Source organism: Cenococcum geophilum, assembly GCF_001692895.1.
Source record: "Cenococcum geophilum 1.58 unplaced genomic scaffold K441scaffold_44, whole genome shotgun sequence".
Taxonomy (NCBI): Eukaryota; Fungi; Ascomycota; class Dothideomycetes; order Gloniales; family Gloniaceae; genus Cenococcum; species Cenococcum geophilum.
Genome location: NW_027137602.1, coordinates 335,468 through 474,786, shown reverse-complemented (window position 1 = coordinate 474,786; position 139,319 = coordinate 335,468). Strand labels below are relative to the sequence as shown.

General features: G+C 40.8%; 24 protein-coding genes across 24 annotated transcripts; 12 read left to right on the top strand and 12 right to left on the bottom strand.

The window, feature by feature from the left end:
- Positions 1-30,858: 30,858 nt before the first annotated feature.
- K441DRAFT_698859 (uncharacterized protein) lies at positions 30,859-32,767 on the bottom strand. Its single transcript, XM_067653102.1, has 2 exons — positions 31,990-32,767; positions 30,859-31,933 (listed from the first exon to the last, which is right to left on the bottom strand). Exons 1-2 carry the CDS (start codon positions 32,714-32,716, stop codon positions 31,113-31,115), a joined length of 1,548 nt encoding a protein of 515 aa, XP_067500324.1. The 5' UTR covers positions 32,717-32,767; the 3' UTR covers positions 30,859-31,112.
- Positions 32,768-35,122: 2,355 nt separating this feature from the next.
- On the bottom strand, positions 35,123-41,527 carry K441DRAFT_642541 (glycoside hydrolase family 18 protein). Its single transcript, XM_067646697.1, has 14 exons — positions 41,167-41,527; positions 40,990-41,116; positions 40,888-40,935; positions 40,375-40,833; positions 40,142-40,297; positions 39,885-40,090; positions 39,458-39,836; positions 38,867-39,394; positions 37,457-38,818; positions 36,923-37,409; positions 36,285-36,860; positions 36,038-36,228; positions 35,792-35,953; positions 35,123-35,737 (listed from the first exon to the last, which is right to left on the bottom strand). The coding sequence occupies exons 1-14, from the start codon at positions 41,355-41,357 to the stop codon at positions 35,270-35,272; spliced, it is 5,340 nt and encodes a 1,779-aa protein (XP_067500323.1). The 5' UTR covers positions 41,358-41,527; the 3' UTR covers positions 35,123-35,269.
- A 528-nt stretch (positions 41,528-42,055) lies between these two features.
- On the top strand, positions 42,056-45,234 carry K441DRAFT_707531 (carbohydrate-binding module family 50 protein). Its single transcript, XM_067653730.1, has 8 exons — positions 42,056-42,797; positions 42,869-43,353; positions 43,407-43,687; positions 43,740-44,074; positions 44,120-44,238; positions 44,290-44,698; positions 44,770-44,936; positions 44,989-45,234. Exons 1-8 carry the CDS (start codon positions 42,350-42,352, stop codon positions 45,118-45,120), a joined length of 2,376 nt encoding a protein of 791 aa, XP_067500322.1. The 5' UTR covers positions 42,056-42,349; the 3' UTR covers positions 45,121-45,234.
- Positions 45,235-46,245: 1,011 nt separating this feature from the next.
- Positions 46,246-48,185, top strand: K441DRAFT_642535 (U3 small nucleolar RNA-associated protein-like protein 15). The gene is made up of 2 exons (XM_067646696.1): positions 46,246-47,559; positions 47,632-48,185. The coding sequence occupies exons 1-2, from the start codon at positions 46,273-46,275 to the stop codon at positions 47,959-47,961; spliced, it is 1,617 nt and encodes a 538-aa protein (XP_067500321.1). The 5' UTR covers positions 46,246-46,272; the 3' UTR covers positions 47,962-48,185.
- Positions 48,186-48,303: 118 nt separating this feature from the next.
- K441DRAFT_680056 (ribosomal protein L22) lies at positions 48,304-49,447 on the bottom strand (the record flags this gene model as incomplete). The annotated part of the gene is made up of 3 exons (XM_067651333.1): positions 48,304-48,443; positions 48,503-49,354; positions 49,408-49,447. 3 exons carry the CDS (start codon positions 49,445-49,447, stop codon positions 48,304-48,306), a joined length of 1,032 nt encoding a protein of 343 aa, XP_067500320.1.
- A 369-nt stretch (positions 49,448-49,816) lies between these two features.
- On the top strand, positions 49,817-54,365 carry K441DRAFT_617178 (uncharacterized protein). Its single transcript, XM_067645782.1, has 4 exons — positions 49,817-50,434; positions 50,491-50,587; positions 50,654-53,375; positions 53,431-54,365. The coding sequence occupies exons 1-4, from the start codon at positions 50,029-50,031 to the stop codon at positions 54,187-54,189; spliced, it is 3,984 nt and encodes a 1,327-aa protein (XP_067500319.1). The 5' UTR covers positions 49,817-50,028; the 3' UTR covers positions 54,190-54,365.
- On the bottom strand, positions 54,353-55,877 carry K441DRAFT_707527 (phytanoyl-CoA dioxygenase). Its single transcript, XM_067653729.1, has 2 exons — positions 55,242-55,877; positions 54,353-55,152 (listed from the first exon to the last, which is right to left on the bottom strand). The coding sequence occupies exons 1-2, from the start codon at positions 55,498-55,500 to the stop codon at positions 54,440-54,442; spliced, it is 972 nt and encodes a 323-aa protein (XP_067500318.1). The 5' UTR covers positions 55,501-55,877; the 3' UTR covers positions 54,353-54,439.
- A 579-nt stretch (positions 55,878-56,456) lies between these two features.
- K441DRAFT_642527 (uncharacterized protein) lies at positions 56,457-57,071 on the top strand (the record flags this gene model as incomplete). Its single annotated transcript, XM_067646695.1, has 3 exons — positions 56,457-56,754; positions 56,859-56,951; positions 57,007-57,071. 3 exons carry the CDS (start codon positions 56,457-56,459, stop codon positions 57,069-57,071), a joined length of 456 nt encoding a protein of 151 aa, XP_067500317.1.
- Positions 57,072-57,471: 400 nt separating this feature from the next.
- Positions 57,472-58,697, bottom strand: K441DRAFT_689222 (uncharacterized protein; the record flags this gene model as incomplete). The annotated part of the gene is made up of 5 exons (XM_067652278.1): positions 57,472-57,584; positions 57,669-57,758; positions 57,824-58,180; positions 58,242-58,333; positions 58,387-58,697. 5 exons carry the CDS (start codon positions 58,695-58,697, stop codon positions 57,472-57,474), a joined length of 963 nt encoding a protein of 320 aa, XP_067500316.1.
- Positions 58,698-58,970: 273 nt separating this feature from the next.
- On the bottom strand, positions 58,971-59,392 carry K441DRAFT_665557 (uncharacterized protein). The gene has a single exon (XM_067649516.1). It carries the CDS (start codon positions 59,224-59,226, stop codon positions 58,978-58,980), a length of 249 nt encoding a protein of 82 aa, XP_067500315.1. The 5' UTR covers positions 59,227-59,392; the 3' UTR covers positions 58,971-58,977.
- A 74-nt stretch (positions 59,393-59,466) lies between these two features.
- K441DRAFT_698850 (uncharacterized protein) lies at positions 59,467-61,073 on the top strand. The gene is made up of 4 exons (XM_067653101.1): positions 59,467-59,973; positions 60,036-60,102; positions 60,155-60,222; positions 60,276-61,073. The coding sequence occupies exons 1-4, from the start codon at positions 59,697-59,699 to the stop codon at positions 60,737-60,739; spliced, it is 876 nt and encodes a 291-aa protein (XP_067500314.1). The 5' UTR covers positions 59,467-59,696; the 3' UTR covers positions 60,740-61,073.
- Positions 61,074-61,894: 821 nt separating this feature from the next.
- K441DRAFT_665556 (uncharacterized protein) lies at positions 61,895-63,333 on the bottom strand. Its single transcript, XM_067649515.1, has one exon. It carries the CDS (start codon positions 63,105-63,107, stop codon positions 62,199-62,201), a length of 909 nt encoding a protein of 302 aa, XP_067500313.1. The 5' UTR covers positions 63,108-63,333; the 3' UTR covers positions 61,895-62,198.
- A 395-nt stretch (positions 63,334-63,728) lies between these two features.
- On the top strand, positions 63,729-65,022 carry K441DRAFT_577636 (uncharacterized protein; the record flags this gene model as incomplete). Its single annotated transcript, XM_067644249.1, has 3 exons — positions 63,729-63,877; positions 63,932-64,227; positions 64,280-65,022. The coding sequence occupies 3 exons, from the start codon at positions 63,729-63,731 to the stop codon at positions 65,020-65,022; spliced, it is 1,188 nt and encodes a 395-aa protein (XP_067500312.1).
- Positions 65,023-66,737: 1,715 nt separating this feature from the next.
- K441DRAFT_665554 (uncharacterized protein) lies at positions 66,738-67,618 on the top strand (the record flags this gene model as incomplete). Its single annotated transcript, XM_067649514.1, has 1 exon — positions 66,738-67,618. A coding segment is annotated over exon 1 (515 nt), but the record flags the coding sequence as incomplete, so codon positions are not given.
- Positions 67,619-72,352: 4,734 nt separating this feature from the next.
- K441DRAFT_231873 (uncharacterized protein) lies at positions 72,353-73,545 on the bottom strand. The gene has a single exon (XM_067640646.1). The coding sequence runs from the start codon at positions 73,379-73,381 to the stop codon at positions 72,467-72,469; it is 915 nt and encodes a 304-aa protein (XP_067500310.1). The 5' UTR covers positions 73,382-73,545; the 3' UTR covers positions 72,353-72,466.
- Positions 73,546-73,896: 351 nt separating this feature from the next.
- Positions 73,897-74,508, top strand: K441DRAFT_231871 (uncharacterized protein; the record flags this gene model as incomplete). Its single annotated transcript, XM_067640645.1, has 1 exon — positions 73,897-74,508. A coding segment is annotated over one exon (366 nt), but the record flags the coding sequence as incomplete, so codon positions are not given.
- A 208-nt stretch (positions 74,509-74,716) lies between these two features.
- K441DRAFT_698845 (uncharacterized protein) lies at positions 74,717-76,390 on the bottom strand. The gene is made up of 3 exons (XM_067653100.1): positions 76,223-76,390; positions 75,310-76,153; positions 74,717-75,257 (listed from the first exon to the last, which is right to left on the bottom strand). Exons 2-3 carry the CDS (start codon positions 76,000-76,002, stop codon positions 74,934-74,936), a joined length of 1,017 nt encoding a protein of 338 aa, XP_067500308.1. The 5' UTR covers positions 76,003-76,153; positions 76,223-76,390; the 3' UTR covers positions 74,717-74,933.
- A 245-nt stretch (positions 76,391-76,635) lies between these two features.
- Positions 76,636-77,178, top strand: K441DRAFT_577462 (uncharacterized protein; the record flags this gene model as incomplete). Its single annotated transcript, XM_067644242.1, has 3 exons — positions 76,636-76,747; positions 76,802-76,917; positions 76,981-77,178. The coding sequence occupies 3 exons, from the start codon at positions 76,636-76,638 to the stop codon at positions 77,176-77,178; spliced, it is 426 nt and encodes a 141-aa protein (XP_067500307.1).
- Positions 77,179-77,985: 807 nt separating this feature from the next.
- Positions 77,986-80,369, top strand: K441DRAFT_680044 (uncharacterized protein; the record flags this gene model as incomplete). The annotated part of the gene is made up of 4 exons (XM_067651332.1): positions 77,986-79,044; positions 79,411-79,552; positions 79,726-79,934; positions 80,001-80,369. The coding sequence occupies 4 exons, from the start codon at positions 77,986-77,988 to the stop codon at positions 80,367-80,369; spliced, it is 1,779 nt and encodes a 592-aa protein (XP_067500306.1).
- Positions 80,370-80,628: 259 nt separating this feature from the next.
- K441DRAFT_689217 (NAD(P)-binding protein) lies at positions 80,629-81,601 on the bottom strand (the record flags this gene model as incomplete). Its single annotated transcript, XM_067652277.1, has 4 exons — positions 80,629-80,658; positions 80,787-80,960; positions 81,081-81,349; positions 81,385-81,601. The coding sequence occupies 4 exons, from the start codon at positions 81,599-81,601 to the stop codon at positions 80,629-80,631; spliced, it is 690 nt and encodes a 229-aa protein (XP_067500305.1).
- A 35,931-nt stretch (positions 81,602-117,532) lies between these two features.
- Positions 117,533-119,290, top strand: K441DRAFT_698842 (uncharacterized protein). Its single transcript, XM_067653099.1, has 2 exons — positions 117,533-118,094; positions 118,168-119,290. The coding sequence occupies exons 1-2, from the start codon at positions 117,613-117,615 to the stop codon at positions 118,979-118,981; spliced, it is 1,296 nt and encodes a 431-aa protein (XP_067500304.1). The 5' UTR covers positions 117,533-117,612; the 3' UTR covers positions 118,982-119,290.
- A 254-nt stretch (positions 119,291-119,544) lies between these two features.
- Positions 119,545-122,391, top strand: K441DRAFT_577843 (uncharacterized protein; the record flags this gene model as incomplete). The annotated part of the gene is made up of 2 exons (XM_067644265.1): positions 119,545-120,636; positions 120,787-122,391. The coding sequence occupies 2 exons, from the start codon at positions 119,545-119,547 to the stop codon at positions 122,389-122,391; spliced, it is 2,697 nt and encodes an 898-aa protein (XP_067500303.1).
- A 366-nt stretch (positions 122,392-122,757) lies between these two features.
- K441DRAFT_577797 (uncharacterized protein) lies at positions 122,758-129,198 on the bottom strand (the record flags this gene model as incomplete). Its single annotated transcript, XM_067644262.1, has 5 exons — positions 122,758-123,483; positions 123,548-128,001; positions 128,067-128,464; positions 128,540-128,751; positions 128,806-129,198. The coding sequence occupies 5 exons, from the start codon at positions 129,196-129,198 to the stop codon at positions 122,758-122,760; spliced, it is 6,183 nt and encodes a 2,060-aa protein (XP_067500302.1).
- A 2,521-nt stretch (positions 129,199-131,719) lies between these two features.
- K441DRAFT_577690 (ankyrin) lies at positions 131,720-132,770 on the bottom strand (the record flags this gene model as incomplete). The annotated part of the gene is made up of 2 exons (XM_067644253.1): positions 131,720-131,986; positions 132,648-132,770. Coding segments are annotated over 2 exons (390 nt in total), but the record flags the coding sequence as incomplete, so codon positions are not given.
- Between the last annotated feature and the right edge of the window lie 6,549 nt (positions 132,771-139,319).

Sequence of the window (139,319 nt, the reverse complement as noted above, 5' to 3'; positions counted from 1 at the left end):
AGGGTTTACCTTTTAACAACTAGGGTATAGGGCTATTTTAGCAAGGCGGTCTAGTATCTGTCTAGCTAGCAGTATTAGTTTTAGTTTTAGTTAGGGTATAGAAAGATAATACCTTACTAATAATATAGCCGTGTTTGTATTTACTAGCGCGAAGTTACTAATACTAAGTATTGTTAACGGGTTATGCTCCTATATAGGGTATAGTTTAAAGTAACTAAGCTATAGGGTTAAAGGGGGGGAGGTCGTCCACCGCGGCCATAATAGGCTCCGCGATCGCCGCGTTTATAATAAACTCTATAATTACCGCGTTTATAGTTATTAGTTCGCGTTATTTAATAGGGTAGTATTAGGACTAGGTTTACTATCTTAATAGGGTTATAGGCATCCTTTTAGTGGCTAGACAGGCTATAGGTAAGGTATAATTTATTATTAACGCGGCGCTTACGCTCTATATCTAAGATTTTATTAAGGTTTATAGGTTCTCTAGTTATTATTAGGGTTAAGGTTAATATAGGGGCAGGGGCTTAGGTAGGTAGGCAGTGGTTAGCGTTCTTCTTAAGGTTGGCTTAGTGTGTATAGTTTGCGAGGTTTTTAGCAAATATATTCATTTACTTACTCTAACCTATATAGTTACTATTGTTAATTTTATAGGCAAGTCTAAGTACTAGCTCTTCTAACTTTAGAGAAATAAACTTTTAAAGTAGGTCTACCTTCTATTTATCTGTCTTCTTAGTATAAACTATTAGCTTATTAAGCTCTCCCTTCTAGGACCAATAATTACGCTCGCCCTAGGGGAAATAGTTAAGCTTATTCTTTGCAACCTAGGTCGTATTAAGGACCTTATAATAGGTAGTAAGATCTTTAAGTATATTTTCCTTAGTAGGCCATTTCTACGCAGATATGTTATTTAGGTTTTTATATATAAGCTCTAGGCCCTACTTAATAAACTTATAGGCCTTATTCTTTAGCATATCTAAGATATAAAGGATTTAGAACTAAACTATATTAAAGTAATCCTAGTCCCAGTTAAAGACTCCCTTAATCTTAATATACTAGGTCTTAAAATTAGCTTATTATTTTAGTAGGGTACCTTTTCCGCTAAATATTAGCAGGTCTTTAGATCTCCATTTTTTCTACTAGGTTATTACCGTTATTATAGGGGTTAATTATTTTAAAACGGTAATAGTCTCTACCTAGGAGTTAATAGTTCCTATCTAAGAAGCGATAAGGGCACTAAGGTTTTTATTAGTTTTTTTATTAGCGGTATTTATGTTATATATACACTATAGTCCTACTTTAATATTATTAAGGAACTCATTGGTATAGTTAATAAGGGTAAGGTAAGCTTTACTATGCTTAAAGGTTTTAGGGTATAGTAGGGAGCGGCGGATTATTTGTACAATATTAGGGTATATCTCTATAAAGAGGTCTATAAAAACATCATAAGGGTTCTAAGTTTCGGCCATTTTGGCATTATTAGTATTACCTATTTAGGCGCTAGGTAAAAACTAAGAATTATTCTAAGACTATACTAGGGACGTATTAGTTTTAGCAGAGGCATATATAGGTTATAATTGCTCTAGGGCGGAGGTCAATTAACTAGGGTATAAGGAATTAGTAATCGCGATAGGGCGTAAATTAAAGATACTATAAACTGTCATAGTGCTATAATAAAGTAGACTAAATAACTACGTTATAGTATAAAGAGGGGAAGAAGGTAAAAAGGGGGTATTGTATATAAATAGTAGGGCTGGTCGCTAAGTCGCTAGTAGTGGGCTAGCTAATAGTAGGAAATAGTATAAGATAGTATAAAATAGGATGCGTTAGGTTAATGCCCTAATAGCAATACTAATATAGAATATCTAGGTTAAACTAGGCTTAGTAAATAGTATTACTAGTATAGTTAAAGATATTATATAGAAGGGATACGCAGATATTAAAAAGGATCAGCCTTAGTTACTACTAATTATAGTAAATGGGTATAACGGACCTACCCTATTTACTTAGCAGGATAGTAAAAAAGTTATCCCTATATTTTCTGTGCTTTATAAGTAGGAGGGTATAAGGGGCTCTTACTTACGGCGTTAATTTCGAATTATTTTAGCTTTTACTCTTACCGTATATAAAAGCTAGGGCCTAATACTTAACTAGGTAGTTCTAGATATTAAGGAAAAGAATAAGATAGCTAGGCTAACCTATATAGCAATCTTATAAGTTAAGAAGCTTTTAGGGCTTATATTTAAACGTAGGTTTAATATAGAATAATTTTAGTTATCTATAAGATTAAAGAGGTATAATAAGAAGATTTTATACGGAGGTAATAGCAACTACTTATAAATAACTTTTCCTAATTAGGAAATTATATACTGGCTTAGAGGTAAGTAGAGAATATAATATTTGTCTTAGTTTTCTAACTTTTAAATAGCTTAACCACGAAATCCAATTTTCTAAATTTTAACCCCCCTATCCATCCTACCTTTTTACCGCTTTTAGAGCTATTAAATATATATATAATGGTATATAGGGAGAATTAGCAGTATTGCCGGGTTAATATTGCTGCTATTTATAGCGTTAATCAATTTTTGGAAATTTTGGAAATTTTTTTAAAGGGCGGAAATGTTACTTATATAAGGAGTTACGTAACCTCCAAGAATATATACTACTTAGGACCGTATATTAGTAGCTACAACTTCTCTATACTATAGTTAAGATTTTATATATACCGCACCTAGAGCTACTTAAAATAACTATTACCTATAGATCTGCCGATTTATAAATTAAAAATTAGACATAGTTAGAGCTATTAGTAGGGGTTATTAATCGCGCTCCCTATAATAAAATCTAACTAATAAATAAACTATTAAATTAAATTAAAAGTTTGGAACGTCTAAATAAGGTTCTGTTAAGACGCTAGCTAAACCCTAATCTAGACCCTTCCTAACCTATTAAATTCTAAAAATAATAACCTCTACTAAATTAAAAATTAACCTTATCCTTAATAAGCTATCCAATTAGATTTAATATATTTTTATTATCTAAGATATAGCTAAAACTAATAAGGTATAGTAGTATATTAACCTATCTAAGAAGAAAGACAATCTTCTAAAGCTAGAACTACTAAGTTGGCCTATACTAAGGGATATACTACTTACGGCTATATTAATAGCAAAGCTAGACCTAAATTAGCTTACTGCCTATAACTAGCTCTACGCTAAATATAAGGACGATCTACGCGTATACTAGAAGCAAAAATAGGCTATAAACGATATTAATAACTATATCGTTTACACTATATTAGTAGCCTACCTTTTACTTATTAATAGCCTTAGTAGTCGGTTATATTAAATATTTAAGGTGTCTCTATTACTATAGTAGCTACTATAGTAATAAAGACACCCCGTATTTTAGTAAGTAATTAAGCCCATCTTATATAAGAATATTATACTTATTAGTACTTACTAAATTATATACTTATAAGGCCTCCTCCTATTTATAAATACTCCCTTCTCTATACCTTTCTTTTTTCTTTTCTTCTTCCTTATAAGAGCTGGAGGTGCTTTAATACTCCTTAGTCTTTACTAAGGGATCTATTAGTTAATATAGTAATATAAATAGCATTAAATAAGGAGACGGGTGAGAGAGAAGATAGAAAGGACGGAGAAGCCTCTAGTAGGTATCAGTTAAGCAACTTTAATAGCTATATTATAGCTACCTAATCTCCTATACTCGTAGGCCTCCTCCCGTCTATAAATACTCCCTCCTTTATACCTTTCTCTCTTTTTTTCTTCTTCCTTATAAGAGCTAAAGGTGCTCTAATACTCCTCCCTAGCCCCTACTAAGGGATCTATTAGTTAACGTAGCGATATAAATAGCATCTAATAAGGAAATAGGTAAGAGAGGAGATAGGAAAAACGGAGGGGCGTTTAGTAGGTATTAGTCGAGCAATATTAATGTCTATATTATAGCTGCCTAATCTCCCATTTATAGGCCTCCTCCTATTTATAAATACTCCCTTCTATACCTTCCTTTCTTCTTTTTTCTTCTTCCTTATAAGAGCTAAAGGCGCTTTAATACCCCTCCCTAGTCCCCACTAAGGGATTTATTAGTTAATGTAATAATATAAATAGCATCTAACGAAAAGACTGGTAAGAGAGGAGATAGAAAGGACGGAGGGGCGTCTAGTAGGTGTTAGTTAAGCAACGTTAATGTCTATATTATAGCTGCCTAATCTCCCGTTCGCAGGCCTCCTCTTATCTATAAATACTCCCTCCTTTATACCTTCCTCTCTTCTTCTTTCTTCTTCCTTATAAAAGCTAGAGGCGCTCTAATACCCCTCCCTAGTCTTTATTAAGGGATCTATTAGTTAATATAGCGATATAAATAGCATTAGACAAGAAGACGGGTAAGAGAGGAGATAGAAAGGATGGAGGAACCTCTAGTAGGTATTAGTCGAGCAACATTAACGGCGGTTTTCGTTACCTAAAAATTGCGTCACGTGACGATATTTAGGAACGTAAATATATACCTACTATATTAGATCCTATATAGTGGGCTCTATATTAAAGCTCTGCAGTCCAAATATATACTAGATTTATAACCAATATAATTCTTAAGCCTAGCTTAAGTAGCGCCTTAATCACTATAGTAGATCCTTACCTAGTAGTGACTAAGGCGCCTTAATCTTACTACTACTTCTAAATTAAGTAAAAGCTCTATATAGGGGGGTCCTAGAGGGTCTCCCTCTAGAAAACCTTATCTTTATATATATTAATTAAAGTCTATATAATAAAGCTCTAAAATTAATTAGCTTATTATTTATAAACTTAGGTCAAAATTTACATTAGGGGATTAACGTTCCGCATATTAAGTTCTGCTTATTTTTATCTATATTAATCGATTCGTTGTGGAGAAAATAGGTTGACAAATTAGTAGTTTAATTTTGGTTGGGTCGCCGAGTTTAGGGGGTCGCCAAGTTCTAGGGGTCCGAGCTTACGCTAGAATATACGCGTTTTAGACAGTAAGCTAAATTAGCGCTTTATTACCTAGGTCTATAGTCTTTCTTATAACCCTACTCTTACTAGCCATATCTAGTTACCTATTAGTATTGCTTAGTTTACTAGTCTATAGCCTTTTATTAACTTTATTTACCCTCCCACTCTTTTACAATAGGCGTATACTAATCTCTATATATTCTATAGCTGTGCTATTTTAACTATCCATAATAATACCGTTACTGTTATTAATAATACTATTCTCTACTTACTTAATAGCCCTAAGTCCGTTTTTTACTCTATAAATACTATAAAATAGGACAATCTAAATATTAAAAATACTCCCCCCTAGAGCTTTTATAGAGCTTTAACCCTATAGGCCTTCCTCCTATATAGCTTTACCTTAAGATTAGCGCTCTAATAATTCTTTTATAGAACTTATATCCTAAAAAGGCCTTCTATAACGGTACCTATATAGTTTTTACCCGGATAGGCCGCCGCTATCTTAAAGCCTATATTCTTAGCAGTACCTTCGCTAATTAGCTATAGGTTATCCTATAAATTATACTATCTTCTATAAAAGGCGAGCTACCGTTTATTATTAATTAACGGTAGTTTCCTATCTATTTATCTTTTGCGATAACTATAAATAAGTTATAGGGTTAGCCTTTTAACTTTATAGGTGTTAATTTACAGATGCCGGTTTTTATACATAGTTAGCTCTATATTATACTATCTTAGGTTACTACCGTAAATAGTATTTTAGTACTACTTCCCTAAAATTAAATAAAAACGGACAATATTATATATTTAGAAGTTTTGCTTTCGTAATATAGTAGTAGTAGTAGTAGTAGTAGTAGTAGTAGTAGTAGTAGTAGTAGTAGTGGGAGTAGAAGTAGGAGCAGGAGCGGCAGCAGTAGCGGTGGTAGTAGTAATGATGGTAATAGTAGTGCTAGTACTATTACTTAAAGAAGACAACGACGACAATAATGTAAATAGCTATTACTAATATATATTACGTGATTAATTATATAAATCTATATTACGCGATTATTATATAAAGGTCCGTCAGGAAAAAATTTAGCAGCATTTAGCCAGCATTTTTAGCATTTTATAGCATTTCGTAGCATTTAAAACAGACTATACGCATTAAGTAGTATCTAGGCAGCTATATATATATATTATATATAAAATTTTTATTTTTAGATAGATAATTGGATATAGTATATTATGTAATTTTTTTATATAAATTACTTATAAATTACATAAGTTATTCTATTTTTAAAAAAAAGTATATATTTTTTAATATTTTTTTTAGAAGTAGAATAACTTATATAATTTATAAGTAATTTATAAAAAAAATTATTACATAATATACTATATCCAATTATCTATCTAAAAATAAATTTTTATATATAATATATATATATAGCTGCCTAAATGCTGCTTAATGCGTATGGTCTGTTTTAAATACTACGAAATGCTGTGAAATGCTAAAAATGCTAGCTAAATGCTGCTAAATTTTTTCCTAACGCCACCTTGCGTAGCGAGGTAGTAGATTAGATTTCCTCCTAGTAGAATATATATATATATATACATACATACATATATATATACGTCGAGATAGCGACCCTAGATAGTATTAGCGACTTAGTTAATTAAGACATTAGTACGGTAAAAGGGTCGCGTAAGCCTATATAATTAAATTATCTATAAACAAGAATCTAAAGCTAGGGAAAGGAAAGAAGAAGAAGAGTAGCGCCGTTTAGTGTTTTATAAGATCTTTATGTTTTATAATCGCAATATACGGCAATCTATGGCAATCTATGGCAACTTATTAGTGTGAAGTTCTTACTAAGTTCTGCCAAGTGCCGTAATATTACCTCCCCCCCCTAAAAAAAGCCTGCCCTTAGGCTTTGTCGCTAAAAGTCTTAGCAAGAGAATCTAACTAATTAGACAACTTTGACTACCAGTCGAAGTTCCTAGATATCTTAACACCTTATATAATTAAGAAATTTCTGGGGCGTTTTTGTCCTTATATTCTTCTAGTAGCTTATTATCTTCGTTATACTAGCATTCTATCTACTTGTCTAGGTACTTTAGCGGTCTAGGTTTATTAGGGTAACAGCTATAGAACTTTTAGAGCTTATAGGGACTACTTATAAAGTTCTATATAGGGTACTAAGTAGGGTCTAGGTTATATTCTTTCTAACTAACACGATACTTTAACGTTCCCTTTACAAGTTTATAGGCCAGTATTTCTTTAATTTCCTATTTATTATCGCTATTAACTTAAATTAGTAGGGGAGGTTTATTCTTTTATCTAGGCAGTAGGTTATTTATAGCTTTTCGTAGCTTGTCCAGTAAAAAGATAAAGTGAACTTTAATTAAGCCTGGGAGCTTAACCTTATACGAGTTGCCTACTTTATTAAAAATCTTATACGGTCCTACTATCTTATAGTCTAGCTTACGGCTAGGCCGTTCTGTCTTTTAGTTCTTTATTATAACCTAGACTATATCGCCTATAGTAAAGTTAGGCTCGCGCCTATGCTTATTTGCCTACTGTTCTATTAATTTCTAGGCCTTTTTTAGGTTTATATAGGCTACTTTCTAAGCTTCTTCTAAGCGCTTAGTGTACTGCTAGGCTTCCTTATAAGATAGTTTTTCGCGTATAGTCTGGGGCCCTTTTAGTCTTTCCTAGTTAAAGCTTATATGGGGTAGGTAACCTATTTCTAGTTAAATAGGGGTAAATCCGGTAGAGTTGTGGGGTAGGGTTGCTTAGGCGTAGTTTATTAAGGGTAATAGTTTGGCCTAGTTATCCTAGAAGTAGTTAATAAAAGGCCGGAGTCTCTAGTCTAAGTATTAATTTATAATCTCCGTTTAGCCGTCTGTCTAGGGGTAATATACCATAGAAAGCTTTAGCTTAATACCTAAAATCCGGGTAAACTTATTCTAAAAGGCTAATATAAACTGCGGCTTATAGTTGGATATAATAGTATCTAGTGGTCCGTAAATTCGGTAGACGTAGTAGATATATAGCCGGGCTGCCTCTTTAGCATTGATATTCTTATAATAGGGAATTAAAAACAGGCGCTTGCCAAAGCAGTTAATTAGGATTATAACTATATTATATCCGTTACGGTCTAGAGGTAGCTTATAAAAGTCTATTAAGATATATTACTAGGGGCGGTTAGGTATTAGGAGGGGTTTTAATAGTCCTAAGGTCTTATCTCGTAGAATTATAAACCTATAGCAGTTATTACAGTTCTGTATATAGCGGTTAATATCTATAATTATTCTAGGCTAGTAGTAGCGGTTGCTAATAATCCTATAGGTCTTATTTTTTTCTAGGGTAAGCCGTAGAGACCTAAGTATATACTTTGGCAATAAGCCAAGTCCGTAAGTTCTGTTCCTCTACTACTACTAGCTATTCGCGGTACTTAAGCAGTCCACTTTTAAGGGACTATAGGCTAGGAACGTTCTTTGCCTTTTCGCGGTACTCCTATAGAGAAGGGGCTATACGGTTTACCTATAGCAGTTTATTAATAAGGTCTAGTTCTATAGAGTTAATAGGGCATATCTCGGCATCTAAAGAGTCTATATTTAGTTCTGCCCGTATTTAAAAGTTAAGGTACTCTAGTTATAGTAGCGCTTAGGTCCGTAATAAGATCTTTATAACTATCTGGTTATTTATATCCTATTTACGCCTTATAAGAGTATCTACACAGTTAGTGGCGCCTAGCCTATATATAATTAGGAAGTTAAACTAAGATAGGGTATTTACCTAGCGCGCCTATCGGGCTATAAGGGCCTTTATTATTATAAAATATTCTAAGGCCTTATAATTGGAAACTACCTAAATAGACTTAGAGGTGCCTTCTAGTTAGGCTCGCTAGTGCTAAAAGCTAGAGATAATAGCTAGCATTTCTTTATCGTGAATCGGGTAGTTTAGCTTAGCATCTACTATAGTCTTCAAATAGTAAGCAATAGGGTGCTATTTTCCGTTTGTTTGCTTTTAGGAGTAAATACCAGCTATAACACTATCTAAGGCATTAGTTTCTAGCATTAAGGGCCATTTTAGGTTAAAGTGGGCGAGTAAGGGAGCAGAGACCAGTCGTTTCTTAAGCTCGTTAAAGGCCTGCCTATATACGGTGTTAAAGTAAAAGGGCCGGTCCTTATAGGTAAGTAGGCTTAGTAGCCGGGTAATCCTGCTATAGTTCTTAATAAAGCATTAGTAGAAGTTATAGAACCCTAAGAATAACTATACCCCCTTTACGGTCCTTAGGGGTACCTATTAGTTAATTACGGCTGTCTTTTCTAGGTCTACCTTAATCCCGTTTATACTAATAATAAACCCTAAGTACTTTATACACTTAATACTAAATTTTAACTTCTTAATATCGGCTTAAAGGCTAGCTTCCTAAAGCTGTTATAGGACTTTATAGACATACTCTTTATATTTTAGTTCGTTTTTAGAGTAGATTATAATATTATCTAGGTATACTATATAGAAGTCGTTAAGGTAGTTAAATAGTACGTCATTTATATATCATTAGTATGTGGCCAGTCCATTAGTTAGTCTAAAAGGTAGTACTTTATATTTATACATTCCGTAATAGGTCTAAAACATAATAAGGTTTTCTAATTTAGGGTCCATCCTAATTTGGTAAAAAGCCTAGCGGATATCAAGCTTTATAAAGATTTTAGCTCTACTTATTTGGGCCAAAGTCTCATTAAGTAAAGGTAGTGGGTAGCGGTCTTTAAGGGTCAAATTATTAAGCTTATAGTAGTTAATACAGAAACAAAGTCCTCTATTTAGCTTTTTGGTAAAGAGAATAGGTAAGTTAAAAGGGGCTTAACTAGGCTTAATAAAGCCCTTATCTAGGTTATTAATAAGATACTGCTTTATAGCCTATAATTTAGTAGTAGATTGCTATTAGAGGGGGCTATAGCTAAGAGTAACCACCTTATCTAGCTTAATTTTAATCTTATAGTTATACAGTTAGTAAGGCGGGAGTATATTAGACGCTACTTTAGAAAAGATATCTTTAAATTTCTAGTATTAACGGGGCAGTTTCTATTCTACTAGCTCCTTATCTATAAACTTGCCTTTCTCTTAGGCTAGGGCTTCTTTCTCTTTAATTATTTAATTAATTTTATATAAGCTAGTTGTAAAGGTAATAGTATTAGGCTAAACTAGGTTTTAGTAGAATCCTATAGCGCTAATATAGCAGATATTAACTGGCGGGAGGTCTATAGGTTTCTTTACAGATATTCGTCGGGCCGTATTTTACGGTATAGGGTTTATAGTTTTCCTTAGCTTATATTCCATTTTCCGTAAGTTATCCTTCTGGTCTATTAATTTAGTATATCGTCTAATATCCCTAGCCTTTCTTTATAGCTATATAGGGCCTAAGTTCTCTATTAGGGACTTAGCTAGGCTACTACTAACTTCCTAAGTCTTTAGTGCGGGTAGTATAACATAGGCAGTCTAGGGGCGGCGTAGTATACGGATCCGTTGCGGATTAAGCTGTATATCCTTCTTAAAAGCCTAGTCCCTACGTGTCGCATCGGCCTAGTAAATAGTGTTTATCTACAGCCGTATAAGGTTTTCTATTATAATACTAATCTCTTTTATAAAGGAAGGCGCTAGGGGTATAGTTTTAGGCTAGATAAGCTACCTGTTCCGTACGTTAAGCTATAAGCCTAAATAGGCTAGCTATTTTCTTCTTAAGATTATATTATGGCTTCTAAGGTCTGTAATAAGGAAGGGGACGTTATACTACCTTTGTCCATTAACGCGGAGGTAGATCTATAAGATAGTTATAATAGGTAGTCCTATCTGTCCGTTATAACCACAAATAGGGACTAGTTTAGGTAGTTCTTTAAAGGGTATATTTAAAAAGTTAGCCAGTTTTATAGCGCACTTTATATTAATTAAGGTAAAGGTATTTACTCCTAAGTTAGCTAAAGTAGAGGTTAAAACTTAATATTTATTACGAAATAAAGTATAAGGGATAGTATAGCTTCTTCTACTAACTAGCCGATTTAGATTAATATATAATATATTAATCCCTTTTAACCCTAGAGAGGAGTCTTTCTTTAGGGTTCCTCTTTTTCTAACTCTATACTATCCTCTTAAATTAATAGAACCTCGTTTATTTTTACCTTTATTAGGCAGTTTCTTATAGGGTAGCCTATTTAACCGCACGAAAAGCAAGCTCCTTAATCGCTAAGGGCCTATATATAGGGGTCGCTATATATAGGCCGGGTGTACACTAGGCCTATAGTAGGGGTAGCTACGCGGCTAGCTACTAGGTTAACTATAGAAGTTACCAATTATACTAGGGCACTATAGGCCGTACTTATAGTACTTATGGCCTAGTTTATAAGGTTTCTAGTTTTTAGCTAGTTAGCGTATACCTTAATTTAACGGAGGCCTTAGTTAATAGCTAGGCAATAGTCTATAAGTTCCTTTAACGTCTATACTGTAGTATAAGCTAGTAATACGGCCTGCTATAGGTCTAGGGTAAGCTTATTAAAGAGGTCTAGTAGTAGGTCTTTTTAGGGGATCTAGGCCTATCCGGCTAGGTATAAAAAGCGGATTTAGAAGGCTAAAAAGGTCTCTATTATTTTTATATTTAGGCTTTTATAGCTAAGGTAGGCGTTTTATACTTTAAAAGGGTCTTTATAAATAGAAGATAAGTATTTAATTATTTCTTCTTTAGAGATAAAGGGGTCTACTAAGTCTTTAGTGTATCGCAGGCGTAAATGCATCTAGGCGTCTCCGCCAATACGGCCAAAAACGTAGGCTATTCTAGCTTAGGCGTTAGGGAAGTAGTCTATATTAACTTTAAGCTTATTCCGTAATTAAAGCTTTTAATTATTAAATATAGGGTCGGTTCTATCTGTAAGTAGTAGGGGATCCGCGACCTTTGCTAACCACTTTAGTGCTATATAGGCCTTAGTAGGTCTACTAAGGCGCTAGGATAGGGCCTAAAGGACTATAATAAGTCTTTAGTTGTTTAATAATAACTTATTATTAGATATAGGGATATCTCTAGCTTTAAGCAGCTTTTGTAGTTATTTAATTTTGGTATTAGTAGCCGCAAGCTCTGCCTAGGGGGTTAAAACATTAATTATTTCTTTATCTAAAGTATTTAAGGGTCCTATAGCTGCTTTACCTACTATTATAGTTTATAGCATAGTAGTAGGGGTATTAGGTAATTCTGGGTAATTTCTTTAGGGGTTCTAGTCTATATATATCTTATAGGTCCTTTTCTTAGGGTTCTATTCTTTTTTTTTAGGTCCTATCCTTATAGTCCTAGTAATATCCTTAGGGTCCTATTCTATATTCTAGTAGATATATTTAAGTTCCTTCTTAGGAAGAAAGAGTAGAGTAAGCTTTAGATAATATTAGCGACTTAGTTAATTAAGACATTAGTATAGTAAAAGGGTCGCGCAAGCCTATATAATTGGATTATCTATAAACAAGAATCTAAAGCTAGGGAAAGGAAAGGAGAAGAAGAGTAGCGCCGTTCGGTGTTTTATAAGATCTTTGCGTTACGTAATCGCAATATGCGGCAATCTATGGCAATCTATAGCAACTTGTCGGTGCGAAGTTCTTGCTAAGTTCTGCTAAGTGCCGTAATAGACAGCCCCTAAAAGCTCCTAGGCGTATATAGTTAGCTCTTAATTAAGGCCTTATACGACGCTTAATCGATAGTATAGACTAAAGGCTAGAGGTAGTAAAAAAAGCATATAGCTAGTAGATAAAGTATTAACTATAATTAAATAATCTATATACTAATTGTTAGGGAACGAAGTCACCTCGCCTATATATGTTGTTCCGCACAGCTATGTTAGGCATCTTGCCAGTCACTCGCTTTACCTTAGCAAGCTTAGACGTGATTTTGTTGGTGCGGATTTTTAATCGGTCCGCAAGCTTACTAACTACGTTTGTGCGAAACCACTAGAATTACGTCTGAGCCACATTTCTAATATTTCTTAGTTTTTTAGTAATATCCGCGTTGCGGAGATTGCGGATATTGAAATAACTTAATACTAGTATTTTATATCCTTCCCTAAAGTTGATTGATTATATAACAGAACGTAGGCTTTTAGAATATATTATTTTTATTACTTAGGTATTTTTAGGTCTTGTGATTATTTTTATTAAAAAAAAACGCGTTATTAGCAATTCTGCGACCATATATAACTTTATTAAACGCTAGCTAATATATATAAAACCCGTATAGATCTATAATAGCCACTTTAAAGAACCTATTATAGCCTAGCGGATATATAGCGTCCGCGTTATAGTATATAACACCTACTAAAACCTTATTATGTGCTAACTATTAAGTTATAGATATCTAAGTAAATCTACTATATGCTGGCACCAAAACCTACTAGGTGGAGAGGGAGGAAGTTAAATAAGGTGCTAGAGCAGCCGCGGCCGTATTAGGTGTTGGATAATTAAACTTAAAGGAGTTATAGAACGGACTAGAAGTAACGGCTATGGGACCTTTAAGATTAGCTTCTTGCGCTTCGCGAAGAGAGTAAGGCCTAGCAGCTAAGCAAGGTTAATAAGGCTATTGCGGACGTGCGGAGCAGCTTAAAGCCCTTAGGTGGCTGCTGTTTAAGAAAAAAGATATAATACTTATTATAAAAACCTTATTTGGTAAGAGTATAATAATATAAGTAATGCCATATCTTCTTTGGGCCTTAGTAGTAATTATTATCTTACTACTTAATGCGATTAGTGCAGAGTAAAAGGTAAAGATTGAGGAGCTTTCTAGAATAAGGCCGGTTTATATATACGCCGAGATAATATCCGTACGTCTTTTATAGGAAATCCGTATTAGAGTATACACCTATATTTTAGTATTGCTAGAGCTATTAGTTGGCAAAAGGTTCTATAAGACTTTTACCAACCCTACCTTTCGTGCGCATATTAGCTTAGTAGTAATTAATAAGGTGCACCTTATAGCTAATTAGGGGGGTTTATTCCGGAATTCGTATATATAGCTATAGAAAGTGCGGTCGTTATTAGGGCGGAAGCCTTAGTTTGCTTATACTGCAACGCTTAATAATATAACATTTAAGATTATTTAAGAGTTAGTAGGCTTTTAAAATAATATTAATATAGTACGGATATTAATTAACCGGCTAGATCTATTAATTATTAGAGAATACGTTAAATGGGGAAGTAAGAAGTCCTTTAAGAGCTTATACTTTGTTATAGACCGCATATATACCGCTATATCCGCTAAGTAGAGAATCTAATATACGCTAACTCCCCACTAGATCCTAAAGATAATTATCTTTCTTAATTTAAAGGACCTAATATTACTAGGCAGGAACTTAATTTGTTTATAGTTAGTATATTACGGGTACTAGGAAGCGCAGGCTAGAAGAGCTGTTTGGCTTTATTATGCATTATTAGCTATTGCGGATAAAGATAGACTATATAAGGAGTTTAGAAAACCTAACTCGGAAATCCGTATTCTGCTCTCCTCTAACGCGCTTGCCTATAGCGCTAATATTCCTAATATTAATTATATCGCGTAGTATTGCATATATAAAGACAAGTCCATTAATATAATATAGCAACGACTTAGATGTGGTGCTTGTAGTAGTGGTTAAATAGGTAAGGCGATATTTCTAATTAAGGATTGGTATAAAGGTCTACGTAAGGATATTGCTAGGCCAGCTAAAAATCGCGGTCGTACTAGTAGAGCCTTCCGATCTCAGCTAAGTTAACTTAGCCGCGAATATTATATTAAGTAATAGGTGCTATAAGAGGACAGGGCTACTAATTTTGCTAGCAATATATCTTTAAGAGTGTCCGTATATAGTGATGCTGATTCTAATCCGTCCGCATCTAATATAGGGCGAGAGCTTAGTCTAGGTGGAACATCTATAGTTCTATCTACGGATATTCTACTAAAGAAGCTAGCGTAGCGCCTAAAGACTAAAGCTGAGAAAAGAGCAGCTCTCTCCTATTATATATATACTCTTATAAATAAGGAAAAGGGCTGCTTATAAAAGATTATATTGGAGAACTATAAGGAATAGTCTCCGTCTACTAGTGGCTAGGGTTATTACTCTAACTATAATTCTACTTTACAGGCTTTTAAAGAGTTTAATATCCGTAAGCCGTATATAGAGGGGATTCTAAGAAAGATGTACTAAAAGGCCTTTACTGTAAGCATAAAAAACTGGTTCTGTAACTAGATGGAGAAGAAATATTAGTACGCTGTTTGGAATCCGACCTTAAGCTACATTATATCCGATAAGCAAATTGCCGCCCTTTGTAGCTGCGCCTGGTATATAACTAGCTATAAGGTACTTAAGAAAAACCTACCTAATTGGAATTGTGATTAGCTTAGTAATGATTTAGATAAGTTTATTACCTTTATTTAAATAAAGGTAGAAAAGGTAAATTAGGTAGAGAGCTAGCTATTAGCGTTAGTAAGTAAATTAAAAAATAGCGTAGAGCGGATGTTACTACGGTCTAGGGTAGTAGAGAGGCGTATAGTATTGGTAGCTTAATATCCGTAAATATAAGTAGCCTAGCTACCTTAATTAATATCCGCCGAAAATTTATATATAGGGCTGCCGACACTATTACCTTCTTAGCCTATATCTAGCAGGAACACGTAGCTGGCTAGCTTAAACTCTAGCTAGTAGAATACCTCTAAGCTAAGTACACTAACACCCTATAATGGATATTAGTCCTAGTAACGCGATAGTTGGGTCTAGTTTTTAATATAGGGCGGATATCTAGAATCCTAAAGTTAGGCCGGGTATTAACAGCCCTGGGGTAATAATTAGCGTTAGTTATTAGGTATTAAGTATCGGCCTCTTAGATATTAGGGTCTATACTATAACAATAGATATTAACTCCCTATAGCTCCCAGATATCCGAGTCTATACTATAGTATTAGAAACTAGTCTTTAGGGTAGGCTAGGTATTATAGCTTATAAGGCAGCTCCGCATCTTAACCCTTAGAATAATCCGGATATTAGAGCTTATAGCGTAGTATTAGGTTTTAGCCCTTAGAGTAATCTGGATATTAGAGCTTATAGCAAAGTATTAAGTTTTAACCCTTAGAGTAATCCGGATATTAAAGCTTATAGCGCGGCATTAAATCTAAATCCTTAGGGCAGTCTGAGTATTAGAGCTTATAGTGCAATACTAAGTCTTAACTTTTAGATAAGCCTAAGGTTTAATATTCGCAATATAGCACTGGATCTCTAATTACGAAAAATTCTAAAGTTTAAGATCCGCACCGTAGCACCAGTTCCCAGGTAGTAGGAAATCCGGAAATTTAGAATTCGCAACGCAGTATTAGATCTCCGCTCCTAGAAAATCCTAAGGCTTAGGATTTAAGTTATAATACTAGATCTCCGCTCCTAGGAAACTCTAAGGCTTAGGGTTTACAGGCTAATGCTTAATCTCCGCCCTCTAAACTGGGCGTAGTTTAGAATTCGCGTGCTAATGCTTAATCCCCGCCTTTTAAATTGGGTGCGGCTTAGAATTTATAGTCTAATATTTAATCTCCGCTCTCTAAACTAAGCATAGCTTAGAACCTATAGCCTAGTACTTAATCTCCGCCCTCGGTTTTAGATATAACGCAGCTTTAGTAGGTTAGTATTTAATATTCCTTGGCGTTTTACTCGTTTATTAACTTAACTAAGACTTAGGTAGAGCTCTAATTAATATTTAGGTATTAAGTATCGATCTCCATATGCGTATTTAAATAGTCTATTAGATTCTTATTTAGAAAGACACTAAGGTTTATACCTAAAGCTCTTAAAACCTATAGAACCTATATTATATTAGCCATTTAGTTTAAGTATCTTATAATCCTCTTAACTAAATATTATCCGTTCTTCTCAGGCTACTATACCTTAAGCCTCTTAGCTAATATTAGATCCCCCTTATAGTAAGAGAAAATAAAAGGATATATCTACGCACTTTAAAAGTAAGAAATTTGTTTACTAAGTGAACCTAATATCCGCTTATAACCCTTCTCCAGCACCTTAATTAAGCGGTAATTCTATATTAATGTTACTTCGCAAGTTAACTAAACGGCGCCTACTTACTTTAATTAGCAGTAATTTAACTATAAAGGATTTACGCGTTATAAATAAGCGTATATAAAATAGTTAATATTTACTAAGGTAAGTCACTATAACAGTAATTATTTGTTAGTAAGCTAATTTAATAAAATCTACAGCATGGATATTTACCTTTAATTAACCTCCGTACCTTCTACCTCACAGCATTATACCGTAAACTTTATTATTATTGTTTTATCTACTATCCATTAGCATACTACTATCTATAATGCCTTCTTCTATACCTCTAAATACGTCCGATAGCTATTTAGTTAAAAAACTTAATACGCGCGACATTGACGATGAAATAATTAAGGACGCTTTTAAGGACGCTCTTTCTTTTACTAATCCTTTAGAATCTCTACCCAAAGAGTAAGCTTTCTAATACTAAATTATGCCTACAGCTAATATAATTTTAGGAAATATGTACTAAAGTACTCTTTGTTAGATCTAGCAGAGCACTATAATAAGGTTATTACAAAATCCGCTAGAAATCCGCTTACCTCTTTACTGCCAGCCTCTTTACCGCCTACTTCTTTACCGCTTACCTCTTCGCCGCCTACCTTTAAGCTACTTATTTCTTCGTTGCCTGCTACTTCTAAGAAGTTTAATCCTCGTTATACTTCTACTTCTCTTAAGAGGCAGGCTAATAGAATTGCGGCGTAAAATGTTTAGTATAAAATAGCCTTTAAATCGTATATATTAACTATACTCTTTTACTATCTTATCTACTAATTTACCTCTTATAGTAACCTAATAGAAATGTTGGAGATTTTAGATAATAATAAAGAGAATAATCTTAATGACGCCAACTCTCCCAAAAGCCCTCCTCTATCCTCTTATAATCTCTATAGCCCTTATAAGCTCCGTAGTACGTAAATAGCCTAAGCTATAATATTGGATATTGATATAAACAAGCGCCTTCCTATTTAAGTACTATTAGTAAATAAATGGTATACCCTAAAAGCTGGCGCTTAGGAAAATATAAAGGAAGCTCGCTAGCGGATATATACCCACGTCTAGAATATTAAGGGTAGCTCTAGTATGCTGCGCAATCCGCTATACGCTCTATGCGTAAAGTAAGGCTATAAATGTCGCGTTTACAAGCAGAACTCTAGGCCATATTTTAGAGGTACGTACTTAAGATGTCGCTTAAGTAGTAGGTTGTGTGAAAAGGTATATACTAATAGTATACTATTATTCTATTAGCTAACACGTATATAGGATAGTTTACTAAGGCTAGAGCTGGTTATACCTTAGCGTAAAAAACGTATATAATTAGCTTCTGCTAGTAGTCTAGCTGGAACGCCTACTAAGAAGGTATAATATCTATATCTTAATAATACGGATATTGCTAATATCCGCATAGCTTTATACCCGCACTATCCCCCCTCTAAAGACCTCCCCTTCCCCTAAGACTCTTACTTACAGTAATATACGTAGCCGTAGGGGCATCTATTCTGCCACTACTCCTCCTACTCTTTTATTAATTCCTAGTACGCCTAGTACTGCTTTTAGTACTACTGTTACTCCCGCTAATATAGAAAATGTTAGGGTGTATTTAGCAATTGCTATTTCCGTACGCGTTAATATAGTTTATAAATAGGTAACTAAGATAGCGAAAGATATTCGGGCTATAGATCGCCAGTTAAGTAAGCTTAAAGATTCTCTAAGTAAGATAAAGGATAAGCTTGCGTTTATAAGGCGTAGTATTATAGCACTTATATATAACGCCAGGTTATTAGATATAGAATTTAAGTAGATATTAGTTAGCTGTTGCTGTAGGTTAACTGCTATTACGGGTTTAGAGTAATGAAATAGTAGCTCTTACCTCTCTACTACTACGTAAGTAGGAATTAAGTCTCTACCTTATATTTAATAGGTATAATTAATATTATAATATCCGTATATATTAAGATAAAGATATCCGTATATACTAAGATAAATATATTTATATAAGCTAAGATAAAGATATCCGTATAAGCTAAGATAAAAATATTTATATATCCGCACCGTTAATAATTACTAAGGTAAGTTACTGTCGGTATACTCACTTTATCAACGTGCACGAATATCACTTGTAGTGGTACGTATGCGGTGTTAAAGTTAGTAGTTAATTGTTTTACTAGAAGTAAGGGGTTGCTCCAAGGTCAGGTTAGCTAACCTCGCTACGTGGTCCCGTAACCACGTCACATAATTAACGTTCCGACACTAGAGCAACTCTAAAAAGAAGACTAATCTATACTTTAAAGTCAAGTTTACTTCTAGGCTATTCGTAGTATATACGCAATAGCGACTTTCTGCCAAATTCTGCCATATTACCAAATTCTGCCAAATTCTGACATATTACCGAATTCTGCTAAATTCTGCCAAATTCTGCCGAACCTAACTTCTGCCAACCAATCAGGATTTTCCATCCCCGGGATAGAAAATCGCTATTGGCTTGCTTAGTACTAGCGCCGACGCTAAACTAAAGTTAAATCCGTTTGCTTAACCCACCCTACAGCCCATAATTCGACTTAATTCATATTAATAAGCTATAATAGTGCTGTATAGGGCTTACCCTTTGTTATAGCGTCCGTAGGGTTAGTATCTCCATCGATCTACTTAACTTTAGTAATCTGTCTTTGTTTATAAGCTTAGCGAAGGCATATTATATCAATTATTAAGCGTTTCTCTTACGTAGTTCCTAGTTGGATAAGACAGTTGTATAAAGACTTTAAATTAGTATAGAGAACGAGTGGTAAGTTAACCTATAAGACCTTATCTAGCGTGGATTTAATTATAGCGCCTATGTCGAAACCATGCGCCATGCTATATAACTCTAAGGCTAATACACTCCTAGTAACTCTTTTGCACTTAATTAAGAACCAGTAAACGATATTTGCCTTATTTAAGGCGTCTATTAGTATAAGTATATAGCCAATTTGCGAAGATAAGTCCTTATTGTTGGCGAAGGAAGCGTCCGTAAATACCAGGAGTTATAAGGTATTAACGTCTAGCTTAATGAACTTTAGGCCTCTATTTACGTTCTTAATTTGCCAGCTTAATTACTTATTAAGACTCTTTATATTGTCTTTAACTAGGTTAATTACCTAGGCAGTAAAAGATAGGTTAAATAAGGCCTTTAGCTAACAGACTAAGGCGATATAGGCTCCTTTAGCGCGTTAAGCGATATACTGGTCCTTTAGCGTAAGTAAGCCACGCGTAACTCCTCTAGAGCTAGTGCTGTTTACTAGCGTAGTGTTAACTATACTAAGGTTCTTACACTGGCGCTTTTACGTTAGCGTAATACTCCTATCTTATATTAATTAAATAAGTCCTCCATTAAACTTAATTGGTATATTAGCAGTTAATTACTCTTACTCCTTAGCCATAAATTTGGCCTTATATAGTTCGCTTTATTTAGCCTCTATAAAGGTATTATCTACGAGGAACAGTATATTATTAGTTTATAGGCCGATAATTCCGAAAGGCTTATCGCTATAGAGTAAGCAAGGGTCGTACGTGGACTAGTCTATTCGCAGCTAATTAACGTAGTGTAAATGGTAGGTCTTAAACTAGTGGTTTTTAGCTTTAGGTACTTTATAAAGTGGCTTTATGACCTTTAGAACGGAGTCCGTATTAATTCCTAATTGTTTATTTAGCTTATATAGTGGTTGTATATAGAACTCGCGGTTTAGGTTTATAGTAGACTAGATATAGGCTTATAAGATATTTTGGAGGTAGAGTCGTATCTATAATAGCATAGCAGCAATATAGAGAATTAGCCGCTGGCTAACCCATTAAATTATTAGTGACTAAGTAAGGATTAGCTCTTTCTCTAAATTATTATAGGCCTATATAACAAGTCGTGATTTCTTAAAGGCTCTATTAGTTCCCTTATTCTTAATCTTATTAATAAACCGTAAGTTAAAGAGTCTAACCCCCTTTGGTATATCGCGTAGCTTAATAATCTTAAAGACGCCTTTCTTAAGTAGGTTTATGACCTCCTTTTATTATAAAGCGCTAAATTAGGTATTATTATCGTTCTATAAGTAGATAGCGATATTAGCGATATCTATAATATTACCCGTAAAAGTACCTATATCTATTATAGCGTCTATAGTAGCCGTGTCTATAATAGCCGTAAGTAATAGGTATTTACGGGGGCGACCTCTACCTCGCTTTGGCGGTAGCTGTAGTTCGGCTTTAGGTAACAATTAAGGTTTAGCTAGTAAAGGTACTAGTTTAGCTGATTTAATAGGCTCTTGTAGTTTAACTGGGTCTTATAGGTCTAATAGGTAAGGTTTTACAACCGTAGAGCGAAAGGTTGTAGGCCTATTCGGTAGCTTTATGGTATAGGTCTTACCGTTAACGGTAAGTAGCGTATATAGCCTATTCTAATAACCACTCTAGTTAGTATTGCCTTCTCTCTAGACTAAGATAGGCGAACTAGGTGGGAGGCCGTAAATAGCGTTAGTTTGTGGTCCGTTTCGCATATTAAGAGCATTAGCGATCTGTTATTTAGCTCGTAGCTTCTAGATTTTTACTATTGCTTTCTTAATAGCCGTAGCTCGCTATATAACTAAAGGTAATAGCGCGTCCGATTTAACTATTTGGGGGTAGGCTCTAAAGACTAGGAGTATAGAGACTAGGCCTTTTAGGCCAGCTATATTATTAATAGCTTTAAAGGCCATTTATAGGGCCATCTCCTTGCTAATTTTAGGGATTTCAGTTATAATAATTTGGTAGGCTCGTCGTAGCGGACTATAGTAGCGCTCTACCATTCCAATGGAATTGTGTAATTCAACTAAAACTGACTTTGTGGTTACTCCCATGGTAGTAGCGTAGTGCTTAAACTCCTTACTAATAAAGTTCTTCCTAGCGTCTATAGTGATTAGGTCTAGTGGTCCTAAGTAGCTATTAATTTAGCATATCCGTAGAATGTTCTAAGTATGCTTGGCGCTAATATCTTGTAGCTATCTACTAGCTTAAAATCGAGTTACTTCGTTAACTACGTATAGTAGGGGGGAGCCGCTAATATATATAATGTCGACGATAATATTATAATTAAAATTAACGTCGTCTTATAGGGTGAAGCGAAATCTACCTAGAGATCTGCTATACTTTTAGCAATAGTGGCAAAGTCTAATTAGCTCTTTAATAGCGAATCTATTAGTATTATAGCCGTAGCCAGCCTTATTAAGAAGCTTTTGTAGTCTATTAACTAACGGGTAACCAAATTAACGGTGTAGACGTTATAGTTCTACATTAGTTAAGTAGTAAGGGTTTATATTAAAAGACTTAACTAAATAAGATTATAAGGAGAAGCTCTATAAGAGAAATAGGTGGCTAAATTATCTAACTACTGGCACCCTTTTAGTGCAAGTAATAATGACGTCCTTTAGGTTATCATATTTAATATAGAGTCTATCTATATCTACTAAGTAAAGTAGGAAGGGAGTATCTGCTTTAATGATATGGAATTATATCTTACCTATAGGGCTGTTAACGTCTATAGTTCCGATAGATATAGAGGCTCCGATCCCGAATTAGATAGTTACTTAGCCCTTAATTAACGTGTTAAGACTTATAGACTTATCTACGGCCTATAGAGCTTAGAATTGACTATAGCTAGCTATAGACTTGCGCGAAGTACCTATATTAATTATAATTCCTATAAAGACCGTTAAGGTGTATTATAACGCTATGGCTGTAGCCGTACTATAGGCAAATGGGTCGGTCTTTATATAAGGTTCCGTGGTAGACTCCGTGGTAAGTTCTAAAGCCGTAAGTAGGTGTGTATAAGCCTTATTAGCTAGTTCTATACTTATAGAGGTTGCTTCCTCTATAATAAGTGTTCCAAAGGTAGTAATATAGGTAGAACTATTATTAGGTTCTCCGGCATCGCTTCTAAAGTCATTAGTATCGTATATATAGGCTTTAAAGTCTAAGTCATTCTCTTTATCTCTTTCACAGACGGCGATGTATTGTTTAAAGTGGTTATCAAAGTTGCCCTTATTACGGCCCTTAATATTAATAAAACGTCTCTTATAGTCGTCTCTAGACCAATTACGCTCCTCCTCTATATATTTCCACGAATAGCAGTCCTCCTTCTTGCAGACATAGCACTTAGCCTTTAGTCTACCGTTGGTTCTATAGGGGCGATTACTGCCGTAGCGATTAGTGTTTCGGTCTCGATTCTGGTCATTTTAGTAATAGCGTTAATCCGTAAAGAAGGCTTAATAAGACGATCTTATTAAGGCCTATAGGGGGTGTTCTTTTTCCCACGTAATAATGGAGGATTATAGCTTACTAATTAACTAAGAGAGGTCTTTTAAAGGGTTGGAGATAGTAATACGGCATACTAGTACTCCCTAGCAAGTAGTAACTAGCTTATTTATAAGAATGCGGTTTATACAGAAGTCTAAGTATAGTCCGTAGCGTTGCTTTAGCAGCTTATTTATAAGTAGTTAGAAGTTCTAATAGATTAACTTATTAGGGTTCTTATCTATAACTCCTTAAAGGGTTATACTGTTCCACTCCATAAGATTCTTGTAGTAGTATTCTAGCCCTTTAAAGAACTGTCGTATGTAGTTATAGGCTTTAGTAAAAGGTCTTAACTTAAGGTTGCTGTTATAGTAGTAGTCCTAAGCAAGCCCTTTTAGCATACTAGGGAATGCTACTACGTAGCCTTCTAGTGGTAAGCTAGATCTCTTATAGATATTATAGAAGATAGTCAGCTTAAAGTTAAAGCTGTCGTTAACTCTATCGTACTTTTAGTCGTCTATATAGATCTTTATAATTATAGCTACCTCCTTACTATATTCAGATCCTTACTTAGGTCCTTACTCTACGCTAGGTATAGCTGGTTCGGGTAGTATATATATATATAGCTGCTACGGTTACTATAGCTGCTGTAGTTGCTGCTCTCTTAGCTATAGTAGTTAGTTAATAAGAGTATAGATTTAGTCGTAATTAGAGGATTAAGGACCAGAAGGGGTAGCGAGGTTAGTAGGGGTAGCGATTAGAGTAGCTAGCGGTGCAGCAATCGGAGTAGATCTGGGGGGGGTAGTAGGGGTAGCGGGGGCAGCGACTGGGGTAGCTGGCGGTGCTATAATTAGGGTAGCTGGCGGTGCAGTAACCGGAGTAGCTAGTAGTATAGCGGCTAGAATAGCTAGTGGAGTTAGTGGAGTACCTAGTGGTAGGGCTAGAGGTATAGCAAGCTTGTCTAAGGTCGAATTAAGTTAGTCTTATAGAGTTATTATAATTATTAGCTTTACCTCTACAAGGGCCGCAATAAGCTCCTCGTCCGTCTATTTATAAAACTCTTCTTTATAGGCGACGTCCGTTAGCACCTTGCTAAGGGTATGCCTCTTATCTTACTTAATAACGTATACTCCTCTCTTAACTAGGTAGTTACGGATTCCCGCTTTAGTTTCGGATTATACTTATTTAAAGAGCTTTAGCGTAAAGTCTTTAAAGTCTTCCTAATATACTGTCCACAGTAAAAAGTTTATAAGGTTATGCCGTATATATAGGTGCATCTTAGTCTCCACATACTCCACTAGATCGTTATCTATAGCCGTCTCTAAGTTAATTCCATAGCCGTATTTAGCAATTCTTTCCTTCTAGTTAATTTCTATATTATTGTGTCTTTGTATATAAGGGTAGTTATCGTTTAGAAGTTAAGGTTAAGGTTAAGGTTAAGGTTAAGGTTAAGGTCGGGGGTGTAAAGGTAAAGGTATAAGGGTGTGTGCGTGTCCCCTTAACAAATCTACAGTTTTTAAAGACTAAAGACTAAAGACGATTCTTAGTAAAGATACGGTCCTCTAGGCAATCTTATGCGTCAGCAGTTAAGTTAATACGTAGTCTTAAGCTTTAAGGTCCTCTAGGCAATCTAACGCGTTAATAGTTAAGTTAATGCGTGATCTTAAGCTTTAAGGGGTAACGTAGCTCTCTCTAAGTAAAGATACAATTCTCTAGGCGATCTTACGCGTTAGCAAGCTAATACGTGGTCTCGAGCTTTAAGGGTAATATAGCTTTCTCCTTTAACTAAAATAGGGCGATAGCTCTGCGATCTAACGCGTTAGCAGTTAAGCTAATATGTAGTTTTAAGCTTTGCTATTGCGTATTTCCTAATCTATACGTCTACTAATTAGTATTGGTATACTCGCTTTATTAACATGCATAAATATCACTTATAGTGGTACGTATGCGGTATTGAAGTTGGTAGTTAATTATTTTACTAGAAGTAAGGGGTTGCTCTAAGGTCAGGTTAGCTAACCTCGCTACGTAGTCCCGTGACCACGTCACATAATTAACGTTCCGACAGTTACTATAGTAGCAATTATTTGTTAGTGAGCTAATTTAATAAAATTAGTAGCGTAGATATTTACCTTTAATTAACCTCCGCACCTCTTTTTCCTCTACTAACCTTTTACCTTATAGCACCGCACCGCAAACTTCATTATTATTATTTTATCTACTGTCCCTTCGCATTCTACTATTTATAATACCTTTATTTATACCTATAAATGATATTAATGCGAATAATAGCAGCTAGGTGGTTAAGGAACTTAATATACGCGAAATAAATAAGGATGCTGTTAAGTACGCTATAGCTACTCTTACTAAGCCTTTAGGCTCTATTCCTAAAGAGTAAGCTTTCTAATACTAAATTATGCCTATAGCTAATGTAATTTTAGAAAATATATACCGAAGCGCTCTTTATAGGATTTAGTAAATAATAAAAATATAAATAGAGTAAAATCCGCTAAAAATCCGCGTACCTTTTTGCTGCCTATATCTTTGCCGTGGACCACTTTACTATTAGTTTCTTTGCCGTCCGCTTCTTTACTATCTGCCTCTTTGCTACCGCTATCTAATGCCTTTAAAAGGAGGCTTAATAAGGCTCGTTTATCTTCTTTTTTTAAAAAGTAGGCTAAAAAGGCTGCTGATATAAATCTGAAGACTAAGATAGCTATTAAATTATATATATTAGTCACACTGTTTTAATATCTTATCTACTAATTTACCTCTTATAGCAACCTAGATATTTATAAGGTTTCTTTAGATAGCGAATCTTTAGATAGCGGTAAAGATGAAAATCTTAATAATGCTAACTCCTACAATTTCTGCAGCCCTCGCAATCTCTATAGCCCTTATAATCTCTATAGTACTATAAATATAAATAAGCGCCTTCCTATCTAAGTGCCGTTAGCGAATAAATAGTACACTTTAAAAGCTAGTATTTGGGAGAACATAAAGGAAAGTTGCTAGCGGATATTAACACACGTCTAGAATATTAAGGGTAGCTTTAGTAAGCTACGCAACCCGCTATATACTCTATATAAGAAGCATAGCCATAAATATTACGTTTATAAGAAGGATTCTGGGCCTTATTTTGGGGGTGCGTGCTTAAGATATTATATAGGTGGCAGGCCGTGCGGAAAGGTACGTGCTAATAGTATACTGTTATTCTGTCAGCTAACACGTATATAGAAGGGTTTGCTAAATCTAGAGCCGGTTACGCCTTAGGGCAAAAAACGTGCAAAGTTAGCTTCTGCTAATAGTCTAGCTGAAACGCCTATTAAAAAGGTATGATATCCGCATATTAATAATACGGATATTGCTAATATCCGTATAGCTTTGTTCTCACACTATCCCCGCCCGCGCTACTATGCCTCCCCCCCCCACTAAGACCCCCCCCCTAATTAAGACTCCTACTTACAGTAGTACGCGCGGCCGTAGAGGCACCTACTCTACTACTGCTCCTCTAACTCTTTCGCTAATTGCTAGCACGCTAGGTGCTGCTGCCGCTTCCGCTGGTACTAGGTCTATTAGGGTATATTTAGCAATTGCTATTTCCGCGCGTATTGATATAGTTTATAAACGGGTAACTAATATAGTGAAAGATGTTCGAGCTATAGATCGCCAGTTTAATAAGTTTAAAGATTCTCTAAGTAAGATAAAGGATAAGCTTACGTTCCTAAGGCGTAGTATTATTATACTTATACGTAATACTAGGCTACTAAATATTAAATATAAGTAGATATAAGTTAGCTATTACTGCGGGTTGGCTATTATTACTAGTTTATAATAATAAAATAGTAGCTTTTACCTTTTTGCTACTATATATATAGGAATTAAGTCTCTGCCTTACATTTAATAGATATATTTAATTAATATTATAATATCCGCATAAGCTAGGGTAAAGATATTTATATATCCGCACTATAAAATAGCTTACCGCTACGTTATATACTACGCGCTAAGAAGATTATATACTAGCTAGAGTTAATATTAATAAAAAGAACTTAATTAATATATTTAAAATAGAAACGTACCATAAGCCTAAGTATTTAAAAGTCCTCTGGCATATTATCTGTAGCCTTATTAAATCCGTCCTTATAAGGGTTATATAGTAAACCGCTAATATAAGACATCCGTATATTAAAATTAGTAATGCCGCCCTATAAGAGCCGCTCTAATCTAAGTTAAAGAATAGTAGGTGCCTTAAACCTAATATCCTATATACGCTGACGTATAATTAAATCCTTAGTAATTATATCTATAAGGGACTAGATATTAACCGCAGGAGACTTAATTATATAATTGGATATTATCCGCTTACTAAACGCATTCTTAAACTTAGTACGAAGAGGTCTAGTATAGCTTATAGTAAGAATACTCCACCTAAATAGAAAGTCTACTCCAAAGGTTGAGTTTCCGCGTAATTAGAGTAACTCCTTTAGCTAAAGATTTAGTAGTTTATTAAGTTAATTAGCTTTAAAAAAGCTATTTGGCTCTCTGCGATTATTAATTAGCCCATTTATAAGTATGGCCCGCTAAAGTACTAGATTATATACCTCTGTTGCAACTAACCTTTAAAAGTATATTATTTTAGATATATAGTTATTGCTTCTTAATCTAGTAAAGTAAAGGTAAAGGCGGGCAATTGTACGCTTTAAAAGGCCGATATCCGTATACTTAATAGTATATTTTAACACTTTATATATTTTAACCACCTATAGATACTAAATATAATTAAAGAACTTCACATTAACAATCTAAGTGGGCTAGCTTATAGTAGCAGAGTTGGGAACTATAAGTAATTGATTTATAATCTAAGAACCTCCGTAGGTAGGGGGCTGCGGAGGAACCAATTTATTAGCCTCGCGGCTAACTTTGGAGCTAAAACCCGCTACATGGATATCTTTAATATGCTATAGAAACTGCTTAGGCGTTAAGGATCTAATATATCTTTTAACTGTACCTTCTTTATAAATGTTAAGCCTATCGCGGATATGTGTTAAGAAGAGTGCAATAATGCGGGTATTAAAACTATGCAGTACTAGCTCCTTAAGATGGTAAAAGGGAGGGCGCTCTATAGGTATATTTCGTTGCCTAAGGTAATTTATATAAGTGTAGAGCGTAGAGTACTGCTGCGTATATTTCTTACTACTAAAGAAAGTCCTTATAATTGTATATAGGAAGTTTAACCGGAGGTGCTAAAGACCTGGAATAGGTAGTACCCAATAGTGGCTATTATATAAGAGCGTAGCCTCCGCCCGCTCCCGCTTATAGGTATAGATAAGCTTTATGGTTTTCTAGTTACCGTATGCCAGATATAATTAGTCCTAGAAATTATTATTGCGGTTAAGCTGTAGTTGCTCTAGGAAGATTGTCTTAAGTATACGGTAGTTGCTATTTATAGAAGCCTCGCTCTCTATAATAGGGCCTAGGTTTATATAAGTTGTCTTTACGGATAGTAGAATATTAATCTCTAGCATACGCGGATATTTAAGCTTGATGTTGGATTTAAAAATACTATTTATAGCAGTAGGGTATATGCTTTAGAGAGCATCTATAATTATAAAAATAGATATCCGATTTTAAACGCTATTATATATATTACCTGGCGCCTTAGCAATATCCTTAATCTAAAGCTATACCCGGTTATACAGTATACTTTAAAGAAGGCTACTGGGGGGAATATAAGATCCGCGGATAAGCTTTTTAGTAGTATAGAAATGGAAAATACTAGTGTTTCCAATTAACTGATGTCGCGTTCGCTTAAGGTAGTTAAAATTATTATATATAATATAGATATTATTAAAAGCGGATATTAATTAGAGGTGAGTCTTTAACAACGTTAGCGCTAATATATTCGCCGCTAGTATTATAACCTTCCTTAGAGCGTTTAGCCAATTCTATCTTTTAACAGTTAAGCGTTATATATCTGTTAATAACCCCTAGTCTATAAAGCAGTAATAGAACCCGACGCTTTATACCTATGCCTTAAAGATAAAGACTAAGAAGCTAAGTAAAGTAGTTGGTGGAGCTTTAAGCGCGGCCTAATAAAAGGATGGACGTAAGAAGAATAACCCGCCCTAGCTGCGGATTTTATAATTTATTAGTTCTTAGCTATGCTAATAATTTTTCCATTAGCTGGTAGAGTAAAGGGGTATATTGGCTAATTGCCTTATAGCCCTATGAGAGTTAAATGTTTTTAAACTCTAGATCTGACTTTTATAGGCTAAAGATAACCGTCTTCTGCTAAAGATTATAAAGCTCTTTATAAAGGATATTTATAACCGCATTAACTAGTTCCGAATGGATATCCGCAATCTCTATAATTGCATTACGGATTTTCTTGTCTTCTAAAAGGGCAGCAGTAAGCCTCTTTACCCTCTTCTTTTTGGCCTTCTTTTTTTATACCTTATCTATTTTTACGCCTTTTCTTTTATTAGTATTAAGCTATAGCTACGCTAAAGAAAGGTTACTAAAGGACTATCGCCAGTCCTATAAATGCTCTGAAATAACTCTAACCTTCTCTTCCTTTATTACTAGGCGTGATATCCACTTAGCGGATGCTCTAGTTGGTGTTTAGATAGGCGTCCGCCGGTTAACTAATGTTGTATTTATAGAGGGGGTGGGTAATTTAATTGTTAATATATTACCCGTTCGGCGGCGCTTTCTGCTTAATATTGTGGGGGCTGATGGGGTAGATATATTAATTAATTATAGAGCTGCTTCTGCGGATTAATTTGACGGTATTTCTAAGATAATAGCTGTTATAGGAGGGTAGATTAATTTCGTTAAAGAAGGTGACTGCTCTACATATAAAATAAGTCGCATCGCTTAAGAAACCTTGGAAAAGTCTCTCAGACTATAGAATTAACTTTTTGACAAAAAAGGTTAGCGATATCCGCTTGCGGATATACGTATGTCCGCTAATTGATTCTATGGTCTGAGCTTGCTAAGGTAATCACTCGCTTACCTTTTGGGGTTTGTGCCGTGGCTGGCACGCGGGTGACAAAAAAACTGGCACTGCAAACCATACAAATCACGGGGAACGTCAAAAGTCGATCAACTCTACGGATTTATTAAGCCACAATAACATAGGTTTTTTTATTTTTAAATAGATAAAGGTGTTAAAGTACCTTAAAATATTAAACCTATATTTTTCTTATTTTATATCTTCCTATGGTTGTTATATTATTAAGCTGTAAAGAAGATGACTACTTTGCAGTGCTGGTTTTTTTGTCACCCGCGTGGCTGGGTGATGCGGAGCCTGTCACCTCACACTAATTTAGCTGCATTTAGTTACTACGGCGTTATATAGACTAACATCTTGGCACTGAAATCTAGATTTAAATAATAAAAATTATAGTATAACATATATACTGCCTTTTAGAATATTAAAGATATTTTAGTAATTAAGATAAAATAAAAAAGATTTTATATTAAACCGAGCTATTTAAACCTTATTTAATAAACCTTATTAAATCTGCCTTATTTATTTAAACACCTATCTATTGCTAAGACTTACTGTTTATAGTATATATTTAATATAGAGCTGCATTGGAGTCCTAGAGCTCCACTAGCTTTTTAGCGCATAGAGTAGATTTGACCCCAAAATCCACTCCACTTTAATCTAACAAGATCACCGGTATCTGGTCCGTAGGACTCTCACTTTATCCGACGTCCACAATAGACTCCCTCTTAACTGCTTAGGAGAGCCTGCTGCATTCTGAGAAGATCATCATTCGTAGTGGAAACACTGAATAGCCCCGATTGCGGAGGACTCCGCCTCCTCTCGACGACCCTGAGGTCGTTAGACGCGAGTCCCCTCTCTTTCCAGATGCTGCAAACTCTTTCGGGAAAATCCATACCATGCACGCACCAATAGACGCAATCTATACTGGTGAGGTTCTGCTCTTGGAAGTGGGGTGTAGAGCCTTCTAGAGCATAGGTCTCCCAATCGTCGAACCGGCTTGATATACCAGCAGCTGCGAACTCCATTTCCCAGCTCAGGGTGGTAACAGAATAGGGCTTCCAAATTGCAACACGAAGGTGCTGAAGCTGGGGCATATGGGCGGCGGACTTGGAAGCGGCGACAAAGTATGGTTCTAAGGCCGAGGGCAATGGAATCAAGTCTGTTGCGCTGTCTTCGTCACTGAATTCATCATGCCATCCCATGGTTTCGGAAGCCTCGAACAGCCTCACGCCTCCTGGTGCCAGTGGAGCGAATGAGACATCGATTCGCTTCAAATTAGCCCAGGGATGTGCGCTTATTGGTGAATCGGGTCGCCAGAATAAGGTTGAAGAGCCAGAGTATGCGGGGCCGACTACAAGCCCTTCGAGCTTCGGTGCATTGGATAGATTGTGGAGAGCGCTGCTTAGCTCATCTGAAAGCTCGGCTGATTCGGACATAGAAGGTATCGTTGAAATGCATTCATAGTCCATGAGAGTCATCGACGGAAGTTGTAGCTTGAGGCGCTTTAAGCTGCTTGTAGGTAGTAGCGCAAATGCTTGAGCGAGAGCTGTGACTAGTTAGGCCGGAAAAGTGAAGACTGATATCAATGCACAGGGATTTTACCTTTGCGTTGTTGCTGCCTGCGCTCAGAATCATAGAGCCAATCTTTCAACTCCATTTCAAGAATTTCCAGACGAGGCAACGACGCTGCAATGCGCACGACCGACCCAGCATCGAAGGTCCTGCGGCTGCCCTGCCCGTAGGCGTAAAATGCTATAATCCTGGTCAAAGAAGGTAGGTTAATCAGTGCATCAGGGAATGAGAGTAAAGAGTTCTCATAGCGTTTCTCGAGGATGTCAGGTCGTATGCCTAGCACCACGTCTAGTTTCTGCTCAAAAAGTTTATGCTGATCGCGGTAAGCTGGATCAGTTGGAGACCAGGCGTATAAATGAAGCGTCAATGGTCTTGACTTATCCGCAACTACGGACTTTGGTGGAGTAACTTCCCAGGATTTCAAGATTGAGAACAGTCGGCTCATTGAATTCCCAAAAACTTGATCATTGGCCGCTACGTCTGCTAGACTCTCGACGTCATCCCGAGCGTCGTCGTCGTAAGCGGGTAAGACGACGTTAAATGTAAGGCTGAAAAGTGCCTCGCGACGTTGATCAGATACGAGACGCTCAAATGTGTCAATCTCGGTGGATTTGATGCTGAGAGATCCGAAGGTGAGATGTTCGATTGCAGGCTGGAAGGAGCGCGAGATTGTGGCATACGGCGCTAGCGGTCTTTCAAGGCTTGCGACGATCAATGATATGAGTTCGGGCGAAAGCGCCCCCAGTGCTAGAGACATAGCAGTGTCGGTGAATTAGGACGGTTCTAAGGTGGTAGGCTAGTAACGTCAGTCGCGCTTTGTCTCATAAATCAGACCCTCGTGGATCGTTGGCGCACGGACGGACGTTGCACTGCTCCTTATCAACCAACGAATTTCCACAAAGGACACGATTTGAAGTAATCAGCCACCAGATTCTTACTACCTTTCTATCGTCTAATTACTTTAAAAATAATACAAGGTCTAAGCCCTCCATTATCCCTTTTTACTCCAGATTAGCTAAATTATAGCTAAATTATATAAAAAGTTAGATATAGGCGATTAGTGTAAGGGATATTATTGCGGTCACCTCGGGATGCCCTTAGGACAAACCCCCCCGGACGTCCGTCGGTCACGTGCCGGAGGCACGTACCCGTAGTATATAGTCTCCACGATCCCAGAGGCCTTACCTCCTCAAGGATTTGTCTCTCTCACCAATCTATCCTGTTCCACAATCGTGCCTTATAGCCCCCTGTCTACCAAGTCCCCTCACAATTAGTTATAAAATCGCGAAAATATATTTTAAATTTTAACTCTTCCTCTATAAAACTATATCTTGTCCCTTAATAATACTCTCTAAGGCTAAAATTTATATACGGAGGATAATAATCACTTAAAGAATCTAATATATTGAAAGATATAGATATATCTATTATCTCTTAACCTGTAAGCTTGCGTCCAGAAGTTATCGATAAGGACTATCCAATCAGGTGGCTAGGATCAATTACCAGTGCTCAGATATTTGAAGCTAGTGATATTCGATAATTACTATAGAAAATGCGTATATATATTTAATCTAGGGAGTTGAATTGATCGATATAAGGCTACCAGCATTTATCCTTCCTGTAGAACGATATTTCACATACGCTGCAATGTAAGAGTACATATATTGGATCCCGCCACAGCCGCGATAGATTCGCCGGTACTGCTGTCTTTTTGGCTGGTGTGGCGACGTGAAGGCGGGACACGTTACATGGTACCAAATTGAGTTGCTGGTGTTCTGGTGCTCGTGCATGGTCTAAATTCTATCAATAGCTCTGGGCACCAGCGGGTTAAGGGATAGTTAGGCTATAATTTATAAAAAGGGGTTTTTTAAAAAAAAAATTTTAGTTACTACTAGGGCAACACCTATCCCTTAACCCGCTGATTAACGTACTACGTTATTGATAAGACTTTTGGTAATGCATACACGGACCCATTATCTTATCGATAGGGTAGGACGCCAGCGGGTTAAGGGATAAGCATATCCTTTGCGATGGGTGCACGCGGTCAAGAATTTTCCCACGTCAAGTAACGATTAAATACACCACCAAAATGGTGTGCAACCGTATATCCAATGATATAGACCTCATGCGGCCTACTTAATATATTGTTCCCAAAAATCAGGTGGCAGAAAGCCACTGTCGGAGCCTGAACCACTACCTCCATTCAGTCCTCTCTCTTATTTAAGACTCTGGTAATGCCCTTATTTAATTGGTGCGCACGGACCACACTTTATAGGACGTTATTATTGGTGCAAGGGATAGGAAGTAAATACAAACGTATCCCGCCCCGTAACCAAGTACGTGCTGATCTAACTGAGTTTGGCTGAAATTCTACTACGGAGCGTCTAATTTATAAGATAAGTTGCACTTTGTTTTTTTAAAGTATATAAGTACTATTAGTAGGGGTAGTTGGGCAGTCTCGAGCTCGGCGACGTGCACATGACGGTTCACGGGCCTTCTCGAGCAATCGATATTTATTCCGCTTTCCGCCTAGTCAGTGATCTGGCAATCACTAACGTCTTAGCTACCCGCTCGAGCCACCCCACCAGTCGAGCCACCCCAAAATACACCAAAATCCACTAACTTTAACCTTTTATAACTCCACCCCTATTAAAGATATTTAAATAAAAATTTAAATACAGCTATCTATATATAAAAACTTTCCATTTATTTAATTTGTTTTAAAATTAATTATATATTTAAGTTAATATAGTAATTTTTAAAAGAATAATTTTAGTTTTAATAATAATTATAATTTTGATATTAATTTTATAATATATTTTAACTATATATACTTTAAAAAGTTTATATTTAAAATTCCAGCTAAATAGGTATAGTGGCGATAGAGTTATAAAAGATTAAGATTAGTAGACTTTGGTAGGTGGCTCGATCGGGTGGCTAAGACGTTACTGTCAGCGAGAACACGTGACCCCTCTTTTACTTATAAGAAATTTATGCTTCGCCGAGAGCATAATAAAGGACTCTTAATACAATTATGGCACCCCTGGACTTAAATGTTTGTTTACCTGCTAGCCGTACTAGCTTTAGAGAGTTACGTAGGGCATAGTCACATCGTAAGTAGCGGCACCACTGAGAGATTCTCTACAACGCGCTCTTTGGATAGCAATGACTCAGGAAATGGAACGCGCTCTGAGAATTCTTTGATAATCTATATTACTAGATTTACATTTAGTTGCTCGTTCCTCCCGGACGGGTTAAGGTCCATCGAGGCAGCACAGCCACACCATCATCTCCAACACGCCACATATTCTTAAAAGCCCGGAGTCCAAGCCCCGTTCTGCTGAGTAACCAATTGCTGAAGGTTGGTATAAGTTTCCGCAAACTTCGCTGGTACGCCCGCGGTAGGATCATTCTTGATAGGATCATACCAGGCCGTAATGGTGTTCAAATATCTCGTTGTGAAGGTTTCTGCCCTTGTTTTCGCTAGAATAGCCCTATCATGCATCCAAGACTGCCATAAGGCTCCAATGCCGATAGTCTGGTACTGTCTTCTTCCTTGTATGTTCAATCCAGGTAAAAGCGTGTTGTCAATCAAATTAAACATATCCCGGATGCGCAAGACTTGGCGGGTGAGGATTGTATTAGCGATAACATGGTATTGCAGAGCCCATGCCACACTTTTGATGACCGCGCACGCATCCATAACATCGCCTTGGTCTCCGATACCAATGAAGTCTTCCATGACCTTGTCCGCTCGGAGAGCATCACCGCTCCACATCTAGAGGGAACACTTGTGAATACGTATGCAGGAGTTTCATGGAGGGGAACATACCCGCTCTTTTACGCTATTCACCGTTTGGATCAGAAGCATCCAGTCAGCTGTGAAATCTTGCTTGGACGGAAATTGAAGCATCAATGCCGAATATGGGGTTCCTAATCCGGCCTCAGGCTGAGTACCGGCTGGGAAATTTACGTTCGTATTGGAATACCAGAGCTAAAAATACACAGTGAGCAAAATACTAATAATTCATTGGCGAAGCACTCTGCATTGTAGATTTCGACTTCGAAAAATACGTACCCAGAAATATTCACAGAATCCTACTTGACGTGCCGTTGGGGAAGGGTCTAAAGGATCTGGCCACGTGTTTGACCTTGTATTCATGTAATCGAAGAACTTTGGTAGCATTTGGAACTCGAGAATATGCTCGGTGCTATAAATGCTTGTATCTGTAGGCGTAGCCTGTTGCAGGACGAAATTCATGTTTGCACCTGCGAGAATAAGTTAAGAAAAGGTGTCTTTTAGCAGTTGTGATTGAATGGCTCACAATCATCGGGATTCTGGGGTCCATACACCGGAGTAGCCGGGTATCTCCTCATCTGTTCTCCTGAGGAGTAATAATCCGGGGATATAGCAATACCATTGAATCCAGATGCGCAATAGTTGATCTTTTTAGGGTTGCGCTTCTCCCAATGATGCAGAACCGCGAATGGGTTATCGGTAGTATCGTTCCCCTGGTAAGATGACGCAGAATCCATTAGAAGATCTCTCTTAGCTGAAGAATCAGATTTGTCCAGGTAAGAATCATCAAAGCCCCTGGCGAAATTGCACGTGGTCTTGACCGATTTTGGATCTTTGGGACAGAATCGCTCCTGGATATTTAAAATAAATATTGGGCCGTATGTTTGACCATCGCGTTTGCCTAGCGAACGATAAGATTCCGAGTAATTGTTTGAGTTCTCAAGAGCCCAGAGATTGTCAGAGGGTGAGGAGCTTGCTTCGAGGGACAAGGCCCTTCTTTGTGACCTATTCTGCTCTATTGGGCAAGATTTGCCTGGAATAACTTGTACAGCCGGTACTTTCGCAATGTCAAATCGGTCTACGCCGAGGTTCCATCCGAACACTAATGGGTGTTATTAGACTCGTGCCATTGAAAAATTTCAATCAAATAATATGTAACCATACCTGATGGAGCATCAACGTGTGCGTAGAGATCAGCACCCACGTCAACACCGTACGTAAACGGACAATTGGGGTTGCTGCTTGATACCTGCGCTTCGGCATATAGCCGGACATATCCATCTGCCACCAGTTGGACCTGGCAGGGATCGACGTTCCAGGTGTCTTGAAATTTAATACCGAAAGAAAAGGTCGGTTTGAGATGAGCGGTGATATCTCCTTTGGCCGAGACGGAGAAGTCAAAAGTCGGCTGTCCAATCTTGTCTGTACCAGTATGATCTGGGGCATCGCCTATCTCCGTAGGAACATAATCACCGCCCTGGTCAGGGAAGGTCTGCCGGACATTCCACGAGGCCAGCTCTACTTTTGATTCCAAGTGCCCAGCAAAGGTTACCTGGGCTTCGAGGAGCCCTACGAGGCTGAAAACAGGACCGACCTTCACTATTCCTGGAACGGAGAATGATGCTCCAGGTATCGGGATTGAGAAGAGTTCCTGCACTACAGTTTAGTATGTTCCGATCCTTAAGAGCTCGTACATACCTTGTCCCCAGATGAGTATTGAACCTGCGCCAACGCATCCATGGTAAATATTGCCTCAACCTTCCCTTTGTTGGCGAAATACAAATATGACTGGCTAAGATCCAATGGCAAGGACAACTTTGTAATAATAGTCAGACCAAACGTAGTAGAAACTTGCACGTGCCCTTGAGCTTGAGCGAGAACATTCGCGCGAACGGTGACGCCGCCTACAGGGCACTCAAATTCCTCCCGGACCAGAATAGCTGTGAAAGTCTCATCCAGGTTGTGGGTATGAGAAGGGGACACCCCTGTGGAAAGGAGCCTCTTGATCCAGTCGATAATGTCACTGCCGAACCATCTTTTATGGAGCTCCTCCTTGCTAAGCCCTTCATGATGCAGATCGTCTCGCCATTCATCCTCAAGCCAACGTTTGTGGTTTCGCCCGTAGTCATCGAGAGATCTTTTTGCTTTCTTTGTCCCCGCTGCGGCTTCGACAACAGAGTCCCAATAACCTACCTCATTGCTAAAATCGATTCGCATCTGTGTATCGCCTAAATCTCTCGGGACTCGTCTGAAATCGTAGTCAAACGTCAGGTCGTACACGGTGGGATTGTGAGGATATCTCTTTACAAGATGCTTCGGAAGGTTCTGGTCACTTGATGGGGTCAATGACTTGGCGACTGCGTACTTGCCAGGCCCACAGCCCTTGGGCATTTCCAAGATTGTCCCTGGTGCACCATGTCCGAGATGGATTTTTCCACAGCCAGAGCTATCTTCTTCAGAGTCATCTGTGCAGATCATCTTAATCGTATGCTCTCCTTCTCTTACAGCATCGTTACACTCGAACAACTCCCATGGTGAATCTCGCTTGTCTAGAGAAACCTGCAATTCCTCTGGCGATGTAAGGATAACAAACGCGAACGACGCATCATTCGGATCCGTGTCGCCTGTCTGAGCTGATCCAGTACCCCAAGTATTGTCAACTTGAAGTTCAAAATCGGTGTCCACACCGTCGCCACTGGGTGGATTAGGGAAAAGATGATCCAGCGGAACAGGAGGAAAAAGCTGCTCGCCGTCTTTCGCAGGATCACAGCAGAATACCCGTTGTCTTTCGAAACGAGGCGCACAGCTTTGACCTAAACCATACGCATCGGTGGCGAGCTGTACCTGATGGCCAACGTCACAGTGGTCGTCGTCACAGTTTCCGGGTTGACCATGCCAAGCGCAGTTCTTCCACTTAGCAGCCTCATTCGCTGGGCAGCAGAATAATCTTTGGTGATCCATGTCATACTGATCAAGTACATCGGCCAAAGCTTGCCCGAATAAGCCGCCGAAAATACCGACGATATCGGCGACAGTTGAGAGAAAAGTGCCAGCAAAAGTCTAGAATAAATTAGTCTCGGTCAGTAATACCAGCTTCGCAATACTCACCATAAGCTCATCTCCGGAATTACATTGTCCCCCAGTGCCTGTCCAGTAGCATCCGGTATCTTTAGCCCCAGGAACTTCGCAGCAGTAGACCTTGTTACCGCTTTCGCAGTAGTCCCCGGAGCCCCACCTATTAAGTTCCATAGTAACCTCACCGGGGTGGCACTGTCCGTTACACGAAGAGGCCGTACCTCGCCAAGTACACTTGCTAGTGTCCGGAACACTTGAGATGGGGCAGCAGAGTGTGCTGTCAGGCTCCGTCGAATGGCGAGTAATCGCCTTAGCACCGCCGCAAGGCTGTTTAGTCACGCCTATAAAGCCGGGATTACACGATCCACCGCATCCCGTGACGTAACAGTCCTGCGCAGTTGCATCTTGCCAATAGCTCTGATCGCCCGATTTGGCAGCAAAGACATTCAGTTGCTTAGGAGCTAGGACGGCGGAGAGTGCTTGGAGATCGTCAGTGTCTTGATCGATGGACCAAATGAGGAGACCTCCTAGCCCGAGGCTGTCTGCGAAGTCGATTTTTTGCTTTAATGTGTCAACGTATGTCCTGCATAGTTTAATCCCAAAAAATGGTGCCCTTAAACTCACCTTAAAGGTATCTTTGTCGTCGTATGATACCCATTGGTCATTATTCCATACAATGTATTTCACTGCGTTAGTCTGATCATAGTATGGGGTTAGTTTGTTCTGCTCTATAACTTGCATAATCTCCCTGTACGAGAGGGTGCCGGAGTTTACAGTGCATGGCCCTGGGGATGCGCCTCCAAGAAACAAGCAGCCCGGTTGCCAACACGAAGGGTCGGACAGTTGAAAAGAGCGGCCGTAGAAACCTAACCCAAGATTAATCTTCTTTGGGTCCACATTATTGCGCCACATTAAATCCAATGCCTGCTTGATTTCGGTCAAATTGGTGTGTGCGAGAACGTGGTTCCCAATGGGGTTGTTTGAGTCCCAAGTACCATGGAGGCTGCTAGGTTTTAATGGAGGAGTTACACAGGTTCATGCTCTGACTTACTCGTAGCTCATAACGTTGACAAAATCAACATATTGGACTGCTGCCAAATCGAATCCTCGAAGATACCAGTAACTTGTGGGTGCTGTAAATGAAACGATGTATTGAACTGGCTGCTGTGCGATTGCATCTCGCAGTTCTTTGAGAAATTCGGCAAAATTAGCACCGTCATTTGCATTCCCGCCGCGGTCAGGAGCTCCTGGATATTCCTTTCTTTCGATCAGTCCTAACCAGATCAACTATAATGCGGTCACTTTTACCCAATCAAAATCCACACCATCAAACGCGAACTCCCTCAAGAAGCTGAATAGATTCTGGATGAACTTCTGACGATTTGTTTGAGTCGATACCATATCAGAGAAAACTGGTTGGGTGGCAGTGCCATTGTCGTTAAATGTCCAGCCGCCAAGTGCTACCTGTGGAAGAGAATTGTATATTAGTATTGAGTGGATTAATTTAGAGTAATTACCAACAGCGCTCGGAGGGCACCTACGATGCATTTCAGATCGCTGTTTCGGGCCTTTATCGCGGTGAGATCGCTGAAAAGAGAGACCGATAGGTCGTCCATTGGCGCCACATTGAAATCCCCAGGAGTAATATATCCAAATGAAAAGTAGAGATGAGTCAGCGCAGACACGGGAATCTGGTTGAAGTCCATCCCACTGCAAGCCCTGTCGTGGGCCCATGCCTCATAGTAACCAATGACACGAGATTGAACATCACCGCCCGAGCCACCCGATCCAGGCTGGTCGCAATCTGACTGACAACCGGTTGTAGCATCAGGGCCTTTCATGCAGAAGTCGTCCGTCATTCCACAGAATCCATATTGTGAACAGCAGACATTCAATGGGCATCTCGTCCCAGGCACTTTAGCGTTGATGCCACATTCGGCATGAGCGTCGCAATTACTCCAACAAACATCATTCGGGGACTGGCCGTTTGTGCCGCAGGCCTATTTGGGGTTTAGTGTGCTATCTTATGACTTGAACGCTGTGGTTGAACAAACCTCTGGTCCATAGTTACAGAACCCGGTCGCTTTCGGGCAGCACGCTCCCTATTATACAGTCAAAAAGGGACAAATAAACCTCAATGGGAATTTTGAGTATACATTAGAACAAGGCTTTGACTCGGAGCAGCTATAATCCTCATCTCGGCGAAGGAGGAGATGGGCCGGAGGCAATGCGCAGGTTGGAGCATTCTCAGGCACCCGCTTTTTCGCGGAGTAATCGAAAAACCTAAGAGTCGGATCAGAAGCGGTTCAAGCGAGTGTAGAGTCCCAACTCACGAAATATTCGACGCGTGACAAATAAGATCCTCTTCAATCAGGCCGATGGCAGATCGCGGTAGTATATTCGTTTTTGGTGCACCATATATTCTAGGATGTGCATGAACCGGAAGTGGGAATAAAAGAAAGTAAGGAATGACAAGGGCAACAACGTATGCAAACGAAAGGCATTCGAGCTGGCTGCTAAACATTTTCGCAGATCTCACTCATTCACTCAGGCGCGAGGTGAAATTATATAAGGAGTGTAGAGAAGAGGAGGATCAAAATCGAAGCAACTTGCGGGCGGATTTCAGGATATCAGAGATATGTATCAGAGAGCGTATGACTGAGACCATCCTCAGCAGTGGATATTGCGTGGTTCCTTGCATTTCAGCCAAGGCTCCAAGACTATCAAGTACCGCATTGTGTGAGCGGGTTGTTTGCTGTGCCGCGGTAACTCAGGGTTTAGACCTAGGAATAGATGAATAAGCCTCAGTGGCTGACCACTCAACCAAGCTAGCGGTACAAAAGATAGGGACAGCCCCTATCATTAGTGCAAAATCTAGGGTAATGGCGAGTCACTGGTTAACATTGTTAGCAAACTGACTCAAATTGTTGGTGTAAAGCCATCGTGGTTTAATAAACAGGTACTAAAATAAACAAGTACCTAACCCCAGGAAGAAATGTGGCGCTACTGCAGGAACGGCTTACCTCAGCGTGGCAATCTACCCCACCTTCCTAAAATTCGACATTACTGCAAGCTCATCCCTGAAATATGCTTACGAATGCTGAGTACGCACCTATCGGAGATGGGGGAACAGCTTAACTACCTCCACGTGATGGCGCCAGCGGAATATAGTCAAGCTTTGGAGCCCAGGCTTGGCTTCTTTCCCGCAACAACTCCCCACTCGGAAGAGCCTAGTTGATTTAGAATCAATATTCTCCTGAATTTTGCTTATACGATTGATCTATTCTGACCATCTGACTGTAGTTTGTGTTACTTGGGCTGATAGACTAGTCTTCCTGTTGTGGATTTTAATTTGGACGTGGCATGGATCTCTCCTGTTGGTTGTGTGCGAACTTCCCACTTCGGATACCTGAGTGAGCTCTGCTTAATTTTCAAGAACGACATGCACCCCTTCATTCAGAATCAGTCCTCACTCCGTCGTCGTTCCTCCAAATCCTTCTTGTCGCTCTTTTGAAGATGTTACTCTTCGGTCCTTTTGGTCGCTCGTCTTCCTTAAACTTTCTTTCAGTTGTTGCTTTTACTATCTATTCTATCGCCCATGGAGCTCCACTCTTCGATAATTCCACCATTCCCACCAATCTGACCGTGAGCTGCTCCAATGCTCTCCTCAGCGATGTCAACTGCAGTCCCTCTGTCATGGGCCTCCAGTATGGCAATTACTATCCCGAAACAACTTTGCAAAGAGTATGCACTTCACATTGCGATGCAGCACTAGCAAAGTACGAAGCGGACGTGACCACAGCTTGTGCTGGTCAAAGTTGGAATGGATATGACGACTACCTCATGCCTTTGGCTATAATCCCAGACACAATTCGCTACCAATACAACCTCACTTGCCTTATGGACTCCGGACGATATTGTAATATTGTTGCCGCTCAAGCAGCCGCAGCTTCAGATCCAGATGGTATGCAGATCCCTACTCTCTCAGCTATGCTTCCCAAAATCCCACGAATGCTTTGGACTAATGTACCTTAGGCAAAGACCCAGTCACCGGTGGGAAAGTCAATGTTACCACACCGCCCTCGCCATGCGATCTTTGCTTCGTCGAAAGTCTAAGATTTCAAGCCGGATCTCCATATTACGATGGCCCGCTGCTTGCTTCGGTGTATTCCTCGAAGACTTCTAGCTGCAAAGTTTCTGGCATGCCTCTCACTACGACTACAATACCAACGTTCCCGACAACAGCCCAAGTGCCGACACCTGTGCCAACATGTGTGGGGAAGACTTATGCTATCAACTCTGGCGACACATGCTACTCAATCTCAAAGTCACAGCAGATCGGGACTGGATGGCTCCTTACGGATAATAATCTGAATGCCTACTGTGCCGACTTTCCTACTTCTGGGACATTATGCCTGGTTAATACTTGTAAAACCACCACGGTGAAGCAAAATGATACCTGTATAGCTATTGCTCAAGCAAACAATGTGACGGTGCCTCAGCTGAAGGCATGGAACCTAGTGAGTCGCTTCTCCCTGTCTGCCTAAGATCTCTCAGAACTAACTTAATTTAGGTGATTAATGCTGGCTGTAACAACATCAATAACCTTAATGGATCAGAGATATGTATCAATGCTCCTGGAAAACCATATAACGCACCCACGGGATCTACCACACTTGCTCCAATTACTCCTACCACGGTTGCTCCGGCACCAACTGATGTTGCAGATGGAACAAACCCGAAGTGCGGGCAGTACTACCACGTGGAACAGGGTGACTATTGCAACCTCATCGTTATCAAATTTGGGATCAGCTTGGACGACTTTATTTTTCTGAACCCTGCTATAAACTCAAAGTGAGTTCTTATAGACAAAGTGACTATACGTTGGGATACTTACTTTGAGCAGCTGCACTAACCTGTTTGCCGGGGAGAGTTATTGTGTTGCCCCAGTTGGAGATATTAACACATATAGTGGAAGGCCGGGCTACACATCCGCTGCAGTCACCGCAATTACAGGAACCCAAGTCTACTCTACACTGCCGACCGCAACCTATGTACCCGTGCCTTTCAATAATTCAAGAAATTTAGCAGAGGGTACACGCTCTGATTGCGTGTCGTACTTTGATGGGGACAATTATCAAAGTCTGCAAGCTTTGAATATCACGACTTATAACTCCGTGTGCGACTTTGTAGCAGATCTGTATCTTGTCACGGCTGTAGATCTTGCTTTCTGGAACCCAAGTAAGTTTCAATCCATCAGGCCTGTCAGTTGCTAATCCCTCAAAGGCCTTGGGAATTCAAGCCTCCCAAATTGCACATTTCAGGCTGGCTTGAGCTACTGTGCTCGCTGGTCCGGGAACACCAGACCAGATCAACAAGTCCCAATTGTCGAACTGCCACTTCGAGTATGCAAACGGCTGCTTCTCATACGCCTATGTTGCTAACTTTATACTCAGGATGGCACCGCGCCAAATTGCACCCAATACTACGATGCCGTAGCTCCAGACACATGTCAAACCATCTTGGATGAGAACCAACTGACCATCGCCCAATTCTTCGCTTATAATCCTGCCGTAGGGTCCGATTGTTCGAACCTCTGGCTCAACTACCGCTACTGTGTCCGTACGCCCGATTATATCCCCCCGACAAGTGCGTCCACCACAGTGTCAGCTCCGACAACAACCGCGCCTCCGGGAGCGCCAGGTCCAACGCTCTCAGGAATTCCGTCAAACTGCAATAACTACTACATGCTCAAATCAGGTGATTCATGCTCTTCCGTCGAGGACCAATTCTTCATTACCGACGCTCAGTTCCACGCCTGGAATCCTGCAATCTCGGCTGATTGTTCGGAGAACTTCTGGCTGAGTATGTTAAACTTGCACTCCCCTTTCTGGAAGAAAATCAAAGCTGACGTATTGCTCTTCTCTGCTTCACAGACTATTATTACTGCGTCGGCACAACTGACAACACCGTCACCCGCAGCACACCCACATTCCCTGCAACCACTACATCCGCCGTGCCCTTGCCATCGCCAATCCAGGATAACAACGTCGTTTCGAATTGTAATAAATTTGCTCAGACTCAAGATGGGGATTTCTGTTCGGTGAGTGCCTTCTACTTGATCTAAATTACTGTCCCGCTAACGGAAGATCTAGCTCTTTGCGCAGAGGAATAGCATCACCACGACTCAGCTCTACACATGGAATCAGGTGCTAGGTACAGATGGCAGCGGTTGTGATACGCAGTTTTGGTTAGGTTATTACTATTGTATTGGAGTATCTAGTTGAAGGAATTGTGGACGTAGCTAAAACTCTAGCGAAGAATTATACAATCGCTTCGGAAAAAGACTATCAAATGTCAGAAGCCATGATAAACTACAGAAATTTACCGAATCCTCACCTGTTTAAACATTTTTTCTGTACTCGCGCATAATGCCATGCATCCTCCATGCTAATATATCGCCGTCGCTTATTTTTTGAAGCTATTTAAAGTCCATATTATTTCCTATTTTAGTTAGCGTTATAACGCATAGGAGGAGAGCCAAAGCACCTAAGAATACTATAAAGAATACTTCTAAAGCGCCTAAAGAAGTAGACCTTATTAAACCTATACCGCCTATACCGACACCTACTATTATAGAATAGCCTAAAGATCTCTAAACCTTTATTTTAAATATAATCGTATACGCCGATACTGTAAAGATATTTAGTGACGTTCTAGCTATCCTATTTAGAGCCTTTAAATACTAAGAGTTTATTACCTAAAATACGTATTGAGCCAATAAATATTACGGCCTTTATTCTTTCTAGCCTATTTAATTAACTACTATTATTACGTTGTTAAGTCTAAAGGATCTTATGATACTTAAAGAAGTAAACGATATAGAATAGCGTAAAGTAGAGGGAATATATGAGGCATATTACCCAGGTGTACGGTAGGGAACAGGCAAGCCGAGCACGAGTCACAGGAGAGTCGATGGAAGAGAGGACGATACGGTAAAGAGTATAGGCATAGCCTCATACAGAGACGAACCGATGAGGAGAGTGAGAGGGCTGCTAGCCTGAGATGCTTATAAGGAGGTGCCAAGCCTAGCTAGGCCCTAAGCAGCCCTCGGGCGATGGCACCCGAGTAAGGGATAAAATATCCCTTACAGAATAAGCATAGTTAATGTACGTAAGGAAGGCTTAGAAGGTTAATCTTATGATTAAATATAAGGCCGCTACTGCACCTATTAACGCGTCTACTAATATCAGAAACGCTAAAATTACCGCGGCTATTTAGGCGGCGCTTTAAGCGGCAGGTATTTTAACTAAAGTAGCGGCTAATAAAGAGGTGGAGTTCTCTAGCGAGGATTACAAAGGTATAGTAGACGGCGAAACCTCGGCATCTCTTTGAAAAATATCTGGACGATTGCAGTTCCCGAAAAACCGCAACTAGCAATGGCAGCAGAAGTTCAGCCCCTTCAGCCCATAAAGCTACCCGCGGGGCCTGCGACCCTCACTCCTGAGCAGAAATACTGGCATTCCTTCTCCAACCAGCTCCTCCTCCCATCGCAGCATTCGAATCCCATAACGCATATCTCTTTCCCACCACCATCGACTGCACTCACCACCGCTCCGCCCCCAGAAACCTTTGCAGTAACTTCTGGTAACCGAGTTCAAATATTCTCGTCACGCACACGGAAACTCCTGAAGACAATCAGTCGGTTCAATGTGGACGACGTAGCGCACTCTGGCAACATCCGGCGCGATGGGCGGATTCTTGTTGCTGGAGGCGACAGCGGGGCGGTCCAGGCCTTCGATATAAATTCGCGCGCAATTTTGAAGACATGGAAGGAGCACAAGCAGCCGGTGTGGGTTACGAATTGGCACCCGTTCGAGCTTACGACTTTGATGAGCACGAGCGACGACACAACCGTTCGGCTGTGGGACCTTCCTTCTGATACTAGCACTACAACTTTTCTTGGTCATCAGGATTATGTGCGGAGTGGTAGCTTCATGTCTGGGCAGGCGGAAAGACTGATTGTGAGTGGTAGCTACGATCAGACGGTGCGGCTATGGGACCCAAGGGTAGGAGGGAAAGCCGTGATGGTTTTCAAGCACTCTGCGGCGGTTGAAGCAGTGCTGCCGCTGCCGTCTGGCACGACAGTACTTGCAGCAAGTGATAATCAGGTTGCGGTGTTGGACCTGATTGCTGCGAAGCCAGTGCAGTTACTAAGGAACCATCAGAAGACGGTGACGAGCTTGGCGTTAGCGGGTAATGGCACAAGGTTACTGAGTGGGGGGCTGGATGGGCATGTGAAAGTTTTTGAGACGAGCGCATGGAATGTAGTGGCCGGTTTCAAATACCCGTCACCGATACTCTCACTCAATGTAATCAGCTCAGGATCTGCGAGGGAGGATAAACATTTGGTGATAGGCATGCAGTCAGGGCTCTTGTCCGTTAAGACAAGGCTGTCTGGGCAACAGAAGGTGCAGGCACGGGAACGAGAGAAGGAGATGCAGGCTTTGATAGAGGGAAAGATCGAAGAGTATGACAAGAGCCAGAGTAAAAAGAGAGGGCGGGGCTGGGAGAAGAGGACACGCGGAAAAGATTACACAGGCGAAGGAGCAGATATTGTGATTGATGGGAATGCCAGGGGAAAAATCAAGACTGGGTCACAGTGGGAGCGCGCTCTGAGAAAAGGCCAGTATGAGAAGGCGTTAGATTTGGTGTTGGAGTCAAAGGTAAGAACAAAAGTTTCCGTTTCCGTTCTATTATGGATGCATTCTTAACCATCTAATTGAACACGCCTACAGGTACCCACTCATCGTCAGGAAGTAATCACTCTCCTCACAGCCCTTCGCCACCGTTCTGCACTCCGAACTGCATTGAAAGGCCGCGACGAGGTAACTCTTCAGCCAATCTTGAAGTGGCTGAATAAAGCCATCGGTGACCCTCGCATAATTAGACTCACCTCAGATGTCTCTTTGATGGTGCTAGACATTTACTCCGAGCAGCTGGGCCAGTCGGCGGAAATCGATACGCTTGTGGAGCGACTACGTGAGCGAGTTCTTGACAATGTGGAAGTCTCGCAACTAGCGGGGTCAACGCAGGGGATGCTGGAGATGCTGATGGCCGGGGCTTGATAGCGGGGTGAACTGAAGTGGTTGTCTGGGCTATCCCTATATGGTTTGGCTGTACTAATGCATAGCGACGGCGTTTGGAAAGATATTGGAAAAAGTACCTTTGTGTTTTAAAAATGTGATATGAATGGTTCAATACCCGGCATAAGATTTGTTGCATACTCAAGGAAGCTTGGAAAGAGAATTGTAAATGATATATTATACAATGCCTATTGACAGCTCGCTTTAATCTACATTCATGTGTACATGTCGAAATATTTCTTTCGGGGCACAGAAACTTGTAAGCTTGTCTAAACTTCGTATGAAGGTGTGATTGGTGAGATGAGCCGATGCAAAATTTCCCTATTACCACAGACAGTACTGTCGCTGAGCCGTAACTGGTCGGTCGGGAAGCTGAACCCATAGTTTCCTGTTGTTCCTCTTCTTTTTGCGCTCCTCGGACTCTCTAACGCGAGTAGCCTCTTCCTTGAGCAGGACTGATATATCTAGAAGATTGTTAGCCTTGAATCATTGTAAAATTATGTGAAAGTAGGATACAACTTACTGGTTGTTGGATGTTTTAGAACATAAGTTCTGCCCATAGCCCTGTACTCCAACTCTCCAGTATAACTTCCTCTTCCCACCCACGCCTGATCTACGTATATGCTCGTTCGATCAGTAACAATCTTTTTCTTTCCATCTCTGAGCTCGATCTCTACTGGCGCCCCTATTCGTCCCTCGGCCTTCCCCAACCCCATACCGCGTTCGACAATCGCCTTGTCTCGTGCAATGTTAAGAGTCTTCAGTACATCTTGCGCAACCTTCTTCTTGCTAAATCGCATTTGCACTATCGCCTCATCAATCGGCTTTCCAGCAATTTGATTTGCAAGTTTCGTAAGTTTCTTCACTGAGGTTGGCAAGAACGGAGATTTCCACGAGCTCTCCCGTTCGGTGCGTTTTAACAATTGCGGCTTGGTGAGTCTGCCTCTCCGTTGGATACTACGAATTACCATCTTCCGTTCCCAGCGCCGGCGACCGCGCGGGTCAGGGTCCAATTTAGAGGCCATGAGTTCTTTGTCAAGGGAGACCTTTCGGTCAGCGGCGGAAGGCTTTTTCTCGGCAGCAGCTTCTAGTTCAAGTTGCTCCCTCCCGCCTCTTGGTTTCTCAACGGGTAATTCGTCAAATATGGAGGATGGTGGAAGAGTGCCTTGGGCAATCGTCGGGCGCGGCACAGGACCGCTGCGTTGAGCCTTCTTTTTGAGAAATTCCTCGAGAACAGGATTGCTTGTGTCTTCCGCTGGAGCTTGGCTGCGCTGTTTAGACTTGGAGAGGCCGAGGACAGTGCGCCGACATAGGTAGGGGGAGAGGGGAGTGGTGGTGGTTGAAGACGATTTGGTGAGGCCATTGAGGGCGGCAGCTGGGGGGCTGTTAGTCTAGTCCTGTTTGCAATGGCATGGAGTGCTTTCTTACCTGATTGAGCCAGCCGCTTGGATGATATTCGAACGCTCATGTTGTATGTCTACATGAGGTGTTAGTCGTATAGTACCTAGTTGTCTTCAATCTTTCTCGTCGCTAAGCACGCTAATATATCACGTGACCCTCTAAGCGTTATGTAGGTAGGTAGATGTTAGGTCAGTTTAAGAACCTTGGAAGGCACGGCTGTATTGAGTTCTTGTTGCCATAGCTTGGGGACGGCACGCATGTATCCCAAGTAGGTAGAGTATCTCAAAAATGGCTTGACATGGCTTTGCTCGCTGCTGTTCGCAAGTCAAAAACAGCCCTAACTTTAGGCCCTTGGCTGGCGCCGATTGGCGAGCGAAAGATCCCGCCCTGCAAGCCTCACTGCATGGAGTTTACTTTCCCGCATCATATAATACATCTCCCAAATACCACCCTGGGTCATCGCTTCATTAACCGCAACCCTGGTAACTAACGCGCTAGTATTCGAAGCAGTTGGTATGCCTACATAGCTATTCTCTCATCCGCCTCAATCCACCATATACATTTCCGAAGCTCTGCGGTAGAGCGCTGCATTCTCTGACATCTATGTGAGGCTCTAGCCAAGTAGACGCTCCACAAACACCCAGCAAGATGGACATCAACTCCCTTTTGTCACCTCAAGACTCTACAGTAGAGACTCCGCCGCCGCAGCAATCGCCTCTTCCGTCACCAAGCAAGAGACCGCTGCGACAACCACCACCTAGGAGAGCGTCGTCTTCGCTCAGCCAGCAAATTACCTCGTCGCCGCAGCTCCAAGACCAACTCCCTACCCCGACACTTCCACACAATGCCTACCATACTCACCTATCAATGGGCTTAGCGATACCCTCTCCAGGGGTGGTCAGCGTACCGAATGGACGCGCTATGCACAATCCGACGGGCACACCTCCGCTAGATCCAAGAAGCTCACTGGGATCCATGCAGGAACCGCGGATGACGCCTCCGCACCCTTCGTTACATCGTCAAACATCTACTCCTGGGATGGATGCTCTTGCAGGTAGGTACTCATAATGAAGGCAGGTTGGGTGTTTACTAATGCCTTGTGTAATCTAGATCTTGCTTCTATGCAACACCACCAACAGGCAGCAAGACAGAGCGCAAGTGGTTTGCGCGATCCCCAGGTCTATCAGAGCCAACGCCCTTCCGTGAGGTCAGTCTAACATTCACTTTTCTAATTCTAATTTACTGCATTTGAACTCAACTTATACTTTCCCAGTCTGCAAAACATCCCAAGAAGTCTTTCTGGAGGTTCAGCGAAGGACCTCGCCATGTCTGATGCACCCCCGAAACCGCGCATTTATACTGCCAACTCCCTTGACCAAGCAGACTGCCAGACTATTACCGAACTCGCCCAAAGCCTTACGGAAAACTCGTACGATTATGAATCCCACTTTCGCCTTGTCACTCTACTCCACAAGGGCTTCGTCGACCACGTGCACCCACCTGAATCTCCCGAGACAGTAAATGATCCATACACCTACGAACTGCTGCCTGATCTTCGTCAAGCCTACAGTGCTATGGACAAAATATACCCGGTTGGCGAGCAACTATGGGTATACTGGATCGAGGACGAGAAGTTACTGGCGCGAACCACGGAGGACCGGCTTTCGATAATGGAGCTTTGCAGCAATGCTACACAGGATGAACCATGCAGCGCTACTCTATGGCGTCTCTATGGCGACTATATGTATTTTCTCTTCACTGCTGCTTTCGAAATCGATCCGCAGGAAAGATGGTCTGAAGAGGATAAGATTATGGGGAAGGAAATCTTCAACTGGGAACAGATGATGGCCGTGTGGGATCGTGGCATAGCTGCAACCCAAGGCCGCATGAACGACAGTAACCTTGTGTGGGATCGATGCATAGAAATCATGATGCAAGATCAGATGAGATGGCCGTCACCTGAGAAGGTCCGAAATATTAGGGCCCTTTTCGAGAGCAGGCTCGGCAAACCGCATGCGACTTGGGATCAGACCTTTCAGATGTTTTCGTCATTCATTTCAACCTATGACAACGCGGCTTATGAGGAGACCATGGTGAAGGTGAATCAGAGGGCGAAGCAAGCTAAAAAGCAATACTCATTACGGGAGCCATTCGAACTGAACATTCTCAAGGCTGTACAGGCTAGTGACAAGGATGCAGAGTGGTACGCATTCGCTGAGTATCTGGATTGGGAACGCCGCAAACAAGGAGTTTTCAGCTTCTACCAAATCAATGCTCTGTTTGAGCGTGCGACGCTTCGATTTCCCACTGATTCCTCACTTTGGGAGGATCATGTTGAGTTTCTTATCGAAAACCGAGACCCTAGTGTGCCTCTACTTCAGGTACTGGAAAGGGCCAACCGACACTGCCCATGGTCTGGAAATCTATGGTCTCATCGCATTCTTACTCTGGAGGCAGAGGCGAACGACTTCGAGGAGATTGAAAAAATAAAACATAATGCAACCCAAACAGGCCTTCTCGATGTTGGTGGTATGGAGGAGCTGCTTAAAGTCTATGTTGCATGGTGTGGTTTCCTCCGCCGGAGAGCCTTCGACGCATATGCTACCGAAGATGATGCTGATATCGCTGAGGTTGGCGTTCGCTCGGCACTTGAGCATGTCAAGAAGAATGGAGAAAAGAAGTATGGCAAGGAATACCAAGGAGACCCGCAGTATCGCCTTGAAAGAATTCATATCAAGTTCTTCACTCAAAGTGAAAACCTCGAAGCAGCCCGTGAGTGCTGGAATGGCCTCATTTTTCAGCAGAGGGACAGCTATGACTTCTGGTATCAGTATTACATCTGGGAAATGATCATGTGGTCCAACCATGCTGTCCAGGAGAAGTCGAATGCTGGGACTCAACTCCGTACTCCTCAAGAGGCAACCGCTCTCTTACGTCTAGCTCTTAAAAGGGTGATGACAATGGACTGGCCTGAACAAATTATCCAAATGTTCCTAAACCACTGCGAACAACACGAATCTGTACAAGAACTTCGAACTGCCATCATTGAGGCAAGAAGAGCTAGTGCACAGGTTGTAAAGAGGAGGCAACAAGAAGCGGTTAATGCAGCCGCAGTCGCACAGCAACAGCAACAGCAACAGCAGCAAGACATACCGCAAGACGGACCTAGCATCGGCAGAGAGGAAGCTTCTGGAAGCGGCAAGCGGAAGCGAGACCCCGAGTCTGATACGAATGGATTGGTTACAAAGAAGAGTAAGCTAAATGTTGCTGATTCTGTTGAAGATCCAGTGGTCCAGCAAGACAAGCGAGCATCGTCAGTAATGTCTCAGCCAAAGCGAGACCGAGAACACACTAGTATTATCGTCAAGGGACTGCCGTCTGATGCCACTGAAATTCGAATACGGCAATTCTTTCGAGATTGTGGGAAAGTTAAAAGTCTGTCGATGAAGCCAGAACAGGATAGCATCACGGCCACTGTTGAGTTCGAGACTCCTGAAGATGCTCTCTTCGCTCAGACTAGACAATCAAAACCGTTCGATGGCGCTTTGATTGACATAACGATTGGCGCTGGAGCAACACTCTTTGTGTCGAATTATCCACCTGAAGCAGACGAGGCTTATATTCGAAAGCTTTTTGAAGATTATGGAGAGATCATCGACATCCGCTTCCCCTCATTAAAATTCAACACTCATCGCCGCTTCTGCTACGTGCAATTCACAACCCCCGAAGAGGCACAGGCAGCAACACGACTTGATGGCAAAGCAATAGGAAAACTCCACCTACTCGCGAAAATTTCTGACCCTGGTGCTCAAAAGGCTCGTGAAGGAGCAATAGAGGAAGGGAGGGAAGTCTATGTTGCTAACGTTGATTGGCATGCTAAGGAGGATGAAATCAAAGAGCTATTCTCGAAGTTTGGTGACGTGGAAACAGTGAGGATACCAAAGAATATGAAAGGGCAGAGTAAGGGCGTGGCGTTTGTTGTATTCAAGACAAAGGTAAGCAATTCAACACATCCTCTCATGCAGATTTAATGCTAACTGATCGTGACAGGACGAAGCATCTGCTGCGGCTACAGAAATGAACCTGAAAGAGTTCAAGTCCCGTATCCTTAGCGTTTCTGTCTCCCACAATAGGAACGCCAAGCGTCATGCGACCACCATAATCCAATCCGCATCCCCTGAGCCTTCAACACTGCATGACGGTGCCAACGGCACAGCCAACCCCACCAACAACCCCCCTAATCAGCGCGAACGCACCATTGCCCTAATGAATATCCCTGACACTGTCAATGACGCAAGGATCAGAGCATTAGTGGAGCCGTACGGGCCACTTAAGAAAATAATCCTAATGCCGGAGCATTCTGGAGCTATTCTCGAGTTCGTAAATGTCCAGGATGTCGGAAAGGCGAGTTTAGCTTTGGATGGCCATGAGATCACTCCGGGGCGACACATAAGCGTCGGCACTGCCGAAGAGATGAAGAAGATGGGAGCTGACATGAAGGTTGAAAAGTTCACCGCTCCGAAAAAGAAAGAGGCGGCGAGTACGACCAGCTCCTTGATGCCTGCAGGACCTATTAGCAGACCTAGTCAAGGGAGCGGCCGGAGGGGTGGCAAAGGCGGCTTAGGCTTCAAAAGAGGTGGAGGTGGATTCGGTGGCCCACGAACTACAGAAGGCGGCAGTAGGAAGGAGGCGAGTATAGACGTCGAGAAAAGGCCTGCGAAGTCCAACGCGGACTTCAAGGCCATGTTTTTGAAGGGGAAGCCGGAATCGTCGAATGACGACAAGGAGAAGTTTGAGGTTTCCAGTTGATGCATTTACGGTTGTTGCCGCATGATAGGTTGGTGACGGGGGGTGATTCTGATCCTGGCATGGGTCGGAGCGACTGGAATGGATGGGTATTCCCCTAAAAGGACGTAGTAGTATTAAAGGACCATAGCTCCTGCTAATCAAATCACATCTCAAAAATATTAATCACCAACTTATCCATTAGATTGCCAAACCGTCTATAAAGGTCGATATTGACAAACTTTCTCTCCAACCAGCTAAGCACTCTGACCCGTTATATATACAACCTCGAGAATCCCTCGCTGGGTGGCTGTAGCCAATTCCGCTCATCGTACTTATTATCCCCCTCAATAACATGAAATGTATATATAAACCTGCTCTTTCCACTCGTATTCCGTTCGCTCTTATGTAGTAAGTTCCCATGTATTAGAACTAGTGTACCCGCTTTCACCTCCCCAATAGTATATTCCTCCTCTGCTTCTTGAGCCCCAGTTCCGTCCTTGAGTTGAGCGTGCGAGTGAGGCCCGCTCCCATTCACTCCATTTGTTCCATTCGTGTCCTGGGTCTCCAACTCCTCAGGAAACCTGCTGCCCTCATTCTCTATAAACCCAGTCCCGCTATCCTTCCTCACAAACCGCTTCTTCACGGGCTCCCTCTTATGGCTCCCCTTAGCGAAGCTCAGGCACCCGTTCCGGATCGTCGCGTCCTCGAGCGCATACCACCAGCCGACGGCGCTCGGCGGGTCCGTGTACAGAAACGTGCTGTCCTGGTGCGGCCGCACCGCGCTGCCGATCTCCGGCTGCTTGCATATCACCATGCTCTGCAGGACGCGGGGGTCGGCGAAGCCGAGGGAGCGCGCGATGGCGGCGTTGCGGGCGGAGAACGAGACGGCGCGGAAGGGCGGGGAGAGCTGGTGCAGGTAGTGGCCGATTTTGTTGATGGCGCGGTTCTTGGGCTTCAGGAGCTCGCCGTCTTTAGAGAAGGCGTCTGCGGGAGTTGGTTAGCTCTGGTGGTGGTAGTGGTGGTGTTTGGGTTTGGAGTTTGGGTTGGTGCGGTGGATGGCTGAGGAAGCTTACCTTCCTCGAAGAAAAACCTGACCTTGTCGCCGCTGGTAAGAAAGTAGTCGTCACCTACGTGTGCATTCTCGCCTTCGCCGGTTGAGAATTTGGTCATTGGGTGGTCGTCCAGCGAGAATTCGTTCAGCATGTTGTGAGTCTCAGAGAGGAGGGTAGAGACCGTGTCTGCGCGGAGAGCGTCGGGGATGAGGAGATAGCCATTGGTATCGAAGAAGGAGAGCTGCTCTGGCGTGAGCCCTGATAGTTCTTGAGAATCCATTATAAGATACGGGAAGGTTGAGGATCAAGGAAGGCGACTTAGAATGTATGTGATAGGTATGCTTATGGCGGAAATGCGAGTAGGGTCCCGCTACAAAACCCCACTATGAGTTCCCCTCCATCTGATAAGAGATCGTGATATATTCCGCACAATAAAGTTCAAACACCGCAAACACCGTGCGAGCGATTTCTTGGCTTCGATATCTCGGGTGGCTGTATCTGAGGGTAATATGTGCATAACGTAGTAAAAAAGGCTGATTCTGGGGATGTCCGAATGCTTAATGTGGTTCATGGTGATTTAAGCTCTCGGTGTTTTAGAATATGAGAACATCACGAAGCGGTATAACATGAATATTAAGGTCATTCAAATAATTAAACATGATATACGTAAGAGTTTTAAACCTCTTCTAAAGAGTGTTAGCTCCACTTGGTATCCCTTAACCCGCTGGTTAGGGCGCTACGTTATCGATAAGACTTCAGCCAATAAGGAGCCCTAGATTGACGAACTTTTGGTGTTCCATGCACACGGACCATCATATTATCGATAAGGTAGGACGCCAGCGGGTTAAGGGATAGGCAGTGAAAAGGCGGCAGCTTAGAGCACCCGGACAACTGTATAGAAGACTTTATGAGAAGTTTCCCTTTTCTTCACAACAGCTCATTCTACTCCCTATATTCTACTCTGAATGCCCTCAGAAGCTCATCCAAAATGCATGTTGTATGCCGACGCTAAACAAATCGCTCCTTCTTGGGGGGAGTGAACCCCTTCTGGAAGTCCATATCTAGCGTCCGTGCGCTATTGGCGACAACCTCAACTCCCCAGCTGCTAGAGCTCTATCTAAAGCTATTACGCTCATTGCTCCGCTACACTACCTTTTTTTGCTAATCATATTTATATCTTGCTTCCTCTTCACCTTGACTCCGCTCCAGATCAGTCAAACCCTCTATCCTTTCCCAATGGACCCGGACGCGCCTCACCCACCTCCGCAACCCTCCATCATCCGTTGGGTCCTTGGTTTCCTCCTAGTCGGCGCTGCATGGGGCCTTACAACCCCCTTCATGCGTCGTGCTGCCTTGAATTATACCCCGAAGTCCCGTCCGTCGGTCACGGACCCACGGAATAGCTGGGTCAAGAGAAAGATATTGGGAGTGTTTTGGGCGGTGGCGGATCTGTTGAGCAGGCCTGCGTATGCAATACCATTATTGTGTAATGTCACAGGGAGTGTGTGGTTTTTTTTGTTGATCGGCCAGGCTGGTGAGTGGCTTTTCATATCCTTTGGAAGAGAATAAGGAGGTTATCTCAAGCAGCGCATCGTGGGCTTTTAGCATCGAAACATACTGATTGAAGTGATGATATAGAATTGAGCCTTACGGTGCCAATCACAAACTCTTTAGCCTTCCTATTCACGGTGCTAGGGGAGTGGTGGGCGGAGGGGAAAGTGATAAATAGAGGTACAACTCACATCCCTCGTTAACTAGTTTGAGCAATATTGCTAACTCAGTATAGACACCTGGATAGGTATGGCGCTTGTGCTTACTGGAATAGCACTTTGTGTGCAAAGCAAGAGCTAGTAAAACGGAATTTTATCTGGTTACATTTGTATAAAAATAGGTTGGATGTATTCTAATTATCTCTCTAATTACTGCACAACGATCTTGGTCTGTACAGAGCATCTATAACTCGTTCGACCCGACGAGCCTTGGCTGTCATATCTACCGTTGAGTTCGGCGAATTCTCGCTTGGTCAGCCCCATGAAGTTTTCATGTCCCGTTATTTTGCCAGTACGTCGGACGGGTTTCCATCTATGTGAGGTTGAACTTTAAAACCCTCCTGGTGAATGTCCTAGAGATTCGGAGGTGGAAATTTTGCGCCAAAGGGCATTCGCCTTGTGCTTCCCATCTTAGCAGGTCTTGCGTTCTTAATGTGAAATATTGTGTACGGTAGACTAGCTTTTCGCATCCGTCCTGCAAATCAATCACTCCAGCCGAGCGCAGGCCATCCGTTCTCACCCGGTCCCTTCTCAGGCCAACCCTGTGGTATCGTGGAGAACTGAGGAATCTTATATCTCTTATCGCAACCACTCTCTGTGCATGAAATAATACAGTAATAGAATTAGACTCCTCAAGCTTTCGATGGCAAACCAGTATCTGCACCGCGAGGGCAACCACTCTCTGTGCATGTGAGGTTGCACAACCCAAAAGTTTCGCAAAAACATTGCCCGGCAGGCTGACAATCGACTGGAGGCATTTGCATGATGACTTCGCGAATTGATAAGTCAATCTCCAAAAAAAAAGCATATAAAAAAAGGGCATGAATGGCTTACTATGCCACGAGTATTCCAGCACCCGCCCGCTAATCTGGTCCGCCAGTTCTGTCTCCAATAACCAATCCCTAATCCGCTCATATTCGCTCTTCGGCCGCTCCTGCACGCGTTCCCGTGAAACGGCGAATTGTGAAGAACAATGCGCTCCTACTACTTCGGGGACGGTAGCGTTGGGAAATAATGTGCGGAAGACGGAGGAGTACGCGGCTTCATTCTGGGATCGATCGTCCGTACCTTTAGATGGCGACAGAGGGTGTAATTCTGCAGGACATCCGAGAGCCCAGGTGCAGCGGAGGGAGACGTAGCCGCGCTTTCGGACGTGATTTAGTTGAAGAGAGCGTAGAACAGGTACGCCGTCTATGGTACCATTAGTTGCTTGCCTAGGCCAAAGTAACTAGGGTGGCAGTTATTCGCATACCATACATAGGGTCTTCATTATGCCACTGGTAGCGCAGACTATGTATAAATACGGCAACGTCTGGAAAAGTATGGTATCGATCGATGATGTACCTAAATATGCTTTGTTAGAAGATGGGTAAACAGATAGGCGGTGCCGAGCATACGTCAGATATGCCATAGCCTCTCTGCCTTTATTCTTCGGTACCGCCAAAGATGCGTTAGGGTCGTTGACAACATAAATATTCGTTTTCCAGTCCGAAAAGGATTCGTCTAGCCATGAAATATCGTCTCCAACCAAGCTCGCCACCACTAATTCTTTCTCTGGAGTAATAGTCTGATCTGTCTTCTTGGATTCGTGATCAAAGCCCAAGTTCCTTATCTCAGACTTGTGGTTGTACAGGTAGAAGAAGTAGAGAAGGAACAATGCAAAACCGGAGAGAAGAAGTAACCGAACGGGCAAGCGACGAACAGCCATAGTTTACAGAACGCAGGCCGACAACCTTAGGCCTTGCCCAAGGTTGCATCTGTAATAGATGACGAACAACTGTGTACAAGAAATGAAGAGACGGCGAAGCTCGGAAGAGCCGCTAAGAAGTCGGAGCTCCCCGGAGTTAAGGCTGCAGGGACGATCGCCATGAGCCGAGCACCGTGCAAACTAAAACCCCTTGCTATCATCTCAAAATAGAAATTTAAGCTTAACTACCGACTGTTTTCCACATACCGTTCTGAGACACTTCCGAAGTGACGTCTAGGACTTACCAGAGCCAAGGGCCATTGAGGAAGCGCTTAGGCCTTAAGGCACAGTGCAGGGCGCAGCTTACGAGCTGCAGGTTTCGATTGCTCGTAATACGCCTGAAAAGCGTCTGGATTGCAGAATCTATCAGCCTCCCATCCAATCTCCGCGCTCCGCATGAAACGATGGACAAGCCGAAAGCGAATGAGACAGCTGGCTTGGCCTTGGTCTCTTGGCTATGATAAGAACGGCGGGCTGTTACAGGAAGCATGCGGGTAGGCGTAGTCGCAGAGCTAACGGTCTTTTTCTCGCATCCAATGCGTCTCCTGCCGGGGCCGCTTCCCCGGAAATTCCACCAACTCCCAAGATTTCAACAAGGAGCAGAGTGGTTTATTTTAAGCGTACAGCTGAACGACGGTTTTGCAAGACGTCCGAGGGCTTTTATTCTTGCAGACATAACAATGGAAGGGCCTTGGCGGTGACCTCAGTTGCGTGCTGGCTTGCCCCTGACCTAAATTCGAATCCTCCAACCCACCTTCTGTAGCCCAAAGCTTTAGGGTGATACAATATATCATGGAGTAAATGTCCTGTTTCTGTCCAGCTTCAATTTGTCACAGCCTCAGCCACGAAATAATCTTCTGGATATAATCCAGCATCTCCCTTCGATAATTTTTTGACGATTTCTCTGTCCGGCTTTCACAGAATACACTTGTAATCTATGCCTGCTTTCTTTTACTAGCCATGACATTGAGTCTTTTCCGGCCTTCGTGGCGTCCGCTTATCGTTCTCGTTGCAACCGCGAGCTTACTCTTTCTCACAACGTTAGAGCTCAACAAGCTTTTTGAATCTCGACCTCAGCCCTACAATACCCGCAGTTCTCTAAGCCATGGCGGTCATGACGGAGTGGACTCATCATACGGATTCGGATACGAAAGTGGCTTGTACAAACGGGATGCTTGCAACGATGCCTTTCCTGGACGATACTCGGAGACCTGTAGCCCGTCGAAAACGCTGTGCTGTAAGATACTATGGAAATGACAGGCTTGCACTGCGGATTTGAGTCTGACCCAACTTTTTCAGGTATTATGCCCGGCGCCAGCCGACCAGCCTGCGTAACAATTTTAGGATATGGTTTCTGCTGCACAGAGTACGTTGTGTCACAAGATCCTCTTTAAGAGGCAGTCACTAAATCTGCCCAGGCATACCGACTGTTACGTGGATTTACAGAGCCAATGCGGCCAACCAGGCGCCGTGAAGTGTAGTACGAGTAGGTTTCTAACGCATCCAATACGATCCAGTGTCTGACTGACATGGCTGTAGGCCCCGATGCATGCTGCCCCCAGTACACAACCTGTCCGGATAACTTCAATGGAACCGCTTCTCTGGTTCGCTGTAATGTAGAGAGAAATTTGATTCCAGGATATACGCCGACCAGCTCCTCATCCAGCCCATCCTCTACCTCCTCTTCGCAAAGTCCTTCGCAAGGCTCTTCAAAATCCAACAGCTCGTCGAGTTTAGGCAGAGGGGCAATTGCAGGAATAGTGATTGGTGCCATTACGGCGCTCTTCTTAGGCATACTAGCCGGATACCTCTTATATCGACACGTCCACCGGACTACAAATCAACCATACAATGGACAGCAACCAGGCGCGGCATATCACCCATATTCACCACAGCATATACAGCAATATGTGAGTGTGCCGCAACAACAGCACTACGATCCACCAAAACCACTAGAGGAGCTGCCAGGTCACGATCCGCATGAGCGTCGTGAGCTCCCTTAGTGTTTGCATGCATGGTTCATTGACGACTTACGTATTAGCGCCGTATTATCGTTGGTATCTTTTCCTATCTCTATCATAACGAATATAAGATATTTAACCGGCCCTTCCACACCAATACATAACTACCTTAGCAATGTTTCGTGGAGCAAATAGTCCTTCCCGTTGTAGATTAGATGACGCGACACCAGCAGTTAAAGCACCTTGAAATCGATGGGCACAAAATAAGGCCCAGTTCGGTGAAGGACTTATGGGTGTCTACGCCCACAGTATAGGCGCCATTTACTACTCCCGCACGACCTAAAAGATTCTTCCGGCTAACATATAAATTCCTAAGGCTACATTCTACTTCTATAATACGTATATTTAGCTTATCATAGATAGTAAAAGTAAAAAAAAAAAAAAAAATTTAGTTATTTAATTACCATTAGAGGTCTAGGGTTCGGTTGCAAATCGGCTCCATATCATATCTGTTCAATCTGTGCGCCTTTTAGTGTCGCCCGTTTTGTAATTAGTGGCGGCTACTATGTACCGTGGCTCACAATGCGTAATTGACGTCGGTGAGCGATTCGAGTGAGCCCCTCTGCCACCAGGCCTCTATCGCGACCCCCTACTTTGGTGTGGTAATGGAGCCTCCTCCTCAGCCAACGCCCTCTCTGCGATTAACGTGTTCTACACCTTCGCCCGCCTCCCGTAGGAGCCGTAGTAGAGCTACAGCGACGCCTGCGACGCCCAGAAACAAGCTCATCGCGATTACGAAAGTTAATAAGATAATAATATCATATAAAGCTCGCAAATGCGACAGTAATATCGCGATTAGGGTATGTGGAGTCGCCATATTACAAGAAGTCGTCACTTTGGCGCGTATACGAGAGTTCCAGATTAGTATGGAATATTGAAATGGGCCCTACGGTTATCGATAAGAGCCAGCCAATAGAATCAATAAGACCAAGGCTCCATGACCATACGCGTACTTTTGATTCTAGTGTTCGCGCACAGACCACCTTCTCGTAGGGTATAGCTTGCAAATTTGACGCGCTTACCAATATGGAGGAGCTCCATATTCAAAAGTCGTCAGATCTACCGAACAACCTCATATTCAGATTTAAGCCATATCGGTTAAATATGGAACCTCCATATTGAATATGAAGTTGCAACCGAACGGCCTCTTAGCCATAATTTAAAGATATTCTAAAATAAGATAACTCTAATAATTATACGACACTATGGGGCTCTACGAGGCCTATACGGAGGTGTAGGCGCTTCACCGAACTGGGCCTAAAGATATGCTTTCCCTTCGAAGTACTTGAAATCCATAGGGCCCCTATTCTAACGCCATTATCTAGCAAAGTAACATGAAATAATACAGTAATAGAATTAGACTCCTCAAGCTTTCGATGGCAAACCAGTATCTGCACCGCGAGGGATTTAATTTGCAGAACATGAGAATATTGCTAAACGTTTAGGCAACGGTCGCCGTCAATTGTCCCGGAGACTTGAATTCCTCCAGTTTAGCAATACTTTGATGGAAGTAATGCTTTCCAATTCCATACTGGTCCAAATAATCTCTCATCACAACCAAATCACGCAATGCATTTGGCACCCAGGCCTTTGTCGTTTCTCTTCTGAGTTTAGCCCTCTGGATCTTTCCCGCCTCTTGCTTCTGTCGTAGCTTATTAATTCGATTCCGTTCGCTCTTGTTTGGGCGCTTGCCTCCCAGTTCTTCCATGTAAGATTTCAGTTCGTCTTCAGAATCATTGCCTTCATCATGGCCTTGTTCCATACTTTCGGCCACATCTCCACCATCCGCTTCAACCCTCTTATCAATAACCCGCACCATAACTTGATCCATTTTCTTGTATGGCTCGTCGGTATCACCAAATCCGCACATCTTGGGTCCATAATCAAGGTCGGCGTGCGCTTTCTCGCCAATATACATTAAGAGGTTGAAAGCATGTTCCGGCGAATCCACCAGCAGCTTCTCAACATCCGGAAGGAACCTCGCCATAGCTTTCGCATAGGTATCTGATGTGACACCAAACATTCCCGGGTTAGGCTTCATGCGGCGTGCTAATTCCTTGGAAACCTTGTCGATAGAGGTGACAGCGGCTTTATACTGCTTTTGGGAGTTCTTGGTGGTGTCTGCAGCTTTCTTCGTAGGTTTGGCAGCTTTATTAGAGGAAGCGGTTTTCTTTTTGGCTGACTTGGGTTGCGGGTCGGCTTCATCCGACTCTGAAGACTTTGATCTGAAGAACCCACGTATATCGGAGGTTTTTCCCAGCTTCGCTGCTTTAGCTCCGTGCTCATCTCCACTCGTGGTATCGACATCAAGAGCTCGTTTGCGGGTTCGACCTGAGGTCCGTGGAGGCATGATGGAAAGAGATGCTTGCTGGGAACCGTATGAATCGGTGGAAGTTGTAGTATGATGAAGGACGTGGGAGGGGTGGTTGAGAAGTTAAAGGCAGGCCTATGAGTAGCTATAAAACGCGTGCTGGTGACGAAGTAACAATCGCGTGCGATCCGCGTCACGCACAAGCTCGAGATCCTTTGCTAAGACAATCGCGCTGGTGTCCGAAATGGCCCGAGATGCGTCCTTGTATAAAGGGGGAAATTTCCTAACACGAGAGCTAAACGAAGCCGAGGAGGCTTTGATTGGCTTTGTACCTCGCTCGCCCCCAGTCAGCAGCGTAATGCAGCCATTCTGAACAGCGCCCCCGTAATTAATACCTCTCAGCTCAGCTAAGCCTGCTTCACCCCAACGCCACTTGCCTTTAGATAGTGCATCTCCCTAGGTGGCTTCCGATCAGAAAAGACGGTTCTCTTCTATCCCTTTCATTCAGCCCCTCACTTGCACCTGCACCCTTCGACTTCAGAGGTTGCCGTGTACTGGGTGCTGGGCGACCAGACGTGCCCATCAACACGTAACCTAGCTGACAATCCGAATCCCGACCTTTCCTAAACACTCGTTTTGCGGCGGCTTCCTTTCTACACCATGGCTGCTGTCAGCTTTAACCTAAATCAGTTGAGCCCTCAAGGAAGATGGCGACGCGTATTGCTTTTCGCAATGGTGCCTATGCTCTGCGCATTCACCTACTACGCCTACGAAACTGCCCTCTTCTCGAGCCACTTTGCACCCTTGCCGTAAGGCTCTACTAGTCCTGGAAGCCTGAAAGCGGCCTTCTAACATACCTACAGATACACAGAAGTAAATGCGCCTCCGAACGTTTCCTCTTCTATGATCACTGTAATTCGAGAACTCTATAGGCCTATCGCTCTTCCTATAACCGCGCGAAACTTTACAGACGAAGATGGAGACGTCTATCAGCTGCCCGCGGAGCCGAGATTCAACAAACCCCTTGGGAAGAAGGTGCTCATATTGGACATTGACAGCAGGCCATTGAATAGCCCTGGGCAACTCATGAACAAAGGAAAATTGGAGTGGCATAATATGCGGCCTTTGTCGGCGGGGATGCTAAGCCACTACATGTTTGGTAAGGCTGGAGTAATATCACGCTTCCGGAGTATTCGGCTAACACTGTACAGCTATGATTCATGGCTATGATTATAAATTCATTCGCGCTCCTGACTATCCAGACCGCTGGGGAACATGGGTCAAAGTGCCGATGATGAAACAGGCTCTCAAGACACACGACTTCATCGTTTTCATGGACTCGGACGTCATGTTCCACTACCCACACATTCCGCTGGAGTGGCTTCTCAACTACTGGAATATCACCGCCGAGACCCTTGTTGCGATGGCGATCGATCCCGATGAACCACAAAATTACGACTCCCGCGGAAACCGGCTTGTGAATACCGGATTCGTCATTGCACAACAGAGTAAGCGCACACAAGAGATGTACAAGGCATGGGGCGAATGCCCGTTGGAGACCCGCTACGAGAACTGTTCGAAATGGAAATTCGATTGGGCACATGAGCAAGCCGCTTTCGGAAACTACATTCGCTATGACTTCGACAGGCCTGAAGATATCAAAGTCCTACCTTGCGTGGAAGCGAACGGAGCCCCAGAAGCGATGAATCGTGGCGGATGCAAGGGTGTCTTTGTACGACACTTTTGGGTAGACAAACAGTTGCCCTTAAAGGCGCTAACCGATAGCGTCATGCAATACTTCGTGCCACAGTTACACGCCCAATACCATGAAGATAGCGCGGACCATGTCGTCGATGCAAAAGGTTTTAAGCTAGTGGGAGCAGATGTCATTGAGAAGACTGAGGAGGAAAAGAACCAGGAGGAAGAGAATAAAAACCAGAAAGAAGTCCCTTAGGCGTTTCACTCATACCCGATTCGTCAGATCACAACTTCCATTGGTGTCAATATATTTGGGTCGGATTTTCTGCACTACGGGAGTTTTGGGGTTCCTGGATTAGACCGTTTCGAGACCCGGTTGCAGTTGCTTGCTTACGGGCGTTTCCTGCTTGGAGCGTGTACGTTTATCAAGAGAATGGGCGCATTGGGGTGATTGGCGAGATTTGTTGGTGAGGGTGGCATTTTCCGGTACTCGAAACGACGACGGCAAGAAGTCGCCCGAAATACCCCCTTTGTCTCATATTTTGGACGCAGCGTCGACTGTAAAATTATACCTTGTCAGACTCCTTAACGAACATCAAATACAATTGTATGCCGTTAACCCGTCTCGCGACTTCCGAAATATACTGATCGTAAATACTGTAGCCATGCCCCTGATCGCCAGCTCGCCTTCCGCTCTTCATGAGCGCCTAGGAATACTTCGGTGGCTTTATTTCTTTTGTCAACTATCATTTTCTCTTTCTCCAATTTCGTCCATATATTGAGCTATGAGTCAAAGTATAAGACTCCAATGTCTCCACGACTCCGGTTCCAACCCACTTCGTATTCTTTCCTATAGCAGCAAAGGCTATAGCAGTACTTACGGCAGCTTTTCCACAAAATTATTACTACGCCGAATCTCTCGCAACTTACCGTATTCCTGTCCATGCCTGTTTTTGGAACCCTCTCCCATATGAGCAGACTATTGTTAAAACGAAACAGACATTCAAACTTGCTGAGATTCATCACCATCTGCAAGCTACACCAATATATCCGATATGAAATCGCCTGCCATAGATACCTTTATGTTTACTTAAGACATTACAATGTTTCGACAACGGGCCAAAGGCTCCCTCAAACTATCAGACTTTCCTCTTGAGCTAAAGCTCCGAATCTTTGAAAACATCATGGAGTATCCATCCGTGATCACCTCCGATGTGTTCAATAAGCAGAATATACTTCTAATATTGAAGTTGCTCTATCCATGCTTGTTCAAGAAATTCTATAGCATGAATGTCATTGACATCAGGTTCGTCAGGACACCTAGAATCTGGACCGTTTCTCTCCTGTTATGCCCCCGTTCGGGGTCCGCGGAGTCATTCGATGCCTGGCGTTGCAATGCTGCAACAGTGCAAAGCATCACCCGGAGTCGAAAGCTCACGTGCAGATTCTTCTCAGCTTTGATCGGTGGGGTTTCACGGGGTTGCGCAAGTTCACGCTTATTTTTGATCTACGTCGGACTCTTGCAAATATGAGAGAATTCACGGGGTTAGTTGAGGCCAGGAATATATAGATAAGAACCGACCTCTTTATTATTGACGGTGAACCGAAGGACAATATTATACTGTGGGAGAGTTAAAAGACACGGATCAGGGCGAGTGTGAAACACTATAAGTGATAAAGGGAGTTCAGAACTTGTTGAACCAGGGATATATGTGCTTTCACAAGAGCTCTTACGACCACGTTATTGAGTTTTAGATACATTCGGCGTCTATGGCGACCTCCACCTCATGGAGTATTCTTTACATCGCCGTGTTCATGCTCGGTGATAGAACTAGAGTCATTATTCTTTAACATTTTAGCTTCAGCTAAGATTGCTAAGTGGACGCCTTGAGTAGTAATGTTAGTATTTTATAGATCGGTATGTGAATGGAGCATCTTCATTCACCAGCGGACTCGATTCAGAGATATCTTGTGTTTATTGTGCTCTTACCTCGTTAGAAGATTTCCAGTTTCCTAGTTCCTCATCCCCAAAACAACGAAGCAACGCCTGTACCGTCCAACCGCTTCTCAAGTCCGGCTTTGACGATTTCCGATAGCCCCATCGACACCTGCAAGATAATTCGAAGATCTAGCTCAATGCCAGCACCCTTGCCACGGGATGGACAAATAAAACAATGCAAAGCCGCCTTCCGCACAGCAGCGAAAAATATCATCAAGTCTGTCGACGAGTTGATAGCTCCCAAATCTACTTCCCCTAATCTTTTGATGAAACTACCCGTGGAGCTTCGGATGAAAGTCCGGCAACTCTACCTTGTTATCTCCGGACCCGTCAAAAACAAGCACTTCCAGTCATTGTCAGATATCCTGCTCCATCCACTCTTGCTATCGAGGCATCCTCTGCCGGAGATTAGAGAGGTCTTGTGGGGTGATAATGCCATCTTCATTCACGTTACTTATAAGTTTTCACCCCTCTCCGCGTACCTCTGGCTGCCACCGCCAACCGTTCTGCCACTCATCAAGTACGTGGTGATCGACCTTACGCCCTCGTACAACGAAGAGACGGATTTTTTCTCAAACGAGACCATGNACATAATCAACACTTGGAATAACATTGGCTGCCGCTATTTGAGCACTCAAGCTAATTGTACTGAGTGATGCTATGAAAAAAGTTGGGCCCCCAACGCCTGGGAATTGGCGTTTGGTCCAGAAGCACTTTCTTCTCGTTTAACGGCGCTGGAGAAGTTGCGGCTCAGGACGAGGAAATTATTTGTCCAAGGAATCGAGAATAATGAGGAGCGGTGACGATTACAGGAAACTGTCGAAATCTACCCGTGATGCGTTTTAGGGTTTAGCACATTGCGGGAGATATGTTGGCAGTTATTGAAAGAATATAAGTACTTGTTTTTGACTCTGCGGTCGGGAATAGGTAAGCTTCTTCAATCTCGGGCTAAGGGAAAATTGGTACTCTAATTCGACTGAGGGGTCGGGACGGAAGGCCCTATAAGACTCTAACTGCGTGGGATGGTTTGACCATGAACGCCTAGGTAGATTGAATGGTACCTTTTCTAGCTGGCCTATCTCAGGAACTGAGTAGCAGGCTATACCCGAGATCTTCGATGTTTTATAAATATTTTACTCTTAAGCATTTGAGGTTCTCATGGATTTAATTGTAGCTAGCGTCTCGGCACTCCAATCCACCTTAACCCTTACCGCATTGCTGCCTTTGCCTCATCACTACAATTGAGTCTTTTGCGCACCAAAAATCACACCAAAAACTGGAAAATTCGAACCTTAATATCTTAACAACGACTAGGTAATAAATTCTAAAATTTTAATATATTATATGCAGTGCCTAAATCTAAAGGTTATTAAATTTTTAAATACTAAAAGCTTATAGTTTTTAACATAGTAGTTTTTTGGCCCCAAATTTAAAAAAAATTTACCTTTTTCCTTAATATCTTAAAAATTTTAAAAATTTCACTCTTAGAAATTTAATGGCATCTATTTCTAAGTGCTATCTATTACCTATTAAAATTTTTAAATTTATTACTTAGTCGTTGGTAAGATATTAAGGTTCGAATTTTCCAGTTTTTGGTGTGATTTTTGGTGCGCAGTTTACTGATGTGCGCAGCTTACTGATAGAATACGTTATTCCAAAGCCAGTTCAACTTAGATCAGGAGTGCCTTTGGCTCACCCATCTCATGTGTGTAGAAGCTCCAAAGCCTCATTTTAAGAGAACAAAGTTCTCATTCTGAATTGTCCGGTCAACAATAGGACAAATTTACGCACTATCTCCGTGGCTCTCTAGTCGTAGCTGGAATGGCCACTGGCGGACCAGGGCTCCTTGACCTCTCCACCGAAATTCGTTTTGAAATCTTACGGCTTTGTTTGGTCGGCGATCGCCGATTGGATTCAAGAACTTTACGTGGTTTGTACATATTCTAGCAAAAACCCGTTCGCCGCTTCTGGTGTGCAAGCAGCTCTGCGCTGAAGGGCTTGCCGTGTTTTGGGGTTACAACACCATTCTACTCGACAGGTTCGGCGACTATGATGAATATCCCCGGTACTCCCCTAACTTGGGACACCCACGGTTTCTCTTACCTCGTTCAAGAATCCGTCCTCAGATATTTCATCTGAAGCTCTACTATAATCTCAATTTCATGCACGGGACGACGGCAGACAGAATGCGTAAATTCCGGTACCCAATTTTTCCGGGACAGGATTACTATATATCTCTTTACGAACTCGGTGAGAAAGACTTTGGATATTTGAAATCTGTGACGTTAGAGTTAGATATTCGTCCTCCGAGGGTTATGATGGATCTGTTCGGTTGCCTCTTGAGGAATACCCCCCCCCCCCCNCAATGGACGAGGCCTTTGGGCCTATTTTAGAAGTCCTGGGACAAACAAGGTTAAAGGCTAAAAAGTTCATAGTCAAATTCAAGGATAACGGCATCGAGGAGAACGTGGCGCGAGGAGAGTTCATGCCGCCACTTGGCTACTCACTAGATGCACCAGAAGGTTATGCAAGATTGGAAAAATGGAAGAGGCGTATGGAAGAGGCAGTTACACTCTATTCATGAGCTGTGATCTCATAAGGCACCTCCTGAGAGAATCATGGTAATATCTCAAAATTGGGAGGTGAAGAAAAATTGTTGAACGGACGATTGGGGATGAGAACTCTAAGGAGAATACGATGAACCACATCTTCGCAAGGGCAAGCGACGCGTCATTTGGAGACAATCCAGTCAGCAGGAAGAGCACAGAAGGCTATCTGTTCACCTTATTTGGAGGACTAATTGACTGGCGATCGACCAAGCAAAGATCAGTGACGAAATCGAGCACCGAAGCAGAGCGCCTAGCCGCATGCGACAGGGCTAGGAGCTCTGCTTCGGTGCTTGATTTCGTCACTGATCTTTGCTTGGTCGATCGCCAGTCAATTAGTCCTCCAAATAAGGTGAACAGATAGCCTTCTGTGCTCTTCCTGCTGACTGGATTGTCTCCAAATTACGCGTCGCTTGCCCTTGCGAAGATGTGGTTCATCGTATTCTCCTTAGAGTTCTCATTCCTAATCGTCCGTTCAACAGTTATGAGCCCGGGCCGTCTACTGCATCATCTTTGATTCAAAGCCTTTATTCCAGTTGATTTCCATCATCATCTTGATCATAGACACCCACAATGACTTCTCAACAAGAAACCCCTCCCGTTATTGTATCATCCGTTATCCTAGCAAGCCCAAACGATTGGGACGAATGGATTGAGGTCATCAAGTCAAAAGCAAATAACAATCGTCTCTGGAAGTATGTCGACCCATCGACACCAGACTGATCTACCACAGCTTGAAGAACCTGTTCGAGCCTCACCCAAGGATACCAATAGCCGGAGGAAGACGAAGCTCGCAGAGCTAGATGAGGAGGAGAAGGAGGAGCTCCGTACGCTCAAAGCCGACCATAGGGACAATATGAAGCTATACAGAAAACAGCTGTCAGCTCTTGATACGTTGCGCAGCCACATCCTAAGCTCCATCTCACGTACCTACCTCATCTACACGTTCAAATGCACAACCACCTACGACGTCTTGGTGTCTCTCAAGCAGAGAATTGCTCCAACTGACAGCGCCCGAAAGCTTCGACTAGCCACCCAGTATGCAAGGCTCAAGAAAGCGCCTCGGAACCAGAACTTTGAGGTCTGGTTGCAGGAGTGGGAGACGGTGTACACCGAGTGCAAGGAGCTAGATCTACCTGAGGTAAATGGTGATCGTTTGGTGAAAGACTTCGCATACGCAGTCGAATCTATCACACCAAGCTGGTTAGAATATCGGAAGAATCAGCTTGAAAGGCTTGAGTGGAAGAAGAAGACGCTTCCTACCTTCTTCGAACTGGTCGAAATATACCGAAACCACCGTCGTACGGAGCTCGCCCAGAAGGGCAAAACCTCACAAGGATCCTTCGGAGTCACCTTTAAGGACGAATCGCCGAATTCGAAGCCTGAATCAAAGCCTCAATCGTCATCAGATGAGCAGAAGAAGGAAAGGCGACCGCCGCCGGAGTGCCTTTGCGGAAAACGACACTACTACAACAAGTGCTGGTACATCGTAGAGTCAATTCCTCGTCCATCTTGGTTCAAACCAAGTGACGGAATTCAAAAGGTGGATGAGAAGATCGCCAATGCGACGCCCGAAATTAAGGCTCGTATTGAGCAAATCAAAAAGAACGATCAAGCCAACAAGAAGGACGATTGAGCCAACAAAAAGCCAAAGGATGGCAACCAGCAGAGCTCTTAAGAGCCCCACGGAAACTTTGCAGTTCATCATGTAGGAGCCTACAACACAGCTTCCAATTACGAGCTTCGCGATAGTGTTATTCTTGACTCAGGAACCAGCCTACACGTCTTCAACGATAGAGCCAGATTCATCAGCGACATCGAGCCTACGTCAGAACGCGTCTACACGGGCTCGCATATAGAAGAAATCGTAGGCTATGGTACAGCTGCAGTCACGATTGACCACCCCAAAGGGAAGAGACGGATACAGCTCTCAGGAGCAGCCTTTATACCAGGCTTCTATACCAACTTGGTATGTCTTGACAAGCTCAATGATAAGGGAGTCTACTGGAACAACAAAGAGAACACTCTCTTCTATGGCGACAACGAGACGTACGCCTACTGTGGCCGCCACTGTGGTCAGAACACTATCGAATGCAATGAGCTAAAGAGAGACTCACCGGAGGCTTCCTTTGCGACTCAATCAAAACCAGTGAAGCATTCATCAAAGCCTCTGCTGAATCAGGCAGAAGGCCACATATGGCACCAGCGATTGGGCCATGCAGGAAAAGACGCGATTGAGCAACTACCTCAGTCAGTGACGGGCACGATTCTAAAGGGCCCGACGACGGTAGAATGTGAATCGTGTGGAGTGAGCAAAGCTCATGAGGTGATATCAAGAAGACCACCGACACGGTCGACGGTTCCTTTCTATAGAATCCACCTCGATTTGATACCCGGGCTCATAACTGTTGAACGGACGATTAGGAATGAGAACTCTGTCTATTAAAGAGGGCTCTAGAAGCTCTTTATATACATCAGGTAGGTCTAGACAACTGAGTCAAAATAGGTAATAGAAAATAGGCAATGAGACATTCGATGAGACATTTAGTCATAAGTTGAGAGACAACTAAGACATAGTTCGTATCCCTTGACACGATGGTGTCCACAGCTTGGCGCCAAGTCTAAGAACACCGGTATCGGATGTACATCAGTGCCAAGATATCAGGTCAACGAGAGCCTTCTATTGGCCGGTTCTTATCGATAAACTGTGGACGCAAACCATCATGTTAAGGGATAGACGATCTAGGTCGTCAGACAGTATTACGATGGTGGTAAGGAACTCCGATTCAGGTCGACAAAAATGGTCTAGCTCATTCACTACGAAGAATGGAAAAGATTTATCGAAGACTATTCGAAAGCTCACCGCTTCCAAAAAATTACCTGAGGGTAACTTGTTACTAAAGTCCTCTCCGCACAAGGATCCTAGTTCGCTTGATCATTAATCATTCATCCTGGTATGCCAGCAGTGTTCTTACTTTTCAGCTGATATCACATTAAAGCCAATGACTTCTAGCAACGCGAGATTCTTTGCTGGTTTTCAAGGGTGAAAAATTGCGAATTATCTATTACATATGTCATACCTACACATTCTGTCTCTACGCGACTTCATAAGCCGAGAAACTTTGAATGGCAGCCTTCCCCTGAATCATAAAGCTAATAAGCCGGCCGAAACGGCAGCCAAATCTGCTCCCACTCTGCCTCCATTCCTTCTTTCCGCCGCCCCGGTTGACGTCGAAGTAGGCATCGCCCCCCGTGTTTGCAGCTGCTTGAGAACCCGTCAAGGTGACCACCGAATACGAATCCACCGTCGTCAGCAGATTCACCGATGCCCAACCCTGAACCGGGAAAGTGTACGGCGCTGTCGCACTCGTCTTGTACATAGGTGCTGCTGGGTGCCCAACAGTCGTACCCGTCGCTGTGAGCATGTAGGAGCCCTCTGTCCGTTTGTATAGCGTGCAGTTGTGTGCATACGTAGCACCAACGCGTGTTATGATATCTCCGTTGGTGTGGGCCATGTCGTTGATTGGCTTCTGTGTATACGTAGCGGCGAATGTTGATGGCCCGGCAGTGATAACCATAGGCATTGGATACAAGCAGACAGCATCTGTCGGGCATCCTACTTTGTGTACGGTGGCCGTGGGTCCGGGTGTAATGACTGAACCAAGCATGGTTCCATCGTAAAACCCTGGGAAGAGAGCATTGTTGACAACAGTTGTGTTTCCGCCATACACGGCCCCCACGGTAAGGAACAGCGCTGGTATTTCTGACCATATGCTAGGTGAGCGTTTGAATAGGCTGGATTTGTTTGCAATGTATAAGGTGATAGAAGGGTAAAGATGAAGTCGAAGGATAAGTCGAGGGAATAAGATGCCTAGAAAGTGAAGCTCTACGCAGCCTGGCGGCTTTTGATCCATGTATTGAATATCTTTGGTGGTCGTATTCCCTATTCGCAGCCCTTTACGCAGCGAAAAGTCGAAGGGCAAGAGCGGGCCAGCTGTATAGGCGCTCATCAGTAAAATGGGAGACTCGCAGTAGTAGGCTTGCAAGCCGAGAATCCCTAACTGATCCCATTTGGGTGGATCATGATCTTCTTGCTCATCCGGTACCTTGCAGATGATTTTGTTCCTTTTGCCCTTAATTAAAACCCATGGGCTAAAACAAATTTAAAGAGAAAAAAGGTCCTGTTGACTGAAGACCTGCGTGATTGTTTTGGTATGTTATATATATTGTATGAAATATATTATGGAGGGTAACGCAGTGATATCAAAGCGAGGCGTGAGTAGAAGAACTGAGGGGGAAGAAGCTATCTGCTTACAGCATATTCGACTCTCGAAGTCGAAAGTTTAGTCTCAGCGCTGATCCAACCCCAAAGCAAGGAGGTCCCAACTGTATGTATTCCACTTATCAAACATGTTATCGATTGATGACCCACACTCCCTGGGATACAAGCAGTGCAGGTCTACGAAACCCCGTGATGAAGTGGCTAGGTATGGCAGGCCAGATAGCGTTTTTATAAGAGACGGCTCGGTCCCGGCACGGCAGCTTGGCGCTTGTCAACATTCTGCCTTGTTACGCAATCAGTTTTCCAATTAATGTTAAACATCCACTATGTTTCCCTGGCTTCCTCATTCAAGAGCGAGCTGGTCAACCGGACGGGCTTTTAAAATGTCCTCGACGATACCTGCCTAACTTGCCAGCCCAATCGGCACCCACCTCACCCGTCTCCTCCATACCCAAAAACGTTGTGCCCATCCGAAGTCGCGCGCGTCCTACCCTCTTTAGAACTTCAAGGCCTCAGGATGAATGGATGGTAGGAAGTTATGCCAGCCGTAAGAGAGCCGGTATGGGAGATGCGAGCGCGTGGCAAGGTCGGAGTACTGCAAGAAGGTGAGGTTTTAAACAATGATATGATGCGAAATGATGTGAAGGGATGTGAAGTTAGGGTGAGGAGGGTTAGGGAGAATGATGATGAAGTTGATCAGGAATGGGGTGTTGAGAAGGGCTGGAATTGGCGCGTTGCATTAAGCAGTCTACAAAGGAGTAAATGTATAATATGATATCCATGCGCATTTTCTCGGAATTTCGTTGCTTATCTCTGTTCAGTGAAGAGTATATTAACNCATGGTCGGGCGTCAAGGGCGTCAACAATCGATAATGGAGATGTGCTGGCTAAGCTTGTGTGGGAATTTCATCATTTTTGTGTTGATCAACTTATCCCGTTCAATTAGAAATGCTTGAACAAAGGATAGTTGATCAACTAAGGTGCTCGGAGAGAATACTTCTGGAGTCGGATCCAGAATCCCGCCATTCCGTGATGCTAACATTTTGTGGTGTCAATAGAGTTTGTTCGGAACATTAAGTGCATTGATAGGATGGCGCTACGGAGTACTATCCCTTCGCCTGGTAAAATTCGTCCTACGGTTATCGATAAGAGTAAAGCTAATAAGTTGATATCCTAATTACTATTTTGCTAGCGCACGGATCACTAGATGGTAGGACGATACTAGGGGAATGGATAACTACAGTGGAAAGTAAAAATAAAAAGTTTAGAGAGTGTGTAATTCAGGGGTGCGGAGGACCACTTGAATCGATATCTTGCCAGCTATGATTCCATCCATGAGCAGCATCAGCGCTACTCGAACTTTTACCGTCTCTGGCCAACCGACGAATGTCGCTCCAGTATTCTAACTTCTTACATTCTTCCTCAGCAGCCTTGACAGCATTCAAGAGACTGTCAATTCTCCGTTTCTCAACTTCGTCTTCTTCCTCGCCGTGCTCCTTGTGCTCTTCGCGATGGCGGCTTGCTGCGTCAAATGTACGCATCATGCTGGTCAAAAGCTGCCGGCGTGAATTTTGAAAGATGAGCATGGACATGATGGCAGGCATCTAAATAGTGTTAGTATTGTAAGCCATAATGGAAACGGAAGTGGAAACAGACCTGCGCCGCCAAGTAATAGAGTTCCTCCCCAGCTTCATCAATGAACTTATTAACTGCCACGATCTTCTCACGATCAATTGTGGACTTCCTTAAACAGTTCATAAGGGCGGGGATATCTTTAATCTCTTCTATTTCTTCCTCATTTATAACGTCAACACTTGGTGGACTGCCCGCGGTGGTTGTTCGAGCTAGCGTTGTTCCTATACTGAACGTCTCTCCGAATAATCTCTCGCGATTATCTTTCGTCTTTGGAGGGAGTTTCTGTTTGACTCTTTTGCGAAGCCAACGCCTTCTTCGGACGAAGGAATGAAACCATGGATGATTTCCATGCCAAGAGAAATTCCTGAAATAGAACGAGTATTGCCACCCTTCTTCATCAACATCGTGGGACATGTCCACGTACCAAGTCTTCCATTCCCATACCCAACTGGGATCTGGCACTTGAGCATTTGTGATGTTGACGGGGCTGGGTTTGAATTCGGCGTCCACCCATGGGCTCTGGTCAAGTTTGAGATTCCATAAAGCGTTCTGGGAGAACCGTGGGATACCGAAAATGAACCATCCACGCTGATTCTCGTAAAGGATATCTATATGAGATTCTTCATCGGGAGGTTTCTCGCCCTCTTGTCGCTCCTCTTCATGGTCTTCCTCGGTATGATCGACGAGGTTTATATGCTGTTCGGATTCAGACATTGCCTGTGGGTTTGCGTGGAGGCTAGGTGCTAGGTGGGTCTATGGGGTGCGAGTAAAGGAATTAAGTGTCGAGGAATTGAGCAATAGGATGCGTTTCAACGGGGTTCACCACTAAGTATGGCAAGTATTTCAGGAAGCATTCATTTATTCGCTATCAATTCAAAATTCTTAGCACATTCCTGGGATTTGAAAGGGCCGAAAAGGGAGCGGAGATGCGTACTACGGATCGATGTTGGTTCATGAATAGGATCTGGCAAAGATCCGTCTATTATCAAGTATGTGGAAGTCGCAAACTGCGCCGCGATCTGCTTCTGGAGAGCGTCACCAAGGCAAGACGGGGTTGGAATGGATACATGCCAAATAATTGTTGCCAGTTCCAAGTTGGCTGGCAGCTGGGTGTTCGTCGGCACAAGGTGGGTCTGTGGCTTGAACCTGTCACAAGCGGGCTGCGGAGAACGCCAACAAACGTCATGGCCAGAGAGCTCGCCTTGAGCCCTTGAACATAAACACATGATCTCCCACCGACGAGTACCACCTCCCCACCCGGCCATCTCGCAGTCACCTGTTGGAGACCGTATATCCAACTCTTTTCTTTGTCAATAAACCCAATTACCTCCTCATAATTCCAGCAACATGGCAGCACGCAGGACAAGTGTCTGGCTCGGTGCTGGCGCTGTAGGTCTGGGCGCCTACTACATGTACCAAGCTGGGGGCAGCCCGAAGGTTGCCGAGAAGCAGATGGAGCGTAAGGCTTACTTGTTTCCACATCGCAAGTCGACACTAAGCATATACCTTGCAGATGACGCTGCGCGCCTCTCCTCTAAGGTTAGGGGAGAGCTTTCTGGTAAAGAAAAGGAGGCAAAGGCAGAAGCCAAGGTTTATGCGGAACAAGCTGGCCAGAAAATTGACAGAGCGGTTAGTATTACTTAGTTGTCACACTTCGCATTTGATTACATTACTAATGAACGAGTCTTTCAGATTGATGACGCAAAAGTAACAACCAACAAGGTCGATGCCAAGCTAGAGGGATACCGCGCGAATGCCGAGAAGAAATTGGATGAATACAGAAAAGAGGCTGGCAAGGATTTGACTAGCGCTGTGGATAAGTTTGATAAGACAGTGGAACAGAAAGCTGCGCAGTCGAAGAGTTGGATCGGCAGCTGGTTCGGAAAGTAGAGCATAATGGGTAATGGAGGGGCAAATGCGGTTTATCATGAATTATGAGTAAGGGTTTTGATATGATTACGTCCTTAAATGAGGCAAGGTTTTGAAGTAGCAGTGATTTTCCTTAACTCTAGCATCTACTAACGCAACTCTGCTCACCTTTCTCATTGCATTGTCACACTGACCTATGAAGATTAGGAGTGGTATGTAACTCCATACTGCCCACCTACCTCCCTAAAGAATCAAGTAGGAACCCGAGGATACTAGCCATGTCGGACCATGAGGTACTGTGCTGTAGACGCTTACACGAAATCTGGTTGATGTTTGACCTTGGGAGCCAATGATGCGTAACTTATGACGAGAAACATGAAATGCACGCTTCGATGAAGGAGCATATTTCTCGATGCGAGTATTATTAGTGGCACAAGAATTCTTAAATTGAATTTATGTAATTTAGTAAGTGGGGTCTTCTGGTCAACTATTCTCAACTGCTCTGAGCTGCGGTAAAGGGCTCACAGTCGCCGTACGATATATTGATGCTGGTCGCATCGAATTATCTGAGGAATTTCCTTTGCGGATTCAACAGAATTATCTAAATCTTCAAAAACATGCCGCTTGGAGGGGCCAAATTCAATTACATTTCCTTTCATGGACTAGTGCATTTCTCGCTTCGCGTCGCGCCGCGTCGCGTTGTTTATTCCAGCCCCCTTGAAAAACACAGCGTCACACGTTCATACATATCCACCCAACTATTGTCTCTCCAGAATTATCTCACTCCACCATAATTTACACAAAAAAACATTGTTAAGTACAGTCATAATGCCGTCGCGCATCTCAAAAACTATGACTACAGAACTTCCTAGTGAATTGAACGACTTGGTTCTCCTCCACTCCTCTTTTCTTACCGCGCTCTCACTCCACTATGCGCACAATGGCACCTCGACTCCCGTAGATCTCCGGGCTCTGGTTTCCTCGGTCGCTTCGGTGTGGGGAAAGCGAAAAGTCACTTTAGACGATGTCAGACTTTGTCTTGGAGTCATGTCAGTCGCTAAGGTACAATCGGCAGAGGAGCAGATCTTTCGTCTATCTGACTATGGCCAAGGCAAAGTTTGCTTGGAGATGGAAAAGCAGCCGCAGAGGAGCGGTATTATGGCTAGGCATATTGACGAGGATGCCCTGAACAACCTGTTCATACAGGGCTTGGAACAGAATTGGAAAGATTGGATATATTCTCGGACCCAAGAGCAAGGTTCGGAGGTCCAGAGGATTTTAACAGTCACGCCAACGAAGAAAAGAGGTCGTCCTAGGAAAATTAAAGCAACGGGGATCGCAATTGGCAGTCCGAGGACGAATATCGACACACCTTCAGACCCCTCTACCATTAGCGCCTTCATCGCCCAACTCCCTCAAGCAGAAATCACGGTCTGCTCATCTCTCTCAAAGGTCGCCCCACTTCGCGAAAAGGGACGGAAAAGGCTCCAGGATCTCAAAGACGACGCTCTTCACGCTCGTACACAAAAAGAAAAGGGAAAAGTCAGCAAAGGAAAAGAGAACAAAGCACAGAGTAAAATCACCGCCTTCGCCTCGACTCGTAAACTCGACCTTCTAGATAGGGTGCTAGCCAAGCAAGCCTTCCAAGCCTTGCTACCGAACCCGCCGTCCGTAGCAGAGCTTCAGCGTAAGGCGGGGCTACAACGAGCGGAAGAAGTTCTAGCAGTTCTGTCGCTGTTAGCTGCTGGAAAGGGTCTAGGCCAAAGGGTCTCGTTTTCAATGACGGCATTAGTGCAAAGTCTCCAAGGTTCGGTTCGCAGTCCAATTTCGAAAGACGAAGCTATTCGATGCGTGGAGCTGCTCGCTGAAGAAGTAGCACCGGGCTATGTAAGTTTGGTGAGGATGGGAAGCATGTGCAGCGTGGTTGTTAACCAGGCGGCGAGACCTTTGGACTTTCGGAAGAATTTAGTTGCTTTGGGAGCCTAGTGTTAAGCATAATTTTTGAATAATCTATTCGTTAATTCCAAAGAATCTCACTAAGTGCTTGTTTCAATTTTCCATCAAGAAGCATACCGGGTTTAGATGAAACGTCGCTTTCCAGGATGTCTCAGCCTCACTAGGCATCCATATACTTCGGCATCTTCTTGAACCCCGTTGATCCATTAATTCTTGCAAGTGTGGTCAACCAAATATTCTGGTGACAGGCTGAAAATGTCACCACAAAGGCAACTATTTGAAAAACGCGACTCGCAGGACTGGATGACTGACGTCGAAGGTAGCGTTGCCAATTTGTTTCGTCTTACCAAGGAATCGGAGCTCCCAACGGGGGGTCGTTCGGTGAAGTTAAACTCTTTGATGGCTCCCAGAGCTGCTGCTCAAAGATTTGATCGCCTTGGTTCGTATGAAGTCATGTGCTTGAAATGTCAAGCTGCTACGGCTAAAGAAACCTTCCGCTATTTAGGGCCGCTGAAGCGAATCCATGTGCTTGAAATGTCAAGCTGCTACGGCTAAAGAAACCTTCCGCTATTTAGGGCCGCTGAAGCGAATCCATGTGCTTGAAATGTCAAGCTGCTACGGCTAAAGAAACCTTCCGCTATTTAGGGCCGCTGAAGCGAATCAGAGCTGCAGTGGTAAACTTGAAAGCGCTAGCCATAATTTCCTTTGTACTCAATATCATTCTTCTATGGCCGACTTTTGTCTCCACCCAAGACGGACATAGGGATCTAAAATACAGCGAATGGCAGTCTGTGAAAGATTATCGTGACTACTGCAAGAACGTAAGAACTATGCTTATATGGCACCGCATGGCTATTTCGCCTTCCAGAAACTAATTAAGATCACAGGAACCCAATGATAAAAGCGCAGAGTGTCAACAAGCGCGGATAATGACACTCCCGCCACCCCCTGCATACCATGGATCCTCGTCGATGAGAATGCCTGTGAGAGTAGCTGCTGCTTCATCTCTTGAAACGGCAGCAAGTGTGCCAATTCCTATTATCAATCGCTCGATCATTCCATTATCCAATCCGGAATCTGTGCGGCCTGAATCAAATCTTACACGCCCGGCATTACACACACCGACAAAGACGGGGCCACGACTTACCACCATCACCACCGTTACTTCGACATCAACTGCCGCTTACCCAGGACACGGGCCTACCTTACATCCAACTCAGGCTACTGGAATACCTTCAGTTGAAACTACTCCGTAGCACTAGTTATTTTAACGGGCCAATGAATTCGTGGGGAAGAATACCCCTGAACCTATTTTATGGTGGATGGTGCATTGAGTTCATCGATTTCATGGAAATGAGCTAGAAATATTTCGTAGGCCTTCAAGCCGTTGAACATTACAATATTTCGGTGCCTATCTAGAAAATAACCAGGTCGTGGTGCACGATAAGCTCGTACAAACTCTTACCACCCCAATCACTCTCCTCCCTCCAATCCAACCATCTTCAAAGAATCTTTCTATGAGCGCCCCTCTTCCTCATCATACGCCTACGGCTTGTACCCATCATCTCTGCCCTGCGGCTTACCCTGCTTCTCGAACTCGCCCTGCTCCTCACAGTTACTCAAATGCTTACCACCCTTGCTCGTCCACTCCTTACTCACGGCCACATACACACTCGTCGCAGCCCCTGCGCAGGACTCTTCATGTNCGCCCGCGCGGCAGACGTGTCCCATGACTTTGCCGTCTCAGGATTGATATATTTATGCAGGCCGGTGACGATTCCCCCAGGGCGTAAGGATGTTGCATGAAGCTTACGCGAACCATAACGGCGCTCGATCTCGTTTGCGAACTAGATGTTTGCGGTCTTGGCTTGGCCGTAGGAAGCCCCGGGCTGTAACTCCCCGGCTCGTCAAAGTTGTAGTCATGGAGCCGAACGCTGCCCGAGCGGTGTCCGATGCTGGACACAGACACGACGCGAGAGGGAAACTCCGGGGTAGCGGAAGCGAGCAGTGTTGGTTTCAGTAGTTCGAAGAGAAGAAAGTTGACCTAGGTGGTTCGTGCCGAATTGAGTCCCAAAGCCGTCTTTAGTCCGGCCTTCGAGAGTAGCCATGACGCCGGCGTTGTTGATTAGGACATTTAGAATTTTGCTCTGCTGTAGAAAGTCTTGAGCCCCAGCACGGACAGATGCTACAGAGTCCAATTCCATCTTGATCAATCTAATTTTACCGCCAATTTGATCTTCTCCGCCAAGATTGAGTCCATGGCGGCTTGACCCTTCTCAACATCGCGAACGGTGCCGAAGACATGGGCGCTTGCTGCATGTAAAGCTTTCAATGTCTCGATGCCAATACCAGAGGATACTCTAGTGACAGAAAAGACTTTGCCTTCGAGTTTCCCAATGAGACCTTCATCTTCGATGATTTGGAGGGCCGTAGGGCGGGCATCGTACGCACCTTGGGGATTAGTGTGGGCTTCCGCATATCGCGACATTTTGCGGACGTGTTGGCAAAAGGATCTCTTAGCCAAAAATACATGGGAAACGCTTCGAGAGGGCTTAATCAGACAAGATTTGAATAATGTAAGGTTCGTGGAAGGAATGTAAGCAATTCAGGGCTGTCGCAATGACATGTGGAAAGGGGATGTTTACACCAGTGTGGCCAACAGGCAGCGTTCAGCGAGCGACGACGCCTTCTGGAAATGTATATACGCTGATTGCAGAGCTGTCAGCGCGCATATCCTAATCGGGTAAATTGTAAGTAATGTAGCTGGTTTTCGAGCTAGATGGCAGATCTTGCATAGCCAGAGCCTCTTTCTTCCCTCCGGTCCGTCCCAGAATAGATCTGCTCTATGCTTCTATACGGGTGATATAAAGGTTGTCTTTAAAGGCGATCTCTTATTAATAACTCGGTATCCGTAATAACCAGTAAGCCTGCCCTATTTACCTAGGAAAAGATTCTTCCAGCCAATCGGGAATATACAGCCGTAGTTCCGGCTAGCTGGTAGAGGCTCTCGCGATATAAAGTCATTCTGCTTATTTAGCTCGGACGTGTCTTCGATTGCGAGAGGGGTAGAAGCAGTAGATCCGCAGGGTCTACGAGCTGCTGAAGAGCTTAATAGACGCGTAGATTAAGAATTAGATGAGGAAGGGGTAGAGGAAGAAGCTCTATTATATTGCTAGTGGGTAAAATAAAAAGTCTGTTGCATTTTCCTGTGGTAAGAAAGGTTAACATTCGGTAGACAAAACGCGGGTATCCCTTACATTGTTGATGTGATATAAAATGTGGCCCGTGCGCGCGATAAAGAACATCGAACTGTAAGGGTACTTTTGGTCCCTTACTCGGCTACATCCCAGGAGCTCTCAGGGGCTGCTAAGGCTAGCCTTCGGCTAGGCCTTGGCCACCCCTTATAAGCTCCTTGGGCTTGCAGCCTCCTTCCTCCCCTATCGGTTCGTCTCCGTACGAGGCTATTGCCTACCCTCATTACCATATCGTCCTCTTCCATCGACTCTCCTTGTGACTCATGCTCGGCTTGCCTGCTCCCTACCGTACACCCTGGCAATGTGCCTTACACGAACTTTCTTCGCGTCAAGTTGTAAATATAAAACTCTATCAATCAATACGCTACAATCATAGTACGAAATCGTGCAAGTAATGATATAGACTTTGTTCCTTATACCCAACACCCAAAACGCGCGTCTTAGAAGTCTTAAAACCCTCCTAAACCTTGGCCCTTACCTAATTTTAAACCTCTTCCTATTAAGAATGAAAATACTGTCACGGCACTGGCAGAAAACGGCAGAACTTGGCTAGTAGAACTTGGCAGAACTTTACAGTTACGTAACTAGAGGACCGCATAAAAGGACCTTACTTCGACCGGCGCTACTCTTCTTCTCCTTTCCTTTCTCTAGCTTTAGATCCTCGTTTATAGACTACTATTTATATAGGCTTGCGCATCCCTCTTGCCGTACTTATACATCGGCAAAATATGGTACCCTTCCAATGGCCTCAATAGTTGGTGGTTGACGCAATTGGCGCGCAGTTGAGGGCATTTGGCAACCCGACCGACTAGCCTATGTCGTGTTTTTTTGACACGCAACCTGCACGCAACCTGCAACCATAATTATATTTGGAGCCATCTACCTCTTTTATACCAACAGTATATTTTAGATAATAAAAAAAGGCTACTTTAAAGCTATTTATAAGGCTAGTAAGGCAAATTATATACACTTATACAATCTAATATATTATTTTAGATAATTTAATATAATATTCTAACTATTTTATAATATATTCTAAAATTATAAGACCTTTCTTGCTCTCCCTATGACAATAATATAATATAAGTATTTAGCTTTACTAGTATAGCATATATATATATAGCTAAAAAGTAGCTACTAAGAGTAGCAGATATAGGCCGAAAGAAAGGTAGATTAAGAGCTAGTATATACAATAAAGAAGCCATAGTTATCCTATAGGAGAGTATAGAAAGTCCTATACCTAATCTCCTACTAAAAACTCTACCGGCTCCTCTATACTAGAGTTTAGAGTATATATTATAAACTTTATATACTACTCCTTATTCTTAATTAAATTTAATATTACTTTTCCGTTACTATACTAGCCATAGCTATCCTATATAAGGCTATAGTACTGCTTAAATTATATAAATAACTTATTAAATTTAAACCTTTTTAGCCTAGGCTTACTGGTTCCTATATTTAGGATAAAGTAATATACTAGGGTAGAGGATATATATTTTACCAAATTTAACAAACTTAGCTAGTTCTAAAAGTTAAATTAGCAAATATTGTAGTAGTAGTAGGGCCTTAGATTTTCTAGCTTACTTTAGAGCTCTCCCTTTAAGACGGACTTAGTAAACTAGTCTGGCCTACTCTAAAGCTCTCTATTTAGGATAGACTTAGTAAACTAGTTTAGCCTACTCTAGAGCTCTCCCTTTAAGATAGACTTAGTAGATTAGATAGTATAGCCTAGCTTACTAATAAATAGCCTAAGTTAATAATTGCGTTAGTTTTATTATTGCTAAGGCTTATAAGGAACCTCTCTTTTATATTATTACTTAAATCCGCTATAAGGTCGTTAAGGTCATCTTTATATATTTCTTAACTGCGTGCTATACTAGAGGCTTTATTTAGTTAAAGAGCCGATTCTAAATATAGTAAAAAATTAGCACTCGCTAATATATTTAGTCTTGTACACTATCTTTAGGCTAAGGGTTATACACATGTTTAAGCAGTTAATAGTAATTATAACAGTTAATTTAAGTCTACTAATATTCTTACTAATAGTACAGAGCTTCTTAAAGAAAAGATTCACTCGTTTAATCTTTAAAATGTTACTCTACCTAATAAAATTATTTCTATTTTATCTAAAGATAAAAAGCAATCTACTACTGCTACTAAGCTATTAGCACTTAGAGATTATATAGAGGCAATTAATAATATATTTTATACTAAAGATAGAGGTTATTAACTGCTTTACTTTAACTTCACTTAACTTAACTGCTGCACTTTACCCCCTTAACCCCTTAACCACCTATTCGGCTTATCGCTTACCACCCCCCTAACTACTTATTTAGCTTATTATTAACTACTTCTTTTATAACTACCAGTTAAAGACTGCCCTTATTTCTGCTCTCTTCGCCTTATTTATTATAGTTAATAACTACTTACTAACTCCTTACTCCTTATATTCCACCCCTTTAAGTTACTGCACGGTTTATACCTAATATCTCTTATATTATTATTTTAAGAAAACCGTCTTACTAACTACTTATAGTAGATTACTTATTATAGTTGGCATTTATAATCCTAATAGCTTCGCTAGCCGTCCTAACTCCTCTCTCCTTAACGTTAACTTTTTTTAATGTTCTCTGTCTTAACCTATTTAAGATATACATTACTAGGTTCCTAAAGTTACGGATTTAACAGCTATTGCTTTACCTCTACCCTAATAGGCTCCGCGACTAGACTCTACCTAAGGGCGTAGATATAGTAACTCTAAATAATATTAAGGACTGGTTAATAGGCACCTCTAATACTGTCGCTATGGATAGGTGGGTAGTAGTCGCTTATAGGGGTTAAGTAGGCTAGCAGTTAACCTAAGATATAAACCGCGACCTAGTTAACCGCTACTAGCCTCTCTAGTTATATACTATCCGCTTTAGCCTCTTAAGTAGGCTAACTTAAATTAGCAGTAATAAGAGTAGTAAGGATACTAGTAAATTAATTATAATTAGCAGTAATAAGAGTAGTAAGGATACCAGTAAATTAATTATAATTAGCAGTAATAAGGATAAGGGTAATACCGGCTAGGAGCAGTTATGGCAGTCTTAGCAGTTACGGCAGTCGTAATAGTCGGATAATAAGTAGTCCCCGCTTTTTAGGGAGAGATAATAACGTCCGTATACCTTATAGGAGTCGCAGCAGTCTAACCCTATTAAGCTATCGGATAACGAGGAGCCCACGCCTCTTAGGGAGAGGCAACAATAGCTATATACCTTCTCTGCAAGTTAAACATTAACTAGTAAGAGTACTCTAACATTAACTAGTTGTAGTTATAGTGCTCTAGTATTTTGTGGCATAGCCTTAAGCATGTTTACCTAACTACTACTAGTCTATCTAATAGAGGAACGTTAGACTAATCTTCTCAATATAGCAAGTTATTAAGGTGCTATTGTAATTGGCATTATATGTAGGTTAACTGCTTTAGCGTTCCTTCTACCTTAATATATAGTGGTAGCAAGTCTTAATACTTACTATTAACTAAACTATTAAATATAACCACTTAATCTATTCTCTAATAAGTTACCGCTATACGGTAATACAATACACACGTTATTAATTTCCTTTAGTAATATCTTAAGTCTTAGTTAACTAGTTAGCCGGTTTACTAGCAACTCTAAGAAATAAATAGCTTAGTTTTTAGACTAGATAAAGCAGTATAATAGTATACCTCCGCTAGTAGATTAATCAGCTTCTCCTAACTTCTTAATCTAGCTGCTCTTACGCATGTCTATAAATCCTCGCTTAACTCCTTAAACTCCCTCCTAACGCTCTACTCCTTTAGCTTTAACCCCTTAAACTCCTTTTACTTTAACTTACCAGCCTCTCTCCTAGCGGTTTACTCCTTATAATTAAGCTACTTAAGATCCTCTATTATTAACTGCTTAGGCTCCTCCCTAATTAACCTATTAGCCTAGGCCTATATTTATAGACGTATATAATAATAAGGAGTATATTTTATAAGCTACTTAGAAATCGTGTATATAACTAGTAGATTATAGTTTAGTAGATGGTTTAATAGATAGGTTTATAGTTCTCTTTTTAGGATAAATAAGTAGTGACTTATAGCCTTTAAAATAGTTAAATAAATAGGCTAATTAATTCCTTAACTGCTTTCTAGTTTAATTTAATATAAAAGTTTACTTAAAGATTAACTACTTATACCCTTCTAGTATATAATAAAGCTAAACTATTTAGGAATACTAAGCCCGTCTTATTTATATCTCCTATATTCCTAAATATATAGCTTTTAGTATTAACAACCGCTTACGCCTATCCCGCCCATTATTTCTTATCTCTTTACTATAGTTTTTTAACACTAGGCCGCTAATATTCTCACTAACAGGTGCTAATATTAACTGCCTATATAAGATAGAAGCTATACCCTCTAAACCCCGCTGTATCTTATTAGCAGTAGAATTTATAATCCTTACCCTTCTTTTCCTACCTCTATGGGTTCTACTACTAGAAGCTATAGGTAGTTCTAGGCTAGGCTCCATACTATTAGTTAGTGAAGTAGTCTATAAGTCCACCAGTTAAGTCTTCAGCACTATTAGTTAAGTCTTCAGCACTATTAGTTAAGTCTTCAGCACTATTAGTTAAGTCTTTAATACTAGCAGTTTAGTCTTTAGTACTACGCTCTTACTACTCTGCGATTCTAGTTCCTACGACTACTCGCATTTAATTTCTTACTACTATAACCGGTGTAAACCACTACAACCTTATCCTAGCGACTAGTTATACTATAGCGGAGGGGATAGTATACTACACTGGTTAAGGGGAGATAGAGTAACTCCTCTAGCTAAAGATGGTACTACTGTTAAGAAGGGGAATTCTAGTACTAAGCTAAATAAGCGTATATAGTTCTCTATAAGCTTTTTCTGCTATAATATAATTAGTAAACCAGTCTTATTATTAATCTTAGTTTATCTTTCTATAACCTATACCCTTCGTTTATTAGCTATAAGCTTACTATTACTAGCGCTACTAGCCCTAGGTAATAAGTTACTAGTGCTAGATACTAGTTTCTTAGATTTCTTAAACTCTAACTACTTAACTAGTATACTATCTATATTCTGGTAAAGGAACTAAACTAGCTGCTCTTCCTAAGCTATAATATACTTCTACTTATCTAATAGGAAATACTTACGGAGATCTTCTATAGTTTATATTAGAAACTTAGCAGCTAAGGTAACCTTATTAAAGGCGTATATAATTACCTACTAATAGTAACTAGGCAGGAAATATAAAGAAGGCATTAGAGTAAATCTCTCTTTTATTAGGATTAACTTATCCGCTTATACTTAATACTACTTAGCTAGCTATTAGAGAGCAACACCTTGCTTTAAGTCTAAGGTTAGTTTTTAAAGGGAGATAGGAGTAGTCGGCGCAGTAGTTATAATAAGAAAATTAAGGTTATAACCTATACCGTTACAACAACTCTCTTATAGTGTCTTTAGAGTTTACATCTTAGGATTACATTTGTCCTCCTAGAGAAACTTAAGTAGGTATTTATAGTAGCAGTCGCTATTTAGTATAGCCCTCTAATAGTTACTTATAGAGTCCCTACTTTTAATCTCCTACTTTATCTAGGGATAAACTTTATTCTTATTAGTTAACTAGTTAGTGGTTATACCGTTAAGTTCCTAGTTTAAATAAGGGTACTAGTCTAATAAGTTGCTATTATAATCTAAATTAGACTCGCGATTGCTTCCCTAAGAAAATAATTACTATAACTAACTCGCCTAGCGATTGCGTAAGAGTATATTACGTCTATGTTTTAGCTTAGACGTTATTTAACTAGTAACTTCTTCTTAAGTTAACTCCTTCTAATATCCTAGCCGATTAAACGCCTAATATAGCATAAATAATACAGCTACTCCGGTTTTATTGTGACCCCTTACTATATAACTAAACCTCTGCTATAGATCTCTAATATTATCTATAATTAGGAAATTCTATTAGATAACTATATAAATATCTAAGATATCCATACCTATTCCAAAAGTAGTTGTAGCTACTATAATCTAAATATCCGACTGCTTACTACGGAAGATATTATATATTCTATCCTAATTATACTTCGCTATATAAGAGATATATATCCTAACTATCTAGTTTACAAGACGCGCTAAATAGCCCTTCCGGATAAGAGACTCCTTAAAGTACTAAGAGACTGCCGCGATATATCTTCTATCGTTAAGAAATATAATTATTTTTGGGATTTTTTAAGGGGTTAAGCCATCGCCTAAAGACTTAACTGCTTAGTTAAGTAAGAAGTATAACTGCTTATAGCAGTTTATCTTTCCTTTTAGTATTAGAAATACATAAATTAAGATATCTGGTTAATTAATAGATATGCGGATAATCTCTAATATACCTAGTTTAGTTCCTTCCGGCTAAAACCTACCATATTTTTTTACTACTTACTCTATTTTAATATCTATAGTTACAGAGCAGCTAAAGAAAGTAACACTTAATAAAAGAGACCGGTGTAGCTTATAGATTAAAATAAAGTCGCTATAAAACCCCGCCTACTAGTAAAGTATATAACACTTATTAATAGCTACCAATCTAACTTAATACTGGAAGACTGGATCCTATAGAATCTTTTAAAATTTAGGAGATACAGCTTACTCTAGCCTAAGTAGTATATAGGTATATACACTATTCTTAATATCCTTAAGCAGTTAAGGGTTCTGGAATTTTATATCCGCTAATATTAAGCATAGGTTTATACTAGGGTATTAATAAATTAACTTAACCTATTCCTTACTTAGCTTACTTAATAGAATAAGCTATATTATAATCTAGCTAGTTAAGACTAAGAAAGTATAAAATATAATGCTTTTACTAAAGCTAGTTTTTGTAATAAGTATAGTATCCCCTATTCTATAAACTAGTTAGTAAAGCGCCCTAACCTACTAAGTATAGGGATTCTTTCCCCTAAGGAGTTGGTATATAGTATAGGTAACCATTTCTGTCTAATGCTTAATATTTTAGGATTTAAAACTATCTAATACAAACCTTCAGAGCTGTGGGATAGTTAAGGTTAGTATATATTTTATTTAGGTAGTATATAACTAGGTCTTAGGAGGAGTTAAAGAGGCTAGAGGAGTTAAGGGGTTATAGCGTAAGTCGCCACGTTAACGTTAGTAATACCGCTTACTTTAAGGCATTAAGAGAGGATTCGCGGATGAGTTAACCTAATAAGACGCGTTAAGAAACTTTAACCCCTAATTTTTAAACTTTATATTAGTTAAAATGCATAAATAAGTACATAGATAAATAAAGCGGCCCTTAAAATACAATTAATTACCTTTTACAGTAGTTAACTGGTCAACTAGTGGAGATATATTGCTCTTTAGCAGTGTCGCGTTCCATCAATAAGTCGACCCTATGTTTTTGCACCAAAGGCCCTCAGACGGCAAATAAGACAGCATTGTTAAGTAATCCTAACTAAACCTAATTCTATCACACTAGTAAGGGTCTAGTAAAGCTATACTAGTTAAGTACTAGCGAGATTTACTATCTCATTTGCCGTCTAAGTCGCTTACTAAGATAACGTTTATCTTATAACCAGTTATCTCATTCCCAGACCTTCTTGCCAAGGCTTACCTTGCCAAGCCGCTAACCGCTTTTGGCAAGACCTTCGTAAGAAGGTCTGGTATACGGTTTGGATTTTTATTAATCCCGTGCGGGGTATTTAGGCCTATATACACCTACTTTAAGCCAAATTATCTTAACTTCTATAGCTCCCTAGGCTATTCCTAATAGCCAGAATTACCAAATTAAACCTAGCGAAGAAGACTATGTTGCCCGATTTGCCCAATTCTAATTTATTATCTCGTCGTCGCGCCCAATGCCCCTAAGTCGTAGCAGCCGCACCTCTCCCATGACTCTACTGCCCTCTTCCTACCGCAGCCAGAGTACCTAAACCGATAAGCCAGCTTTAAATAACAATTAAGGACCATAAGCCTTTCATTCAGAACGTGAAAGAGTTAATTTAATATTAGAATAGCTGTATAAGTACCGCTAGAGCTTTATAACTTTTATTAAGCATTATATAACCACTTCCGGCACTTCTAATTATAATACGCTAGAGTAACGTGTAAATAAGCTATAGAAGGCAATATTTAAAGAGCCAGAGGTTAAGGAATGGCTTATGGTGCATGGTGATTGCTAGCTAGAAAGGCTCTATTAAGAACCTTTATATAAACAAATAGAGCAAGAGTTAGAGGATCTTATGCGCCTAAGAGAAGAGAACGGAGTTATTATTCCTAGTAGGCTTAGACGATTTAACGCTAAAGAACTAGTTAAAAAGCTTAAGCTTAATATAATTACTACTAACGTACAGCGTCTTGCTCTAACGCTATGGAGCTTCCTTATAGCTTTGGTTTAGCAAAGGCTATATGCCAATTCTTGCGATATTACGCCTTACTACAATAAGCTCTTTATAGTGTGCGCAATCCTAGCGAATATATAAGCCCCTTAAGCTAGCTTCCGGTTCCATATTGCTTTAGGGGTTTATTTATATAATATAGGTGTTAAGCGAAGGTGTATTACACTTCTTTATAAGTTAGGAGTTATAATATTATATACTAGCCTTGCTAAAATACAAAAGGAGCTAGAGGAAGTTGGTAGGGTATATACTTCTACACTAGAGGGTTTAGATAAGACGCCTCCATTACTATAGGCGGAGGGCACAGTTAAGGTATCTTAGCTATAAATCGCGCACTTTAGGCATTTTGGTTACTGCTAGTGTAATAAATAGTAACTTTTTTATAGCGTATAATTAAGGCAACCGCTTTAAAGGACTGGAACCAGCTAACGTGGTTAACGGGGTTTTGACCGCTCCCTAAGTTATAACTGTTTTGAACATCAAAACTTTACCTAGGTTATATCTATCACGCCTAGGTAAGCCTTATCACGACACACCGCCTTTTAAATGTATGTGTTACTTTAATTTTGGCAGAACAACAAAACTTTACTTAAAACAGCAGGCGGTACGCTAGCGCGGTCATAACCCAGGGAGCGGTCAAAACCCCATTAACCACGTTAATAGTTATATATAATAACTTTAACTAGAATAAAAGGGTTTAATATAAGACTATATTAAACACTAATAAGCACCTCTCTGCTACTACTTCTAAGCTTATACTTAACCCCAAGTTTCTATATAACGGTCTTTATACTTTTATACTTAAACCTACAGAATAGCTTACTCATAGCGCGATCTTTAATTATCCTGGCAATTAGGCAGATAGCTATATAGAATAATGCCAGTTATGTTAGATTGCTAAGGCCATTATATATATAATACTAAAAGTTAAAGAGCTTAATATTGCCGCAGACTTCTGGCCCAGTATGCCTATTATAGATTATCTCCTTCCACAAAAGCTACGCTACTTTATATTAGGTCTAATTCTAGAGAATAAGGGCACTCTAGAGGGCACGTATAGTGTTCTTAGGAATATATTTAGTGGCGATAATAGCGAATGCGGCTTTTAAGAGGGCCAGCTGGGGTATAAGGATGGATCCTTTAACAATAGTAAATTAGTCTTAATTAATGGCGATTAGAAGACTATAGGCCCCCTCTAATCTATATAGTAAGAGCGCTATCTTAAAGAGCGTCACTATGAATAGCTAAAATAGTTTCTTCCTGTGGCTGGATTATTCTATTAGTGAACTAACTATATAGATATAATATACAACATATACCGCGGACCATCTAACTGCTTTAAGTTATTGGATTATAGCAAGGTCTACCTTAGCGCGTATTAGGGTTATAAGACGCCGTTCTATTATAAAGAGGAGGTCGTAATTAAGTCCTTTAACGCCTAAATTACTACCTACTTTCTTAGTCTTCTTCCTTAAAATATTAGGGATAAGGGTAATAAGGGGGTTAATAATTGGATTACTGGATAAGATATTAGAAGAGGTAATAAAACAGCAGTAGTAAGAGTAAGATTCCTTACTACCTTATAGCGCATTTAAGAGGAGTTTTTCTTGCCTAGCCAATGGTCCTATAGTAATAAACTAGTTAATAAGGTGTTCCAAAACTATATTTAATTTATATAAGATATAGAGGTCTACCTTATATTAAAGTTTGCTATTAAGTACGCTAATATAGGGCTTATTAAACGGGTAATTGTTCGCTGCTATCTTCTCTTTACTAGCAGTATAAAGAGTTAATATATATAGTTGGCTTTATACCTTACTAGATTGCTTATAACTAAAGCCGCGGAATAAGTCCTTTAAAGATTATTGCTTACTAGCATATTAGTTAATTATAGAGGCCAGTAAAATAGTTGGTTTAAAATAGATTAACTTAATAAATATTACAATCTTATTTTTAAGCTTCTTCTTTAAGGCCGATAGAGAACTAGCTTAAATATAACTAAGTTATTTACTCGAGTATTACTTACCGCTAGTTACTGCCTAGATCTACGGTATGCTATAGAGGACGCATTTAGCCAGTTTAATAGCATATATTATACGCTAGCTAACGCAGCTACTAATATATATTACCTTGCGCTTAAGCTGTTAACTACTACGTCAGGAAAAAATTTACCAGCATTTTTGCAGCATTTGGCAGCATTTGGCAGCATTTGGCGGCCAAATGCGCATTCCGCGCACTACAACGTGTAGCGTATGGTATCGACTAAGGTGCGGCATACTGCTATATTTAACAATGCAGTGCGGCATACTGCTGCGTACTGCTGTATTTAACAATATAGTGCGGCATACTGCTATATTTAATAATGCAGTGCGGCATACTGCTGTATTTAACAATGCAGTGCAGCTAATTACGCATTTTGCGCATTCTGCACATAATGCCCTTCCTCTTACATTCTTATATAATGCCCTTCTCGCGTTTTCTGTATATAATGCCCCTTCTCACACATTCTATATATCTTGCTCACTTAAGCAATAAATAAGTTATTGCTCTTCCTACGCAGTTGGGTGCAAAATAAATTAATATTATTTTAGATAATTAATATAAATATAGCGATGGTTCTCCCTACCCGCCCTACCTACCGACCTACCTACCTGCTGCCTGCCTGCCTACCTACCTGTCTGCCTACCTATCTGTCTGTCTATCTATCTGTCTGTCTGTCTATACCTACCCGTCTATGCCTACCTAATCTGTGCCTACCTGTCTGTGCCTACCTGTCTATGTCACCTGATTCGATCGACGATCGAATCGTTTATCGTGTTCGCTGGCTGGTCGTTTGAACGGTTTGTCGTGTGGCTCTGGCGACGGTCGTGTGGCGATGACGACGGTCGTCTAGCTCTGGCGACGTCATCTGGCTCCGGGCGACGGTCGTCTAGCTCTGACGACGGTCGTCCTAGCTCTGAACGACGGTCGTCTGGCTCTGACGGTCGTCTAGCTCCGGCGACGGTCGTCTGCTGGGGCTGTCCGTTCTGGTGTCCTTCCTAGGTAGGAGGATGTAAGGAGGGTAAAAAAATGAGGTGGCTACTAGTGTATATAGGGGTATAACTTGGCAGAGGCACGTGGTAGAGGCTATCGGGAAATATAGGGGGCCCGATGCGGAAGCTTCGGGTAGAGCCTCCGTACGCAGAGCCTCTGTACGCAGAGCTTTATGTAGAGCCTTGTGTAGGAGCCTCGTGCAGAGCTTTGTATAAGAGCTTCGTGCAGAGCTTCGTGCGAAACTTTGTGTAGAACTTCAAACTTTATATAGAACTTTAGGAAAAAATTTACCAGCATCTAATTTAACTTTTCTGCCATTTTTAGCATTTTCTAGCATTAGCGCTAATATGCTAATAAACTTAATTATATAATGCAGCTAAATGCTAATACTTTAATTATAAATGCGGCGGCATTTGCGGCTAAATGCTAGAAATGCTGCGAAAATGCTAAAATGGCAGAAAAGTAAAATCAGATGCTGGTAAATTTTTTCCTAAACGTATTATTATAAGGCGGTCCTAGCGGACGAAAGAGTCACCTTAGGCTATAAGGATATTATATTATTTATATTGGAACTCGGGAGGCCTCTCTAGGGGTTTAAAAGGAAAGGGCACAGCCTATTTAAAGCTACCTTTTAAAATCAACCTTATTTAATAATTAGAACCTTCTAGAGCTAGAAAAGTAAAGAATCCCAAAGTAACCAGCTTACTACAACTTGCTTTATTAAATAGCTTTAATGCAAAGCTGTAAGGCGCGAACTACTGTAGTAGAAGGCCCTTAACAATATTAATATAGATAAGCCTAAGATAATACTAAATAATACCTTACCTTAATAGAGCTGCACTTAATACCTAATCTCGTGGACTTCCTATCTAGTTTTTATTTAATTAGTAAGTTAACTATCTACTTATAAGGTATAACACTAATTAATATATAACTATTTAGGTACTTATTTAGGTATTTATTATTTACCGCTACTAGCTCTCTATTATTTACTGCTATAATTAGATTAGTATCTATATATTACCTTCTCTTTTAAAAAGTAGCTAGATCTAATTAACCTACAGCTTTGCCTATAAGCTTATTAAAATATTAGATACTTAGTTTAGCTTTAATAATATTCTTAATAAGATTTTTAAATCTATTCCTCTTTCTTAGCTTCTACCATAGCTTCTACCGCTTTCTCTACTACCTCTATAGCGGCCTCCGTAACAGCCTCCGCAACTATTATCCTTTACGCCGGCATTATCTGGCCGCTTATCTTATCCCTTACGCTCTTACTAAGTAGCTAGCTCTAAAGACGTGTGGGATTTTCCTTCTTAGATAAGGAGAATCTTAAACGCAGCGGGCCTGCCGGCGGGCTTAGGTATATTATATTATATTAACATTAGTGTTTTACTATTTAATTATACTTTTAGAGCCACTACTATTACTAAAGTAGTAGGGTCCTTCCGGATCAAAATAGTATTAGAAAAAGGGTTCTATAAAATTAAGGATCTTAATAGTACTAAAATAAGAGGCATATAGTATAGGAACAAGCTAAAACGATTCTGTGTATAAGATCCTAAGGAAATTAGGCTAGAAGACTATATAAATAAAAGTAACCGTGGTATAGAAGAGGCCTTTATAGAAGAAGAGATACCTAAAGAGGAGGCCGTAGCCTAGGTGGAGAAATTAATAACTAAACTGCTGTTATAATAGATAAGGACGTAGAAGTAAGTATAAGAACTAGAGGAAGCCCTATAAAGGAAAAGGTTAATATAAGAGGTAGAGATAACTAGGCCGGCAATATTTAATAAGAGTAAGTATAAATGCTTCGACTAGGGGACAGTTAAATTCTTAGGTAGGGGAGGGGAACTTACTCTATATTCTATAAAATATAAAGTTAGGCTAAACTCCGGCAGAGTATAAAGTAATATTAGCTGTCGGGAAAGGTATTCTCTAGGAAGAATTAGCCGGGCCCTTGCCTATAAAGCCCTTCTACCCTCTTATTTAAATAACTTAATCGTTATTGCTTATTAAAGAGTTTCTTTATACCTATCCTTTATATATATCCCTCCCTCTTAGCCACACTACGATCTTACTACGCCTTAAGGATTACAGTCCTACTAAGAGGTAGCCTTCTATAAAAATCCTTTTATAAGTAAGTTGTTACTTAGAACACCTATCACTATAAGTAGCAACTTGTTTTCTTTCTTTTTTTTACCTCTATAATAAATACGTAAAGTAACTATAAGGACTAAAAATCTTCTACTATAAGCCCATTTCATCTTATTGCCACAAGGAATTAGGAAAAGAAGTTTAGTTCTTTAAAGTTAGTTTTAAATCCTATCTTAACAACTATTTTTTATAAGAAATGACTTTACGCGTAGTCTTCTTTCTTCTATCTTTATTACCAATAGCTATCTCTTACAAGTATTTTATATTCTTACGCCCTATAATTTTTAAATTAACATTTTTATTTCTTTTTAAGTTAAGAGGAGAGCTGCTTTATAAGTATATTAGAGGTTAAAGTTAAGTATTATCTAAGTCTTATCCATCCTTTTAAAAATCGTTAATGTTGATATTATTATTATATAAAAGTCTTAGCGGGGAAAATCTAACTAATTAGATAACTTTGACTGCTGGTTAAAGTTCCTTAATATCTTAATATTTTATATAACAACCCTTTTTTAATTCACCTTTTTGGTAGATACTATAAGATCTTTATTTTAATTTCCTATTATTCTGTCTTATTTAGTAATACGCGCCTATTTACCTTTCTTTCGCGTTAAGAAGGCACTATTATTACTCTTCTCTTAAATTGCTATCTGTACGCCCGTTGCGTACGCGGAATTTTACTATAAAAATGCCTAGAACTATGGAACTCCGTTTAAAAGGAAAGCTATTGCCTTTGCCTCCTATCCGATTAATAGCCCTCGTATACTAAAAAAAGGCGCAGACAATAGAAGTTATCCCTAAGGCCGCCTTAAACCAGGAGCATAATATAGTTAAAGCTATAAAAAATGCGATAATTGAGATTAAAAAGGATGGGGAGCTTAAAAGAAGTTTAGAAAGTAAAGAGTGGGAGAACGCCTTTATGGACATTAGAAAGCTCTCTAAGATTACCTATAAGATTAATAAAATTAAGGCGGTGCGGGATATAATTAAGGAGTGGGGAGATAAGCTTTTAGAAAGTCCCTATAAGCTCTTCTATATATATTACGCACTAAAAAGCATCTATATCTTTATCTATTAGGTAAAAAAAAGTTAGATCTCTAGGGAGGATATATTAGAAATAGTTAATAATATAATACTAAACCGCCTAAAACTCTTAAAAGCTGAAATCTTAAGGACTCTATACCTAACACCCTTAGACTTTCTTACCGCCTATAAGTTTAGATTAGTAACTAATAAGAAGCTAATTAAGAAGTAGAAGCTTATTTGTTATCTAAGCTAGGGTTATAAGCTTTTAGTACTAGCCTTAACTATTAAAACTAAAGAAGAGAAATCTGTACCAGAGCTAGTTACCCCAGCACCTTTACTATTACCTTTTAAAGAGGTTAAAGGCTTAAATATAAAGATACTGCGTAGCTTGTTTCTATTTAGAGGTAAGGTGCCTAAGGCGTAAGGAGTAAACTCTAAATCTGATAAATCTACGTCTTTAGAGGATAACCTTTTCGTAGGCTCCCCGTAGAAACGCTAGGCTAGAAAGGCTTCTAAGAGATCCCTAAGGAAGAAGCTAAAGATAGGGCCTACGGAACCTCTGGCTTTTAGTAGAGCTAACGGGTAGAAGGGAAAGGTGGCTATAATTACTAAAGCTAATGGAGAGATAATTGTTGGGAAACTATAGCCGAAGCGGAAAATAAAATACTTATATTATTCTAAAACGCCAGCCAAACTAATTAAGACTCTTAATTCTAAGAAAGAGCTAGAGGACGGTATCCTTTCTATCTTATAATAGTTTATTACAGCCTAGCGATTATCTAGTAGACTACGTGGGGTTAAGAAAGCTTATATTAGGCTTAAAGGGAGAACTTAAATAGGACTTTCTTGGAATCCACTATGCCAATTTATTTAAATAGTAAGAAGACGCTAGAATTCTAGGCATTTTTAAGGAAGAGTTTAATATATACGCGCACTATTTGTAAAAGACTGCTAGGAAAGAGAAAGATGGTATCCTCTAGACTATATATTATTCTTTGCTATAATAGGTAGTTTGTATAGATCTGGAGCATTATAAACATACTATAGCTTTACGCACTAATAATGCTACTTATTTTATTATATATCCAAGCTATACACTTTGGTTTCTTAATAGCTATCTCCCTAAAAAACGGAACTTGGAAATTAATCTTCTCTAGGTATGTAAAGGAGTGCCAAATTCTAGGGAAGGCTAGCTTTGTTCTTGTGTTTCCTTAATTAATAAGGGGGGTTAGTCTTATGCGGAACTCCTACCCGTAATAGATAGGCTTACTTTAAGAGCGCGGGGAACTTAATAGTAGAGGGCGTATTAAGAATATAGAGACAGCCTGGACTAAGTCTGATGCTAAGAAGTTTAAACTTAACTAGATGCCCATTACGTTAAAAACTAAAGAAGTACGATTTACGAAAGCTACTATTGTATAAGGAGCACCTTAAGTAACATTAGGCCGCTTGATTGTTACTCTAGATTTAATTGCATAGAAATCCCTAGGCTTAAGAGCTAGTAGGAAGTTATATGAATGAATTTAGCTAGCCTTCCCCCGGTATTAGCTCCTACTAGTAAACCTATTACTAATGCTCCTCTATATAAATTCCCGGCCTATATATAACTGCGGGCAAAGAGTGCCCTTTTAAATGCTTTAGTTGGAAGACTTTTATAGGATAATTCTTAAGTAAGGGTAGAATAGTGGATAATTTTAGATTTTACCTTAAATAATAAATATAAAGCATTTCGGGAGAGATATAAGGCGTATATTACTAAGGCTGTTTAGGATATCTAGAAGCGAAGATGGAGCTACTACGCCTTAGAATATTAGGATTGCCGCCCTAAATCTTAGTCCTAATATCCTTAATAATGGAGTAGTGCTTATAGAAGTTAACTAAGAGCCGAAAGATATAAGTAAACCTAAAGAAGATGGCTTCCGGAGTGCTGTTTCTAAACATTTACTGGCATTTATTAATGCTTTAAAGGTTGCTAATAAACCGGTAGTATTAAGCCGCCTAATACCTTCGCTAATTTTAGAAAAAGGCACTGTTTTAGGAGAACAGGTAATTAATTCTAGCGTTTTACAATCTTCTGCGTAGAAGGAGATATAGGCGGAAATAGATACTATTTAAGAAAGAGTATCTTTAAGTCTCTAAGCTGGTACTATTAGTATAAATAATAATATAAGTGTAAAGCTTAAGGCGGAGGGCGTTATAGATAAGAATAATATAGAAGAAACAGAAGCAATAATTAAGGAGGGAGTGTGGGCGGCTTTAGAAAAGTTAAAGGAGTGTTAGGTGTTAGGCTATCTTCTATCTTTAGGTATTTATTACCTACCTAAGGGGGTTATAAAAAAAATATTAGGGGACAACGTTTTAGGTAGGGGTGGTAATATAGTGATATTAAATGCCTTAGTTATTTTGGTTTATATTTTTATTATATATAGGAGGCTTAGGGTTATATATATTATAAAAGGAGCTTAGGTTTTAACCTTACCTTACCTTAATATAATATAATTCCTTCTCCCCTTTATTTATTCCTCTACCTCTCTAGTATAATAAAAATATTTATTAGTAGATTGTAAGCACCTCCTACTTCTACTAACAACATTAGACTTCTCCATTTTTAAGCTATACGGCTTTTACTTTTATATATAACTTATTCTATAATAAACGACGTTGCCTATAGGAGGTATAAATTCGGTGGCCTAGTTTGTACTAGTAATTATAAAGATTCTAGAGAAGCATATCCTAAATATAGTAGCACCCTTTCTTAATAATATTATGGTAAAAGGAGCTAAAACAACCTATAGAGGTAAGGAGGCTTTATTAGGTATACGCCGCTATATACTTAAATATATCTAATAGTTAGACGCTATGCTTACAGATTTAGAAAGAGTAGGCTATATAATTTCTGGTGCTAAATCGCACTTCTATAAGTCTAAAATAGTAATTATAGGATACCTCTGTAATAGTAACGGACGACTACTAGAGGCCTTAAAAGTAGCGAAGATTATTCTATAGGAAGAATATAAAGACGTCTAGTTAGTTAGAGTATTCTTAAGGGTATATATGTACTATAGGATATGGGTTATTAACTTTTCCATTATGGCGGAGCCTCTGTTACGGTTGCTTAGGAAGGGTATAGTGTTTTACTAGGGACTAGAGTAATTATAAGCAATAGTAACTTTAAAGATAGCTATTATTATAGCGCTAATACTAATCCAAATTAACTATTCGCCTGGGGCAGAAGAAATTATATTAATAGTAAACTTAAGCGGTGCTAGATAGGGAGTAACGTTAAACCAACTTAATAAAGAAAATAGGCGCCACCCGTATAGGTTTAAGAGTGGGGTATAGTTAAAGGGAGAACGGAAGTACGACTTTGGAAAGCTTAAGTGTAGAGCTCTACTTTATGCGCTTAAGAAGTTCTGAGTCTGGCTATACGGAGCGCGATTTACAGTTAAAATAGATGCTAATACCCTAGTAGCCTAGCTTAATAGGTTAGCAACGGATCTCCCTAGCTTATTAATGACTTATTAATTAGCTTGGATTTAGTTATAGGATTTTAATATGCGGTATATGCCTAGAAAGGAGGATAGCGCAGTAAACGGCTTGCCCCAACGGCCCGCGCAAGAAGGAGAATTAAAAGACGAACCTAAGGAGGATCTGGAGGACTTTATAGATTTAGAGCTTGGGTATATTGCGTATACAATAAATTCAACAGTGCTGTAAAATAAAGATTTAAACGACAGCCCACTTAATAATACGTACTCTAAAGAATGCTGGAAAATTGCGCAATAGCTATTAACGCTTTAAAGACCTTAAGAAATGACCATAAAAGAGGTTAAAAGCTTTAAACGCAAGGCAGTTAAATTTAAGATTAAAGAATGACTCCTATTTAGAAGAATAAGCAAAAATATACTACTGCGAAGAGTAGTAGATGGTAAGAAATACTAGAAGGAAATAGTGTAATAGATATATAACGAGAACGGATACTATAGGAAGGAAGGAACGTATATAAAGGTATTAGCACGATATTAGTGGCCTAGACTCTATAAAATGGTTAAGAAATATACGGAAAAATGTCCTAAGTGCCAGAGACATTTATTAAAGCGAGAGGAGGAAGCCTTATATCTAACTTAGATAGCTGCCCTTTAAAAACGGGTCTTAATGGATATTTTCTATATGCTAACGGCTAAATCTAGAAAGCAGTATCTGGCGGTAGCTAGAGAGTACCTTTTAGGCTAGCCTACTATTTATAAGGATTAGGCCTAGTTAAGAAAGGACATTAACCCCTAGTAGTAGTGTTAGTAAAGTATAGAGGCGGCTAGGTATAGAACCTGCCGAAAGCCCTTTAGGTTAACCAAATAATAGTTAAGGTAATAACGGGAATAATACCGGCGTAAATAGTCTATAGATAAGAATATATACTCCTAATTAAACTCTGTCTCCCTATATAGTAGACACTCCCGTAAAATAAGGTAAAGATAATAAAAGAACTAATTGTACTAAAAATAAAATAGTTTAAGCGGCAAGAAATAAATAATAAAGAAGCTTAGGAGAGGGTGCGCCGCTATTATCTAGCTAATAAAGAGTACTTTAATAAGATAAAGAATACCCGTAAAAGCGAGCTTAAGCTTAGGGAGCTTGTGCTGTTATAAGGTATAAAGAAGGCAAAAGATATATCGCGATGGCAAAAGCTGCAGCTAAAATGGTAGGGCCCCTTCCGGATTAAAACGGCGTCGGAAAAAGGTTTCTATAAACTTAAAACCCTTAATAGCACTAAAATAAGAGGCACTTTATATGGGAATAGGTTGAAACGGTTCCTTATATAAGATTCTAAGGAAATTAGACTAGAAGACCGTATAAATAATAGTAACCGTAATATAGAAGAGGTCTTTACAGAAGAAGGGGCACTTAAGGAGAAAGCTATAGTATAGGCAGATAAACTAATAACTAAACTATTGTTACGATAAACGCGGGCGTAGAGGCGAGTATAAGAACTAGAAGAAGCCTTATAAAGGAGGAGATTAATATAAAAGGTAGAGATAACTAAGCCGGCAGTATTTAATAGGAGTGAGTATAAATGCTTTGACTAGGGGACAGTTAAATTCTTAGGTAGGGGAGGGGGAACTAGCTCTATATCCTATAGAAAGTAAAGTTAGGCTTCGGCATAGCACAAGGTAATATTAGCTATTAGGAAAGGTGTCCTCTAGGAAGGATTAGCCGGCTCCTTATTTATAAGGTCCTCCTACCTTCTTTACACCTATCCTTTATATACATCCCTCCTTTCTAGCTATACTACGATTTTACTGCGCCTTAAGGATTATATAAACCCTACTAAAAAGTAGCCTCCTATAAAGATCCTTTTATAAGTAAGCTGTTACTTAGAATAGCTGTCTATAAGAAGCAACTCTTTTATTTTCTTTACCTCTATATAGAATACGCAAAGCAACTATAAGGACTAAGAATCTTCTACTACACTTTTACCTTATCTCGCTACTATAGGGAATTAAGAAAAGAAGCTTAGTTCTTTAAAGCTGGTTTTAAATCCTCTGTCTTAATAACTGTTCTTATAAGAAATACGTGGTCTTCTTCCCCCAATTTTCATTACTAATGGCTATCTCTTATAAGCATTTTATATTTTCACGCTCTATAGTTTTCAAATTAATATATTTATTTTCCTTTTAAGCTAAGAGGAGAGTTACTTTACTTTAAGGAATCTTAGTTAAGTATACTAAAGGCTAGAATTAAACGTTATCTAAGTCTTATTAATTCTTTTAGAAAATTGTTAATGTTTATATTATTAACATATAAAAGTCTTGGCAAGGAGAATCTAACCAATTAGACAACTTTAACCGCTGGTTGAAGTTCCTTAACATCTTAAGATTTCACGTAACAGCCCTTTTTAATTCACCTTTTTCTAGAAAATACTATAAGGCCTTTGTTTTGATTTCCTATTATCTTATCTTATTTAATTATACGCACTTATTTGCTTTTCTTAAGCGCTAAGAAGGCACTATTATAACTCTTTTCTTAAAATACTACCTATACGCCCGTTATATATATGAAATTTTACTATAAAAATGCCTAGAACTATAGAACTCCGCTTAAAAAGAAAGCCGCTGCCTTAGCCCCCTACTATCTAATTAATGGCCCTTGTATACTAAGGAAAGGCGCAAATAATAAAAGTTATCCTTAGAGCTGCCTAAAGCCATCCAGTTAATTAGCGTGTAAACATCTATTATGGTTTAACGTAGGTTATTTTAAACCAGGAGTATAATATAGTTAAGGCTGCAAAAAATGTAATAATTGAGATTGAGAAGGATGCGGAGCTTAAGGGAAACTTAGAAGGTAAAGAGTGGGAAAATGCATTTATAGACATTAGAAAGCTCTCTAAGATTACCTATAAGATTAATAAGATTAAGGCGGTGCGGGATATAATTAAGAAGGAGTGGGAAGAGGAGCTTTTGGAAGGTCTGTAACGGGACTAGCCCAGTTACAGTAGGAATGTCTCGGTGAAACACTCGACAGACGAATTCCGACGCTTTGACCGAATTCTGCCAGATTAATCGAATTACCGAAGTCCGTCGAAGACCGCGTGCGTATATGCGCACGCATCGACCACCAAGCCCCTGACTATTTAATTATATAATTCTCTTATTATTCCCTTCTCTTCTTTACGCAATGTCTTGTTCTTAGCGAGAGCTATATACTCTTAGATTTAGATAGAATTTATATCGTTCCTTTAAATCTTCCCTAAAGTCTCTCCGCGCCCTTATATTACGTTGCGTTAATACTAATACCTTTAAAATAGCAAACGAACTTAAATCCGCCACGACAACTATTATGGCCCTAGTTAGGGAATAAATAACTATAATATAATAGTCCTTTATGGATGCCTTGGCCCAGTAACAAACTATACTAGAAGCTTAGCATTAGCAATTAATTAAAGTAATACGTAAAGAACTCTATAACGCCAAAGTACTTGCGTTAAAGACCCTAATAGCAACACCTCTAAATAAAATTAAAATAACTATATGCGAACCTAACCTATTAAATATAAACCCTAAACTAGTAATGGTAGCTTAACTTATACCTATAATAAACCTAGTACCTACTACAAAATCTAAAAAGCTCCCTAACCCTCTAATGTTTAATAGAAATTAAAATAACCTACGTCCCTTTATAACTAAGCTCCGTCTTAAACTTTTAACAAACTATAATTAATACCCTACCGAAGCTAGTAAGATTAGCTATAGAATATCTCGTTTAAGTAAAGATGCTGTATAAACTATGGACCCATTCTTCCGTAATAGCACCTTTATTAATTTTAAAATCTTTATCTCTCTACTAGAATAAATATATAATAATGCTAGCCGCGAATATACAGCTATTACTAAACTTAAAACCCTACAATAACGGAACTGAGACTTTACCAGCTTCTTTTCGGAATTTTTAGGCCTTATTAGTAAACTAAATTGGAATAAAGCTGCTAGAGTTGCTACTCTCCGTTAAGCTATTTTGGATAAAATTAGAGTATAGTTAGTAGGCAGAGAACTGCTAAAGGATTTACCCGAATTTGCTATAATATATTAACGAATTAATAAGGACCTTCGATATAATAAATAGACTTATTCCCTAAAGCTAACTTTAAAACTTTATAAAACCAATATATACCCTAAAGCGCGACCCGTCTTTAAGACCTAAAAGCCCTACGTATAACCCTATGGACCTTAATACCACTTAATCCTATATACCCTTAGGAACCAATAAATAAAGAATATAAGCCATAAATAGAGAATATTTTGGATGTGGAAAAAAGGGATATATTTAAAGGGATTGCCGAACTTACCCTTTTGAAAAAGTTTGTTGTAGCTCCTTTTAGTCCTTAAGTTGCACTTATTCTATAAATTATACTTAATCGCTACAAAGTATCTTACCTTTAGTTAATTCGGAAAATAAATTGTCCTAGGGCTAAGTCGCGCCTTAGGATAAAAAGTGGAAGAGTATAAGTATCTAGGCTCTTCTAGCGCTAATATATAACACAACTCCCTTAATATACTCGGCGAAATTTAAATACTTAGAAAATGGAAGGAAGTATAAATCCTTATAGATAGTAGAGCTACTAGTATGGGCTTTATTAATACGAACTATATAAAAACTTAACGCTTAAATTTAAAGAAACTTAATAAGCCCTAAGGCCTATAAGGCTTTAATAGTAAGCCTTTAATATATAGTGAACTAACGCACTACGCTCTTATAAAGATGCGGATAGGTAAATACCTTAAATACGTTTCCCTATTTATAACACCCTTAAAGCATTATAAGGTAATACTTAGATACGGATAGCTAAAATAACACAACCCCTTAATTAGCTGGGTTAAAGAAATACTAAAATTTTGTATAACCTATTGCCGAAGTTATTACTTAAAATACTACTTGCCCTATAAACATATATATAACTATTTAAATTTAATATAATATATATTACCCTTACTATAAACCTTAAACTAATATAATAAAGTTATAACTGCTAATTGCGGTAAAGAATGCGAAGATAATATATTAAAACCCCTTAAAATTTATATAGTATAAGCCGCACCCTTTTACTCGTTAGTAAGAAAACGAGACTATAAGATCTTTACTATAATACTAGAAGAGATTAAAAAAGTATTAGAACTAAAGTAATATATTAACCCCTAACCCCTTATACCTAAAGAATATTATAATCTAATTAATACGTTTAAGAAATAATTTATAGATTAACTACCCCTATATTAAGATAAGCACGATTTTAAAATAGAACTTAAACCTGGTATAATACTAAAGTTCGGCCTATTATACGGTATGTTATAAAAAGAGCTGCTTATAATGCGATAATACCTTAAAGAGTACCTAGAGAAAGGATTTATTCGCCCTAGTTAATTACTATTCGCCTTACCTATACTATTTATTAAGAAACTTAGAGGAGGCTTAAGGTTCTATATTAATTATTAAGCCCTAAATGCGATTACAATTTAAAACCGATATCCAATTTCTCTACTTTAAGAAATGCTTAACCGCTTAGCGAAAGCACAATACTTTACGAAGCTTAACGTAGTTGCTACCTTTAATTAAATCCGTATTTGTAAAGGAGATAAGAAGTATATAGCTTTCTGTATACGATAGGGACTTTTTAAATACCTAATAATGCTGTTTAGTGTAAAAAACGGTCCTAATATATTTTAGTAATACGTTAATAATACGCTTCGCGAATTCCTTAATATATTCGTTACCGCGTATATTAATAATATCTTACTTTACTTATCTTTGCTTTTTAAGTATTAGAAGCACGTCTAAATAGTCCTTAAATGCCTGCAAGACGTAGGCTTATAATGCGATATTAAGAAATGCAAGTTCTATGCGTCTGAAGTTACGTACTTAGGCCTAATTATATCCCGTAATAGAATTAAAATAGACCCTAAGAAAATCGCTACAATTATAAACTAGGAAAGTCTTAGTAGTATATAAGACATCTAAGGATTTCTAGGATTCGCAAATTTCTACCGTCGATTTATTAATTACTTCTTAAAAATTGTTTAGCTATTAGTAAACTTAATAAGAAAGAATATAAGATTTAAATGGACTACTAAATATAAATAAGCTTTTAACGACCTAAAATATCGTTTTATAACTACTCCGATTTTCGCCTACTTTAATCCGGACCTTAAATATATCGTCAAAACAAACTCGTCTAATTATACACTAGGAGTGTTATCGCAATATAATAAGAACGGCGAGCTACGCCCAGTAGCCTTTCTCTCCCAGAAACTTACCCCTACTAAATTAAACTATAAGATATATAATAAGGAACTACTTACAATTATTAGATGCTTTAAATAATGGCGTTTAGAACTTAAAGGATTGTTATTTCTAATACGCGTATTAATAGACTATAAAAACCTGTAGTACTTTATAACTATAAAGCAATTAACGCAGCGCTAAATTTATTAGGCCAAATACCTCTTATAATTTGACTTTAAGATTATATACTAACCTAGTAAACTTAATTAGAAGCCTAACTTATTAATATAATAATTATAGGATTTACCTATAAACGCCTCTAATAAACGGATTATAAATTAATCGCAAATTCTACTACCCCCTAAACACTTTAAGAAACTACACTCTATGTTTTTAGACGCGGAGCTTAATAGGAATGAATTAGAAATTAATAAGTGGGATATAGAAATTAATAAATTAATAGAGCACGAATATAAGAATAACCCCTAGATAGTAGATATAATAAAAGCGATTTAAATAGGGAGAAGGCAATATAAGGATATTATACTCACTAAATGCGAAATCCGCAATAATCGGTTATACTATTAATAGAAGATAGTAGTCCTAAATTCCGAACCCTTACAATTTAAAATACTCGAATTTATATACAATTCCCCTATAATAGGGTATCCTGGCTATATAAAGACCTATAAGATTATCCAATAAGTATATTACTGGCCTATAATATACAACTATATACGAAAATACGTTTAAGTATACAGAATGTGTATGTGTGGGAAGACCTCTTATATAAAGAAGTAAGGAGTACTTTAACCGTTGCTAATTCCAATATAAAGATAGCGAGATATCTTAATTAACTTTATAGTTAACCTACTTAATAGTAATAGGTTTACAAATGTTATAGTAGTTATTAACCATTTTATAAAAATGCGATATATGATTCCTATGGACTTAATTAATATAATATTAGTAGCCGAATGTTTTATTAAGTACGTTTTTAAGCTATACGGACTTTCTAATTTAATAATATCTAACCGTAGAAGCTAGTTTGTTTTAGACTTCTAGTAAGCCCTATATAAATAATTAAGTATATAAATATAACTCTTAACTATATTTTATTTAGAGATAGATGGTTAAACTAAAATTATAAACGCGATTATAAAACAATACCTATAAATATACTGCTCCTACCTATAAAACGACTAGGAAAAGTAGCTACTGTTAGCTAAGTTTACTATAAATAATACAAAAAACAAATTAATAGGTGTAACGCCGTTCTACGCAACCTACGGATAAGACCCTTAACTTAGATTTAAGCTATAACCTAAAATTAATACAACAGGACTTACGATTAAGAGGATTTAACTAATTAACGTATATAACTTTGCTAATTAAATAAAGCAGTTAATAGAACTATTACGAAGTAAATTAGCGTACGCTTAAACGGTATAGGAATAGCATATAAATAAAGGACGAGCTCCTATATAGGACTTTAAGGAAGGTAATATAGTTTACCTAAATACACAAAACCTAAAGACTTAACGACCCTTAAAGAAACTAGACTAGAAGTTTACGGGCCCGTACTAAGTTAAGAAGAAACTAAGCCTATACGCTTATAAACTTAAATTGCCAACTAAGATAAAAATACATTTAACGTTTTACGTAAACTTGCTATAACCCTTAAAGGGTAAACCTATAATTCGCGAAGTACCACCGCTACCTTCTATAATTGTTAATAACGGCAACAGCTCTTACTTTATTAACTCGATTAACGATATATAATAGAAGATATAATCTAAATAATTTAAACTTCTTATTAAATAGGAAGGATATAAAATATAAACTTAGGAGACCTATAACTAGATTAAGACCAACGCGCCTTCCCTAGTAAAAGAATTCTACAAAGACTATCCTTTACGGCCTACTCTGGCTAGATAGACACGATATAAAAGTAAATAATTGCCACCTAATACGAATATACGAAATACGATAGCAGGAAGCTTAAAATTAAAAAGAACTTAAAATATATTATAACGTATTCCACCATCGAGCTGCCCAACCCATCGAACTGCCCATCTCAAAACTCACCAAAAATTGGAAAAATCGCACCTTAATATCTTGACAACCACTTAATAATAAATCCTAAAAATTTAGATTTAGGCTTTTATATATACTCTATAGCTTTTATTAAGTTTATATAGTAAATGGTTTAGTAGTTTTTAAGATATTAAAATTTGGGGGCCAAATTAAGGCCAAATTACTATATCTTAAAAACTACCGAACTATTTGCTATATAAACTTAATAAAAGCTATAGAGCATATATAAAAGCCTAAATCTAAATTTTTAGAATTTATTATTAAGTGGTTGTTGAGATATTAAGGTGCGATTTTTCCAATTTTTGGTGAGTTTTGAGATGGGCAGTTCGATGGGTTGGGCAGCTCGATGGTGGAATACGTTAACGTTTATAATAAAATTACGTAACACGTAAGATATTAAGGAACTTTAACCGCTAGTTAAAGTTATCTAATTGGTTAGATCCGTCTTGCCAAGACCTACTATAAAGATATTAGTTCTGCTTACCGCCTTAACCGAGCTAATAGCGATTTTCTATCCCAGGGATAGAAAATCCTAATTAGCCCATTTAATAATAGAATTGGTAAAACTCTATACCGCTACCTAACGCGAAAATATAACACGCGATAAGTTATAAGTCTTAACTAAAATTGAATTATTTGGACCTTTAGCTAAAAGGGGGGGTACTATAATAGGACTAGCCTAGTTATAATAGGAATGTCTTAGTAAAACACTTAATAGACGAATTCCAACGCTTTGACCGAATTCTGCTAAATTAATCGAATTACCGAAGTCCGTCGAAGACCGCGTGCGTATATGCGCACGCATCGACCACTAAGCCCCTAACTATTTAATTATATAATTCTCTTGTTATTCCCTTCTCTTCTTTACGCAACATCTTGTTCTTAGCGAGAGCTATACACCCTTAGATTTAGATAAAATTTATATCGTTCCTTTAAATCTTCCCTAAAGTCTCTCCGCGCCCTTACAAGGTCCCTATAAGCTCTTCTATATATACTACGCACTAAAGAGCATCCGTATCTTTATTAATTAGGTAAAAAGGGGTCAGGTCTCTAGAAAGGATGCGTTAGAAATAGTTAATAATACAATACTAAGCCGCCTAAAACTTTTAAAGGCTGGGATTTTAAGGACCCTATACCTAACGCCTTTGGACTTCCTTACCGCGTATAAGTTTGGATTAGTAGTTAATAAAAAGTTAGTTAAGAAATAGAAGCTCGTTTATTATTTAAGCTAGGGCTATAAGCTCTTAGTGCTAGCCTTAACTATTAAGACTAAAGAGAAATCTGTACTAAAGCTAGTTACCCCAGCACCTCTACTATTACCTTTTAAAGAGATTAAGGGGTTAAACGCAAAGATACTGCGTTGCTTATTTCTGTTTAGAGGCAGGGTTCCTAAGGCGTAAGGAGTAAACTCTAAATCTAATAGATCTATATCTTCGGAGAATAGCTTTATTGCTAGCTCCCTATAGAAATATAGGGCTAGAAAGGCTTCTAAGAGATCCCTAAGGAAGAAGCTAAAGATAGTGCCTACGGAACCTCTAGCTTCTAGTAGAGCTAATAGGCAAAAAGGAAAGGCAGCTATAATTGCTAAAGTTAATAGAGAGGTAATTGTTAGGAAAATATAGATAAAGCAGAAAATGAAATACTTATATTATTCTAAAACGCTAGTTAAACTAATTAAGACCCTTAATTCCAAGAAAGAGCTAAAGAGCGGTATATTAGCTGTCTTGTAATAGTTTATTGTGGCTTAGTAAGGAAATAGAACGGAAGTCTGCGCATTATACCGGATACATCTTTAAAAAATGGCAGGGTTATTAGGGTTAGATGCTAGCGTTTCTTCTACAAATTTATATTTATAAATCCACTCAGTCTTTAAGAACTACAATGCTGTTAACATTCTCCGGATAGCCGAAAGCTCTTACTTCTAATTTAAAAGAGATAGTTGCCCCAAATATACGAATAATAGTCTTAGAATTTATGCTTATTCTACTATATAGCCTAGCGATTACCTAGTAGACCTTATGGGGTTAAGAAAGCTTATATTAGGCTTAAAAGGAGAACTTAAATAGGACCTACTTGGAATCTACTATGCCAATTTATTTAAATGGTAGATAGACACTAGAATTCTAAACATTTTTAAGGAGGAATTTAATATATACGCGTATTATTTATATAAGACCGCTAGAAAGGACAATAGCGGTATTCTTTAAACTATATGCTATTTACTACTATAGTAGGTAGTTTAGATAGATCTAGAGCACTACTAGCATATAGTAGCTCTACGCACTAATGGTACTACTCATTTTATTGCGTATCTAAGCTATATACTCCGGTTCCTTAAAGGCCACCTTCCTAAAAAACGGAACTTAGATATCGACCTTCTCTAAGTATATAAAGGAGGGCCAAATTCTAGAGAAAGTTAGCTTTATTCTTGTGTTTTCTTAATTAATAAGGGAAGTTAGTTTTATACTAAGCTCCTGCCTGGAATATATTAGCATATACCGGAATAGGTAGGTTTACTTTAAGAGTATAGAGAGCTTAATAGCTAAGGGCGTATTAAGAATATAGAAACAGCCTGGACTAAAGCTAATACTAAAAAGTTTAAGCTTAACTAGACGCCCATTGCATTAAGAACTAGTAAAGTATAATTTATAAAAGCTACTATTACGTAAGGAGCCTCTTAAGCCATATTGAGCCGCTTAATTTTTATACTAGACTTAATTATAATTCTACTAAATACTAGGAGATTAGAGATCCCTAGGCTTAAGAGCTAATAGGTAGTTATATAGATAAATCTAGACACCTTTCCCCCGGTATTAACTCCTACTAGTAGGCCTATTACTAATATTCCTTTATATAAATTCCCGGCCTATATATAGCTGCAGGCAAAGAGCGCTCTTTTAAATACTTTAGTTAGGAGACTTTTATAGAATAACCCTTAAGTAAGGGCAGAACAGCAGATAATTCTAGATTCTACTTTAAATAATAAATATAAAGCATTTTAGGAAAGATATAGGGTGCGCGTTGCTAAGGCTATTTAGGATAGCTTTAAAGAGCTAGAGGAATTTAAACGAGAAGTATTTAGAGCGAAGTCTTACTTTTTAGCAAAAGAGTAAGGATATAGGCGTTCCGTAGATAACCTAAAATATCCTAAAGACCCGATTTTAGATTTAGAAAATAAGAACGACCTAGTTAGTATAACTTTTAGCGCTCCTCCGTTAACTAAGTATAGTTCTAAAGGCTATACTAAAGGCGAGGATGGGGCTGTTACGCCTTAAGGCGCTAGGACTACTACTTTATACCTTAATCTTAGTATCCTTAATAATAAAATAGTGCCTATAGAAGTTAACTATAAACTAAAGGATCTAAGTAAGCCTAAGGAAGATAGCCCCTAGGATACTACCCCTAAACAATTATTAATAGTTATTAGTACTTTAAAAGACACTAATAAACTAGTAGTATTGCACCGCCTAACGCCTTTACTAATTTCGGAAAAAGGTGCTGCTTTAGGAGAGTAGGCAATTAATTCTAGTATTCTATAATCTTCCTTATAGAAGAAAATGCAAGCAAAGGTAGATGCTATCTAAAGAAGAGTATCTTTAAAACTCTAAGCTGGAGCTGTTAACACGCAAGAGGATATAAGTATGAAGATTAAGGTAGAGGATATCGCGGATAAAGATAATGGGCAAAATACAGAGATAATAATTAAGGAGGGAGTATAGGCTGCTTTAAAGAAGTTAGGGGAGTGTTAGGTATTAGATTATCTTCTTTTTTTAGGCATTTATTACCTACTAAGAAAATTATAAGGAAATGCTAGGGGATAACGTTTTAGGTAGGGGAGGCAATGTAGTAGTATCGAATGCCCTTAGTTATTTTAGGTTGTTTTTCTTTTTATATATAGGAGCCTATAGCGGCAGTAATATTATATTAAGCAGCTCGTTAGTAAGTAGGCTTAGTGGAATATATATAGGGTGTAAAATAAAGGCTAGAAGGTAGAAAGTATTAAAATTGCTTAACTATTAAAAAGTTAGTAAATGTGCTCCTAAAACGCCCTTTTTGGTTAACTCTAACATATATATAATTGCCTATTTAGGTTAGAATTAAGGATCTAGACTAAATTAAGATCTACCTATATCTATTAGACTAAATCAGGATCTATTTATATTTATCTAGATTTCGTATTAACCTTATTAAAATATTATCAGAATGGCAATAGCTTACCTTACCCTTTATAACCGCGATAAGGACTAAAACCTCTTTCTCTTTCTTATATTTAGTGTGTTCTAAATACATTATATATTTAGGCTTTATAAGCTTAATGGGCTATAACTCGTAGGTAATAGCACCTAAGTATTGCGCAGAGTAGGCTGGCGTAGGGGTAGGCCTAGAGAGAGTTGCGGTTATATAGTAGATATAATAGCGACTAATATAGCGATATTAGTGGTAGTGGTAGATATAGCAGTATTAAACAGGAAGTTAATTAATAAAGTTTAACTCTGGCTTAGCGTCGGATTAATACTAGAAATCCTAAATATCGCATCTATACCCTATAACGAAGGGTATAGTATATAATTGTATTTAAGACCGGCCGTACGCAACTCCTGCTATAGACTTTTAGATAGTAGATCTACATGCTCCCATTTGTTTATATAGTCGTTAAGGCGTTTACGTATAGTAATTAGGTGGAATTAATATGCTATTTAATATAGCAGAGTATATAGAACGGCAATAGTATAATATGTTAGAAATAGAGCAGATCTACCAATAGCTGTAGGTACTGCTAATGTCTAAGCCTATGTCTGAAGTCTCTTAAGGATATAATTCTTTTTGGCATCTAGATTTGCCCCCTTCTTATTATATATTTCATGTTTGGGCGTTCTTAACTAAAGTAAATTATTACAGCGACTACAGCAGGAGCCTTTTATTACGGCACTGACGCGCGTAACCTGGATAGGGCCTAGTCAGGGGGGTTCGCTTACGTCTTGGCTCCATGTATATAGACGTGTCCTTTCCATAACCTTCTTCTGCTCCTTATCTTAATATCCGGGTCTATAGACATTCTAATTATATAGGTTTGCATACGTTCTAAACGGCGCTCGTGCCTCGATTAACTGAGTCACTGTAACACCTTTATTGGTATTGGCAGCAATTAAAGCGTTAGGCTTGGTGAAATACTTATATAGTATTTCCTTAATATACTCGTAGTCGTTATATAGCTAGAAAAACTTATCTCTTATCTCTATACGCCTCTACTTATCTTCCTTTTTACCTTCTTGCTTTAATTAGATGGTATTACTAGCTAATAAGTTGTCCGAGTTTATAGAGTTAACTAACGGTAATTAGGATTGGTATAATAGTAACGGTTAAGAGGTAGAAAAAGGATGGGATAATAGTATGTAAGACTATCGCTGTTAATAATAATTTAAACGGTATACTGCCTTCGGCTTTAACTGTAGGAGTAGGTCTCGTTTGCTAAAGCACTAGTATTTAAATAGAAAGATTACTTTAGCCCTTTTACTATTACGGCTAGCTTAACTACCACGCTGTAAAAGAAGAGAGAAATGTGGTTTAGGCGCCGGTATTATATATATAACCACTCTACGGACGTCTGGAAGATTAATGCTAATCTTAATAGCCTTTATGGCAAAAATAATTTAAATTTTAGAAGACTCTGCTAGTTTCCTAAACTCAGCTAGTATTAACTTCTTGCTAAATAATAAGATTGTTTAATAGAATACGGCTATAATTAAGCTGGTGATATTCTTAGTATATTAAGCTGGATATAGCTACTATAGGTACTTAGACATGCTTTTATACGCCTTTATAGCTTAAAGTTTAGTATTAAAAAATATAATAGTCTTTAGAATCTTATGCAGAGTAGCTAAGCGGCTCCCTCCCTAAAAGACGGCAGGATTAATATACGTTTTAATAGTTAGAGGATTAATAGCCTTATTAAAAAGGAAGCGGAGCGAGGTATATCTAGTAATTTTATTCTTTAGTATCTAGCTAAGACAAAAAATAAGCTCTTTGCGGGCAATAGAAGTCTACTTAAGGTATATCTTAGTATTATTAAAGCCTAATAATTTTTTTACCGTTTTTAATGTTTCTAGATCTAAAGTTATAGAATAAGCAAACCATAGAACCAAGCTTTTAATTAGATTGCGTATATAGCGTAGCTGCGTATACTTAGGGCGAAACTTCTTACCCCATTATATAACAAGATAAGCTTTATTAATAATAACTAAGGCTAATTACTTCTTAAACTTGGGGTCTTTAAGTAGAGAATGGAAATTTGGTGTACTAGCAAGCTTAGGGCTAATGAAGATATAGGTATATAGGCCGGCTCTTACATTCTTAATTGCTTTATCTATATCCTTAACGTTAGCGTTAAAAAGTAGCGCATTACCACTAATCTAATTAACCTTTTAAACTTGCTCTTTTGCAATCTTATTTAGGGGAAGAAATACTAGCAATGTAGTATTTTTATAAAGGATTAAAATTACTTATATAATAAGGCTTTTACTAAAGCCAGTTTATATAATAAGGATAACATTAATGCGATTATAGATAAGCCTCCAAATACAGGTTACCTACTCCTTTTTTGCATGGAATTTATTGCCGTATAGCAGTAATATAGTACCCTAAATTACATTATCTCGTGCTTAGGTTGTTGTATTAGGCTTCTTCTTATCTTAGATTTTTCTCTAAGCTCTAGCTACCCGCATCTTTAGTATATTATAGCTGGCCACGTTAGTAGAGAGTTAAGGTGCATCCTGGCTGGCCAAGCTAGTAGAGAGTTAAGATATTTATAGGTCTGCTGCACTAATAGTATTATCCACTACCTCGCTAGCAGTAGGATAGTTGCGTACTATACTAGGCGCATTTCCAACCTTTAGCCTCCTTATTAAGGCCTTTAAGCGTTCCTTTATACTAAACGGTGCTATATAGCTTATTAGTAAACACGGAGTTAATAGGGGGTTTATAGGTTAGTGTAGGCAGCGGAAAAGCAATAAAGCAGGTAATAAGGCATAGAATTAATCTAGATATAATATATTAGCTATTTAGGTGTTTATCTACTATAAATATTAATATAGGAGGTCAAACGTTAAGGATTGGTGATGGTTAATGGCTCTGGCTGAATGTTTACCACTTTAGCGGTAATATTTAAGGCGAAACGTAGTAGTAACCACCAGGCCGTTCGCAATAATTTTGGCAGCGTTGGAATCGCCTTATAAAGTTCTAGAACATAACGTTGGCCGATTGTTTATAAAGGCGTTGGTTTATTATTAATTAATGGCTAAAAAATTAGTATAGCGCGCGAGTTTGTATGAGGATTATATATAAATTAGCGCGCGGGACTAACAAATTTCCGAACCGTGTACTAGACGATTATTATTATAAGCTGATTAATCTTTATGTAAGCAGCTTGTGATTGGATGATCGTCTGGGACCGAGATAAGTAACCAGACCTTCCTCCCGAGGTTTAACTGCGCACTAAGCCGTTTTGGGTCAACCCTTCGTTTGAAGGCCTGGTGACGTGTTTTGCCGCACACCACTCAACGCCGCATCCCACCTTCTCCGGCTTTTTATTAACTTGAAAATTAATTATTTCAAAAGGCCTGCTTTACGGGAAGTGTTTTAGCCTCTTTCTAAAGTAATCCAACGTTTGGTGTTGATGTTATAATTACTTTTATACGATGACTTGGTAGAGTTGAGTGGTAAAACACGTTGCACGAATCCGATTTTAAAAAGAAACGCCAGGGTATTTTAAACCAAAATACATCTTCTCTGTTGCAATATTTAGCTAATACCACAGCTAGGCTATTTCTAATGGCTAGAATAAGTAAACCGACTTCTGCGGAAAAGGTTCTGTTCTCCAATTTAAAAAATATATGTCCGTTATTGTGTCGTCGCACGTAGCGTTTAAAAGCTCCAAACCCCCTTATTACGATCGCTGCTGGAGCCGTAATATGCGATGCAATATGCTGCAACAACCACCAGACCAATTAAGATAATTTTCGTCGCGTTAGATTCGCCTTATCCAATTCCATCATCTCTCGATGGCCGAATATTCGTAAAGGCGTTGGTTAGTAGTTGATCGAGTGGTTGATCGATTTGTATGGAGGGTGCTTTGGTAAATACATGCAAATCGGCATGTGCTTCCAATTTAGCGCAGCAAACCTCTTCGAATCCGCCAATCTGGACTCTCAAAGTTGTTGCGCCAGCTCGTAAATGGAGTTTTCTTTTTTGCGGAGCCAAGTTGGAGGAGCCAATAATGTCGCTCAAAGACCTCGACAGCCTCATCACATTTTCAGCCTTGCAGCGGGCACGGCTTCGCTCGAGGCAAGGGTATTCCTCAGGGCTACCAACCGCGAATTGAGGGTCTTCAATGCATCTTTTGAGACTACATAATGCTACCCTTCCTTCTCTCCTTCCTCCGACATTAGTAAAACTTTTCCGATTCGTTGAGCAGTTCACCAATCTTCAGTTATCTAGTTATGCGAGCTTCCCTCGCATCTTGAAGAATGTTTCATGCGATGTATGCATTAGTGCATGCAAAGCTATGCATTCTCCTAGTTAGCCAATTAACACTCCAAGTATTGATGAAAACCAGTAAAGCTGTTCATTAGATAATGTGCGCTGAACTCAAATACCCGTTCTCAGCTCAACCCTGAGCTTTTACGTCTCGACTCCGCTCGTTTACTATATCAACAATTGATGGATCCCTTGACTCTCGCTGCAGCCGTCGCTGGACTCATCGGAACCTCTTTCACACTTGGCATCAGATTGTATAGTTTATACGACCAGTATTGTGCAGCTTCAAAGGAGTTCGAAGCTTTCGGCCGGGAAGTCAAAGCTTTTGGCGGAACATGGCAGATGGTACAGCCTTGCCTAGAAGATGCGCGACCACTACTTTCACTCGATTGCTTACAAACCCTCACCAACATCTGTAACGGCACCAAAGACATTTTAGAGGACGTGACAGAAACCATAGAAATTTTCGCATTTGAAGATAAAAAGGCCACTAGGAAGGCGAAACAGGGGACAACTCCAATCTTTCTATGTTTCGGATACAAACTAGCTGCCGATGATCGAGCCCATCGAATTAGAAAGTTCTTTAAACAAAACGATTTTACGTTGCAGCGCAGTCAGCTGCTCTATGCGAATACCACTCTGCAATTGGTTCTTACGGTTATTAAGTAAGTAGAGATGCGCATTTATTTAACTCGCTATAGTTTCCGCGGTATTTCACACAGCTAACGGTATCGATAGTTATGCGAGGACAGTGCCTAACTCCGGCGTTGTGAATCAAGATTTGGATAACTCCGACTTCATCATTATCGAGCAAAACCGAGCACGAAATGAGATCAGAAAGAGGGAGCGGCAAGAGAAAAGGGACCAAAAGGCTCAGGTTCTACGAGTCGAGGCGATACAATGGCTGGACCAATTACCGCCTTCAGAAATAAGTCCTCCAGGTCAAGGACGAAGGAGTCCGTTCGAGGGACTGGCCAATCGCTGGGTAACACCAGAATGTAGACCCGGCTCAAATGATCATTCCGATGTCACAAGTTCTGAGGGCAGACGAACCCCATACAGGGCAATCATTGATGAACTTAGGATCAGGAATCGTGCGCAAGCCCAGGAAATGCAAACGCAAGCTCAACAAATCCGAGATTTGAATCAACAAATGCAGCAGCTCACGCAAGACCTGCGTAATGTTGTTAAAGAGTTACGTAACACGACTAACGATTCTACTCGTTACCGCCGTGAACGGAATGATGCACTCGCTGGTAGAGATGAAGTACGACATAAACTAAGGCATATGGAGGTTGCCAGGAACCAATACCACAAAGAAAGTCACTATTTAAGGAAGGAGAACGACCTTTTGATTGATAAGCTCAAAAATCTTGAAATAAAAAACCATCCGGCAACGATTGGCTACAAAGACAATAACAAGGAACACCACTTGAAACGGATGCCAGGATACCGCAAAGTCCATAGACCTCCACCGACCTCGCAGAGAGGATTCCCTCGCCCGACGGAGCGTGGGGAGTCTTCCGATCGGTCTAGCGACACGCTCTGTTGACGTCCCCTCCCCTCAACAAGATTCAATTCGACTACCTTGTATCTTCCCAGCTTCTCTTTCAGGCATTACTCAAATTACGGCATCACGTTGTTACGAAATTAACGATTTAATGACTCTCGCGAGCAATTCCAGGTTGCCGCAAGTGACGGGCCCGATGGCATAGCCTACATTCAGAGTTGTAATGGATTAGTTAAATTGCTTTAGTGTTTTAGGTCCTAGTAAATACCAAAGAACGGATGACTTTCTTGCATGCAATCTTTCCATTGAAATCCCAACATAATTGAGGGGATCCCCGCATGCTGTGAAGGCGTGCATCCAAGCGCGCTACCTATTCCACCTTTGGTTAGCTCGTTGCCTGCCGCCTGAATGCACACCATCAACAGGCAGAAACTAGGCAACAATGACAAGGCATTGGCCCCCACCGTTCTCGCACTTCAGCCTAGTTGTGCAGCAAAATAATGAGGCGAGATAAAAAGTGTATATGGGGAGACTCTTCCCCATCTTCCGTTGCATCCTCCTCGAATTTTTTTAAGGCCATTGGGGGATCGTGAAGAGTGCCCACCATGGCTCCACTAATGCCAATGCTCTCCTCGGGGCTGAGAGGCACGACCGAGCTCAAGATCGATGAGCTAGAGAGGATGCGACGGTCCTATGAGCAGCGTAAGGCTGAGCTTTTAGCTGAGGCGGAGGGTGCGGGCTCTGCAGCGAAAGACCAGCGAGCAAGGGTCTCGACTCTGCTTTCTGGCGTTAAGAAACTCGATCCGTCTTCCGAGAACGATGACGATCTCACGAATATGAGCCGCTGGCTCGATCAGGCCGGTTACGATCGCTCTATATCCACCGCAAAGCTGGGATCCTTTGAAAAGACCCTCCGGTTGAAGCTCGAATACCAGAGCCGTAGATTGGAGCTGGCGGATCTTCATGCTCAGCTACTGGAGGAATGGATACGCCAAACCGTTTCGAGTCGGAACTCACTCTCGACCAAGCTTGATAAGGTCATTTTGGACCAGGAAGACGAATTCGAGGTGGTGGAGGAAGGTCAAATCCCGCAACTCCGCGAAAAATTTGAGTCCATTGCCTTTACACCACTCGAAACTGACGCGGAAGAGATTGATCGTCATCTATTGAGTTTCTTCCCTGGAGAAAATGGGACTAGGGCTTTGGAAGAGCTGCGTGAAAACATGAAGGAGTATGGAGACGATTCCCTAGGTGGGATGAAAATATTCACCGATGAAACCCTCCAATATTCCATCAAAGACTTACTTCAAAATGAATTGCTTAGCGACGAGAAGAGGACTATTCTCCAAGACTACCAGCAAAGCCCCGTAGTACTTCGTGAGATCGCTAGTACACTAAACATGAAGTTCTCCGATATTCGAAACTGGAAGTGGCGCTCTCCAGAAAAAGGCCTTCGGGTCGAAGCTCGCCAGAACAGCGATGGCATATTCTGCATGACGGCAGAGGAAGATCTTCTTGAAACTCTTTTCCTACAGGGCATTGGAGTTTCTTGGTCTATCGTTGTAAAGGGTTGCTTGAAGGGGTTCATCAAGAAGGAAGATCGTGTTTGGAAGCGGACTGAAAGGCCCTCGCTTGACGAGTTAGACAAGCGCGATTATTACCTGTCAAACAGGAGGAAGCCAAGGCCAGCCAACATGGTCTGTAACATGTGTCATCCGCCACCGCCACCTCCGCCAGGTTTCTATCCACCTCCGCCACCCCCAGGACCTCCACCGCCACCACCTCCGCCAAATTGGAGAGACATCGACCGGGTCATCCCTATCTCTTCTACGAGGCTTGATGATGAGAGACAATTGGACTTCTTGCGGGATTTCTTCTTATCGCGGCTGCCCGAAAGACCGAGTGGTCTGTATGGTAGGAAGTGTTGGAATGAAAACACGTCCCCGACAATCCAAAGTGCCAAAGAAACTCAAGCAATGCTTATTCGTCAGCTGGCTACCGAAATGCAAATTCGTCAAGCCTTGGACGGAGAAGTTGCTATTGTCAAATCAGACTTTGAATCCTTTGCGACAAGCCTCCCACACAGCACTATCCTCTCTGTGCTCAAATTTATTGGAGTTCCTGAGGACTGGCTTGTTTTCTTCAAGAAATTCCTAGAGTGTCCTTTGAATATGGGCCCCGTAATCCGCGGTACGGCGGATCAAGTACGAATCCGGAAGCGTGGTGTGCCAGTCGGCCATGGATTTGAGAAGCTCTTTGGCGAGACCGTTCTGTTCTTTATGGACCTGGCTGTACATCAGGAGGCTGGAATGCTACTTTATCGACTCCGCGACGAGGCATGGTTATGTGGCAAGCCGGAAAAGTGTACCAAAGCTTGGAACGCTATGTGCGCGCTCTCAATGGTCTTCGGGTTGAATTTCAACCGGAACAAAACTGGATCGGTATCCCTAGGAAACACAAATGCCGAATCTAACGAGACTGTCTCAATACCACATGGAGAGCTTACTCTCGGGTTTTTGAACCTAGAAAAAAATTACGGGAAGTGGGTCATCGACCAAAGCAAAGTTGACACACATATTCGACACCTGCGAAAGCAGCTATCATCTTGCACCAGCATTCTATCTTGGATCCACGCCTGGAACACTAGCGCCGGCCACTTCGCCGGCCACTTGTTTGGTGAGCCAGCTAACTGTCTCGGCAAAGAGCATTTGGATTCTCTCTTCGCTGTTTACGAAAAGATTGAGCGCTCAATATTTGGTGACTCTAACGGCATCGCCAGTAGCTTGACTGATCATATTAAGCACCTCCTCGTCACACGCTTCGGTGCCACCTCAGTCCCAGACGCATTCATCTTCATGCCCGAACAATTTGGCGGTTTAGGCGTGCTAAATCCATTCACGACGCTCTCCCTCTCGCACAACGTCTTCGAGAAACCCGAAAAAGTGATGCAAGACTTCCTCAAGGAAGAGAGAGCTGCGTACGACAAAGCAAAAGAGAGATTTGAAATTCTGGGCCAGCAAGGCCGCCTCCGCAAACTTGAAGTCATTTATCCTGACAAGGACAAGATCGCTAGCATTTTCACTGACGGCGATACTGACACCTTCATGTCGTTTGAAGAGTACACTCGCTGGCGCGAGTCAGCTGCGAATACGGTGTGCCTGTATGAGGCGTATAAAGATCTCTACAGAGTGCCGGAGGATGATGTGGAAACCTCGCGAGAGGTTAACAGCGAACTCAGGAGACTCCATAGAACCCAAGGCGGGTTTTGTTATTGGCAATTGAGTTCGGAAGAGCGCTGGGTCGTGCAACTGTACTCGGAAGAGTTGTTTGAGCGGTATGGAGGGCTGAGCTTGGTTGACAAGAATTGGCTTCCGCTTCGAGCGTTGAAGATGTTGCGGGGTGAAGAGGACGACGACGAGGACGATGATGTTTCGGTTTATTCTGAAGTCTGAGCGATGTCGTATTGGATCATGTTGCGAGTGGAGGAAAGAGAAATTGTTCTCATAATGCTAAGGATTAATGACTTCAGCCGGCCTTTCTCTCCTTAGAAGACTGTTTTTCATTCAGCTCACACAGTTATTAATTGTTCTTTTACTGGGCGGATCAAATTGGATTTTTTCATAGAAATGACAGCGTCAAGTCAATAATGCTATGTTTTACAAAAGAGAATATTTCAGTATGGACCAAGCGTACCCTGTAACTCAAGAAAATACTCATACTAGCATATAACCGAAACATTACCCGAATCCGTACAAAAGGAGAGTAATTTTTTATATGTATGATACAAATAATAAAACAAGGAAACGTCGCCCACATCTCTAAATGATCGTGAGTGGTCTGTTCACGGTGCCGTTCTTACTTATCGATCCGCTCCCCATCAATTTTCCACTCGCACTTCCATTAGCATAGGATTGTCGAACTGCAAAATTGCTGCTTGCCCTACGGAGTACGTATTGATGCTTCTTCGGCACCTCTGTCTTCTTCTCTTCAACAAGGAACTCGAATCCAGATGGCCGACTCCACATGCCCATCTGATCCGCCCCCTTGGCCTGCCACTTCTCGATGCCCTTCGGTGCCTTCTCAGTCCAAGTCTTTTCTTTAGCGAACTTCCGGTCAAGCTGAGTGAACAGGTCTTGGTAGATCGGAAGACCCTTGTCCCACTTGCCCCCGCGTTGGTAAGTTCGCTTGAGAAGCTCGGCGTGCTTGACTGCTGCGGCAGCGCTGTCACAACTGGAGAGACCCTCATCATCGCCGTATGCGATCTGGCTGAGGACATCCTCATGCAGCGCCATAGCCTTACGGTGTTGGTTGGTGGCGGTGTACAGCTCCGACAACAGCGCGGTGAATTCCAGGGTCGTGCGGTCAAGCCCACCCCATACACGAGTGAGGTTGTAGCGGATGTCTTTGCAGAGGTGGATGGCATCGTCGTGCTTCTCCTTGCGGCAGAAGCGCGTTTCGATAAGACGGCGGCCGATCCAAACAACGATAGTGGACGACCATGTCTTTTGGACAATCCGGGATGACCAAAGTTTGGTGAGGATACGCTGCAGACGTTAGCAACAGTAGTTCAGCAGTCAATGGAAATGTGTCTGAACTTGTGGAACTTACCTCGAGGTCCTCGTAATTTTGCTGTTCGCCCAGGAGACCCACAAGATCGTTGAGGAGCTCAATTGACAGGTCGGTAAAAGCAAAGTCCAGGGTCTCAGAGCCTTCAAGAGCTTCACGGAGAATGATTCTTGACAAGTCAATCATTGTCCGGATAAGCTTCGGGTCTTCGCATCTCAAGGTTCCACGCCCGGCTAGATAGAGGGCAAGTTTGAAGCCAGTGTGGATGTTCTGCTCAGTGCGGAATCCTCCTTGAAGATGGATGAATCTATCAATCAGTGCTGCAAGATCATAGGCCTCCTGGAAGCGGGAATGCTTGGTATGTTCTAAAACAATCGCAGTTGCTCGCTCAATCACCGTCAGTTCGTAATGGCCATTCATAACCTCTTCCAAGCAGATATGGAAGAAAGCTTGAATAATCGTCCTCTTAGCGGTCTGCGAAACGCTCAAATGCTTGATGAAAACTTCCAACAGCCCTTCTTCAATGATCTTGACATCCGAGGAGCGCTTAGATTCCTTAAGGTAGTAGTACAGGCGGCATCCCGACTCTAGGATCACGAAGAACTCTTTTTGAGTCTTCGTAGCTCGGAAGTAAGATTCATAAAGCAAGATTTCTGTCCTTAGCTCAGCCATAATGGAAGAGAACGAACTAGTCTCCGTAATCACTTCGGCGAAGGCGGCCAAAAACACATATGACTTTCGCTCCACATTAATGGACTGTGTCATCTTCACTTCTTCGATAACCTTGGTTCGCATCTCTTGAATGACCTTGATCGCAGTCTCTTTGTAACCACATTCGATGTAGACATTGGCAATTGTCTTAGCAGATTCGATCAACTTCTCGGAATGTGTTTCGTGCTCGCAAATCTCAGTCACGCTTGTTCGAAGAAGTTGCGTTGCGATTGTGGTCGACTCAGTAGTGCTTTGCTTCTTATATGAAATGACCAAATCCTTCATTGTGGTCAAAGTCTCGGTCGACGAGTAACCGTATTGGCTCTTGTGCATTTCAAATTGTTCGCGGTAAAGAGACACTGCCTTTGTCACCGTTGTAGTGCTGGAAGAGTAGAGCTGGGCAAGGCGCTTCTTCACAGTATGAAGAACGGTCTGAGTAGAGGTCGTGCTCATGGAGGAAGTGGTCGTGCTTGTTTTCGTGGTTGATATTGACTTCGAGATCTTCTCACTGTGTTTGATGACCTCTTCATAAAGAGACATACACTCCTCGTGGTACTCCTCTCTTCGCTCGCTAATCTCCGCAAGATGCATAGTCGCCTTGATCGTCAACTCACTGTGACTTCCGTAGAAGCTGATACAAGTCTTCCGGTATTCTACTGCGAGTTGTCGAATGACGGAATATTCTGTCTTCGTCTTGTGTTCCAGGATATGCATGTATTTCGAGTAAATGCGCTCGACAAACTCGGCACCCAGCTTGTATGACTGTCCGTGCTTCAAAAACGTTTGCCATAGGCAAGCATACACATTCTGGGCGGCCACCCATTTGTGATCATGTTCATATATCTCGCAAAGCAATAAAGCGGCCTGGACGCCATCAGAATGGAGGCAACCATGTTCAATCTGGTATGCGGAGAATATCTGGTAGTAGGCCGTTTCAGCTTCCGTGCGTCGGCTCATACGAGTAGCAATGGTTCCGAAGCCGTAGAGTATCTCAATTGTACAAGCATGTGATTTACCAAATGAAGACTGCAAGTGAACGTAAAATTCCTGGTAGACCTTGATGACTTTCTCGTATCGGTATGTCGTTTCAAAAAACTCAATAATCGATTTCACGGTCCTGATCAAGAAGTGTTGGTCGCATTTATGGCTGTGCAGCAAGCTTTGGAAAATGTTCCAGTAGATCACTTCCGCCTTTTCGATCTGCAGCATCTTGAACCTGCAATGAGCTAAACTCATCGCAACCCCAATAACCTCGGACGAATACTCTTCGGTCACCTTAACTGTTTCTTGCCTGGTCTCGATCGATGACCAAACGCGGCTGATGGTTTGTGAGTAAATCTCGCAAGCTTCAGACCAGCGTTCCTGCTTAGAATAGCTAGATGAAAGGGCTACGCAGGTTTTGACAGTCGACGAAGAAATCTTCGTAGATGAAGAAGTCATTGACGATTCAAAAACCTCGCGAAGAGTCTGTTCTTCCTCGACGGTCAAAGTCGTCGATTCTGTGACTTCGGTGCCTGTAGTTGTCGTAGAAGACGAGCTGCTGGAGGATATCGTCTCGGTAACGGTTTCCGCAAGAGATGTGGCCACAGTGATTGCCTCAGTCGACGTGTGTTGCTCGGTCTTCTTGTAATAGCTCCACAGAGAACTAAATATCGAGCGAGCCATCGAATATACTTTCAAGGACCTAAATTGCTCTGCAATCACTTGAATGCGTTGAATGATAGTTGTTTCTGACCGCCATTCCTCGCTATAGGACTCGATTTCGATCCAGAGTCCGCGTAAAACAACTTCAGACTCCTCCTTTCGAGAGTGGCGGCAGAGAAATTTGGAGTATTCCAACGTGATATCGATCTTGGTCTCTCTGGTTCGTGTAGTTGTCGATATCTCAGTTGTGATGCTCCTCCAGAAACTAACCAAGATCTCTTCCGCCCTCTCGACTTCTTTGCGCTCTTCGTAGATTTGGACAAGGGTCATAGTTGATTTGATACGCCGTTCATCTGTAATAGACAGTGTGCGGACAATGTATTCGTGGTATTCCAATGTCAACTCAAGGATGACTTCAAATTTTGATAGAGTCTTTAATTGAGAAATAAGAAGCTCGTATATCTCAATCGTCTCAGCGTGGAAATGGCCATATAGCTCGATTCGGATTTCATAAAGCTCGCGGTATAAAATGGCAGCCTTTCCAGTCTCTTGAATCGATACGTAAAGCTCCGCAAGCATGGTGATGTACCGAATGGTAAGCTCGTGAGACGCTCCATGATCGTGCTTGTGGGTTTTGATGAGGTATAAGAGAACCTCCTCTTTCCTGATAATGAATTCCGTGCGCGTGGTCACTTTGATAGACAAAGTGCACCGAATAAAGGCTTCGGCACAAGCCAGTGCTACCGTGATATGGCAAACGCTTCGGCTGATTTTCCAGGCCTCATACGAGTACTCGCTGACATGCGAAGACTGGAGCCTTTGACAAATGCGAACCTGCAGAATTAAACTCTGAAGGATTGCGGCAGACCGTTCCCCAAAGACTGATTTTCGAACGCTGTATGATAGAAGTTGGAGCTTCTCAGCCTCAATAGCAACATACTGACGGGCCAAGCAGGTTCCTTCAATCAGAGCCAGAATCGTGGAGCTAGAAAGACAGTTTTTGAAAGAAGACGAAAGTTTGTGATGGCCGCTTGGTTCATAAAGAGAAGATAGGCGGAAGTGGCTAGTCCAGTATCTTGCAGCATACTCCAGCAGAGAGTATTTTGCAAAATGATCTGACAGTTCGTGTGAGCTCATGCGCTTGAATTGAGGCTCAATGTCCCCGTGTAAGTGGATCTTAACATAAGCCAAGGCGCGTACTGTTAGATCATGGTGCGCTTCTTTGATATTCAATACCAATTTGGAGGACTTGTTCGTACCCGATGTGGAACTGAGCAAATGTTCTCGGATGCTGGGATGGCGCAAATACACCATGCCGTCTCGAATGATAACAAGAGACCCGCAAGCGTGACGTATATCATCTTCCACATGGGTAAAACGAGGAGAGTGGGCGCATTGGTCGAGATCTATCTCTAGAAGCTCCCTGATTTCCTTAATTGTCAACGGCCGTTCAGATGCCAAAACCCAAGAGAGGATTTGCTTAGTCTCCTGATGCCTAGTGTCTAGGCTGGCGAGACGACGATCCAAAACTTCTTCCACAGTTTTCGGTGCCCGATCTAAGAGATCGAGAATTGCGGAGACTGTTTTCTCATTCTTCACCGATTGAAAGATTAGGTTTGCCCATAAGAATGAGCTTTTTGACCCTTCAAATACTTTTTGAATGATAGACTTTCTATCTTTCTCCTTCATAGCGCGGAATTGGGGTTGCGAAGAGATGGAATGCTCAATGACAAGTCGGATATCGTCTGAAATGTGTTCGTCCTCAATAGAAAAGTGTTGGGTAAGTTGTGACGCCGCTTTGCTCAGCGGCCTGCTGAGCACAATAGCTTTCACGTGCGTCCGATTGCTCGCAGAGGTGATTTTATGAAGCGTATCCAGAATCGCAGGATTGCCGATACGGGCCCCAGAAATCTGATCAAGACCGTCTATGAGAATTATGATCTTCTCATTGGTGAGAGCAAGATCAAGAGCCTCCCAGAGCGCTTGTTCAATATCCAAGGCTGTGCGACCCTTCGCGGACATTTCCATAACATCTTGGATCTTCAAGACAAGCTGTTGATGCCCGACTTTCCGGTCTAAGATTTGCAGCAAAAGGCTCTTGATAAGACTTAGTGGGCTTGTAGTATATTTCGCATTTGTGTCTTTTAAATAGATCAGCTCAACAACCTGGGAACACAAAATCTTATCAAAAGAATCCATAACTTACCTACGAAGTATGATATCACATCGTAGGGGTCCTGGTCCATAGAACCTTGCAATTTCTCAACAATCCAACGAGATAGGACGGTTTTTCCACTCGACGGGCCGCCAGTGATGAGGAACACCTTGTTGCGATTCCTGGTGAAGTTCGTGACATGGCTGCTGAACCACTCGCAAGTGAATTCGGCACGATGGACACCAGAAGAAAGTCGATTGGAGATCATGGTCCGCACAACGCGGTCTTGTGGCCCCAGGAAATCCCGTATGGCACAGATGTCTAGCTCTGAATGACCTCTGAACCGCGAACTTTCAATCTCCATAGTCCACATGGAGGTCGAAATCCGATCAAGGTGATGATAGAACCCGGTAATAGTCTCTCCGAAATGCTCTTCAAATTCGGTCGCGCTGATCATATGTTTCCCTTATTCAAAGTTAGCCAATCAGGGAATTCTGATGCTCGATGCCCCGTTTTGGGGGGACTAGCTTAATATACCGTGGCTCTTGGTGCGATAATGTGCGTTGACGGCACATGTCAACTGCATGAAATCTGAATATGTATGCGCGAGCTCGCGTCGAATTTCCGTGCTAGCGGTCAGAAGGTGACGCTGTCGAAGAAAAACTGACATAGCTAGTATCATCCTGTGAAAGACTCCAAATGCTTTTGTAAGGATGCTAATTTGGCTTGGGCCCATCTAAAACTTATCAATTTCCATCCGGCTACATAGCATTATAGCAGATTAACTGACCTGCAATAGCGATAGGCAGCTTCCCCAGATCAGTCTCGTGGCATCCTCACTATTGAGCATGAAATCATGCACGGCTTCGTGAAAGATGAGAACATGTCCTCCGATATTCTCAGCCCATCTTAAAACCTTGTCCCAGTTGCTTCCATCATGGGGCATATGCCGCAGCCGCTCATTCGCCAGCGCCTCCAGGAAGTCCTCAACTGTGGGGCTACTATCAAACACGATACTTGATGAACTGCCAAGTTGTGTCCGAATCATAGAAGACGTCCTCACCATGGACTCACGGAGAACGCTGACCTTGGGCACTCGGATGCTGTCGTTGAATGTCTGCATTATAGGAGACATATCGGGAGAGCCATCTCCATTGCTAAAGTATGTGCCATTGGAAGTCATGGTAGTGGACCCGTTGGTTTTATAGGTACCATTAGTGCTCGCTGAGCTCTTCAGAGTTGTGGTAGACTCGGTGGTAGATACTACCGGCGGGGCAGATGCGGGGTTGCCCATAGTATCTCTAGAACCTGCGTTAGATAATGGAGCAACTAGAAAAGGTCAGATTGGCGGAAAGAGAGTAACAACAGGTATATAACACTTACACTTTGGCATTCGAAGGCCAAGCACACGGAGCACTTAGAAGAAAGCAGCAAGGAAGGCACTCAAAAATTATGTTGGAGCGTAGAATCGCAAAGCCCATCTAATGCCCTGCATTTTGAACTTGATGGAAGCTTGAGTCCAAGATATATCTTAGATTGACCCCTAATCGATCATCCGCAATCCCGGCCGCCTGATATGATTCAGGTGGTTCCAGACGACGCGTGGCGCAGGAGATCATAAAGCGTAAGACACTCCAGCAGCCAAAAGGAAGAGGGACAAGGGCTAGATTGGCTGGGATTAAAGAACTGGATGCCCCGAGCGATCGTAGAGTGTACCCAAACGGGAAGATAGAGGGGTGATTCCAGGAGCTGACACTCGGTAGCACCGATACGCATCAGCTTCTGCGCCTGCGATAGAGCCAGCCACAGAAAGAACCAAAAATAGTGGCTGCTTCAATGGGAGATCATATTAGCGAAAAAGAGTTCCGGACTCAGGAATCGATCGAGACTTCCATAGTCGGTCCGCCGCTGTACGACTCCTTGTTTAGATCTATTGGCCTTGAAGAGCGTGAAGACCCTCCGGTCGAATTCCTTGAGCACATTCCCTAGAGTATTATAAATTCGCGATGGAAGCCATGGGAGAGAGCATTACTCTTCGTTTCTTTTGAGGCTAGACTAGACGAAGCCTCAGCTCTCGTCTGATAAGATGGCGTCGGTGCACATTCGGAGCCGCAGCCGCAGCCTCAAGTCTGCATGCCAGGGGGTTCCCGAGGCTGTGGTCATTTCCACGTGCCAAATTGGGCCAAGATAGGTAACGAGAAGTATTGGCGATATTGTGGATATGCCTCGGAGATGATGCGACTAGAAGCTGTCTTACACAATATGCTTTTCGTGATAGCAGGATACTGCTCAGACATGATTCGCAGAGAATCTGCAAGGCACAGGGGTATGATCTCGCACAATGTGGGGAAAGGTCCCTGACAGAAACTGGATGTACGACGAATACAGCTTGTACGAGCTCCGGCTTCTCCCCAGTGTGCGCGCGCAACACACACCCAATTTTGCTAACAATTAGTCAAGTGCACTGTGCACTTATAAAAAAGGCTGTGCACTCGCAAAGAAAGGTAAAGTCTCTGACTTTTAAGCTTAATTGTAAGAGTTAAACTTGAAATTCTCTAGTGTGCAAGAAAGCGAAATTAGGTGTGTTACGAGCACACGCAGGGGGGAGAAGCCGGAGCTCGTACAAGCTGTCGTGTGCTGTGAGAAGGCAGATGACTGCAAACGGCTGGCTGAGGCGTCGCTAGTCGGTTTTCTGGGTGTTTTGTGGCTAGCTGTTCTGCCCAAAGGGGAGTGCTCTGCAAAACCAGGTCTTGGAGGAGAACCGGGTTCACCCGAGAAACGGCTCGCCTCGCGACGGTCCGCCATGCATTCTAGAACCCAACGGATTGCATGCCCCTTGGGAGACCTGCATTCGTTTTCAATGTCACCCACCTCTTCATGCTCCCTCCATACGCTTTTCCTTCTTTTGCAGAGATTCTGGAAGAGCCGCGAGATCAGCTCGGCGAGCGAGCGACACCGTGCGGATAAGTCAGCCCAGCTACACGTGTAAGGACAAATCACTGCCAAGCCTGACTATATCTTCCACAACTAACTACTCTAAAAATACTACGAGGCGAAAGCTCTTTCGCTTTTCTATCTATTCTACCTGGTAGCTACGCCGTAGCTGTATTATATTAAAAGTTAGGTATGGGTGGTCAGTCTGAAATTCACGTAGATATGTTTCAAAATCCAAATCGTTTTCTGCGACGTGTATCTCGTGCCTTAATACAACAGATATAAAGCTCTAATATATATAGGGAAGGGGATAATTACGTAAAGAATCTATTATGTCAAGTATATATAGTATAACTATCGTGGTTAGGCAATAGCGATAAAAATCGATTCTCAAAACATTCAGTTACCACCAAAAGGACGCCCATAAGCTCTCAGAGGCTTCGTTTGTTCCCGCTTGTAACCAAATTCTATTACGGAGCCTCTGATTTATGAGATAAGCTCAGCCGAGCCTCCAATACCACTTTATTGTACCAACAGCAGGCAATTATACCACCTACATTTTGTGCGAATGCGCTTCGTTTCAATGGAATAGAGAAACGAGACAAACTATGCAAAGCGCATTGCGACATGAGTTGGCCCGACAAACTGCCACCCTGCAATTGTTTTATCACAAAAAATACCGGTGGTGGTCGCGTCTCGCGATGCATTGGCGAGTTTAATTATCATATCTATTCTATTCCTAGTGTTTTCCAAACTCCTTCCAAAGTCTACTAGCCACAATGCGACTGAATCAATCTTGCTGTAGCATAATGCCCGTTGCTCCGAGCCAATTTCACCGCTCTCTCATATTGGGCTTTCCCAGAGCCTTTAAGCTCGGCTCCGGCATTCAGCAGCAGTTGTATCATATCAATGCGACCATGCTCCGCAACTCCTTCCAGAGCCGTTCTTCTCTGCTCCTTTGCTACCGCGGCATTTATATCCGTGCCCTTGTCGAGTAGAAGACAAGCGATGCCAATGTATCCTCCTATTGCAGTGGACTGAAGTGCAGTTACCCCGTATTCGGGCGCTGGCAGCGCGTCCACATTCGCGCCGGCGTCCAGTAGTAGCTAGATAATTTCTAAACTTCCAGAACCGGCTGCGGCTTGAAAGGGGGTCCGTCCTAGAAAACGTGCTGGAGGGGAATTTACTTCAGCGCCTGCTTCGATGAGAAGTTTGACAAGAGGAGCGTGTGCCATTGTCACGACTGCTAGGGTAACATTCTCGAATCCAGGATGCCCTGCTACGGCGGTATTCGGATCGGCGCCTACACTCAAGAGCCTTCGAAGTATTGGGAAATCCTTCCCCCCGAACTGCAATTCCGAAAGCAGTTTCGCCATAAATTACACCAAATTCCTCTTTGCTCATTTCTTTTTCCAACTCCTCTTCATAAGTTGTTAATGTCACTGCGCTAACATCTATGCCTGTACCCAGCAGAATATTAAAAATCTCTAGATTCGCGGCTCTCATTGCTGTATGAAGTGCAGTGACTCCATAGCTTACTCCTCCAAGACCAGGTAGGCATGAGCGGGCAGTAAGAAGCGTTTGGATAATGCCAATCTCGGCATCATTCTCAACCGCTTCTAAGAGCGCACAAGGATCATTTGCATCGACGCCGACTCTGAGAAGATATCGGACCAGCTCAATGTCGTTTTGCACCACTGCCGCTCGAAGTGCGGTCTTTCCTCGCTGTTTCGCATATGGGTTATTGATATCTACTCCCTTATTCAGCAAGTAGCGTAGCAATTCCTTGTTTCCCGCTTGTATTGCTACCTTGAGAGCGGTGTTTCCTCTATTGGGAGAATTAACATCTATTCTAGCAACGAGCAGATATGCTACAATGGATGCGTTGCCACGAAATATGGCTTCTGGCAATGGAGAGTCTTTCTTACAGGTCCTCTTGGCTGACGAGCAAATGAACCAGATCTTGCCAATAATTGAACTGCGGCTAAATTCCCGGTTCTAACAGCCAATACGATCGGAGATAGACTCTCTCCAGTGTTTGCATTAAAATCTGCTGCAACGTCTAATAGAATTTGAATAGTCTCAGATGATCCATGGCGGGCGGCAGCTTGGATTGCGATATATTCACATTCTTCCTCCAGTTACCCATCTAGATGATGCCCTAGGCGGGCGTTAACGTTTGCGCTCGTTTTTAATAGAATCTAAATAAGCTCTGTATTGATATTCCAGGAGGCTATTTGAAGGGCAGTCATTACCGTATTACCCCTGTCGTTATGGTCCGACAGAATGTCATCGTTAACTTTGGCGCCGTTACTGAGAAGGAGCTTAACGATCTCTTTGTCTTCATTGTATACTGCCCATTTGAGTGCGTTATATCCATGGAAGGTCGAGCCGTCTGCATAACAAAGTGTGCGGGCGGTTACTCTAGCACTAGCATCCAATAGTGTCCGAAATACGCCAAGTTTGCCCGTCTTCGCTGCCCTGTCAAGAACTCTCGTACGGGGTTTAAAGATGTACTCGTGATGATAATAACACCTCCCCTTTATGGCCGGCTCCGGTGATGCTGTCAGATAATCCGTATTCTCTAGAGGCGTAGACCGTGCACGAGTCACGTGCACGAGTCACGTGTATTGTAAATCTCTTCATCTGAGCCCGAGGGCCCTGGTCACACAAGGACCAGACATCATTAACATCATCAATTAATTAACCCATTTTATCAATGAACTGCTCTATATGCACTTCGTGACAGTTATGAGCCCGGTCCGCCGACTTAAGAAGCTATTTAGCTATTACTCAATTATTTAAAGAAATTCTACCTCATCGTCAGACTCTGACACCTCATCGTCTTAGGACGCAGACTCTAACAGAAATCCTACCTCAATTGTCACAGGACGATTCTAACACGAGATTCCACGAGATTCCACGAGATTTCACGAGATTCCACCTCAATCGTCAAAGGACGATCCTGATGACAAGGATAATCCTAACAAGGACGATCCTGACGACAAAAATACCATCTCAATTCCTCCTTAACCTATCAGTTAAATAACTCCACCGACGTCAAGTTTGTTTACTATAATTATTCTTAATAAGCTAGAAGACTAGGAGTAATGGATCTGGCAACTATAAGCCCTTATAGATAAACGAATTTGGGCCTACGTTGACCTAGACAAGGCAGCACCTTAATAAGGTTTATTATAAGAACTAGCCTATTTAGAAGTTATAGATTTTAATAAGGATGCAACCTTATATATATAGCTCTTAACAAATTAACAGAAAGCGTATGAGAATAGTAGATGGTACTACAACTAGGATATAAAGTATTTTCTAAAACAAGAGGAGTATCTTTAATAGATTTGTACCCAAATCACGTCTACAGTATTAATTTAGAAGAAGCTACTGCTTAACCCTTCCCTTATAGTTAAGGAATGGCTAACTTAGTTAAAAGAAGACACTAAGCTCTTAAAGAACTTTATAATAAGGAAGGTACAGCTATAATATATAGACTCGCTTAAGGGTCTTAAGTAGGCAAAAATTATCTAATGGCTTAACTAATAGGAGCATGTAATAAAGATGGCTAAGAAGTATAATCTTCTATAAATAACTAATAGGATCTAGCTAATAGACCTTATAAATGCAATACGACCTATAAGCGAAACCTACTTTATTCTATATACGAAGTAGGCAAATGATACTAAAAAGGCTTACTTATTAGGATACCGTAAAGTAGTAATAGAGCTATGAAAAGCATTCTAAAACCTCTTTAAAGCCGTACCTACGACGGTAGTTATAGACTAAAACTCCCCTTGGCGGAATCCGACTCGGTTAGTTAGTATCGCCGCTATATTTAGGCGCTAAGCACCCTCGACTTAGGTCATACTTAGGCTGCTTAGTAACGTTGCCGCTCCTCTATCTTATTAACCAATTATGCCTTAAAAGTGCTACGTCCTTACCGATGCTAATTATTAACTTTATACAACAATCTTAAGTGCCGCGTTTTGGGCCTATAAGGTTTCTAAAACCGGTCCCCCCTTAAAATAGAGTATTCGCCCGTCCTAAGCTGCACCTGTATATAATATAGCGTCTTTAAAGGTGTTAGTTAAAGAGGAAATGCCTTATCTCTTACTATAAGATCTCCTCTAGTCGCGTTCGTTTGCTTTGTTTTACCTACCTACCGCTTAATTTCCGTCCCATCCTCTCTCTCTTTCTCTTTCTTTCTCTCCTTTTACCTACTGTTCCGTAGCTTGCCCATCCGCTTCTATAAGCTTGTCTTTATATTCCTCTTCCCTTTTTTCTTTACCTTAGCTTCTGCTTGCCTTATCCGTTTCTCTATAAAATGCTAAAAAAAAAGAACCCTCGCGAGTTTCTTACTATAGCAAGGGTAAAGGGCTCTAACTAAAGCAGGGAGGGCATAGATGGCACTAAAGTTTAAAAGCGTCTTAAGCCAAAGATAGAGAAAGCTTATCTTAGAAAGGTAGAGCTGTGGTACTAATAAGTTATAATTAGCGTACTATAGCGGTCGGATTCTATCCCGTTCTAACCCTTTACTAAATAAATTCGCTAAAGAATATCCTAGTTCTTCTTTATATAACCTAGTATCCTTAAAAGATTTTGTTAAGAACATGGCATATAGTATTAATGGCGTTAAGGATAATCTAATAGCAGCCTTAGATACCGTTAACCAGTACTAGAAAGATTTTATAGCTGGCTGGCGTTATATTAATACCGTAATACCTATAAATATAACCCTCTCTGTTATAAATATATGTTCCATCTATATTTCCCTATTTTCTCCTTATTAGAGAGTCTAATCTTATATAGTTTATTAAAGGCTCGCTAGCTAATAAACTAAAAATACCTAGGAAAAAAAGGCTAAGAAGGTTTACGACTAAGAACCATTTTATTTATTTGGGAAGGTAGCTATAGACGGTAGATTGAGTTGCGTATAAATAACCGGCAATAAGAGTAAATAATTAGGCGGACCTTATGGCTATTATTTATTCTTCCATATAAGTTGGCGAGTATATTAAGTCTAGCTGTTAAGCGGGTTTTAGCCAGGGTTTATACTATAAGGTAAGAAAACCCCCCCCCCCTCCCTAATACGTATATATATATAGCGTAGTAGGTAAATAGATTAACTTAGTTATAATATAGGATATAACTTTTGTAGTATTTCGCAATAAGCACAGAAATACAGAGTTTGCTATTTAAATTGTTTAAGATGCTAAGAATATAACTACAACACTAGATAAGAGGTAAGCGCTAAGTTGCTTAGCCTATTAAGTTAAGCGGTAGTTCTAATTCTTATATTAGTAGGCTAGAATACTCTCTATATAAGGGCATAGTACTAATACCTTTTATTTACAGCTTTATACTCCTAATACTGGCTATACTTATTACAGCAAAGGCGTTTAGGGACTATAATACTATTAAAGAGCTCCTTGACATAATACTACTGGAGGGGGAGATGCTTTATTTATAATGGAAAGAAAGTATACTTAACACGCCTTTCTTTAAGAGTATGTCCATAAGATAGAAAATTGAAAAGGTAAACGCATTTAGCTTCCGCCTTAGAGCGCTAGGCATCCGTATAGGATACCCTCAACCGCCTATAATTTATAACTTTAGGGCGGAGGGCTTATACTAGATTGGTATATATATTGTCGTTCCTTCTATCTTTAGGCTACTTATTAATTAATTTCTAGTAAAAATAAGCTGTATTTAGCCGCTTAAAGAATAAAGCACGCTAGGTAGAGAGATTTAAATACGTTTAATAATTACTATATACCTAATAACAGTGGCACAGATAGCTAGGCGAGCTACTTCGGCACTAAGCTATATAGTATTGTTAATAACCTCTTTCGCGGTTTATCTCTCCCTTATAACCTAAAACTTTGGCAATCTTTCTTAATAGAGAAGTAGCATAAATTTAAAAATAGCTTAAAATATATTAATATAGAGAAGGAGATTACTGCTCTAAAAGGGAAGAAGGACGCAAACTCTATAACCCGTTAAAAGGAGCTTTATATGCAGAAACGTAAGCTAACTACTAAAGAACTCTATAAGTGGCAAAAGGTGCAGCCGTATAGACCAGATGTTAATAATAAGGATAATACCTTACCATACTATTACCAAACTATATTTAACCGAACTTAATTTCTTATACTTAAACGGAACCGCCTTATATCTGTCCTTTTCGAGGTTACTACCTTACAGAGCCCTATAGGTCTTAGCGCTCTCCGTAATATAGTTGCGCTATATTAAAAGGATGCCGAAGTAAAGTTTTAACCGGGCTTAGAGCTAGAGAAGTGCTATTACTCTAATTTAGCAGGCCAGCGGAAGATAGCTTAATCTCCGCTTGGTAATATAAAGACGAAGGCTACTTATAATTAGAGGCATATATATAACTGCTATAAAAAGAGTTATAATGGCTTTTTTAAGCTATGCTTCTAATATAACTAGTGAATTTTTAGGGAGGTATAATAGAGCGACCACTACTAAGCGTATCTGGACGACTGTGAGATACTTCCTATTTAATACGACCTTCTTATATACAATAGGGTACTCGCCACTACCAGCTACTGTCCTTTTTACCTTAGTAGTACTACGCTAGCTATAGTGCGGATGTATTAATTCCTAAAACGGGCTATATAGAAAAAGTATATTTATAGGTATATAGAAACCCTAAATAAGAGTAAACTGCTAAATTGCCCTTATCTAGGCTTACAATATAGGGCGATATTTAATTTAGCTAGGAAGCTGAAATTCCATCTTTAGGATATTTATTACCTTAACTTTAAGGAACTAAAATTACTAAAAAGATTAAAAGAAGACTGTAAGGTGGAAATATAGCCGGCCAAAGTTAAGAGGCAGAGGTCCGCCTATAAGAAGGAATTAAGCATAGGTAATAAAGCTCTAGCTAAAGTAAGATACGGTTTCATTAATAAGACGATAAAAAGCATTAGCTAATACCCGTCTAACAGATTTATAACACCCTTAAGCCGTTTAATGTTAGATTTCGGTAGTTATATAAGTAGTGGCTGGACTAAGAACAGAAGCTTTCCTAGTATTAACACCCCGCCGCCATCTGTGTGCAGTAGAATACTTAAGAAAATTAACCCTAGACTTCTTACTTAAGTGGCGGCCTAGAGTAGTATAATGTCTAAGTATAATGCAATTAATATAGTAGATCTTATAAACCCTAATAGAGATAGAACGCTTGCTTTAAATTAAAAAGATTCCAATATAACTTTAACTTCGCGTACGTATTAATAACTAACGGCTAAAATTATCGCGTTTAACTAGGGTATAGATTGTCTTATATATATAAGAGATATAGAGGACTATTTAACTATTAAAGCCTTATTTTATAGCGTGAAACTAGAGGACTTAACTAATGCTACTCTAAGCTTAGGATATATAGAGATTAGGAAGTAGGAGTATAGCGCTTTAAACGCTCTAATTATTCTTAATAGTGCTAATCTACTTAGCCCTAGGTATATTAATTCTAGCATAACCCCTTATAACGTGTACTTAGGATATACCTCTACTTCCAATCTATGGATTAATAGCCTATTATTACTAGCTAAATACACCGAGGGTAATATTAGAGAAGTAACCTTTATATAGGCTATTTGAGATATTAGCCCACTTGCCCCCGTAGACGTAGAGGATAACTAGTTTACAGTTAAATAGCTAGTCAAAAAGCGCGTCCGCTAAGTTAGTAAATATAGAAAAGTTTAGTATCTAGTTAAGTGGAAAGGGTATCCCGACAGCGAAAATACTTAGGAAGATAAGATAGATATATATAATGATTTAATTAAGGCCTTTAAGGCCTTTAAAGCCTAGAAGCGCCTTAGCGTCTTAAAATAATTATAGCTGAGGTTTAAGAGATTATCGTTTAATTACTACTCCCACTCCCTACTAGGTTCGAGGTCGAGCCTATAACTCCATAATTAAACGGATATATTAGGCACTATTTTCTATTATAATTTTTTCCCTTTTCCTTTAACTTTTAAATTTATTAAGGATACTTTAAGAATACCTTTAATAGTTACAGTTATAGTTTACTAATAGAAATTTACGCCCCTAACTATGTTCCTACTATATAGACTAGAGTTTTTAAATTTTAAGTAATAAGAATTAATACAGTAATATGGACCTACGCTAATTTTAGTATTACTACTACTTGCCTCTTAAAAAGGTTGCGCTATTGTCTTTCCTATAGTATATATTGGTTATGCTATAAATAGAAGGTTCTTAAAAAAGGGACCCTATTTAAAATAGGTATCCTAGGACTAGTTCTAGGGCCCTAAATCGCATCCTATTAGAACCTATATCATTTTTATACCAAGCTAAGCAGCCTTATAT

Coding starts and splice junctions, on each gene's coding strand:
- K441DRAFT_698842 (XM_067653099.1), top strand. CDS start 117,613: ATGGATCCCTTGACTCTCGCTGCAGCCGTCGCTGGACTCATCGGAACC. Junction 118,095..118,167: donor TTGGTTCTTACGGTTATTAA/GTAAGTAGAGAT, acceptor CGGTATCGATAG/TTATGCGAGGACAGTGCCTA.
- K441DRAFT_698845 (XM_067653100.1), bottom strand. CDS start 76,002: ATGTCTGAATCCGAACAGCATATAAACCTCGTCGATCATACCGAGGAA. Junction 75,258..75,309: donor TCTATTACTTGGCGGCGCAG/GTCTGTTTCCAC, acceptor AACACTATTTAG/ATGCCTGCCATCATGTCCAT.
- K441DRAFT_642535 (XM_067646696.1), top strand. CDS start 46,273: ATGGCAGCAGAAGTTCAGCCCCTTCAGCCCATAAAGCTACCCGCGGGG. Junction 47,560..47,631: donor ATTTGGTGTTGGAGTCAAAG/GTAAGAACAAAA, acceptor ACACGCCTACAG/GTACCCACTCATCGTCAGGA.
- K441DRAFT_642541 (XM_067646697.1), bottom strand. CDS start 41,357: ATGTTTAGCAGCCAGCTCGAATGCCTTTCGTTTGCATACGTTGTTGCC. Junction 41,117..41,166: donor TGTCACGCGTCGAATATTTC/GTGAGTTGGGAC, acceptor TCCGACTCTTAG/GTTTTTCGATTACTCCGCGA. Junction 40,091..40,141: donor ATGGTGTGGATTTTGATTGG/GTAAAAGTGACC, acceptor ATCGAAAGAAAG/GAATATCCAGGAGCTCCTGA.
- K441DRAFT_231873 (XM_067640646.1), bottom strand. CDS start 73,381: ATGAGCGCCTATACAGCTGGCCCGCTCTTGCCCTTCGACTTTTCGCTG.
- K441DRAFT_665556 (XM_067649515.1), bottom strand. CDS start 63,107: ATGCCTCCACGGACCTCAGGTCGAACCCGCAAACGAGCTCTTGATGTC.
- K441DRAFT_707527 (XM_067653729.1), bottom strand. CDS start 55,500: ATGGATTCTCAAGAACTATCAGGGCTCACGCCAGAGCAGCTCTCCTTC. Junction 55,153..55,241: donor CAGGTTTTTCTTCGAGGAAG/GTAAGCTTCCTC, acceptor CAACTCCCGCAG/ACGCCTTCTCTAAAGACGGC.
- K441DRAFT_617178 (XM_067645782.1), top strand. CDS start 50,029: ATGGACATCAACTCCCTTTTGTCACCTCAAGACTCTACAGTAGAGACT. Junction 50,435..50,490: donor TGGGATGGATGCTCTTGCAG/GTAGGTACTCAT, acceptor TGTGTAATCTAG/ATCTTGCTTCTATGCAACAC. Junction 50,588..50,653: donor AGCCAACGCCCTTCCGTGAG/GTCAGTCTAACA, acceptor ATACTTTCCCAG/TCTGCAAAACATCCCAAGAA.
- K441DRAFT_665557 (XM_067649516.1), bottom strand. CDS start 59,226: ATGCTTCCTGTAACAGCCCGCCGTTCTTATCATAGCCAAGAGACCAAG.
- K441DRAFT_707531 (XM_067653730.1), top strand. CDS start 42,350: ATGTTACTCTTCGGTCCTTTTGGTCGCTCGTCTTCCTTAAACTTTCTT. Junction 43,688..43,739: donor AACCCTGCTATAAACTCAAA/GTGAGTTCTTAT, acceptor TACTTTGAGCAG/CTGCACTAACCTGTTTGCCG. Junction 44,699..44,769: donor TTCGGAGAACTTCTGGCTGA/GTATGTTAAACT, acceptor TCTGCTTCACAG/ACTATTATTACTGCGTCGGC.
- K441DRAFT_698859 (XM_067653102.1), bottom strand. CDS start 32,716: ATGTCTCTAGCACTGGGGGCGCTTTCGCCCGAACTCATATCATTGATC. Junction 31,934..31,989: donor CAGGCAGCAACAACGCAAAG/GTAAAATCCCTG, acceptor AACTAGTCACAG/CTCTCGCTCAAGCATTTGCG.
- K441DRAFT_698850 (XM_067653101.1), top strand. CDS start 59,697: ATGACATTGAGTCTTTTCCGGCCTTCGTGGCGTCCGCTTATCGTTCTC. Junction 59,974..60,035: donor CCCGTCGAAAACGCTGTGCT/GTAAGATACTAT, acceptor CAACTTTTTCAG/GTATTATGCCCGGCGCCAGC. Junction 60,103..60,154: donor TATGGTTTCTGCTGCACAGA/GTACGTTGTGTC, acceptor AAATCTGCCCAG/GCATACCGACTGTTACGTGG.